Source organism: Cyprinus carpio, chromosome B3 (genome assembly GCF_018340385.1).
Source record: "Cyprinus carpio isolate SPL01 chromosome B3, ASM1834038v1, whole genome shotgun sequence".
In the NCBI taxonomy this organism is placed as follows: domain Eukaryota; kingdom Metazoa; phylum Chordata; class Actinopteri; order Cypriniformes; family Cyprinidae; genus Cyprinus; species Cyprinus carpio.
In genome coordinates, this window is record NC_056599.1 from 8524047 (window position 1) to 8668225 (window position 144179).

The following is a 144179-nucleotide window of genomic DNA, read 5'->3' on the forward strand; positions in this document are numbered from 1 at the left end:
TATGACACTTGACACTGCCCAGGCGCCCACTAAGGGGGAGGAGACCGCCATAAGATTTTAAAGTATTATTTCCATGGTAACACAATGTCCGATTTCAAAATGGTTTTCACAGGATGAATTTGGGGCTTCTAAGCTTTTAAATGATATATAATTTATGATGATTACTAAAAGATTTTATAGAGAAAAAGGACAACAGTGAGCACCAGCTGTCTCACAGGTGGGACGGTGACAGTTAGGGAGTTAAATTCTAATTCAAAAGAGCATGAACATCAAGTTTTCCTTCATAAGACTTTTCATAAAGACAAAATAAATTAATATGGAAGACAACAGGTTTTTTTGTTTCTTTGTTTTTTGCAAATACTGGAAAATGTTTTATAAAAGAAGTAACATTTTTATCCAAGTTTCTGAATTATGTACAGGACACAAAGAGTGAAAAACAGCCGTAAGTAATTGATTGGATGCTCCGATGTATTTATGTTTCTATTGTTCCTTCTTTCACGATGGCCATGGCGAGGTTACGGGCCAGAGCGAGTCGCAGGAGCTCCGTCTTCGTGGACTCGATATCTTCATCCTGAAACACAGAAGAAAAACAACTTAACCTAATTCACAACTAAACATTATAATATCCTTCTCTTGGATGTTCTAGATGATTTGTACCTGGTCTGTCTGGTTTGAGTCTTTGGTCCCTAAATTCAGCTCCTCCAGACAGGACATGAGCTCATACGTCTGATCCACTGAGAAGATCACCTTTACACGCAAACAAACAGAGCCATTTAAACAAAACACCACTAATGGTCAAGTTTTATGGATTAAGCTGCTACAGTACAAACTAGCCAATGTTATTTTATAATGGTAATGATCTTAAAAGCCTTCAGATCTAAATCAGTCGGCTTAAAATGTTGAAGTTTGGTAGATAAATATTTCTTGATGGTATGAATTTCTTCGCTGAGGTAGAAGATGAATGTAAAGCACGAGTTGGCTGTCTTGACCTCTTTCTGCTCCAGCAGAGGCAGCGCGTCGGTCAGCAGCGTCATCCACAGACTGCGCGGAGCGATCTTTGCCGTCATAAGGGACAGCAGGAGTCTGGCCGCCTCTGAGAAACGCTTCTCACCGTAAAGCCTGTGAAACTCACGGTACTTTCCTGTAAACCCACGGAGTCATGCATCTCATGGTTAAAAGGGATGGTTGAAATTGCATTAGAAGTCATTTTTACACATGCAACATGACATCTTTTAAAATGAAACAGTATATTAGAAAAGACAACCAGTTTTTATCATTTGGGAATTGACTGGAATGATTAAAGTTGACACTGCAACAACAAAAAAAGGTGTGCATTAATATTTTTGTCTTGTTTCTAGTCAAAATATCAAAAATGTTTTAAATCAAGATGCATTTTCTAGATAAGCAAAAAGACACAAGATACTTGGTCTTGTATCCTGGAAGAACTTTCAGATATTTTCACTAGAAACAAGACAAAAATACTAAGATGAGCATTTTTTTTTGGCAGTGAAGTCAAAACTGAATGTGCATTTACCAAAAACAATGACTGGCTTGCTTTAGTTATTTAATTTTAATATTTGATGCACAAGTTATTACATGAAAGACAAACTTTTTTTTTTTTTTTTTTTATGAATGTGGATGAGGAATCGATCACAGTTGTGCAGGAAAGCTGAACGAAAGCAGTGTTCAACGGATCTGAGAATGAACGGCAGACTGCAATATGACACACACTGAATTATAGAGGATCTAAATCTCATAAATGGCATCGGCTTCTCATATTGTACCTAAAAACGTCAGTCTGTCACTGAGCAGCATGGCGGGACCCAAATTATCCAACAAATCCAGATCTGTGAAAAAGCCTTTGTTACTGTAATCCTGAAGAAACCTGTGGGGGGAAACAAAAGCATGGGCTAGGAAAAAGGCCAATATAATAACTTCTAGATATTGGCATAGACAGCCAGATTAGATAGTGTGTGACCTCTCAGAGATGAGTGTAGCGAACGCAGCGTCTTTGGCTCTGATGCTCCAGGACAGAGCAGACCCCAGTCTGTTGTTCCTCAGAGCTCTTTTAGCCATGATCTTACAGATACTGCGCACTGAAACACACACAGATCCACTCTTATTTCATCTGTCATGATGGCCTTGTCTCATAGTCTTTGATTATCAGCACTCAATCAAAACGAGCTGCTCATTTTGTAAGCAAACGATCAGAGTTTACTGTTTTAATGTTAAAGTCACTCACCCTGTTCACTCATCTGTCTGTCCTCACAGATCCGCAGGACTTTAATGGCCTTGCGTTCGGTGTCGAGCGGGACTCTCTCGATCTGCAGCTCCAGATACACACGACCGAACTCAGGACAGTGATCGAAATAATCCACCGCCAGCTGCCACAGACTAACACACACATGCATGTATGATAAATACTTTATTCTGAGCAGTTCATTATTGGGCCAGATTATCAGGTAAATCAAGAACTGAACACTTTAGTCCTCAGTCTGCAGAGATAAATAATGGTTTTCAATCACCTGTGATGTGTGAAGAGACCTGAGGCATACTCCAAAACCAGAAACTCACGCAGATTAGACCCAAAACTACAAAAACACAAAACTTAAGAAAGTTATGACCATCACATCAACCAAAACCTTCTCAAAGAACCACATGAATCTTTAGGTTTAGCTCATTTACATATATGAATAGAAAATGTTCCTAAAAACATTAAAATGTGACTTTTGTATGAGCAAGAAATCTTGCCGGACATTATAAGTGTCTGTCAGATCTGAACGCTTGATCTGATGTGAGATACGCACTGGAGGTTGTGCGACTGCAGGAGTTTGCAGTGATCCAGCAGGTCCGTCAGATGAGCCACGAACCACCAGTTATTGAGCGCAATGCTGCAGAAACATCAAACGTCTGTGTTAGTCTGGAGGATTCACAGACTCTTCTTCTGAATGTGCGTCTGCACTGAGAGAGTGTTAACACACCTGCAGTCTTTGATCACCTGATGCAGGTCAAACTCAAAGGCTGACAGCAGGATGATGTCCAGAGGCTCCGGAGATGCCCGCGGACCCAGAAACATGTTCATGCTCGACTGCAACACAAACACAAGGTCAGCTGGAGCAGCTGAAGTTTATAGCTTTATTCACAGTGGAATCTATCAAATCAAGTTCAGATGTCATGACTAATTGTCAGCTGTTTGTATGATATCAGGCAGCTTTACTTGTAATGCATGCTGGGTTATTATAGTTAGCTAAAACTAACCATTAAAAAAAAAAAAAAAATTAAAATCATAATAAATACACAATTTTATTCAGCTAGTTGTCAAAGCAACATTTCTAAGTTTTATTTAACTTGATTATATATAAAAACAAAATAATTCAAAGTATGAAAAACTTTTACTTTAACTTAATATACTAAAACAACTATAATAAACCAAAATAAAAATAAATAATAATAAAAAGCGATAAAAAACTAAAGACAAATAGAAGAAAACTATAGACAAATCAACTATAGACAAATTAAAAAAATCATAAAAAAAAAAAAAAACACAAACATGCATCAAAACTACTAAAACTTGAAAACATTAAAATAAATTAATATTTAAATAAAATAAAAAGTATAATATATATATATATATATATATATATATATTTCTAAAGACGAAAAAGTAAATATTAAAAAAAATATTAAAAATAATTTTTTAAAATATGAAAAAGAAAAAAGAAACTAATTAAAAACATTAAAATAAAATTTATCTAAAATAAAATCCATTAATAATAATAATAATAAAATACTTATTATTATTTAACATAATTTAGTTTAACTGGACGTTCTAAAATTACAAAAAAACAACAACAACAACAAAAAAAAAACAACTCTAGATGGACATTTAAAAAAATAAATAAAAAGAAAACAAAATCTCAAAAAATAAAAACTTATAAATAAAAAAAAATAAAAATTTAAAATAGTAATAAAAACTAGACTAGTATCTCAGTGACTGATATATATCTGGTTGTATGTACTTGTGCGTAGTAGTGCAGGTCGGGCGGTTTGATGGTAGGGTGAGTGAAGAGCAGCCGTGTGACCAGGAAGTGATACCAGGTGCTCAGCAGCTCTCTCTGCTCCAGTAACGTGTCCTCATCACCAACCAGGATCTGACAGAGACAGACAGAGTCAGGACCAGGCGCTCTCAGCAGACTCAACCCCAGCTCATCAGAGGTCAGCACTCTTCACCTTGCAGATGGTCTCCAGGTGACGGTTGCTAGCGAAGGTGTTGTCTTGGAGACAGCGGTCACACTCCTCGTGCCAGTGTCTCCATTTGACATCAAACTCAGTCAGCGTTTGAGTTCCTGCGGGCTGCACCAACAAACACACATGCAGGATTCAAATATTTTAGCAACATGTATAGTGACAATGTTTTATAAAAGTTTTAAAAAAGTTTGAACGGTAGTGTAATTTTTTTTTAATGCATTTTTTTTGGCATTGCAGTAATCAAGAATTTAGAGTTTAAATATGCTTAATTATAAATATACAATGAAATCTTACAATATGCTTCGTTTTCTTGAATAGCATGCAATTTCTTCTGATTCTGGGGTGAAATACAACACGTTCTTAACAAGTTTAGGAGAAGCATGAGATGCACGCTATGTCCCTGATGCACGTACGTTAAATATGGGCATGTTCTGTAACAGGACGTCCATGCGTTTGAACACAGAGCTGCTCTCGGCCCGCAGAGACGCCTGTTTTGACAGCACCTGACGGGCTTCATCCGTGCGGCCCTGCAGGACTAAACTGATCACCTGCACACACACACACACACACACACACACACACACGTAAGGACACAGATGATGCTGTTCAGATGTTCTGGAGGTCAGAGGTCACACGTTTCGTACCACGTCCCAGTAGGACTGATGCTGGGCGGGGCTGTCGCTCTGTAACACCTCTCGCGCTCTGGTGTCCACGTCCGACTTGTGCAGACGCACCCAATCCAGCAGGTGGAGCAGCAGGGACCCGGCTGCAACATAACAACAAAATCAAGTCAGAAAAACTGGGATAAAACGGCCTGCTCGAATCTAGGTGTCTTAGATGTCTCTACCTGGCGCTGCGTCGATGAACAGAACCTCACACAAGTTCCATATGAGCTCTATGGCCAAGAGAATAGAGACCTAGAGAGATCAGAAGAGCATTCTGCTCCGGTCATACAAACAGATCACTCGATTTAGATTTCATGTGGCTCTTAGCCTGTGTAATTATTAACAGTACCTGATCTCCATACTGTGACGCTAAAGAACCCTCCTGTGTTGAAACTGAAAAGAGAACGGAAATGTGATCAGCAGATCAAAAGCATCATCTTCCTCGTGCGTGATGCGTGTCAGGTGAGCGTTTACCTGCATTCTGCTGCAGCTCCTCCATACAAGCTCGGATCACAGACCTGTAGTTCTTACTGATGCTCACAAACCTGCGGGAGACGACAACAGATCAGATCACTTCAGCAGAAGCATGTCTGCTTTCATGTACTTCCACATTATCAGGACTCACTGCGACTTCTTGTTCTTGCTGGGCACGTCCTCTTTGATCTTCTGCAGCCCCACGAAGATGAGATGGGACTCGTTGAAGAGTTTGCGCAGGATGGGAGAGCAGATGTCTTCGTCTTTCCTCACGATGTGCACGGACGGGGAGCTCGCAGACCTCGGACCTGAGCAGGAATACAAACACTGATGAGGATTCTGACAGCTTTCATTTCCTCATCCCAGAGTCTTCCCGGTGTGGATACGGATACCTTGTAGTTTGTAGTTTGTCTCATACACTAACAGATCTCCAGGACCCCATTCAAAACCCAAGTGCTTCTGATGAAATCCAGCGCCGGGAATGAGCTGCAACAAACTCATCATTAATTCACTAAATACATACATATACATACATATATATATATATATATATATATATATATATATATATATATATATATATATATATATATATATATATATATATATATATATGTATGTATGTATGTATCATGATATTGTCTTCAGATACGATGGTAACACCTCAGAACTACTTTATAAATGTCCCACATTCGTATCCTTCACATATAAATACTTGTGCCGTACATTAATGTTCTTCATATGCACAGCTGAGAGAGTACAAATCAACAGTTACCGTGGTACTGGGCTCTACATCCACCTCCTCCATAACACCGAGATATTAAATCCTGCCGAATAATAGCGAAAGTATAATGTTATACCGCTGTGTGATCTAAACGATATTCAATCGAGCGCCATGAGTCTGAAGGACCCCTGATGCCTGCGCGGTTAGTAGTACGACTCAATGAACGCCTGAGCAAAATACGAACGGACACTTAATTAAGCAGCGTATAAATAATACGCTTTTTATTGGTTTACACTTAAATTATTATTATTATTACGAAGTGCCATTTTTTTTGACAAACAAATGACAAACGTGGCATTCACAAAGTGTTCATGTTTCAATAAAAAGAGTAAAAATTAAGACTATTTTCTTTTTGTTTGTTTGTTTGTTTTTTGCCCGTAAAAATTCCGTGTGGCGTTGTCCTATGGACCCCTGCTGGTCAGTAAATTGCAATTCTGGCTATGAACATCAAGTTATATTTAATTATAAGATGCAAAAACGTTTTAATTAAAGTCAATACAATCTGTTCTAGCTTATAATTAGGATCAGTGTTTGTTAAAGCAAAAAACTCTGTTCAAGTATGTCATTAACAACATAAATAACACTGTTTCCTTACTTTTAAAAGGACATTTTTAATATAAATAAAATAAAGCCTGAGCTGATTTTGATACAGATGTCAGTGTTTCTTTAAAATACTAAGCTGTTTTATGTACTGTCTGATATATATATATATATATATATATATATATATATATATATATATATATATATATATATATATATATATATATTCATTCATATAGCCTAGCTACTGTCATTAAAATGTTCCTCATAAGAGGCTCAGTGTGATCTTGGTGTAAATGATATCTCTTGTTGGTTGTAGTTTCCTCTCACTCGTTGTGAATCATTAATAGATGATGTCTGAGGTATGTTCAGCTTGATCTGTGAAACACATCAAGAACAAAATGGCTTTCTTCTCCTTCAGTGCGGTGAGAGCAGAACCGGATCATTAGTTTCTCAGAATCAAGACAATCATCACTCAGTCCACACGCTTCTCTTGGATCCACACGACATATGTCTGCTCATATTTGACGTTTACTATCACAATAATCCGCATTTTGTGTTATTTCTGTTCATATTTGGTCCAATACTTTTTTTTTTTCAGGAAAAGGCGTGCACGTATGCGCGTGCATGTTTCCCTCGGCTCCCTGGTCCCGCGCATAGCGTCACGTGACCCGCTCTGGCCTATCGCGACGGAGCGCGGTCAACGGACGCGCCTCTCGGGACCGCGCACGCCGCGGCTGTATTTAATCGGGGGCGCGGACGTGCGCGTCCCCGCGGAGTCTTTGTGAGGCGGCGTAGAGAAGCGCAAATACAGTAACCATGGCCGACGAGAAACCCAAGGTGAGTGGCGTTTTAAAAACAAGGGCTTATTTATTTTTAGTTAGAGTTCGAGGGGTCGCGAGAACACGCAAGTGCGCAGATGGTTTGATTTTTAATGAGAAATATCGCGCGCAGTGGATAAATACTGTAACTGCCGCCTCAGAAACAACACCGGAAGAAGACGTGTGAACGCGCGCGAAGTGCTCACACCGCGCGCGCGCACACACACGCGGTCAAATTAAAATACGAAGAAAATGCGGTCAAACGCGAATTTTTTTTTCGGGTATAACGCTATTGCTGGTTGTAAGAGAGAGAGCTCTGAGTATTTGTTTACTAAGTCCTGATGGAAACTGGCTCTCTGTTGGTTTGAGTTGATGATGTGAGTTTGATGCGCATCCATTCATCACGTGAAACACAGCAGCTCGTGCACAATGATGCTAATACAACTCAAAGCCACAAATAACCACCACAAAGATGAACATGCACGTGCCTCCGGCTTGCCCTGTCCATGTTATTATCATGTGTTTATAACATGAATTCACTTTCTGTTTTAATCATCAAGCTACAAACAGCACTCCTGCTGATAAATTATAGATGACTGAGCCATTATTAAGAATATTACAGTGTTTTCTGTGGATGTTGTGTAGTGGTTGATGTATGTCCATCAATAATTCAGTTTAATGGTTGCAAGTGAGACGTGTAGGCTACATGAAAGATGCAAGGACGAATGATGTAATATCTCATAAACTTTTATGTTTGTACATTTTGTCTTTGTTTTCTCAGGAGGGGGTGAAGACAGAGAACAACGACCACATCAATCTCAAGGTGGCGGGACAGGACGGGTCAGTGGTCCAGTTTAAAATCAAGAGACACACACCCCTCAGCAAGCTCATGAAGGCCTACTGTGAGAGACAGGTGAGGTCACGGCCGGCCACACACTCACACTCACTCACACTCACACACACTCGCACACACACACATACACACACACACTCACTCGCACACACACACACACACACACACACACACACACACTCACACGCACACTCACACACACTTGCACACACTCGCACACACACACACTCTCTCTCTCTCACTCACACACACTCCACACACTCACACACACACTCACACACACTCGCACGCACACACACGCACACACTCGCACACTCACACACACACACACACACACACACTCGCACACACTCACACACACACACACACTCGCACACACACTCGCACACTCGCACTCACACACACTCGCACACACACACGCACCACTCACACTCGCACACACTCACTCAACCCGCACACACACACACACACTCACACACACACACTCGCACACTCGCACACACTCACACACACTCGCACTCACACACACACACTCACGCACACACTCGCACACACACTCTCACACACACACACTCGCGCACACACACACACTCGCACACCCACACACACTCGCACGCACACACACACACACACACTCGCACACACTCACACACACACTCACACACACTCGCACACACACTCGCACACTCGCACTCACACACTCGCACTCACACACTCGCACACTCTCGCACACACACACACTCACACACACACACACACACACACACACACACACACACTCACACACACACACACACACACATATTAGAGTTTCTGCCCAAAATACAGAGGCCTGTCGTTATTTCTTCATTGTCATATTGAAGAACCACAATTAGAATAGAATAGAATAGAATAGAATAGAATAGAATAGAATAGAATAAAAAAGACCAATAATAATACAGTGGAACAACGTCAAATGTAATGAACAGGGATTAGAAATGACATTTTCTAAGCAGAAACAGCACTTTTTAAATAATTAATTTGCAATTATTATTATTATATAAAAAAGACTTTTATGTTAAAAAATGTACAACGCAACATAACCAACTCATGCATACAAAAACAACACAAAAAAGAGAAAAGAAATAAGCAAATCCCAGAACAATCTTATAAAAAAAAAGAAAAAAAAAGCGGTACATACATTAAAAATCAGTTTATATATTACTAAAAGACAAAATAAATCCAAATTTATTAATTTAGCGAAATGTGTCCACATTTCATAAAAAAAAATTGGCATTGCACCTCAAATCTGCATTTGCCAAGATTGTATTATGATTTGTATGTAATTTTCCTTTATATTTCCAATTTTGAAGAATATTTCATTTCGTGTCACAAAACAATTCAACACTGGCACAGCATGTGTTGAAGATATGCTCAATAATGAAATAACACATTTTTATGCACACTCTTAGTATCTTAAGCATGAACATGTAGCATTTTATTTTACATTCAGATGTTCCTTGGCCTCCTTTCCGGGCTTTTTGCAGGTCTTAGAAAGTTTCAATTGACAATTTCACAAAAGAAGACCTTAAAAATGTATTAAATCAGAGCAGAAATTGATGCATTGAATTTTTTTATTTATTAAATTTTTTTTTAACCATAAGCTCACTTCATTTCGATCAATTTCACAGAAATCAAGGCTTCGGTTAATAACGTTCAGTGAAAGACCCCTTTGCTTTGAAATTAAATCGTTTATTCAAAAATGGATGCATTTGTAACCTAAACATTTGTTTGTGTGTTTTTGCAAGAATGACTAATATTTGATAGATAATGACAATCAGCACAGAGCATGTCATGAAGAAACATACTGGCTCATCCTCACCTCGCTGTCAGTGTAACATAAATCAGAGTCATTGAGAAAGGACTGAAGCGTGCTGTATTAATCTGAGTGTGAATGTGTCCGAGGGTTGCAGTAGTGCTCAGTCCGCAAGACGGTTACAGCCATCTGCACAAAAGCTCTTCAGTCTGATCAATAAACACTCGCGCATCCCTGTATTTCCTCAACAGTCCTACCGTCTGCTGGCTTTATCACTCCCTCATGTCCACTTAATGGTCCTGCGCGTCCGGCCCAAGCTTCTCCCATCTCAGAGAGGGTTCGAAAGAGAACAATGACTCTAATGTTCACGTATGACAGAGAAAGAGATGCTTGAACACTCTTTCTGCTCAGTTTGACTCTGTTCAGCTCATCAGAAGTCCATACAGTCTTGGTGTCCATGTGCACAAGCAGGTTTATTAACAGCTCCCTCAGCGCTGTGAACACACGAGGTTAAGATGCTCCGCGAGGAGACGCCTGATCTTGAGGTCACTAACATGTTTTCCTGGCAGAGGCGGAGGGTTTAATCTCATTGTGGGGCTGTGAGTTTCGCCGGCAGAAGTAGGACAGCGTTTACTGGTGCGCGGGGAAGGAAGCGTCCCTGCCCTGAGGTTCATGTTCATTCAGACGTCAGGAAATCCTTCTCAACGGCGGAAAATAAATATGAAGTCCTGAGGTTTCAGCTGATCAGCCGCCTTTATCTCAGACTTTGAATTCCCTTTTAGGGTTGGGACGTCCGCTAAGATGTCGGATGCTGTGGATGAACCTTCAGATTAGCATTTTAATGTTGCTTTTGAGTGTTTTAACGTCTTTTGAGTTGCCAGTCGATTCTTTAAAAAGAACCAGTCTAATGGATTAATTCATTCAGGATTCAGGATTTATTCGGTTTATTCAGAAGAGTTTCTTAACTAAAACTTCAAGTAAAGCTAAAATAAAATAGAAGTGTTAGTTGAAACAGTTAGTTTCTGTTAGTTGCTGAGGCAACATTTATAATTTTGATTTAAAGTCAAAGCGCTAAAATGACTAACTGTAAATAAAAGAAAACTGAAATAATTTTATTACCTGTATAGTAAGAATAAAAAAAAAATTAAAAGACATAACAAAATATAACAAATTTACTAAAACTGAATTAAAATTCAAATCAAAATGCAAGTATGGAAATAAAAGTTAGTCCAAAATATTAATAAAAACTAGCAGCATATAAATAATAGTACAATTTTGAGCAAAATAACATCTTTTGAGATTTTAAGATGTTGTCAATTGATTCATCAAAAAGAACCGGTCTAATTAATTTGTAATTCAATGTTTATTCAGTTTTCAGCAGGGTTCATTAAGTAAAACTAATAAAACATTTTTGTAAATTCAAATAAAGCTAAAATAAAATTTCAATATTAGATGAAACACTTAAATTCAGTTAATAGTCAAGGCAACATTTCATATTTTCTGTAAGTTCAACTGTAAATAAAATATAAAACTAAAAATGACAATAAATTAAGCCTAAATAATAATAGTTATATAAAAAAATTAATAATAATGTCAAAAGCACATAAAATTACTAAAGGTTTTTTTTATGAAAATGAAAATGAAAACTGAATGTATGAAAATGAAATCACTGGTTGTCAGTAGAGGAGCATGAATTGAGAATCAGTGGACTGATGTACGCTTGTGTTTTCAGGGATTGACGATGAGGCAGATTCGATTCCGGTTTGACGGACAGCCGATTAACGAGACAGACACGCCCGCACAGGTATGACATCACGGACTCTCATCCCGTGTCCACTTCTGCTTCTAATAGTGACATCACTACAGGTGTTTTTAGACACACGGAATCCAAATTAAACCTATTTATTGTAAAGAAAAAGGCAAAGCTCATAAAACCTGTTTTTGGATACTGAGGTCATTAAAAAAAGCCTAATGGCATTGTTAAAAACATTAAGAAAATGATGCCTAATTGCATTGTTTTCACGATAATTATATAGGTTCCTTCCCAACTGTCAATTACTGCAATGAAAAAAACATTTCTATTTTGTCATTTGTAATTAAAATATATTATTGCTTCAAAGCAGTTTCATGGGAAAAAAGTGTGTTTATATATATAGATATATATATATATATTATATATATATATCGATATATATGTATGTGTATGTGTATATATATATTTATATATGTATGTTTTTATATTACTTATATTTTATTTTTATATATACATACACATTATAAATATAAATGGTTATAAAATTATATATATGAATTTGTAGAATGTTAGAATTGTTTTTTTTTTTTTTTTTTTTTTTACGGCTTAATTTACGATCATTTAAATTTTTCTTTATGGCTGTTTAAAAAATAAGTTAATTATTAGAGCTAATTTGAACTTTTAATGTTTATTACAGTATGAAATTAGAATAATATAATAATCAGAATCCAGTTCGTATTATCATAGAAAAATGAGAAAAATCATCCAATCATATCATAGGCCATGTTTATTATCCAGTCAAGTGCTGGTGGATAAAGTCCTGCTCTTATTTTCTCAGATTGGAAGTTAAAAGCATTTCATGTTGACTTTAGAGCGCTTGCTGTTTCGTTTAGAAAGCGCAGGCGTCGTGTGTGCTCTCAGATGAACATTTAGGCGAGAAAACAAGTTTTTTTTTCAAACATAATAGACTGCATCTCACCCACTGAATAAATCTGGCCTGACAGCATCATTGTGCAGCTGCATCATGGGATAGGAGTGAGCTGTAATTACAGCAGATAGGTGTCAATTTCACAGTCAACAGGAAGTCTTGGGAATTCTGAAAGAGGTGTCCTCATGTGACTCTCTACTGACCTCACGTGACTTGTGTTTATTAACAATAGTGAATAATAAATGACCTCATGTCGTTCTTCCGCAGTTGGAAATGGAGGATGAAGACACAATTGACGTTTTCCAGCAACAGACAGGAGGACACGTCTGAATCGGACGACTCCAGCGACACAGACCCATCTCTCTCCACCTCTCTCTCTCTCTCTCTCTCTCTCTCTCACTGGTTCTCACAGACCTCTCTCCTCATGGTTATCTGTAACTGCTGTTGTATAGTGTTTTCAGTTCATCATGTTTTACTCTCGTTTTGTACATAAAGGGTTTCTGCTACAGTAATTATTGCATTGGGATTGTTAATTGCCGTAAAATCTGACATGTTATGTTCGTGATGTTTTAGTTTGGTTTTCATGGATACATTAATGTTTTTTGATATAGTCTAATACATGTTTCCCCTCAAGAATCATTGAGGAAAAGAGCCGTGTGTTTGAGTTCAGGTGTGGTTCTGGCTCGAATATGAGCGCACAGGCTTTTTAGAAATTGTGTTTCAAGAAATAATAAAGAAATGTTCTGCTCTACTATACTTTAAGCAGACAAACCTGCAGTTCAGAATGATTTTCTGTTTTCCATTCAGACCAATTGGTTTCACTACTTTTTTATTTTTTATTTTAGTGGTCATGTATAGAGCGTAACTTGTGTTAAACATGTTTTGACTCGAGTACGAACGAGGGAATTCATGTTTCAGACAAGTCAAGCATCTGTCTGTATTGTCTAATCTCTTGTTAAAATAAAATATTCTCTTTTTATCAAACTCTCAGTGTGTTTAAGCCAGTCTTGAAATGTGACCCTGGAGCACAAAACCAGTCTTGAGTAGCACGGGTTTATTTGTAGAAATAGCCAAAAATACAATGTGTTGGTCAAAATTATTGATTTTTCTTTTATGCCAAAAACTATTAGGATATTAAGTAAAGATCATGTTCCATGAGGATATTTGGCATATTTCCTACAGTAAATATATCAAAACTTAATTTATGATTAGTAATTAGCATTGCTAAGAACTTCATTTGGACAACTTTAAAGGTGATTTTCTCAGTATTTCTCAATACACCCTCAGATTCCAGATTTTCAAATAGTTGTATCTCGGCCAAATATTGTCCTATCTTAACAAACCACACATCAATGGAAAGCTTATTTATTGAGACTCTTATGACTCTTATTTTTTGGTCCTGCGTCACATATTGTTTTGGCATTCTAAACATTTGCATATTTATAGCAATTATTCTTAAATTAAGTGAATTATTATCGTTAGATATAATTTTACATAATTAGAATCCATTGTACTTTGACTAATTAAAAATATGATTCAAATTATTTCTAAGTAGAATGACTATAATATTAATATAGGTGTTTTGGTTTATTAACTCTAAGGAACTTTAGGGTTTTTTAAGATGCTGGAATGAAAAAACAAGTACTATATTCGCATAAACACGTTTTAGTCAATATATCCTATATGGATGATTTTGCAGTAAACCAAATCGTGTAAACCGATGAAGTCTATTGTCTGAATGACGGCCAATCCTCCAATCAAACGCCAGGGTCCGCTGTCTTCCGTCCAATCAGGTGGCGCGTCGCTCAGGTGGGCGGGGCTTCGTGGGCTGGTCTAAAGGGCCGCTCCGCCGCGCTCGGATTTCAGCTGGTCCGGGCGGAGTCCATGCGGGATAAAGGACTTTAGGCGAATTCAGTCTAGCTGAAGCCTTTCTAACGCGGTTTAGCGAGCACGTTACCCGCTCAACATGACTACGACGACCAACTACCAAGGCATGGAGCCTGGTGCCAAAAACAGCTCCAGGTAAATGCATTTAAAGGGTTTTGTTGCGATCAGAAGCGAGACAAAAGAAGAGCTGGAGGTGATGATGATGATGATGATGATGGTGGTGGTGGTGGTGGTGTTGGCCTGATGGATGGATTCCTCATCCAATGCATGAATGAAAATGAAGCTTATCAGCCTGAATGTGAGGATTTAATGGATTTGGATTGGTTTCAGATTTTCATTTGGTCTGAATTAACCCAGACTGTCTGCCACCACCATCATCATCATCATCCTCTTTCTCTTGGCCATGAAGACACATCCACCCTTATTCTGATCCGAGATTCACTCCAGGCTCATTGTATGCGTGTAGTTTGATGTGATGTCTGGTGTTTTGATGTGGATGGTGCCCAAACTTCACCCAGCATAAAGCAATGGGGCTGGCAGGCGGCCACTGGCATCTCAAACTGGGTGATTTGCTTTAAAGTTGATTTGCATTGTGCATTGCGTTGGTTTCATGAATAGATGCTTTTAATCTACTTGTATTTTCATCAGTTTAATCCCAGTCATCTGACTGTTCAGTGTAACCTCCAGCTCTGGCCCAAAAATACATGCTCCATTGTCCTTAAAAGGTTTCTGATACTAGGGTTGGAACAGATGCATTGAATCTCGTCCAGCCAGCCAGTGGAAGGTTTGCACGTCTGGCCAAAGGACTTTGTGATCCAAACTAGCTGATTTTTTTTTTTTTTTTTTTTTTTTTTTGGTGCGTTTTGTGCTTCCAGAAGTGATATCATCTGCAACTTTCAAGGGAGGGATGGAGGTGCATTCAGGCATTTGCATGTCAAAAATGTTGCAGTGGCTTTGTTTCCGCCTGATGCACAGAAACAAGGTTTGGTCTTCCTGCTTTTAAATGAGGATCATGGCATTGTCTAGTATGTTAATCCTAATACAAGGCATCCTGGTTTTTGGGTCTTGCGGCAACATGTTACCACCCTCCCCACCTTTGAAGCTCTCTTCCCTGCCATTTTCCCCAGTTTTAGTCTTTAAATCCTGCATGTCTGGGGTTTCCCTCAGTGGAACGGCCAGAAATGTAGGTCAAGCTGAAAGCAGGCGTGTTTATTGGTCACTGGGTCTGATTTAGTGATGTTTTCGGCATGCATCTTGTGCTTGAGGAGGGATTTTTTTTTTTTTTTTTTTTTTTTTTTTTTATGCCATGTGTCTCCCGTGTCGGTTGGGTGGGGTCTCTAGCGAACGGCCTTCTTCTCTAATGAAGTCCCCTGATCTGATCCCAAGCTTTAGTCTGGTTAAGGCATTAGCTCTTTAACCAGTCCATCCAGACGGCACTGGTTGGTTTTATAATCGCCACACCGTCGATTCCTGTGACAAAAGGAGCAGAAAGTTGCGTTGGGATGGAGGCGACCCTGACAGCTGCCGGCGGGTGTCAGCTGGTCTCTTTCTGCGCTGGAGGGAGGGAGGGAGGGGTGTTGAGATCAGCCCTGCTCTTTTCAAAAGCATTGATTAGGGCTTCCTTCGACCGCATCAATCACAGGTCTGCGGCTTTTCATCCGGGGTTTGTCCACACCCGCCCTCGTGTCTTTTTAATGAATCAACATATGTGCTGAATGCAAACCATCCGACACTGGAATCTGCACTTGGTGTGAGCAGATGAGCTCTGGTCTGGTCAGCTGTGTGTGTGTGTGTGTGTGTGTGTGTGTGTGTGTGTTTCAGTTTAGGGGTGGGCAATATGACCCAAGTCATTCGTTGTATGAGTCACTTAATATCACCATAACAAATTGACATCACAGCATAGATATTCTTGCTCTCAGTATTGTGCATATTTTATTAAAGACCTGGTAATGCATATTTCTGTAGCTCAAACTGTTGAGCAATGCAAAGGTCATGGGTTTGATTTCCAGTGCATGCATGAATTGACGAAGTCACTTTGGATAAAAGTATCTGCCAAATGCATAAATGTATGTATTTTGCATATTCAATGTTTTTTCATTAATCGTGCAAAATGCTTTGTTTATTAAAAGGTTGTTTTAAACTAATAATGACTTTTGTAAGACTCCATTGACTAAAAACCAAAGGAAACACTATCAGAAGAAAAAAATGTTAAACTAGGCTACATTCTATATGAGTGCACCAACAGCAGGATTGTTTGTCAATCATAAATGACTAAAGTCATGACTTATGACGTGTGCTGCTGTGAATTTTTTTTTTTTTCATGCTGCTTCCTTGTTTTCACATGTAAACAATGGAAACGGTCATTTCTGCTGTTGTTATGGACTTACATCTCTACTGTTGACATATCTCTACCGTTGCATGGTACATGCATCATAAAGCCCTACTATGTTTTCTTCATGCAGTATGTGCTGTTAATTTTTGTAATGTGTGTAATTGATTTGTTGGGCCTCATTCTTCTGACCCATGTCTCGTAGGGTGTTGCGTCCCCCTGGCGGAGCCTCTAATATTTCCTTCGGCACAGATGATGAGAAGCCTGTGCGCAAAAACAAGATGGCCTCCAGTATCTTTGCTGAACCTGACGACCCTCATGCCCATCGGAGGAACAACCCACCAGGTACAACACACACACACACCTGGTTTAAATTCTGCTTCTGGTTAGGTCTGGATTTGGCTTGATTTTAATACTTGCATTATTTAAATCCAACATGGCCTTGATCTCATCCTTATGTTTAACAACAAAGATGAAACATAAATGTTTACTATTACTTATTATTAATACTTTTTATATATTTTTAAGTCTCTTCTTCTCACCAAGGCTGCATTTATTTGATCAAAAACACAGAAAAAAACAGTAAAATTGTGAAATATTATTGCAATTAAGAATGTCAGTTTTCTGTTTGACTATATTGTAAAATGTAATTTATTTTCTTCATCATTACTCCAGTCTTCAGTGTCACATGATTCTTCAGAAATCAGTCTAATATGCTGATTTGCTGCTCAAGAAACATTTCTGATTATTATCAATGTTATTTGAAATAAATATTTTGTGACTTAAATTTCTCTGTCACTTTAGAACATTTAAAAAATAAAAATGTGGTTTTGAAAAAGGTGACAAAATACACTTTTTAGTTATAGTGCATTATAGTAAAAAAAAAAAAAAAAAAATCTGAATAGCATCTTGTTCACGAAAGTAGTATCAGTTTTTTGAGACACCATTGTCTTTTTGTATCAGTAGGAGCATTTTTAAAACCTGATCTTCACGTAAGGTTTTTTTTAAACCGGTCCAGTATATTTCTCTTCTATCAGCACATAGAGACTATAAGTGACATTTTGTTTTAACATTAGTTTGGTCAGATACACAACATTGCAAACAGAAGTAGCATACAGTGATTTAAGCTAGTGTTTAGAAACTTACTTTGTAAGATTTTCCAGGGATAACATACAGTTATCTGTCCTCACTAACAACTGCCCGACCACAAGTGTGTCAGCATACCTTTGACATGATGTCATTTCCTGGGCAGATATCCTGACAGTCCAGTGATTCAGGAAGTGGCTCATTCTGTAGGGAATGATAGGCAGTGACATCATGAGGAAGCCTCCAGTACAGGAGAGTCTGTTTTACACAGTGAACAGAAATGTCAACTTATAAATACACCTGAATTTTATTTAATAATTTAATGCTGTTTCCCCAAAGCCAGTGCTGTTCGTTTAGTTTGTTTGTTAGTTTATCAACACGTCAAACTCTACTGAAATCACGTCTCCCATGTGCTTCACATGCTGCTCCAAATCCGTCACTTATGTAGGACGTTGCCTCAGAAGGGAGCTGCCTATGTAGACAGCGAGGCACCTCTGTGTTTAGATGTTCAGAGTTTGACAGCATCTTCGTTTTCTGGAAAAGGAACAGATATTGTTCTGAATGCAGCCAGTAGTAGTGCGCTTAGCCCTGCGCAAGCTCATATACGGATAAACTCTGGTATGAGGATAATCTGAGCTTTGATTCAGCGCTAATGCTTCACTCGGGCAGGTGTCCTTCGTAGATCTGGTTATTCTCTCTCTAAAGGCATCTGCCTGGCTCTCGTCTGAAATGTTGAATCCCGCTGCAGCGTTTGGGGCGTCTGGTTATTATACAGCCGTAACTAAGAAAACAAAGCTTAAATTCAGTAGCAAGCAAACTAGATATGCCTTAGAAGATCTTAGTGTCCCAAAAAACTTAATGTCCTTTAAAGATTTGATGCCATGAACTTCACGCCTTCAGGTCTTGGAGCCTTGGAGACCGATATTAATTTTGCCTTCCGACTTTAGGGACAACTCTTGGATTTTCATGTATGTGTAGTATTCATGAGAGTAGGATCTGTTGATTTATAGTGTCGGTCTGATTGAATGCGCTGCTGTCGTGTCTGACAGGAAGTTCAGCGTGTCGCCAGAGGTGCCTGACAGGATGTCGTTGTGATTGTCTATTGTGTTTTGTAAGGGTTTTTTTGTTTTGTGTTTGTGTCCGCTAATGGAGCATAACAGTCGGTTGAGAAAGTTAAGATCCCATTATTTTTTCTCCATTAAGAAGAGAAATCAAGGGTGAAAAGTATACAAATTTAACAAATGGATACCATCACACTTCCCCCGGTTGATTAATCACGGTACATTTGAGAGAATTGTTTTGTATTACCGAAATGTTATGTTTAAATAAGCAAATGAGGCATTTTCTAATTAAATATGCACTAATTTGCAAACATTTCCAGAAAAATTCCTAGTTTGCTGACGTATTAGAGGTGAAGGTTTTTACTGGAGGGATTTTTGATCTCTTTATTACTGCATAAATCAGAAAATACTGTCAGCAGTCTGAAAGCAGTTTGCAATATTTATCAGTGTGAATGATATATGAACAAACCCCTCAGTAAAAATCTTCAGAATATAGATTGGAATAAAGCTGTAAAATTTGGTGTTTGTGAGTGCTGCTGAAGTGGATAAACAAACACATTTTGAGAAAACTGCCTTTAAAATATGCACTTAAAATCTACAGAAGGAAATAAATAAAGTGTGGAGTGTGGTATGAACATTCTATGAACAAACCTCTCTATAAAAACCTTCAGTATATAAACAGTAATAAAACTCTCAAATTTGGTGCATGTAAGTGCTGCTGAAGTGGAGAAACCAACTCATTTTAAGAAAACCTTGAGGCCTTTAAAATATGTAATAATAAATCCAGGTGAATGATAAATGAACAAATCCCCCAGTAATAACATTCAGAATATAGACTGGAATAAATCTGCAAAATTTGGAGCAAGAAGTGGATAAATAAACTTAAGGCCTTGTTATTTAAGTCTACAGGTGAAAAGTGTAAAGATACATAAGCTGTCTTTTTTGATGCTTCATCACTTATCTAAGACACACACACACACACACACACACACACACACACACACACACACACACAATTTCTTTAAAAAATAAAGTAAAATACATAAATGGCCATAACTTATGAGAAGATGAAATGAGAACTACTTGGTGTAAAGTTGTCCATGACGTCTCTTATAAAACAGCTGTTATTCCCAGTGTAAGCTAAAACTAGATCAATCCACAACAACATTATTGGCAAGCATGTTGAAGATTAGTCGATAGGCTGTCGATTCATTAAATAAGCTTTTATCCACAAAAGCAGTTTGTTCAGGGCATCAAATCTTATTCTTCACTGACCTTCATTTAAAGAAACGGCCTCTTGTCTCCTTGCCAGTCTGTTGCAGCATTATGCTTTTTTTGATGACCTTGAAGGCTTGCCTTAAAGCGGCTTTGTTAATATTATTCCTGTCAAAAACTCCGCTTCCCATAATCCCTGAGAATCACTGTTACCATGGCAACAGGAGACACTGCAAAATGGCTCAGCAGTGACCAGACGCTCCCATGAAACACTGAGTGATGTCATTGAGTCCGTCTCCCTACATTGGCTAATTACGTACACATTGGGCATTTCTAAAAATTTAGCAAAAATTAAATGTCTTTCTTTCCTTTACTTTATCCAAATTTAAGGGTGACGTTCTTTTATTTCATATCTGGTTCGTTTCGTGACTCAGAAACTCCATAGAGAGAATCACTTCCAGAGTAGTGTTGTTTTTGGCGGCCTGTTTTAATTTTAGTCTTAGTCTAGTCTTTGTGCAAAGCTGTCATTTTAGTTTTTATTGTATTTTTATGGTATTTTAGTCTCTTTTAGTAATGCAATTCTATTTAACCCAGTCAATATAGTACAAGTACCTAGAAGTATAGACGAAACCAAAATTTTCTTTTAGCCAAACCCATTTCAAACAAGGTTATCTTATTATATTATTGTTACCTTATAGACTCAAGAATACATCCATTCCAGACACCGAAGACTCTCTGATTTGAATTTACAACATTTATTTTACCAACCAAACATGTTAGAAGCAAACACGCATACATTTAAATAAAATAAATAAAAACAATAAATAATGATAATCTGCTAATTTTTCTCCCAAAGACGAACCCCGGCTAGCCAGCCATCAGTCCCTTTCTCTGTGTCAAGGCTGATTTATACTTGACGTGTCCACTATTTCGCTTGGTTGAGCGCAGAAAATATGACGTCATCACGGTGTTGCTGGAAGTTCGCTTTGAGTGCATGCGAACTATTCGCGTGGCGGAGTGCACGGCATTTTTTTTTTTTAACTTTCCACATAGCTCCGCATCCGAACATGCACAAGTTCAGGGCGATTCTAGCCAAACATGCAAACACGTCTGTGCCGGCATTTCTGTGAAACAGAAGCAGTTTAATGTGAAGTTCAAACTACATCACGTGCTTTTTGACGGAAAATGCTTTTTTGAAAAAAAAAAAAAAAAAAAAAAAGTTTGCATAGTTTGTCCAAGGCTTCTTATTTGAAGTATGTTATTTTTATTGTATAAAATAGAATTAGAATTCCTTTTAGGTATTAATTATACACTATTTGCTTAAAGTTGTCTTGTGTTTGATGCGTAATACAGCCAATAGTTTAAGATTGTTTTAAGTTTGTACATAAAGAAATTATTAATTCATCAATTCATCACAAGACTTGTACTGGCAAATGACTTCTTCTCATCGGTGATTCTCAATGGTTTAAGAGGACAATTACTCCTCGTCGCTCCCCTGTCATTTCAAAGAATAGTACAATGGCGAACGTAACAAGTATAAAAGCCTCGTCCGTTTGGGAAGGAGTGCTCACAGTCAGCGGAACCAGGCGAAAGTATAAATCCCGCTTAACTTTGTTTGTTGTCGTCTTCTAAATAATGCCGCGAGTGGGGCTTGAGGAAGTGACGTCGGTCGCGTCTGCGCAGTGAGACACAGGAAACAGAAATGCTGCAAAATAATAATAATGACTAAACGAGACGAAATAACGTTAAAACATTTTGTTTCGTCTCGTTTTGGTCAACGAAAATGGAGACATTTTAGCATAGTTTTTTTCTTTTTTGTTAACCACATTTAGTCTAGTTTTTATTCGTCAACAATATTGCATTATACGTTTAATTATAGTCATCGTCACATGACCAGCATTTACGTTGCGTCTCGTTTTCGTCACATGATAAAGGTTCGTTGACGACGATATTTGACGAAAGCAACACTATTCCAGAGCAAAGACTGCTGAAGAAGTCTGTGTGTGTGTGTCACTATTGAACTCATTTGATGTTCATAATCACTCCATTGACTCACAAAAGGATGCTGGGGTTTTTTTTAATCAATCAAAAAGATATTTGTTTGTTTCTTTGTTGTTGTGATGGTGGTTGCTGTTGTTGTTCTTGTAGTGTTGTTGAGTATTATGTCATGGTGGTGTCGTTAATAAACTCCTCAAACCCTCTCGGTGTGTGTGTGTCGTCTATGGTAATAAATGCTGTCTGTGGTAACAGCAGCTCATTCAGGTCACCGGCGGCTTCTTTCCTCCCACATCAAACAAATGTGTCTTTTGCTTATTTCAGCGTCTAATTCCAGAAAACACGGTATCATGTCAAGGTGATGTTATTTCAAACATCAAGCAGTGATCCAACACTGAACCAGAATTGTTTATTCTACAAAGTGACCTTAAAATCAAAGTCATGAACATTTACATGGAATAGCAATATGGAAAATATTCATGACATGATGATTGAATTGTAAATACAAACAGAGGAAGTGATTTACCAGCCATACACACCGAACAAATGCTGACAAAGACACAGTCTTTGTTTTTTTACTTGTTTAATACGTTTCTGTTGTATTTATTGATACGGTGATATGTACCGGTGGTCTGATGTGAGTGTTGTGTTGTGGTCTCAGGTGGAGAAGCGTCTGGCATCCTGTGCGGTGAACCCTCGGCTCCTCTGAGACGATGCCAGCCCGTCATCGTCTATGATAACGGCACTCCTCGAACGGCCCGCCAACAACACGGTGAGTTCACAAACACGAGGCTAAGGAGTGTGAGGTGAATGTAGGTCATTCAGTGTAGCTCACTGACACACCCATTCATGAATGTAATGCTCTTAGTCAACATGAGCCTTATTTACTTAATGCACGTTCTTGGTGTTACTGTTAACAAGTCATCTGTACAGTTTATTCTGAAGGAAAGATAAGCAGTGCAAAAAATGCAAAGTAAAAAAACATTTACAATATATTTTCAAAGTTGGTGTGCAATGATTAATCGTAAACCGTAATATCAGACAAATCAAGACTGACTGGAAATGCATACAATAAATTAACACAGAAATATTTGTTATAAATAAATTTGAAATATTGTTTTCTGCAACCTTCCATCAAAATAAATAAAATGTAAAAAATGTGCAATGGGAATCAAGTACTATGAAGCCAGAGAGATTCTAGATGGACGGAAAATAAATAAAAAAAAATCTTAAATAAAAAGTCAATACTTATTTATAGTGTGAACATTATTTATTTAAAATATATATTTTTTAAGTTTGCAGTGATTAATCATGAACAATAAAGGCCAGACACATTCAAGACATGGGAGAATATACATAAAAATAAATCTGAACTGAATAAATCTGAATAAAAATTGAAGTATTATATTCTATTATATTATTCTGTAAAAAAAAAAGTCTTATCAGATTGGCCTATTAATGGCTATTTCTATTTCTCTACAATATACTGTGACTAAAGTTCAGAGTGGTTTAATTATTGTAACTGTTTTTGGCTCACAGTAATGCTGTTAACTGACTGGATGTGTGTCTAAAATAACACTGTTAGCTGGGTGGGGTACAAACGAACAGCCGCAGGGTCTGTGGAAACACACACACACACACACACAGCTGTTCTCTGGGACAGTAAAACCACAGAGCTTTTTATGTGGACAGAGTAATTCATTTGTCCTTCACAGGAGGAATTTCTTACTGAATTCTGAATATCTGGTTGTCTTTGAAATGTTGTTCTTTTACAGGCTTTTGTTTCTATTGTGTCTGTATTGAATGCCTCTGCTCTTATGGAACACTTTTATTAACATGATCTTGAATCAAAACTAGTAACTTGATCTCACTCTGAAATTGGTTTACTTTTCTGTTGATGCTGTGTGTGCAGAGAGAAATAATACTATAACATAGTACTTCCTGAACAATAAAATACTTAATTTTCTCACTGGATATTCAGTGTTCCTCAGAAATGAATCGCATTAATGAGGTTAAAAACTGAGTTTCATGTTGTCCTCTGAACTGAAGCAAATACTGGCCATGTTTGATTTATAAATGCATCTGATCACGAATCTGCTCTTGTTTTGCAGGATCAAAATGAATATGAGCAAGAGAACAACGGTGAGAATCATTTTCAGTGTTTGGTGGTCTTTTTGGTTCGGTCTGTGCTCTGTTTGGGTGACATGTGACTCTCATTCGTTGAGGAATGCTGTTAATAAACGCTTGCTGAAGGTCTGCATTAGTTCTGGAATGTTCCTCTCTCCGTTAACATTTCTTCCATGATTCCACGTCTGCCGTTTCAGTCTGCTCTTGTCATTAAGACGGCTGCAGTAATACTGATTCTGTAGTTCAGATGACGGTTGGTCTCGCGGGACGGAGTGAGGGAATTCCATTAGAAATCCAACACGTCTGGGGAAACTCTGACTCTGGTTTCATCCAGCCAGACAAACGTCACACGCTGTGATTTGCATTTGTGTTGATTTGATGTGCATTCTGTTGTGTGTTGACAAGACTCGTCATTTTCATGGGATTTTATTATTATTATTATTATTATTATTATTATTATTATTATTTTTTTTTTTTTTTTTTTTTTAGAAATGGTAAGTGAAAGAAGTTCTTAACCTTCAAAAAATGTAAATTAACAAACTGGGCAGTTCAAACTAAATGTGAACTTTTTTGCATTCATTTAGAAGCCATGACTGATGTCTAAATATTGCTTAAAACACTTATTCATGGGTATGGGTATTTTTCTCCCTCTTTGAAATGATCTATCAGTAGTCTTAAGATAATAATTTACATTAAATGTTTAGTAGTTGTAGTAGTAATATCAAATAAAATAAATAATATACAATTATAGTATAATTATATATAAATGTATAAAATAAAATTAAATAACTTTTACATTAATTTAGAGATCATGATTTATTATTATTATTTATGCAATGGGTCTCCACAGATTTAAATGGTCTGAGTCGTTTTTACATAATAAAATGTAAGTAGTTGTAGTAACAATTTAATAATAATAATAAACTATATAGAGTATTTTAAAAATAATAATAATAATAATAATAATAATAATAATAATAAACTTACTACTACTACTATTTACATCTTAATTATTTAATTTTATTTTATGTAAAATTGCATTTACTTATTTTATATGCTTAAAACTAGCTGCTACTTATGTTGTTAATTTTGTTAATTATGAACACACTGTAACTCTTAAACACAGAAGTGTTTGTTATTCGTGGGATGTTTAGTGGTTGATCTGAGTTCACATAACGAGTCTGTGTGTTTATCAGTCCTGCTCGAGTGTTCATGTTCTTCCTTTATTTAATGCAAATAGTGTAAATATTATCCGCTCCTGGGGTCTCCATGTCTGCTGGCTGTGGCTTTTTACCAGTAAACAGTTTGCAGGTTTGCATAATATCTGGCCTCGGCTCATCTGAGCAAATGTCTGTACTCAGAATTCAAACACTGAGTTACAGCTGTTTTTAGTAGATAATGCTGTATAAAGAACTGAACTTTAACTAACCTGCTTAGCAAGATTCTCTTCAGTTTTATTCTACAGTCAGTTTATGAATGTCCATTATATCACCTCTTATGGCAAGAATTATAAAGCAGTTTGTACTTGTTGCATTATTGGGGTTGGCCCAATATGTCAAATTAAAGCATCTGCATTCATATAGTTATGCAGAATATATTTCAGGCTGTACCGATGTACATTACTATGTGTTCATGGGTCGAATGCTTCTCCTGTGAGCATATGACGAGTCACACTTTACCAAACACACTTACATCCAACACTTCCAGGAAGACTGATGGTCCTGTCACCATAAAATGCAAATATACTGACCTTAAAATCCATAAGAGACTTAGTCCTGATGTGCTGAGAGAGTTTGTGATTGTAATTCTGAAGCACCGCTGCTTTCACATGCATACAGTACCACGTCAATACAAAAAAAAAAAAAAAAAAAAAAAAAAAAGGTATTGTGGAGCAATAGTTCTTGCCTTGTTTTGCTTAGTAAAGGGATAGTTCACCAAAAAATGAGAAGCGTCATTTGTTCCAAACGTGTAGAAGTTTTTCTTCTGTTGAACAGAAAAGAAGATATTTAGAAGAATGTTGGTAATAAAACAGTTGCTGGTAGCGATTTAATTTCATAGTTCTGTTTTATTACCAACATTCTTCTAAAAAACATCTTTTCTGTTCAACAGAAGAAAAACTCCTACAGGTTTGGATTATCTTGAGGGTTAGTGAATGATGACAGAATTTTCATTTTTGGGTGAACTGTCTCTTTAAGATAAACTATCTTATTACTGAAATGTCAAAAGTTTAAACAATGAAATGTTAAAATTACCATGAACTGCCAAATAATATACAAAATGATAAACAAACTGAATAGGAAATTGGTTTCAGTGTCTCTTTAGACCTCCTTTAAATGGTTTCATGCAGCAAATAATTTATAAACCATGTTCACTCACTTCAACTTAATCAGTGGTCACTGTCATGTGGATGATATTGTTATTTTGAATAGTTTTAATAATCAACCCATCAATGTTGCATCTGTTTGACATGATTTTTTTTTTAGCAAAATACTAAAGTTAGTTTAAAAGCATGCATATGGTTCGTTGTATGTTTTAACCAGAGATGCCCAAACCAGGGGCCTTTGATTTAGCCCACCATGTAATATAACAAGAATAGACATGCCATCAGAGCATATCTTCATTTTTATTTTAGTGTAAAAAAAAAATAATAAAAAGTGAATTTATAAAATATAAATTGTTTTTTAAATGTAACATATATTATAATGCATTTACTTTTGTCCCACAGCCTTCAATCAGTTTGATTTTTGGCCCTTTCTATTAAGAGTTTGGGCAGCTCTGTTTCAAACAATGTTAAAGCAAACACACTTGTCAGCAGTGCTCTTGGCGTCAGAATCACCGTGTCAGATGGAGTAGGTCGTTAGTATCCTAACGGTTGTCGCTCTGTGTTTGTGTTTTCCAGAGGAGGCTGTGGAGCAGAAAGAGGAAGCTGCACAGTCTTCCGCCCCGTCTGCTGCCAACAACCCCTCCGGCCGGAGGAACCCACCTGGTGGCAAATCCAGTCTGATCCTGGGCTGAAACGGCCTCCACTGAACTTTCTTTGCTCTTTCTGTCTTTTTTCTTTTTTTAAAGGAATTCCCCTTCCTTCACTTTTCTTGTGAGCCATGGAAATTTTTTGTCCTACACCGTCTTTTCATTTTTTCTATTGCAAAAAAGAGAAGCGCTCGTTGACAGAAGCACTTTATGTAAGAGGTCCGTTTCAGCCGCTCCTGCAGGAATAATGGCATGAGAGATTCAGATCGACTTTAATCTGCGTTTGTGGACCTTTCACCTAAATACTGGGACAACAAAAAAAAAAAAAAAAGATTTGTTGCACAAATTTTTTAGTTAAAATATAGATTTTTATGTGTTTTTCTGTGTGTGTTTTTTTTTGGGGGTTTTCTAATAAAATTTTAGTCCATAACCATTCATTTATGCAACACATTTTGTACTTTTTCATCAGTTGTTACTTGGAAAAGAAAGTACAGAAAGTGTTGGCATGCTTTTAAACAAACCTAAGATTGAGGGCTGTTTCCACATTAAACAATGCTGAACAACTAAAATTCACACTAGCTCTCAAAGGCTACTGACATTTCCACAATTTGTCACAATGCATGCAGGAACATATTTCAATTTACGCACATTTTCTCAATGTACCATGCCATAGTGGGAGAGGAAGTGATGGTGAACCATTAACAGACACATCATGTGACAAAAACCCTCCATTATTCTTAGTTTACCTGCTGTATGGCTGTTAGGGATGTGTATCTCCATACGATACGCATCTCGATGCATAGCTAACGATACGATACATTTAAAGATACATATGAAGCAGCTACAGATGTGATATGATTCACCCCTGTTTCAATGCAGTGCGGTCCGATTTCGATTCAACACAATGTGATTTTTTGATTTTAAAAATATTATTGATTCTATTGAATTAAAGAGTATTGTTTCTTATTGATCTATGTTTTGAGTCTGACCTCATTGGGGTCAAATGATTTGGTTCCATAAAGCAAATTTAACATAGGCCTAGATCAAGCTAGTCACTTTGGCAACTTGTGCTGAGAAGCTAACCTGGTCTAAAGCAGGTTAACTAACACTGACCAATAGGAATGTAATGATATTACCACAAACTCTGTCACATACTATTATTTGAATTTTAATTTTTTTTTTTTTTTCTAGCCATTAGGAATGTAATGATATGGTTTTGATGACATTTTTTTCTAGCCATGCAGCCTTTGTCGCTGGTTTTATGACATTTACCATTAAAATAACTAAATTAAAAGTTAAAATCACTGAATTAAAAATGAAAATAAAGAAATGACTATATTTTAACTGGTATAAGAAACACACATTCACTCATTTGCTTAGTAGCCTAATTAGTACTGTACTAGCTTAGACATCCACATTACAGTTGTCCCTTTACAGTTACTGCTATCATAAAAATGCAAATATATATAGGTTTAAGATTATACAAAAGCCATATTTTATTATTATGTTGCATATCTATATTTGTTATCATAAAAATGCAAATATATATAGGTTTAAGATTATACTATACTGCGCCGATACAGGATGCTGTCCCCCTCCGTGACACGTGCCTCTTGTGCAGTTGTTTTTTTGTGTGTTTTTGTTAGCTTGTCCCTGGTCTTTAGTTATATTCCTGCAAATGGCAGTTTCACCAGGGACGAATTTCTGGACATTCGGCACCACACATCTCCCCGATATAGTTACCGGTTTTCGACATATTCGTGATGTTTGCTGGGACATTTTTTTTGTCGGTGGAGCAGCTGCGCTGATCACACCTTCAAGAGGACGCGCAGACGGGAAAAGATGCTGGCGCGCTCGTGAGACTAGCAGAAAACGCGGATTTCGAACGCCGTTGCCTAGCATCCATCTGGCAAATCTCCGCTCTCCTACCCAACAAAACGGGGGACGAACTCCTCTCTGCTCTCTTCGAACAAATAGAATTTTCTCACACTCTGCTGCTCTGTGTTTCACGGAAACTTCGGCTGCATGACGCTATTTCGGGACAGCGCGCTCCATCTGCCGGCTTTCAGCTGTTCAAGAGCGGACCCGCGATACAGAAGCAACGGGGAAAATCGCTCGCGCGGCGGCGGAACGTGCTTTTTACATCAAATGAACGGTGGTGTACAGATGTAAACTGTGTTAAAAAGATGTGCTTTGCTCACGATCTAGGAAACACTCCCTTCATTAACTGCAAGCCGTCTAATTCGCCGCGGGGATTTTAGCACGCGTTCATTATCTGGTGAGCGTTTACATCCCCTCCGCAAGCGCACGTAAAGTCTGGCTTTACCAAAACTCGCTGATCTAGATCACGAGACAGAACAACAAACACCGGACTCCATTTTAATCATTCTTGGGGACTTTTTAATAAAGCCAACGCTTCTCCCGTGGACTGCCAAAATCGCAGACAGCATGTTACATGTCCCCACAAGAGACAGTAAATATATTGGATTCACTGTTACACCACAATAAAGATGCATTACACTCTGTTACCAGACAGCTTTGGGACGCTTTATGATCACTGTCTGATTCCTGTCTGAGCCTCTTATAAACCGACCTACAGGCAGAAACTAAAAATCAGCTAAAACTGTAGTAAGGACTGTAAAAAAGATGGACTAATGATAGCCAGAAGCAGGATTTTACAATCTTTTTTGACCTCACTGATTGGAGTGTTTTTGAAGCTGCTGCCAGCTGAACTATCTGGACGAACTCACCAGAGACTGTAACATCTTAATCAGTTCTGTTAGGATTATGATATGTATCCTACCAGGAAAACTCAACTAATTACAACAATGACAAACCGTGGTTTCACACCAAAACTCAGTCAGCTCCGTCATGGGTAGGCCAAGAAGATGACTTTACAGTGAAGGGGGACAATTGCTATATAACAGGCTAAATACACACTGGAAAGGAGATCAAAGTGGCAAAGAGGGGACTTATTCTGATGAAAATAGGACTCAGTTCACTTCCAACGACTCCGCATCAGTGTGGAAACAGTCTGAAAGAGATCACCAATTAACAGACACCATCCCCCAGCACTGTGGGGGAGAATCACCAACTGGCCAGACGATTCTGAACGATTTTTTTACTGCAGGTTTGAAGAACACCCTCACCTGCACACCCGAACATCTCTCCACACAACCGGTCACCACCATTTAACACCTCTTGCAAACCCGCCCTGAACATAAGAACCCTCTCCACACAACCGTTCTCACCATTCACACACTTTGCAACCCGTCCTGAACACCTCTCCAAACAACCGCCCTCACCATTCACACCTCCTGCATCCCCCCCTCGCCCCCACACCTGCAATACAGATAGCGGGGATGCGGTGCGCCAGGGTCTTCCGGAAGCAGACAAGGAAAAAAAGCACCAGGCCAGACTGTTGTTACACCAGCTTGTCTGAAATCCTGTGCTTGACCACAGCTAGCCCCCCTCTTCACAAAGATCTTCAACAGATCACTGGAGCTGTGTGAAGTCCCTTCATGCTTCAACACGCTCCACCCACGTCCCCCAAAAATCCCAAAGAATCCACAAGAATCAAACAGCGACTAAATGACTACAGGCTGTGGCTTTAACGTCTGTGGTCATGAAGTCATTTTGAAAAACTGGTGCTGGCCCACCTGAATGACCATTACTGAGACCCTTAAACTGGGATCCCTCTTAAGTTACTCTTGTATCCCTCCATAAGTCCAGTTTGCAGAGCAAACAGGTCCTGTGGACGATGCAGTAAACCTGGACTTGCATTTATGGTTCTGCCAACACCTAGACAGACAGACCATGGGATTTATGTGAGAATCCTGTTGTGGACCTTCAGCTCGGCCTTCAACCACGATCATCCCAACCTCCTCCTCCCCCAACTAACCCAGCTCTCTGTGCCCACCTCCGTCTGTCAGTGGATCAACAGCTGCCTGACAGACCGGGCAGGCAGCTAGTGGGGCTGGGAAAATACACATCCAGCAACCCGTACATCAACACTGGAGCCTCCCGAGGGCTGTGTTCTCTCCCCACTGGGGGAAAAAAGGCTCTTTCCCTGTACCTAATGATTGCACATCGTAAGGACCCCTCTGTCAAGCTCCTGAAGTTGCAGATGACACCACACTCATCGAGCCCTCATTCAGGGATGGTGACGAAGTCGTGCTTACATGACAGAGGTTTAAAGAGCTGGCTGTCTGGTGTACTCGGGGTGCAACAACCGTGTAGGAGCTTAACACGCTCAAAACAGTGGAGTGATCGTGGACTTCAGGAGAAACCCCACTGCTCTCCACCCACCACTAACCACTCATGAACAAGCACTTGTGACTGCAGTGAGAAGTCCATTTCAGTTTCCTGGGCACCACCATCTCTCAGGACCTGAAGTGGGACATTCACATTGACTCCATTGGAAAAGGCCCAGCAGAGGTTGTACTTTCCTTCGCCAGCTGAGGAAGTTTAACCTGCCCCCAGGAGCTGCTGAAAACAGTTCTACTCCCGCCATCATTGAATCCGTCCCTCTGCAACTTCAGTAACTGGTTCTGGTTCAGCTCAGCTTCTAAAAATCTTGACCTCAGAAGACTTACAGAGGGTATTCCGGACGGCAGAGGAGAATCATCGGTACAACCCTTCCGACTAGGGTCTATTCAAGAACTGTACGTCATCCAGAGTGAGCAAAAAGGGCTGGCAAAATCACTCTGTGAACCCCTCACATCCGCACACTCCCTGTTTGACTGTTGCCATCTTGTCGGTCGACGCTACAGAGCTCGAGCACCAGAACGGCCAGACCACAGGAACGTTTCTCCCCCAGGAAATTCTAAGGAACATTGAACACTGTGATTATGATTCAAATCCGGAGTTTTAAGACACACTATATTAGCTAACTTCGAGTGTTACCGGAAGAAATTATTTATTGCATCTAATAACTGTACCTATTACAGTGTACACTGGTACATCACTTTATTAATCATAACACACATTAATCAAACAGTACAGATATAATTGCTGTTTGTTCCCTGTAATCCACGGTTGATCCTTCTACTGATTTGTTATGTTTGAAAAAAATTGTAATTTAATTTATTCTTTTTATATGGTGGTTTTTTTTGCTTCTGTCATTCTGTTTGCACTGGCGGAGAGCTGCTTTCTGTCAACGAAAACAAATTGTCCTCGATGTAAGTGTAAACATACCTGGCAAGAACGCTCATTCTGATTGATTCGATTCTTATCCGCTTTTGCCGCTCCGGATTTTAGGGTGCGTTATAAAGCGCAGGTCAGGTTTTGTCACTTTAATAAGCCCTCGCCTTTTCCCAGGTCTCATGGATACGTTTTGCGGATACTGTCATTAGATCAAGAATAGCAGCAGCAGCGGTGATGAGGACCAACATATGCGCTACAGAATACCGTTGTCATGGAGAACTCAAATCTCTAAAGCTGCTTAAAAATAAAACGGTCACACAGAGTGAGATTGCTCAAACGTAATTTGTAAACAATAAAAAGTTTAGAGCCCATATGATGGTTAGGTTATTCCACTAAGTTTTATATATAAATAATCGGTTTTTACCGATGCAAATAGTTAGAAACGATGCATCATCCGTGATACGTTTCTATAAGAAGAGAAGCGCGTGCATGATCAGAGGCGCGCAGTTCCTCATTATCAAAATGAAGATTAAACAAACATGTAAAATCAATTTTAAAATACAGATTTTATCACTTTTCAACATTTATACTCCTGTCCACTAATATATCTATAATTTAAATCGCGTTTTGCGATCTATTTGTTATTTTACCAATGCTGCGATACAAATGCCGAATTTACGATGCTCATAGCTCATTACACATTAACATCTGCGGCGTTTTCATATCTTTTTATAGGTTATAAAAATAACCTAAAAATAACCATAAGGGAACGTTCTCTATGAGTTATTTTTTGAGTATTTTAAAATAACCACCCTGCAACGTTTTTGAACGTTATTTTTTATGGTTGCAAAAAGATAACAGAAAATCACCATTAGCGGAATGTTCTCTAAAAAAGAATTGCGATTCCATTTAAATTTTAACCACCATGCATGTGTTCTAGGAAAGTTATGTAAATGGTTACAAAAATGGTAGGCCCTAAAAGAACGTTTCCCTTATAATAAGACATTTGGTTCCCCAAAAAATAAACAAATAAGAACCCAAATCTACCTTATGAACGTTCTGTGTTTTCAAATAAAGTTGCCAAACTGTATACGATGCTCACTTTTTAAATTGCGAAACCGAAATGCATGCATCACAAGGTTAACTTATATGCCAATGCACCGAGCAGCTTTCCTGCGAGTGGGTGTTGGCTTCAGCGAGTAGCAGCCAGACCCCGCCAGCAAAAAAAAAAAAAATTTTTTTTCCTTACGTTGCAGGTTTTTTTTAATTTGATTTTTATTTTTTACTGCTTTAAACCCCAATCAATCTACACTCCATACACCATAATGACAAAGCACAAACCAGGTTTGTAACAACATTGCAAATTCATTGGAAATAGAAAACTGAAATGATTCCAATGCATAAGTATTCATACCCTTTTCTGGGACACTTGAAATTTAGCTCAGGAGCATTCATATCACTTGTAGATGTTACACTTCGAGTGGAGTTAAACTGTGGCAAATTCAGTTGAATGAGTAGGATTTGGAAAGGCACACACCTCTCAATAAAAGGTCTAACAGCTGAAATTGTATATCAGAGCAAAAACTATGCCCTGAGGTTAAAAGAACTGCCTGTTGATGAGACTGGATTGTGTCAAGGCACAGATCTGAGGAAGAGTTAAGAAAAAGAATTCTGCTGCACTGAAGGTTCACAGAAGCATGTAGCCTCCATTATCCATAACTGAAGACGCTTGGAACAACTAGGACACTTCCTAGAGCTGGCCTCCTGGACAAACTGAGCAACTGATGGAGAAGTTCCTTGTTAGTCTGGTGACCAAGAAGCTGATAGGTAGTTGAGCCCCATGATAAAATATGCAGATGGAAGAAGCTTACTGTAACGGTAAAGAACTGTGTGCTTCCCTACTTCCAATACACACCTGTTGTCTCATTAACCAATTGCCCCAATATACTATTTCCAGTGTGCCACCCAATGGACAAACACATAATTGCATAAAAATAGCTTCTACTCATCGGAGAACTGTGTGCTTGCAAGAAGACATAATTCAAAAAAAAAAAAAATAATAATAATAATAATAATAAAATAAACCCTACATCAAGGAGCAGTAACAAATAAAGCAACATGTACAAACATTGATCTTAAATTCATGATATTGTTCTTGTAATAACAAATCAAACCACATGTGTATGAATCATTTACGTCTTAAACACAAAAACGTACAGGTCGTTCCAGAACACCACTTTTGATTTTAATCTTTACTTTATTTTAAACTCTATATCATCAGGAAAAATTTCAGTACCTAATCAAACAACCGTTTCAGCTTCAAAGTGATGATTCAGTAACAAACGGTTTACTCTAAATTACTGTAAACATCTTCATTTGTGTCTGTGGTGGATGTAATAGCATTGTAATTCTTTTTGCTAGAAATTTCTTCTCTTTGAGAGGTAGCTTGTGCAGCAGATTCTGTGACTTATACATCCAAACAAATGCCACTTCCAGTATTTTTCACTTTGTGAAATAAGCCATAAAGTAATTGGTAAGATTTGATACCTTGAAAGACAACAGCAGTTGCTTTAATATCTCCTTTGATCTCTAGATTGTCATTATTGTTCCTCCGTATGGTAGGGCTTCACATTCATGGTGAATAGAGCAATTAAGTTCTGAATCTTTTGTTTCTTTATCTGAACTTTGATTCATTCTTTTATTTAACACCACATCTGACTTTAGAATATCTTCATCTTCAGGCAGCTGTACAACATTTACAAGCTAATTTTGGATTGATCTTTGTTTTTTAAAGAGCAGGTCAAATGGTATTTTAAGGTGTCCTAATATTGTGTTGGAGTCCCCTACAACAGGCTTAAATGCAACAAAGGTCAGAAAACAATTTGTTCCAAGGCAAGCAAGTTCGGAGCAAACCCCTCCCTTCCTCAAGCCTACTCTGCTCTGTTCGTTCATTTGACCCAAAGCTTGACCAGTGACTGGCCACACAAGGTCTCAAGCACAGAATCATTTTTTTTATTAACAATCAATAATAAAACAAAACACTACCTGAAGGGAAGACCCAGCTAACAATTTTTGGTTCCCAGAACATTATGGGAATGTTAGTTTTTGGTTCCCAGAACATTCCCTATTGGTTAGCCAGGAAAGTTTTCTTAAAGTAAATAGAACATTCCCTTTAGGTTAGGGGAACGTTCTGGGAACCAGAAATTGTTAGCTGGGATTGAAGGGATTTTTTATTATTCAGTTCAGGGTTTTTTTCCCCATATTAATTATCTGTTTCAATTAAATTTCAGTGATTTTAGCCTCTTGACTTATTTTAAATGTCATTGTGGTTTAATACGAGTTGCAGAAACCAGTGCACTACTAAGGCGGTTGTTGATACTGTAAGGCTTTGCCATATTCAGTTCTGGGGTGCGTTTCCCAAAACCATAGTTGCTAACTTAGTTAGCAGCTATGGTTTTGGGAAACCCACCCCTGAGTGTAAAACAAAACTTATAAAGAATGGTAGAAGGCCTTCTTTCTTTCTTTTTTGAGATGTATATTGATTTTTCATTTAATTATTGATGGCTGCTTTGCAGCTTTCAACTTTGAATAAGATTTTTTTTTTTTAATAATATTACAGTTGTATGTTTTGTGGCATAAATTTGATTTATTTTATTTTATTTATTAAATTGAAATGGATATACACGTACCAGCTTTGTATTTATTACTAGTAAAATTATAATTTTTGATATCACTGATTACATAGTGAAAATGCAAATTCCAAATTCAAGAATTCAACTGTCACTAGTTGAAATGTTAATTTTTGATATCTGTAATTATATTTCAACGTTGCATTTGTGATTTCTGATATCTGAATTTGTATTTCTGATATTAACAATTAGGAGAGTAATTTCTGATATCTAAAATGACTTTTGTTACTAACCATCACATTCATGATTTCAGAAATTAACATTGTTGTCACTAGTGACAATTTAATTATTGATATAAAAAATTAACAGTTTTTACTAATAGCAATTCACTTGTTGATATCAAGAATAGACATTTGCACTGGTAACCATTACTGATATCAAATGTCTGATTGTTTAGTAATGATGTGTTATTGGCGTTGCCTTGGTAATGTTGTTGGGGTGGTGATTATTTAATAATGCTGGGTGGTGAGAAGATAATATTGTTGGTATTGTGGTGGTGGAGTTGTTTGAAATTAGAGATGGGCTGAGAAATATGTAATCTATCCTAGGGAAAGTCTTGTGTCTATTAGAAAAAAAGTCCTAGATGTAGTATTTTGGATTCTCCAAAGATCGATTACATTAAGTTCTGCGATAAATTTATTTAATAACTTAGAGGATGGGTTAGCTGTAGTATAAGGATGAGGTTTATCTAATGCAGGATTTAAGACAGCATTAAAATCACCACTCATCACTAAAGGACAATCATTCTACTCAAGTAATATAATGGAAATATTTGTGAGAGATGCACTGCAATGATCTACCCCATTTTCTTGCTCTGAGGAAGCCTGCTGCATCTGAGCCCTCTGCCCCATCCCACATTATTTCTCCTGCTCCTATCTTCAATGTCCGTAATTTTTTTGGTGAGTTGTTCCAGCTGATTTCTTAAGTTTGTGACTATCCTTCTATCCTCACACGCGGCTGCTTGAATGGAATCGACCCGGTCCCGTGTCTGTTTTGCTGCGTTGGCTAGCTTTTCAACTTCTTCTTTCAGCTCTTTTACAGAATCGTTGGTCATTTGTATATCCAAATGTAGATCAGGGAGTGCTGGGGTCAGTACAGAGTCTATTGCTTTTCTTACAGTCGAAGCCACAACCGAATCGAGTGTACTTTGTTGCTCTTTGTCCGCTAGCTTGATACGGTTAACTATAACAGCGTCCAGATCCTCTCTGGAAATGGCGGAATCTTTGAATTTTTCCTTTATCGGCGATTGTTCAATCTCTCTTTTCCGAAAGAGAGTGGTTCAAAATTTACTGACAGGATATATATAATTTCTGGCAGATTGAGCAGAGTGAAGGACTATGCGTGCATTGCTCCCGAAGGGTCACGTGATCCCTCTTTTTACTAGTTTTATTAGTTTTATAAGAATTAGCATTTTAACTAGTGACAATTTAATTGTTGATATCACGAATTCATATCCTGTGAAGGAATAAAAGTCAAAAAGGCTTGCCATATATAACCCCAACCCGCTACACACCCACCCACTCGGGAATTCTCACTCCAAGTTGAACTCAAAAGTTGGCAGACCTGCTTTGCCAGATGGATCAAAATCACGCAAATTTACGTCTGAGATCACACCACAGGGACGTGGCTGTTTCTGCAGTTGGTTTAAAGGGTAAATTGGACTACTATTTTTCCTCTCTGTAGTTCATTCTGGACTGGTCATTAACTGGTCAATGGTGGAGCTTTTACTGCGCACAAACTTTTTCGTTTCATTATTCTTTATTCGGCCAGGATGGAGCTCAGTCAACTTCCTCTTGTGCTCTGTGAGTATTTTCTCTACGTATTATTTTATAGAAGGTGAATTCATATAAATTAGTCTTTTTTAGTTAATGCCTATATGAATGAAAAGTGTTCTTGCGAGAGTAAGCAAAAACGTGACTCCAAATATGCAGGCAACAAGGCACCATCGCAAATGTATAAAACATTCTAAAAGCGAAAACTGCGAAGTGAACTGATTTCACTGTCAGAACATCAGGATTTGTGTGCTCAATCCCATTGTTTTGGAGTGACTGCAGGACTGACTGTCACATTTTTGATCATTGTTTTCTTGGCCCTGCTGTGGCGCGACAGAAACAAGAGAGGTTCATCATCTGCCATATTAAAATTCAGAGACACATTTGCAGACACTAACTCTGAGTAAGATGGTTACCTGGTTTTAACTGGTCTACCAACACTAGTTTTAAAGGCTTTCGGGCACTTTTCAGATGTTCAGGCTTAGACAATCCCAGGCGAGTGGTGAGGCTTACAAGGTTTGCAAACAGACTTAATGTGTGGTGAAGATTTAGATATTATGATTAATAACACAATGCCACTTTCAAACTTCTATGCATAAAGGATATTAAAAGTGTTTTTTTTTTTTTTTGCCTCAATTTTCCTGATAACATTTGCATAAAAATTTTATGTTTGATTAGGTGGATGGTCTCCCTCTAATGTCAGTCAACAGAAGAACAGCAGTCAGACATCAGACCAGAACCAGAGTGAAGAGACATACAAGACACTGCAGTCCGGTCAGTCTAATCATTACCCATGAGGCTTTACAATCTCAGATGAAAGACTTAGAGTTAACTTTTAATAAACTCTCACAGCTAACTAAATATTATTTCACTCTTCTAAAGTTTAACATCTCTCTCTGTGCACACAATATAAAGACTTTGGTAGATGTTAACATGTTACAGTCAGTAGCGGCTCCTGATCGTAAATTTAGGTGGGGCAGATTCTGGGTCATAGAGCTAGTTTATAATAAACTTAAGAAAGTATCTATATTTTTATAGTCTAATCGCTGAACACATGCACACACACTTCTGGCAGAGATCTAATGTCCTTGCGTTATTCAGCCTGTGGGCGAAACGCTAATGTTGATTGACAGGCTCGAAGCATACACACATAGAATGCTATAGAATTATTGCCTTAATAAATTTCTCAGAGAGTTGATTAAGAATATTACAGATTGTAGAGGAATTTAAGTGAGGAAAACGACTACCATGTCTCATCTCAAAACAACTATAAAACAAATAAACAAAAACAAAACAATAACTAGGCTTTTCACATGACATGAGTACAATTAAACTAAAGGATTAACACTTTCATTCACTTAAAACACTACACCACATAGGAAAAACAGACATGCTAGTTACTGACCTGATGCAGACATATAGCTGAATCTGACTGAAAACGGATGCAGACATATAGCTGAATCTTTCTGGAGCGAGATAAAGTTAACGTGAAAATAATTCACATTCATAAAATCGGGGCAAAACGTCCTGTTCTGGAGCGAGATAAAGTAACGTGAAAATAAGCGGGTAGTCTCAAAACGGCCCAAATGGCTCTCAATTAGAGTGTGCTGGGGTTTGTTTTTTTAACTTATCGTTTTACGTGCCTGGAGAAGCTTGCGATGAATTTTAATATATCCCTTGCATTTTATGATTTAAAGTTACCAAGAAAACTCGAACACATCTACAGTTTCTTATTTATTCAGTTTATATAGAGGTCTATGTTTTGGGTGAATATTTTGGTGGGGCTCGCCTCACCTGCCCTTACAGACGAGCACCTGTGTTACAGTGTTAACCATTATAAACAGACAATGTTGTCACAATTATGAAATGGGACTGCTGATATAAACTTCTTGTATTTTATATGTAGAATAAGCAGAATAATTACACATATGGTTAGAAAGCATGAAGCTCGTGCTGTCAGAATGCCAGTCAATCAATCAAATCCAAATCAAGACGCAACGTCAACGACGTCTCAGATCATCTGATGGCAGATAAAAGTAAATGATAAATGGATTAAAGGTCGTTACAAAAGCGTGCATCAAATACACTGAACACAGAAGCTCAAACGTGTGTGATGCTAAAACACCTCACTGTAAATCTTCTTATTGGTTAAATATGCATTTTGAGAGACTTCTTTTACTTTTAATGGCGGTTGGCAAACCCACTTAAAGGCGCATACCGTCACCTACTGGATCGGGCTGAGAAGATGCTTGAGATTGGCTCGGGATTGTGGAGATGGTTGAGAAGATTTTTGGGGTTCGCTCCTATTATTTTTAATATTTTTTTTATAATTTTTTTAATAATATCTGTTTTCTTTGTGGACTTATTCTACTGTTATTAACAATGGGACTGCTTCATTTCTACTGTTACACTAACAATGAAATTCTCATTGAGATTTGAGGCAATTGTCGTATCCTAGAGCTTGAGATATAAATGTCCTCAATGGTCTGTTTTCTTTAACCCATTATACCCATTAAGACTGCTATCATTTCTCCTGTGTACACTGTAGGGTGGGGGGCGTGAATGACCAGCGCTCTCTTCCATCTTCAATGTCACGACTGAGGTGAGAACCTAAAGCAAGGCACTGAACCCCAACTGCTCCCCAGGTGCTGCAGCAAAATGAAAATAAATAAAGTATTGCCCACTGCTCAGGGTGTGTGTTCACTACTCACTGCTGTGTGTGTGAACTTGAATGGGTTAAATGCAGAGCACAAAATCACTTCATTTCATTAAAATCTCAGTTTTTTGTTTTCTGTATTTTTTGATGCACCACAATATTTATTGGTATAACCTTATAATTATCATGCATATATTTATGAGTTATTTTTAGCATTGCGTTTTGCTCCCTGGTCCTTTCTTGTCCAATAATGTCATGACTACTGTGTGTTGTGCTAATAATCACCAGGAAATGTTTGACCGTGGTACTGTTGTGCTTACTGAAGTTTCATTTATTTCCATTTCTTTTGACACTTTTTGTATTTGCCATCTAAACCTTCTGCCTAATTTTATCTGGAATAGATCATAAATCATAGATTTAGAACTCAAAATCATGCAGTTAGTTAATGATTTATATTCAAACAGAAACAATGAACACGATGAACAGCAATTATTAAATGTTGTGATCAAACTTATAGTTATGTATTTTGATTCATATGTAAAGAGCATGTTCAAAACCCAATGCCAGGACTAAGCCAGGTTAACCAGGTTTGGACCAAACTTTGTTGCTATATCTGGGAGGGTAAATTAGTTAACTGGTGTTTATAATCAAAAGCTACATACATGTGATATTTAATAGTAATAATTATTTGTAAATTATAGTCTATTACAGATTCACAAAACATTTTCAACTGGTTTGTATAATATGTCATCAGTCTCTACTACATGTTTGGGCTGTGTTATCATTGCATAACAACATTGTGACCAGCAGGTGTCGCCAACATGTTGGTGTTGCTACTCATTTTGCAACGCAAACAACTGGTTCAATTGATTTGCAGTTTTAAAAAAGCTCAGTATCCACCATCGCACATATCATATTCAGCTGATGTTTTATTACTGAAGTCCTTACAAGAGATACTTCAACACAAAGAAAACATTAAAGGAGAGTTTGAGAAAACAGTTTAACACATAAAGGTGAGGACACAAGAATCAAGAGTCAAATACTAAACATTAGTACCTATTAGTAAAAGTTTGAATACATCTAATCTTTCCCTGCAGTCTGTGTGGGTCCTAATTCATGGGAAAATACTGGCAGTTGTGGTTCTAAGAACTTTACCATAAAAAAATGTGGTAGCAACATTTTAAGTTTTACAGACTTTTCCTAATAATCCATCCACTGGCTGTGTCACTCTGTCTGGTCTCCATCTATAGCAGGTGTGTAGTGAGCACACTGTGGATGCTGCACACTGGTGGTGGATTAGGAGAGATATGATTGTAAAGGGCTTTGGGATAAAAGCACTATATAAATGCTAGGTTCTTTCTATAATCCACATTCTAGAACAACAGTAAAGTCATCAAACAATGGAATGATAAATTCGGTGTGTCCAACATTTTACTGGTACTATAGAGGTGATGTGTAAGTGAATGTGGTCTGATTTCAGGCTCAAGCAGAGCACACAGAGCGTCAGATTAAGAAGGAGTTTGAAGAAACTCAGAGATGAAGAAGAAGCTATAATCACTGCACTGAGGGAGGAAGAGGAGCAGAAGAAGCAGATGATGAAGGAGAAGCTGGAGGAGATCAACAGACACATCTCAGCTCTTTCACAGACAATCAAAGACACGGAGGAGATGATGAAAGACAATGACGTCTTATTTCTAGAGGTAACGGCCAATTAATAAAATATGTAATATCAAATTTCTTTAATGAAATCAGTCTGCTGTGCAATGAAAGCTTATTATAATGTTTAACTTTTCTTTTAGTCTGTAAATGTTCTTTGTATTTTAAATCTTCTTGCACATGATGTATAACAACTACACACTTTGACTCATAGCTGTCATTTTGCACAGTCTTTGGAGGACACCATTATCAAAAGCGATTATCAAAAGGATCATTAGTTGCAGCCCTAATTTTGTTGATTTCTCATTTCAGATGATTGATTGATTGATTGATTGATTGATTGATGATTGAGTTGTTGATGATAAATTGTGTGTTTGTTCTGCAGGAGTTTCCAGTCTCAGTGGAAAGGTGAGTGATCTGCTGCTGTCTCTGGTCTCTCTGCTTCTGAAGTTCTGCTCTCTCTCTGCTTCCGATTGTTCTTCCAGAGTCCAGATCTCATCACATCCGGATCCACAGACGCCTTCTGGAGCTCTGATTCATGTGCCACGTTACTTGGGCAACCTTCCCTTCAGAGTCTGGAAGAAGATGCAGGACATTGTACAAAACAGTGAGTCTGGAGAAGATCTGTGCTCTTGCATATAGTTACAAACACTTCTCTGAGACTTGTCTGAAGATCCAGTTGCAGTCTTTATTAATCCAAACAGTAGTCAAAAGCAGGCAAAGGACAGCAATACAGGAGATCAGATATGCAGCAGTAACATAATAGCAAGACTACATAAAGAATGCATGGGAAGACACCACTGAAATAAGCTAGAACAAACAAAGTAACCTCCAGCTGGTGATGTGAATGACACATGGAGGAATATTTACAGATTTAAAGATGGCTGATGTGTTTTATCAGTAGGTCCAGTTTTATAATTCATAAAAAACTGTGTTTGGAACATAAGAATAATAGCATTTGTTGACTGTGTCTCATCAGCTCCTGTGATTCTGGATCCAAACACGGCTCATCAATGTCTTGTTCTGTCTGATGATCTGACCAATGTGAGATGGAGTAACATCAGGCAAGTGCTTCCTGATAATCCAGAGAGATTTGACATCTATCCCTGTGTTCTGGGTTCAGAGGGTTTTAACTCAGGAACACACAGCTGGGATGTGGAGCTTAAGGGAGTTCATTCTGGAGTGTTGGAGTAACTAGAGCATCAAAACAAAGAAAGGGAGGAGAGTTCTTTAACACTGATGTCAGGAGTGTGCGTTACAAAATGTTTAAAGACTTTGAATTTCATGTTAAACCGAAGCTTGAGCATGTGAGAGTGTATCTGGACTATGACAGAGGAACAGTGTCATTCTCTGATCCTGTAACTAACACACATCTACACACATTCACAACCACCTTCACTGACACTGTCTTTTCTTTCTTTCATAGCATTTATGCACTGCAAATCTTACACTCTAGGTCTAATGCAATATCCAACTAAAGTAAATTATAAAATGAACAGTCGTCAGCAATTAGGCAATCCACAACCAAAATTTTCATGATTCAAATTAAGAACAAACCTCCTTATGGAGAATAATGCAGGTTATTTTTAATTTGTTGAACTAAACATTTAATTTATAAATGGAAAGACATTATGTAAATTTAATAAGATCACAACAACAATTTAGTCATTTATCTCTCACTCGCCAAGGTAATGTCGTCTCTGCAGTCGCTGATTAACCGACTTATTTTCTGAGACAGTTAAATATTTACATGTACAGAACCCCTAAAGGGACATGGTGGTGAAAAAAAAATATGGGATGGGAGTAAAAAAATATAAAATTCTAATCTTTTGCGTTCCCCTGAGAAAGTTCTCTCTCAAACTTTTTGCATTCTCTCGCAAAGATATTTTCATTTGCTCACAGAACTTTTAAATCTCCTTGCAAAACCTGCTGAGTTCAGACAAAGACTTCCTGCTTACTTTACAGCTTGCAGGGGCCCAAACAGCTCTGTACATTCACAATGGATTGGTTCATAGAGTTTTATTTTAAGCTTGCACTCGAATATAAATAAATACAGTAGCTCAGCTTAACATGGCTTAATGTACTAAACTAGGAGGGACCAAATTCAGTACACACCTCAATAATGAAGCATATACTATTTACAGACAAGCAAACACAACACTAATTTGCACATTAAGCCTTTTCTCCCCTGTAGAAACCTGTTTAAAAAAAAAACACTTAAAGCGGCTTTATGGATAGCTGTCTATCTTTTTTATCATTTTCTAAATATTGGCTTTCTATGGGGGATACCAAAAAGCTGAGCAAGAGTCAGACAGCTGATCGGTTTGAAACAACAGAAAACCACTGTTGGTTTCATGACACTTTTGTTAAAGACTCTTTGATTTTTTTATTCTCAGTTTAACTCATGTAATTTCTCAGAATTGAGTCATTATTTATTTTACTTCCATTAATTTTTTTTTTTTTTTTTCCTGTAAGTTGTTGCATTAGGTTTGGTTTTAACTAAACACGTTTATGCCACCATTATTGTTTGGTTTGGACTAAACACACTTGTGTGACTGATAGTCTACTCTTACATGAATAGGAATCTTCACAGTATAACAAGATAATGGTCCTTGGCTTCTCTGATCAGTAATCAATGTCAGACTGGAAGTCCACCATCCTTCTTCCAGGCAAGAAACTCATGGTGAAAAAAATGTTTCTTTACGTCCATTTATGGTTTACATGGAATATGGGTGAAACATGGGTGTAAACAAATAAAGTAAGTCCTATGTGCAATGTGATATTAATTTTTTTTTTATCGGCACAAGGACACGGGGGGCAGATGGATGCCTCTGCACAACTCATACTGTGTCCACACCGGACGCAAGCAGTCCTATGTGCAAACTATAGAAACTCATTCTTCACGATGCTGTTACACTGGATTGCGGTGAAATATGGGACACGACAAATCCCTGACAGTAAACAAATAAAGTATAGTCCTGATGTATGTGACAAAAATTTCAAATGATTTTCCATTTTTATCGCATTCAGTGTAGACCACGGGAAGCCAGATTTGTGGCTTTAAGTGTGGAGAGAGTTTAAGCCTGGTTTATACTTTCGCCTGGCTCTGCAAGCTTTGGTGCGGCCTCTGAAATTTGGAATCATACTATACAAAATTGGAATCATATTTCACCAAACAATTCTGGGTACAATGCACAGCTTTTCCTGTAAACTATAGTTGCAAAATTCAAATCTGTGTTCCTTGGCTGGTCGTTTCTAAAGCACTCGATTGTATTGAGCTTATGAATGCAATGACCAATCAGAGGCGTTCAGATGAGTCATCGCTGAAATGCTGCTGTCTTGTTCACTGTGTGCAATCGCTGACTGAATTCTCTGGTGAATTCTCACATTAGAAACAAACAACAGAGTGCAGATGTGCAAACGAATGTAAGTAAGAAATTCATTTCACAATGTAAACAGCTTCAGTGCTTTTAATGGGAGTTTATATTTGTGCTTGAACTCTCAAAGAACAAAGAAGAGTGTCCTTTGATAATGTAAATGTTCTTTGCTCGCTTTCTGTAAAATGGAAGTGTTATAATTAATAACTTACAATGTTTTTATTAAATTCACATTAAATAACAAAGTCAGTCGTATAAAAAAATAATTTATGGCATGACACCCAAATCTGGTACTTAAGTAAAAAGACAGATAGATTAGCTACACTACTTTGCCCATTTACTTAAACATGTTTGAGAATCAAGATATTTCATGATATAGTTAACACATTTGGAAATATATCGGATCAAAAGGAAAAACTGAATAAAATATAACCCTATATCAGTGTTACAATGCTATTGTGGCTGGTGTGTGTCACATGACAAACATGATGAGGCTTCCCCCTTAACTCGTGCCCCCTCAAAAATAATGAGTGCATGATGCCCCTGACACCACAATACAAAATTATTTGTCAAATAAATTAAACATGATGAAACATTTGAGTTGAAATTGTTAGCCTAACTTCTAGAGATGCAGTGATACATGACATAGTGAAAAATGACAGAATGAATAATACGGAAGGTAGGTTAAAATGAATTTTAAAAGTGTGCCCCCTAAAAGCACAAGTGGCCCCTGCCTGCAAACCCCCCCTCGCCCTCACCCTCCCCAGTTACTGTGGTCAGCAGTCAGCAATTCTTTTTGATTCTTGTGGTTACTAAATTTTGCAACATCATTCAGAAAGTGAAAGTAAAATTCTGGATTGCTGGAGCTCAAACAGTGAAAATGGATTCGATTTCTGTAGCTCATTTGTCTTGTCCTGAGTGTAAGGAAATCTTCAAGGATCCTGATGTTTTATCATGTGGACACAGTTTCTGTAAAGACTGTCTTCAACAGTTCTGGAGAATCAAGGAAACTCAGGAGTGTCCTCTCTGCAGAAAACTGGCAAGTCATGATCCTGTACGTAATCTTGTGTTAAAAGGCTTGTGTGATCTGCTCCTGAAGGAGAGAAATGAGAGGCATTCATCAGGATCTGAGGAGATCTGCAGTTTACACGGAGAGAAACTCAAACTCTTCTGTCTGGAGGACAAACATCCTGTGTGTTTAGTGTGCAGAGATTCACCGACACACAACAATCACACATTTAGACCCATCCCTGAAATTGTTTCATCATACAAGGTAAGACAGATTTAAATATGAAGATAAAAACTTATAAAAATTGTATATCATAAATATATACAAATTTCTCTGCATCATTTTGCTGATATGCATTCAATCATTTTAATTCCAGGAGAAGCTCTATACAGCACTGAAGTTCTTTCGAGAGAAACCTAAACACAGTGCAAAAATTAAAGGAGAGTTTGAGAAAACAATTCAATACATAAAGGTGAGAATCAATTCTTTTGACATTTTTGCAAATTTGATTAGAACTGCTGAACAAGGTTTTATGACGCAGTTGCATGTTCCCCTATTGACAACACACGCATGCACACTCAGAGACCAAGCAGAAGCCTCTGTTAGCAAGCTGTTTCATCAGTGGATGGAACTTTTGCCAAAATCATTCTCTGAAAATCTTAGAATATGTAATAATATATAATATATTATATAATATATAAATAATGCTTACTTGCTCATGCTCACCCTTGGACATTGCTGTTACACAGTCACATGACCAAAATGAATAGAAGAAACATTCTAGGGTGCAGAACAGAAAAAGGGAAAATGAAATATTTAATTTAATTTTTATTTTTTTGTTGTAAGTCATTATAAGTCAACATTTTAAATGATTAATGTTAATATCAGTTCATTTCGGAGTATCTCTGTTGCTCAAAAAAATAAATAGTTCCATTTTGAGAGAAACTGAGGAGATTGTTAACAGGGATACAAACTAGGGTACCCCTTTAGCATAAATAAATAGTTCCATTTTGAGAGATTTTGCAGGGTACTAGTTTGCTTTAGCTGTGATTTAGGGTTGTTTACCTCAAAATAAATTATCATTAATTACCTTGAGTTTCCAAATCCGTAAAACTCTTTCTTCATCTTCGGAAATACAAATTATTTTTGATGAAAACAGTGTTCTGACCCTGTAGACACAAAGCAAGTGATGTTTCCAGGTCCAGAATCGGTAAAACAGTCATCATTGTGTCTAATTTAGTTTTTTTGATGTTGTAGGTGGTTGATTTTTTTTGGCTATTATGCCACAGGTTGTTGGGAAAAACAACCCAAATGAAGCACACAAATACATTCCACATAGAAAGGCAAGAGGCATGGGCTTCCGTACAAAAGTATTTCCTTTTTATTATGGCTGTCATTATTTAAAATCAACAATTAACAAGTGATGGTCGTATTGAACAAACAAGAAAAAAAAAAATAAACAACCAAATTCACAATTTCACAGGAGCTGAGGCCTCCAGGCTAGTGTAACAGCAGCAGGTCGACAATATGGAACACGCCAATCCAAATCACACCCACCAAGATTCACTGCAAATGACAAAAGTAGTGACACTGCAATAATGACACTGCAATAAAGACACCCTCGGTGAAACAAAGCCTGTAATGGGACAGACAACTAGCCTGCTTCAGGAAGTCCTCAACTCCTAAAGAAAAAAAAAAAAGAAAAAAGAAAAGGATCAAATTAATAAACTAAACAATTTTTAAATAAAAAAAGAAAATAAAGCACTGATTTATTGAAGACGGTCCAATAGACCATTTACAATGTAAAAATAAATAAGAATGAATACTGTAAACATTTCACATTAAAGGGAAAAAAAGAACAATGCCTGCAACTCACACCGTTCCAAAACTGCAAACACCTGGAAGTTATTTCAGGCACTCAGACAATCAGAATCAAATAAATAACTAAAAATAGTCTACAAAAACAAAAATAAAGATTATTAAATCAAAAGTGTAAAATAAAGAATTATTAACCGCAAAACTAAATAAACCTTCAAGCCCACATAAGCATGTTTCACTCAGACATAACTGGGTGCCAAAAGCAGCAGTGTGGTTTAATACAACTGCTATTACTTAGCCCGCCTTAGTGTCCAAAAAGACCCGAGGATGCAGTAAAGTAACACTTTGAAGACATATACCAAAGAAAATCATTCAACAGCCTTGTTGACTGCAACAGCTGATGTTCCGACCATTTAAACTGTGATGCCACACTGATGGAATTGTTGGCGACTGGGAGTAAGCAGCACCCCACACGCCAGCTCTCAGTAACCCGACGGCACACCCAGTCCGTTACAATGAAAAAAAGGTGGGCAACCCACCAGATGATGCACTCCAAGAGCACACAAGTTTATACACTCCAATCGCGATAGCTCAAAGGCAAGAGTGATAGTGGCGTTCCGTCACAAACTTCACTACATTTACCCCCTTACATTTTTTTTTGCCCCAACGTGATTACTAACAAGTTGGCCGTTGGGCCTAAACAATAGATTACTAATGTTAGTTACTGAACATAAGTCAGATAGGACTAAACAGGCCTGAACTAATGTTAGATAGTGATAATGTTACAGTTATGACGTTGCAACAGAACCTAACTGGTCTGAGAAGGAGAGAAAACCAGTAGGACCCAAATCAACATCATGCACCAAGTTGTCCACAGAAGGTAAGGACACCACAAAGGGCCCTGCCACTTCCACAGAGGGTGGCACTGATGCTTCTGGGAGTCCTGCTGTATCCGAGTCTTCATCAGGGAACGATGCTAGTGTGTGCAACTGTATACACAGCAATCTTTTGGTGCCCGCACAATATGGACTCCACAGGCCTGGATTTTATGACGATCAACACTATAATCCCGGAGATACAGTGTACCCTCCCCCATCCGAACACATGCCGTTTCTTACGGTGCTCAGCAGCCGCCTTTAAGCATTCCCTAGCACCCTCAAATGCCACATGCATCCTTGCTCGATGCTCTACAATCCACTCATGGACCCCACCCTCACCAGTTTCCTGGACCCTACCCAAAAGGCAATCAACAGGAAGTCTGGGTTCCTGGCCAAACATCAGGAAGTATGGAGACTCACCTGTGGACTGGTGAGGAGTGGTGTTATAACAGAACAAGATCTGTGGGAGGCAAGATGCCCAATCCCTTTTCCTAGAAACCGGCAGTGTGCGCAAGAGGTTATGAAGGGTTTGATTAAACCATTCACACTGGCCGTTGCCAGCCGGGTGATAGGGTGTGGTACAAGATTTTTCAATCCCATAAAACCCACAGAGTTGTTTCATAAGGGTCGATTCAAAATTCCGGCCCTGGTCGGAATGAATACGACCTGGGCCCCCGAATCTGAAAAACCACTCTGTAACCAAAGCTTGTACTACCGTCTCAGCCCGCTGGTCTCTAATCGGGGCAGCCAGTGTATATTTACTGAACACATCTGTTAACACTAAAACATTCTCATGTCCAGAACAGGAAGGCTCAAGCATTGTAAATTCAACAGCCAAGATTTAATTTGGCTTAGAAGCCAGGACATGGCCCATAAAACCCCGGGCAAGTGGTTGGGTGTCTTTAGCCAGCTGACATCGCTTGCATTCCCGACACCACTGCGCCACTTCTGCCGACATCCCTGGCCAATAACACCGCTGACGTATTAGTTTCATAGTGCATTCAACACCTTGGTGTCCATGGTGTTGATGCAACTGAGTCAGTACGGCACGTTTTAAAGCCACAGGTAAAATCAACTGCTGTAACCATTGCCTGATTAACCTGTACTACCGGTTCTACCTCTGCTGCCTGCCTTACCACTGCTGGAATAATGGTCCCTGGCAAGAAACTCTCACGTGTCTCCTGACAAAACTGGTGCTGTCTAGAGAGAGCATCCGCATTCCGGTTGCCTCGTCCGGAGCGATACCAGACCTCAAAGTCGAAGGAGGCCAACTGGGCAGCCCAGCGTTGTTCGGTAGCTCCCAGTTTAGCAGATGTCAGGTGGCTAAGGGGGTTATTATCTGTATAGACAATGCACTTCTGTCCCAGCAGGTACTCTCTAAATTTCTCTGTCATGGCCCACTTGAGCGCCACAATCTCCAATTTCACGGAACTATAGTTGGTCATGTTGCGCTCAGTGGGCCTAAGACTGCGGCTGGCATACGCAATAGGGCGCACCTTGACTCCTTGCTCCTGTTAGAGGACCGCACCAAGCCCAGTATGGCCAGCATCCACCTCGAGAACAAATGGGCGGGAGAAGTCTGCATAAGCTAACACTGGGGTGGTAGTGAGCCTGTTCTTCAATCCCTCAAAGCTCACCTGACACTGCTCTGTCCAATCCCCCATAAACCCCTGAGAAACCCGCTTTCTAGGTCCTGAACTAGAACACGCCACCACCAGCTTATGCAGGGGGCCAGCCAATTTGGCAAACCCCTCCACAAAGTGGCGATAGTAGCTGGCGAAACCAAGAAACGAACGCAATTCCCCCACATTAGATGGACGTCGCCAGTCAGCAACAACCTCAGTCTTTTCAGGATCAGTTGAAATCCCTTCAGCCGATATGACGTGACCCAAATACTTCACTTCTCTTTGGAAAAAACGCACACATGCTCATCTTAACCTTAAGTCCTTCACGTTCTAACCGACTCAGGACTACCTCTAGGCACTCCAGATGTTTAGCTACCAAGGTAGAAAAGACCACCACGTCCTCCAAATATAAAAGCAAAGATTGACACTGTTGGTCCCCGAATAGCCGCTCCATTAACCTCTGAAAGGTGCCTGGGGCATTGCACAGGCCAAAGGGCATACGGTTCCATTCAAAGAGTCCGAAAGGTGTACAAAAACCGATCTTAAACCGATCTTTCTCTGTGACTGGAACCTGATTATACTCACTGGCCAAATCAAGGGTCGAAAACCAACAAGCACCACTCAGGGAATCCAGAGACTCATCAATTCCGGGCAGAGGGAATGTGTCTTTCCTGGTTCTGGCATTCAGTTGACGGTAGTCAATGCACATGCGTAGACTATCGTCTTTCTTCTTAACCAGCACGATCGGTGAAGCATATGGACTACAGCTCTCTCGAATGATCTCAGCCTCGAGTAACTGGTTTATATGGGCCTTAACTACCTCATACTCTGATGGAGGTATCCAACGGAAACGCTGCCGAATGGGAGTCTCATCTATTAAGGGGATATCATGGGAAATTAAGTTGATACAACCCAAGTCTCCGTCCCGGGTGGAGAACACCGACTGAAACTTATAGAGCAAAGCCCTTACCTGACACTGCTCCACCTCTGATAAACTTGACAGGTCCAATGTCTCAACCTGTTCCAGCACGGTAGGTCCCACTTCTGCATTCTGAGTGCCCACAACAGCCACAACTGGCTGAACTTCAGTAACACCTGTGGGCAAACTCACCACGTAAACACTACTCAACGTGCCAATCATGGAACGAGGATAAAGCATAACATCAGTCACGCCAACATTTACCACAGGTATATAGGTGGTCCCTTGGCTTACCTGAACTACTGCCGGGGTGGCCAGCAACCCAGCAGGCAAACCAGACCCGGGGGGTTCAAAAAGGACAGCTCCATTAGAGTATTCCTCGGAACAAGTTGCCGGAACAAACTTAACCATGCCTCCTGGAATACGACAAGGCCTACGGCCTCGAACCCGAACCATACCAATGTGATTTACACTAGTTACGGTGTTAACATCACAACAATGTTGTAGTGCTTGAGATATGAAAGGCAGAGCTTTTGACACGTCTGGCAAATCGAAAAGAGCAGGGCCATGCTGTCCAAAAAACCCCTGGTAACATCGTTCACATTAACAAGTGACATGGTCATATTAAACAAAACAAGAAAAAAAAATAAACAACCAAATTCACAATAAACCTTCACAGGAGCTGAGGCCTCCTATAGGGAGCAGGCTAGTGTGACAGTAGCAGGTCGACAATAGGGAACACGCCAATCCAAATCACACCCACCAAGATTCACTGCAAATGACATGGCAATAATGACACTGCAATAAAGACACCCTCGGTGAAACAAAGCCTGTAATGCGACAGACAACTAGCCTGCTCCAGGAAGTCCTCAACTCCTAAAGAAAAAAAAAGAAAAGAATCAAATTAATAAACTAAACAATTTTTAAATAAAAAAAGAAAATAAAGAAACACAAAGTCAATTTATTGACTTAGACGTGTCCAATACGCAAAGAAAATTTAAAATTTACACAAAATAAATAAGATATGAATACTGTAAACAATTCACATTAAAGGGAAAAAAAGAACAATAAACAAATGCAAAAGACCATTTATAATGTACCCAAAATAAATAAGATATGAATACTGTAAACAATTCACCACTTAAACTGTGATGCCACACTGATGGAAGCCCTGAAGGCACACCGTACTGGGAGTAAGCAGCACCCCACACGCACAAGCTCTCAGTAACCCGACGGCACACTCCGTAGTCCGTAGTAACAATGAAAAAGAGGGTGGGCTTTCGACCATGATGCACTCCAAGAGGCATGAACAACAAGTTTATATACTCCAATCGCGATAGCTCATTGGCCACCTACCAAGTGATAGTGACGTAATGAAAAAAAAACGTCACACGACTTCACTACACGAAGTTATGAGAATACTTTTTGTGTGCAAAGAAAACAAACATAATGACTTTATTCAACAATTCTTCTTCCCCGAGTTAGCATCTTTTGCCATTTTAGAGAGTATCACAATGCATACACACACTTCCCCTAAGCATAAACAATGCTGATTAGGCCGATTACATTCATGCGTACTCTTTCCTCCCAAAAGTAAACAACACTGATTACGTTGATTACGTACTTTCCAAAATGGTGGTAGATGTTCTGTGCACAGAAAAAGTATTCTCATAGCTTCGCAAAATTTAATTATTCACCACTGATGTCACATGGACTGTTTTACCAATGTCCTTACTACATTTCTGGACCTGGGAACATTAAAGTTGTGTTGCTGCCTATCGAGGGTCAGAGAGCTCTCCAATTTCATCAAAAAATATCTTAATTTGTGTTACGAAGATGAACGAAGGTCTTACAGGTTTGGAACGACATGAGGGTGAGTACTTAATGACAGAAGTTTCACATTCAAAAAGATACTCCAAACATTAGCATGATGCAGTCGGTCAAGAGAAACACAAGAGCCAATGGCATTTCACAACCAAAGCTGATGTAACATTTCTTCTGGTGGCAATTTTTGAATTTGCGCACAGACTGCACAGTGCACACAGGGTCTGAGCATTACCACGGATGAAGATGGTGATCCTCTCACAAATCAGTATTTTTTAAAATAAATTATGACTGTAGCTGTATCTGCATGTTGTGTTTTATTTACAAACAGTAGGTTTAAGGGCAGGGTTGGGTTACGTGCTCATAAATGTGTAAATAGTGTAATGTAAATATAATGGTTGTGACTGTTTACATTGAAAAATCACACCCCAACATATATGCAATAATGCAAAATATCATGATGATAAAATTCTCAATGCCTTTCACATCTGCATATTGACGCCAAAGGTTTCTTATTTAAAACAATTGAGGACCCTGCATGTTGAAAAATTCTGCTAAAGTGTACCCTGTGCATTAAAGACTAATGCCAAAGGGTCCTGAACAAGCGTCAATATGTGATGAGTTGGGAGTAAAAATGTGTTGCTGCAATCAACTGGTTATACTGGTAATATCATCTAATTTTCCTTTAAGTGTTTCTTTAGTAATCTTCCATTTAAAGGGATAGGTCACCCAAAAATTTACATTTGCTGTTAATTTACTCACCCTCAGGCCATCCAAGATGATGGTTTTGGATCACAGGTAGTAATAATGGTAAGAAAAATTACTGGTTATAATATTGTAAATAATATTCAGTTTCTTGCACAGACCAGTCGTTTCACTTCATAAGATATATTGTCAGGAGTCACTGGTATTTAATTTGTGGTCCTTGATTTGCTTTTATTAATTCTCAAAAATGGGCAGCCACTGACTTGAATTTTATGACTCACCAAGAACAACAGTTTAAGATAAAACCCTCTTTACTGTTCTACTGAAGAAGAAAAAAAGTCACCTATATCTTGGACAGGCCTAGGGTGAGTAAATGCAAATTTTCATTTTGGGGTATCTGTTGTTATAACTATAGGATTTGGTCCATGGGCTGCCAATTGAATAGGACAGTTCTAGAATATGCTGTGACTTTGAGATGACTGAAGTGAATATGATTGATTTCAGTCTCAAGCTGAGCACACAGAGTGTCAGATAAAACAGCAGTTTGAGAAGCTCCATCAGTTTCTCAGAGATGAAGAAGAAGCTACAATCACTGCACTGAGGGAGGAAGAGGAGCAGAAGAAGCAGATGATGGTGGAGAAGCTGGAGGAGATCAACAGACACATCTCAGCTCTTTCACAGACAGTCAAAGAGACAGAGGAGATGATGGAAGCCAATGAAGTCTGCTTTCTAAAGGTCTTATTTCAGATCATGGATTGATTGATGATTGATTGATTGATTGATTGATTGAGTTGTTGTTGATAAATTGTGTGTTTTTTCTGCAGGAGTTTCCAGTCTCAATGGAAAGGTGAGTGATCTTCTGGTGTCTCTGGTCTCTCTGCTTCTGATCCAAAGCCACTGCAGTTCTGATCCTGAATGTTCTTCCAGAGTCCAGATCTCATCACAGCCGGATCCACAGACACCTTCTGGAGCTTTGATTCATGTGCCACGTTACTTGGGCAACCTGCCCTTCAGAGTCTGGAAGAAGATGCAGGACATCATCCAAAACAGTGAGTCTGGAGAATCTGTGTTCTTACACATACACACTAGAAATGACACATGAATATTTCCAGATTTTAGCTTTATGTGTGAATAACCAGATGAGCTATGGCACCAAAATGAGCTGTAAACAAGAGAAGAACATGATATTTACAGCAGATTTATACACTTCAGTTTGATTTTGTCAGTCTCACTTTCTGTTGACGTGAATGCAAATCTAAAATTTCTTCATCACATACTTACTGTAACATTGACAGTGATCAGAGGAAAATGTCTGATGTGTTTGATCAATAGGACGAGTGTTCATAATTCATAATAATCTTGGCTTTACTCTTGATATTTATATGAACATCAGAATAAAAGCAGCTGTTGATTATGTTTCATCAGCTCCTGTGATTCTAGATCCAAACACTGCAAATCAGTGGCTCGTCCTGTCTGATGATCTGACCAGTGTGAGAAACTGCAAGAACAAACAATTGCTTCCTGATAATCCAGAGAGATTTGACCATTATCCATGTGTTCTGGGCTCAGAGGGTTTTAATTCAGGAACACACCGCTGGGATGTGGAGGTTAAAGCAAGTTTCAAGTGGAGTCTTGGTGTAACTACAGCATCAAACCAAAGGAAGGGATGTGATTTCTATACCAGCGAAGTCTGGGGTGTGCAGTACGGACTGACTACACTGTTTGGTTTTCCTGTTGAACAGGATCTTGAGCGTGTGAGAGTGGATCTGGACTATGACAGAGGAACAGTGTCATTCTCTGATCCTGTAACTAACACAGATCTACACACATTCACAACCACCTTCACTGACACTGTCTTGCCATTCTTCTGGATTTCTGCATTTTCCTCTCTGCGAATCTTACAGTCCAATTAGTAAACATTACACCTGTAGGTCTGGATCGACCTGCCTTCACTGGTGGTGAGGATCCAGAATCTTTGACAGCTGAAAAAAAAATGCCAAACTCTTAACGGCTTACCCGTGCCGATAATCTGATCACCTGACACACTCTAGTCTTATAGAAGAAAATTTTATTAGGATCTTTCACACATTGCTTATTTTACAAAAAACTGTGACAAATATAAATAAAAAGTAATCCAACTAAAGCAAACACTGATCGCTATAATGGTGACTTCCAAAGAAAGGGTGTATTCACACCTGAATTGTTTGGTTCGATTTAATCAAACTCAAGTTTGCTTCCCACTTTGGTGCGGATCTTTTACTCATTCCTGGGTGCAGGTCCACCATCTGGTCTGGATACCCACTGGATCAGCTAATTGCGATAACCTAGGGATAAGGGTGAGACAATATATAAGTGACTAATATAAGCATTGATGTCATTCTTCTTACAAAGTAAGAAGTAATAACATCAAGTACATTAAATATTATGGAAAGTGTTGCTGCTTACCCTAATTGGTGTAGAATACAAATCCTTTAAAGGATTTGAATTATAAAAATGTGATAGTGTGTCATGTGAATGCAAGGCTAAAGAGATGGGACTTTTAAACTCACAGAGTGTGTCTGCCTCCCGAAGTCCGCCTTTTGATCTGCCAGCTGGAGCCACCTCTTCATAGTCCCCTTGATCTCCATTTTAGCAGCACTAGTTTAACCCTTTTGCACGTGAGTTAAATATTCTAGCTGAGCCCCGAGCGTGAGTTTCTTTAGGCGACCGTTATTTTAGAATGTACCACCTTATTGTTTCCATGGCAACGCGTCATGCTTGTCATGTGACACAACACAGCCACAATAGATCTGTATGACACATGGATCGCTTTTATTTCGTTTTTCCTGTTTTATTCAAAATATTCACAAACATGCTCACTATATTATGAAATATCTGATATTCAGATTCTGAAATATGTGCAAGTAAATATATTTGGTAGTTTAAACACTTTTATATCAACCGTGTTATTTGATCTATACCGGGTGATGGGCGCTGCCATGTTAGTTCGCGCTGAATCCGAGATGTGGAATTTACAACAAGCAAATTCATCCTCTCCTCCCGAAACAGGTTAAAGTAGGTCTCTGGTAAACTGGGAGAAGAGCAGAGTAAACTTTATAATTACCTACACAATCTGTATTTGATATCAATAAAAACATGTGTTACGGGGTGGAAGGAACACACAGGGGCAAAACTCAAGTGAAAGCCCTGGAGGGTGGATTTTATTAATAAGTGCAGTGATACGTGGGTGATGGCGGTGGTTTGGCATGCGGGGGTGCTCTCAATCGAGTCCAGGTGTGGGTGAATCCGTGGGGTGCTCGTGGCAGTGCTAAACGGTCACTTGCTGCTGTCTGGGGAAGAGAAGAGAGCGCAGAGTCAGGTCGTGAGCTCATGGAGAGGTTTCTCACCCTTCGTCTGTGTGGTTGTCGTGGCGGTGATGAAGGGTTTTAAATTCAGCAGTTGATGACGTGACGCACTGAAAGTTCTAATCACACCGGTGTGATCGTATGGTTCAGGGACCAGCCAAGACTGATCACACCGGTGTGATCGTACGCGTTAAACGGTTAAAGGTTTTCCAAATTGCAGCCTTGAAATACATGTATAAATATACTGTTAGGTAATTATTGAATCTTAAGCGTTACAGTTTTTTTTACAATCATTAGGACCAGACCCAGAATTTACACCTTATATGTTTGATGAATGTTCATGCATAAATTCACGCAGCAGTTCAGAATTCAGTTCAGAGTTCAGTTCAGAAAAAAAATATATTAGATTACATATAAAAAGTGTGTTCAGATTAAACTCACAATAATCCCCACCTCAGTAAAATCTTTTAAGTATGATTTTAATCACATCATACAGCATATATATGCTTCAAAAGTTTTCATTCACTGTAAAAAGTGCACCTGCTTAAAGCTCTAGGCGGAGTCAATTACTCTTTTGACACTGATAAAAATTATTTTGTGGTGAAGTAAATACTACATAAAAACAAATTTAATTTCTACATTAAATAATTAAGTTCAGACAAGAATAATAAAAAAAAGTAAATTCTATATTACTAATCAATTTAAGCTTGTAGAAATCAAAGTTTGAAATTATAAGCAGATTTTACTTGGAATGTTTTATATTTACAAGGATTCCTTAAGTAAATATCAAAGTTATAATCCCGTTTTTCCCATCATGCACTGGGGCATTAATAATTTAAAAGGTTAAAATTTTCATTGTTTTCGAGTTGTATTAACACTGTTTTATGGTTGATTTTGTCGTTAGGTTTAGTAACTTACTGTTTTGTGATATCTGGAGTTAATTTTCTACTCAAAATGACCCATTTATATGTAGCATCTGCTTAGGATCATGTATGATTGTTTGGGCTATATGCTGTAGGGATTCCTTTAGCCTTTTGGCATTTGCATATAAATGACAGAATCTGGGCCCATGGTATACATTTATATGAGTGCTTAATGGCAATGTTTACCCCCATTATCTGGAAGATACTGAACAGACCAACTCTTGGGTCTCCCCATAGATAACTAGATAGCCCTTGATGCCAGAAACCAAATGGGCCTGGCTGACCAGCACAACTCACATTCTCACTTACACACACACGCACACACACACTCACTCATGCACTCACACACACACACACACACACACACACACACACACACACACACACACACACCTAGAACACACACATACAGCCCTGAAAGACAGCGGAGAGACCAGGACAACTTTGAGCCCCATAGACAGATCCCCTGTAAAGACCTTTCTCAGACGACCACCGGACAAGACCATAGGAAACAGATGATTAGGTTGAACTGTGGCTTGCTTAGTTGGGGACACTTCATTTACAGCGATATCGTTGACTTGATTGCAAATTATTGCACAGATACTATTTAAACTGAACTAAGCTGCATGATGACATCACTATATTCAATGATGAACTGCCTTTAACTGTCATTTTGCATTATTGACACACTGTTTCCTAATTAATGTTGTTCAGTTGCTTTGACGCAATCTTTTTTGTTTAAAGCACTATATAAATAAAGATGACTTGACTTTACTTGACACACACACACACACTCACACACACTCACTCACACATGTTGGTATATGTGGTTTACGGGACTCTCCATAGGTGTAATGGTTTTTATTCTGTACAAACTGTATTTTCTATTGCCCTACCCCAACCCCTACACCTAACCCTAACCCTCACAGGAAACTTTGTGCATTTTTGGCTTTTCAAAAAAACTCATTCTGAATGATTTATAAGCGTTTTGAATTACGGGGACACTGAAAATGTCCTCATAAATCACCTCCTCATTGTAATACCTATGTCATAACCATGTCATTATACAAATTTGTGTCCTAATAAACCACATCAAAACACACACACACACACACACACACTTTTATTCATTTAGACTATAATTAATCAGTTACAAATGTATCTGTTTATATGCATGTATTGTTTGTATGTTTCACTATTGTAGTAGCCTAGTTACAATTGTTTATTTGTATTAGTTAGACTCTCAATGCTTATATTCAGGTATATGAGTGTATCTTTGCTTTGTACCCTATTTGTACCATAGTTTGGGTTACCAGTTAATCATGCCAGTCATAAAACATGCAAATGAGGTGTCACTGGGACAAAGAAACACACTCCTGCTGAAACTATATGCCTTGTTACTGGTCAACCCAACCTAAATGGGTGTTACCAGGAAACCAGATAAAACCTCTCCCACACCCAAAAAGGAGTTTGTCTTAACTTGCGGTTCCCTGGAGACACCCATTACCTTGGAAACCTTGCGACTTCCCTTCCGGGGGGAGTCCGATCTTCTGGCAGTTTTCAGCAACTTTGTTGATTCACTTCGGAGCAGTCAACCCATAGATGAAATGACGAAGGTTTCACTCCTAACAGGATTCAACAGGAATCTACACATTATACATGCACCTGGACACTTTACTCAGCAACTACAGAACCAATGCAAGTAACCGCTTGTTAACTATTTAGATGTGCTTCTAGGCTTTGACCCCTTTTAATTAAGGTGATGCGATTCTTTGATGGTTCTTAACAGGTTGTGATTTAGTCCATGAGTAAATACTACTATTACTCTCCACTCTCTTGCGTGCGAGCGCTCTCTCTCTCTCTATCCATGCCTTCCTTGCGTTGGCATCTATGTTTAATGTGTGTATGTTTGTGTCTAGTCAGATGTTGCATGTTCCCCTGTAGCATAGTTTAATAAACGTCCATATGTATTCACACTTGGTTGCCTGTGTTTGCTGCTCACGGGATAAGGAACGGGTCACTTTAACGTTCCGGTTTTGTTACATGCTCTGGGAGCAATGTATTAGTAGTAAAATAATTTTTCGTGGCCAGAGAAATAATTTTACTTAGAGTCAATAAACGATTAACACTGTCTGCCCTGCGGATGAACAAATCATTTTATTGATGATTTGTACTATTAATGCTATAACGCTACAAGTAATTCCTGAAGATGAATGTAATTAATAACCCGTTATGATTAATTATGTTCATCTCACTTTGAGCTAATTTGTTACATATACTCAAACACTATCCATTGATTGTTACGTCATTGTGTATGGGTGTACCAAGTATGGAGGTCTGTGTTCATTTTATGAATTTGTCTGAGCTATGAATAAAAATATAAAACTTAAAGAATTCACATTTTCTCAGTTTATTTGTATTGGTCTAATTATTTTAGAGGTTAGAATAAATACGCTTTGTGCTAAATTAATTATTTAAGCCCCATATCCTCGCAAGTCGTGAATGATTCTCATGGGTAAGGGACTACATATGGAAAAAGGACATGTGACCTGCAGAAGGATAAATACTTGTGTGTGTATTATTGTTTTCCTTTATCACAGATGCTAAAGTTAGATGCTCATCTGATGTTGTTGTGCTGCTGGTAAGTTATGTGTTAATGTCTGTCTTTTAGAGATTTTTCCACATTTTTACATGCATTAGGTGTGTTATATATATTTAATCTTATAATAGTCTCAAAGATAACATACTCTGTTCGTGTTTTCTGAATATCATATAGTTGCAAATGTCGGTACAGTTTAAATGAATTAAGATTGTTTAAAGCAGTGGTTCTCAAAGTGTGGTATGAGTAGCACTAGGAATCACTAAACTAAATATAAATGAATGTTAATACATTTTAATGTAATCTTTAAATGAGTATTTTTTTTTTTTATTTTTTTTTTTTAATTTTAATTTATTCATTATTTAAGCTTTTCATTTACCCGAAAGCACAGTCTAAGCAAGTGTTAATTTTCAAACTGTGTATTTACAATGTGGCTGACAACAATAAATACTCTTATTAGGAATAAAACTGCGTCATTTTTGAACTGCAGAGCTGTAGCTGAATAGCTAGGCCTACTACGGTGCTGTAATTTAATGCTGATCATTGTGGTGGTACTTAGAGAGCCAACTATTTTCTGAAGTGTTACTTGGTATAAAAAAATTTGAGAACCAATGGTTTAAAGAAATGGTATAAAATTAAATCCTGCTTTTTAAGAACTTTTCAGTAAACCATTTCTTCTTTTGACTGCGTGAAAGGAGGACTTTGCAGGATAAAATCTGACATGGGAAATTTCAGTGAAACTTACGGTGTACGACCCATGTAAGAAAATTTCCCAGGCAAGTGTGCTGAGTCCCGTACACTACCATACACTTGAGATGCACAGAGATTTCTGGATACAGGATATTTCTGACTGCACACACTAGACGTGTTCAGAGATTTCCAGTACACCAGCCCTCATGAAATCAGCATATTAGAATGATTTCTGAAGGATCATATGACACTGAAGGCTGGAGTAATGATGCTGAAAATTCAGCTTTGCTCCACGGGAATAAATTATATTTTAAAGTATATTAAAACAGGAAACCAGTATTGGAAATTGCAATAATGTTTCACAATATTACTGTTTTGTTTTTTTCTTCTTCTGTATTTTCGATAAAATAAACACATCCTTGATGAGCAGAGACTCCATTAAAAAACAAGGTCAATTATTTATTAGGTTTGTAATATAAGCCTAAGATAATATAATATCAAAACAAACTGAAGCATTTAAAACTGATAGAATAGAATAGAATAGAAACTGAAGCATTTAAACTGAGATTTGTAAGTTAAATATAAAAAAAAAAAAAAAAAACGTGAACGTCAATTCTTCTATAGCTATGTAAACTACACCTGTGTGTGACTAAATGTCTCAAATGATAAACTCTGTAGACTGTAAATGATATCAACTCTGTAGCGGTTTACCCGAGCATTGCAATTCATTCGCCAAATGGCTTTCCCAACTCATTTATGCATGTGAGCGGCACATTATTTTCTTCTGCACGGCCGCGCAAAGAAAATTTTGCGAAAGCGAATGAATTGCAATTCAGCTTAGAGGGAACATTGCTCCAGAGGTACCTGATCGAATTTTGAAGGCAGCATAGGTGTATCCTTCGCTGCCTTTGATATCCCACAATCCTGTGCGTTCCATTCTGTGAAAAATGGCATCTGAAAATTGCGTTTGGTGGTCAGTTTGTGTGTAAATGTATATTTCTGACTAACTTTTTGCACATTTGATGTTAGTTCTAGCGAGAAATCAGTATTATAGTAATTAAATATTCGTTTAGTTATCACAAAAACTTGTTCTATTTTGTTGTAGATTACAGACCGTTACGCTGCCTCAGTCTGTCCGAAATCAGTTTCATGAGGTGCCTTCGTGCAAAAACGCTGCCTGTTAAAGTCATTGCCTCATACGGCAGTGAGGTAAGTGAGGTGCCTAAGTTTTCGGATGCAACCCTTATTTGAATTTAGGCGCGCGCTGACAGGAGATCTTGTTCTGCAGTGAGGGGCTATTGGCTGACAGCGTCCGGTAATTTCTGAGAGATTTACCTCAGACGAAGGTGTGAATACATAAATCCATTTTGAAAAACATGTTTACAAGAACATAACATTTAATGTTGTTTGATGTTATAATATTTTTTCATCTGTATTTCTAGCATGCAGTTGCTTCGAGCCATTTATAAACTGCTAACTGGTAACCTATTTAGCAACTGCTACGTACATTTTAAAAAGTTAGCTTTTAGTACAATATACATGTTTATTAATTAATGTTAGTTTATCTAGTGTGCTTTATTTGTTAACATATTCCCCATTGACAAATCTGCAGACACATTCTGCTCATGATTTCAGAGACTCCAAACACTGCAGCTGACTTCTGATTCAATCGGAGACAGCCTTGTAGGAGAAATGGTGTGTGTCTTCATTTGTTAATATATCATCATTTTCAAAGTGCAGCGTAAATTTCACTCCTTTTGTTTGTGTCAGTGTTCTAGTTGTAAGGTTGAAATCGACAATGTATTTGTGTTATTATGATGTGATTAATAAACCGGTTTAATATATATCTATATCTTATAATATAGATATATATATAATGTGTGTGTGTGGGTGTGTGTGTGTGTGTGTTGTGTGGTGGGTGTGTGTGTGGTGGGTTGAGGTCGATAGGCAATGTTGCCATTCTTCTGGACAACGCTGGCTATGAAACAAAGCATCATGCAGCTACTGAACATAGTTTGGGAATACCATTCAATTAGGAAGGTATCTTTAGATTTATTCAGTTACAAATCACTTTTGACTAGTTGATTTTTCCAATTTTAATAAATTTATTTTTAAAGTTAGGATAAACACTTTTCAGATAACCCAACCAATCAGAGGATGTCTATTTATCACCCCTTTCTACCTCCAGTCCCAGAGACAGCAGGTCAATATGGTTATTTATGTCTAGTATATATACATGTGACCTCATGACTTTGCTGTATAGTTTCAAGCTAAACACACTAGCCGCCCTTTTTTCATTACATTTGTATTATCATGTTTATGTTTCAATCATTCTAACTGTTTCCCTGAGTCCTTGTTCCTGATCCTCCAAGATCCTTCACTTTCGCCAGGTTTTCCAGATCTTTTGCAGATGTGATCCCTTTCCAGGAAGGGAATGTATGATTTCAGATCCATTTTTTTGTTTACACTGAGGACCATTGCGGGACCTTATAACACACTTATTCCAAAGGTTAAATGCATTTATTGTATTTTTCAAGAAAGCAAGGCAATTTATTCAGAGACGCAGGCTGTGAACTACTTGAATTGGATTGGATCATGGAAAAACTATTTTCTGAACATACGCTATTTTATGTCGCTTCTGCAGAGGTCAGTACTACACCGCACCGATCAATCTTTAAAACAAAACAAGAACACTTTTGCCTCATCATCCTGTTCAAAATGTACCCCCCCAACTCGTACTGCCTGGTGTTTACTTCTAGAGCATCAGTGAACAATGTTTTTCACCTTTTATAATAGTTGTTGTATGAGTCTTAATTTTTTCTTGAGAGAGAACGAGATGGACGCCCCTCAAATTATGTAATATTAATTATTATATTAATTAATTATTAAATATTTAATTATGTAGTCATTGTCGGACAGGGGCCGAATATGCAGAAGATCCTGAAAACACCAAAGAATCTGCGGGACTTGGAGGATTTTTTCTGAAGAACAGCAGGCAGTTGACTGCTCTGGACTCATGAAAACTAGTCCCAAAAACAAAAAGCAATGCTGGGTCATTCCAGTGTATCGTAAACTTTTGACAACATTTTTATAAATTATACATTTTCGTTTTAATAAAATCACGTAAATGGAAACGATCTCTTATGTAAAATTGCCTTATTCATTGGACAGTTTCTAATAAAACTAGCATAGCATTTTGTTTATAGTGATTGCCTATTCTGCTAGGGCAGAGATTGGCACACTCATGGGTCCTGGCAGGGCTTACTGTCCTGCGGAGATTTCAGCTCCAAGCCTAATTAAACAGACCTGAAGCTAATCAAGGAGCTAATCAAGGTATTCAGGGATTACTAGAATGAGAGGGCTGGAGCAAAAAATTCTGAAGGACAGTGGCCTTCCATGACTGAGTTTGCTCATCTCTGATTCTGAAGGACAGTGGCCTTCCATGACTGAGTTTGCTCATCTCTGGAACTAGATGAAAGGCAGAATTAAATGAAAAAACATTGCATGATCCTGATGGTGGCCATTCGATTTGTAAGAGAGTGTGTTGTGTGTCCTGTCTGACTGAGAGAGGCAGTAATCACATGTCCCTGGTTCGAGTGTCCATTGCAGCTGTATTCATTAATGTGTTTGTCTTTTGTTGTTTTAGTATACATTTTAGATTGTTTCTTTCAAAATTTATTGTTAATGATTTACTGTTAGTGTCCATTGTTTAGCAAAATATTAAAATATTTTTTCTCAATCTCAATGATGTTGCAGTCCTGCTGACCGGTTTGTTTAATAATATTTGCAGTCCTGTTAAATGTGTTGCAGTCTAGCTTTTTTGTCAAACGTGACTGACTTCGAAAGCGAAGTAAAAGGATAAAACCAAAAAGTAATTATGCATGCTTTTTGTCAGTGTCAGCAACTGTAGCGGCGACTGCAGATTTGCACGGCTTCCCACCATGAACCAACTTGCCCCGCCCCCAAAGTGACTTCTTTCACAGATGCTGACCTTAGAAATATTACCCACCCCCACCCTCCACACTTAAAATAAAGTGGTTGCACTTATATTTTAACACAAATGTATTTATTAAAAAATGGGGACCGTTTAAAAAATATATATAAATAAAACAATCGTATGTTCATGTTCACGTTATACTCCCCCACCCACAATAATTTTAACACCGTAAAATCTGTTGTAATTCTGATGGGTGTCCTTGAAAAATCTTCTGCTGCAAGGGGACCCTGGCACCAAAATGTTGTAAATTTCCCTGTGGCTAGTAGACATATAACCATATACAGCAGATATTCTGTTTTTTATTTCTGGTATATAAAATATAGCAGATATATAAATATAGCTTCACAACGTTTCACACCTCGATTTTGACTCTCGTGTGGTGAACATATGATCAGAAAATACTGCCAGGACTGATTTTAGTCTTTAGAAGTAAATCATGGTTCAAAGCGTGATTTAAAAAATTATTTTAAAGTTTAGAGTGCTCCGCTAATTTCACAGGCTCGCGGAGCATGCCATGATACATGACAAAGGCTTTAATACACGGAAAGAATCACTTCACACAAGATAAAGTTTTGAAAATCTTGCACTTATTGTTAATGTAGTGACAGAATGTACTGTATTTGTATTTGGCTAGTACTAAAACTAACCACTAGTGTGTCCAGTAGTGTTACACTTACCAGTAGAGTGTGTAGCTTATACGAATCAGAAGGGTTTTTTTTTTTTTTTTTTTTTTTTTTTTTTTTATTGAAATAACATTAATGTACAAACAACTTGGCCATATCAAAAAAATCTTTACGTTCCAATTTACAGCAATAGGTGCATAAATACCACAACAAGAGAGAGAACAGAGAGAGGGGGAAAAAAAAACCTTGAAGCGGGGCTAGGGTTTTTTTCTTGTAGATTATAATCCATACATATAGAAAACAAAAATATTGCATTTTACTTTTTCATAATTTTAAGGGCTCTTGAATACAAAAACAAAACTCATTATGAAATGCCATAAAAGGCTGGTTTAACTTTCAGATTTGTGAATATAAAATTTTCCCAGCATAAGGATGCTATTGACCAGAAAATCATCTTTGTTATTGTTCAATACAAGTGCATAGATAATGTCTTTAAGGATGAAGCTGTCAAGGTAACGTACCTTTGGGTAAAGCCAGTCATATATATCAGACCATAGAGCATCCACATAGTTGCAATGAAAAAAATAGATGATCCGTAGTTTCAATGTCGTCACAAAATATACATTGGTTAGCAATCCAAATCCAAAATCTAAGTCTTAAGTACTCACTGGATGATATATCCCATTTAAAATTTTAAAATGAATTCTTTCTTTAATTTTGGGAGGTAAAGGAAATTTTATGTACAGTTCTTAGAATATGAATGGTATCTTTTTGAAAGTTATAAGAAACTTGAATTTCTGTACACTACGACAGGATAAGAAATGTTGTTAAACATATTTCTAATAATTTTGTTTGAAAGTTGACCTTCTTTAAATTCACAGCCTTCAATTAACAGTGGAGGTAAACACAAAATGATGGGGTTGGGTTCGAATAAATAAGAGTTTCTTTTGATCAAACAAAATAAGAGAGTTAGGGATAGCTTTTTATAACGATTCAAAAGCTTTAGCCCAACTGCAACTTAAATATTTAAACACAGAAATTCTCATATGATATAACCATACCACTATTCTCCATTAAATGGGACACTGACCAAATACTTTTTTTCCATCCAATTCCTTGTCATACAATGATTTGTTTCTAACTGTAGATGTATCTATTATTCCACAATGGTGTATTGTGTGTGGTGTGAATTATGGTTATATAAAAATCTTCCAGTTTATTAACAAGACCTGTTGGTGAAACTGGGATAATTTAACTGGGAGACGTTTAACAAGACCTGTTGGTGAAACTGGGATAATTTAAATAATAACTCTCTGGGAATATGAAACCCAAAATTGTTATTGTTTAAAAGGATTTTTCAGTTTTTCAGCCAATTAATTTTAAGGGTCCCATTTATAGAATCAAAATCAATAACTTGTAAACCTCCCTCTTTATATTGTTTTATCATCTCTACTTTTTTAATATAATGGGTTTTCTTTTTCCAGATGTAACCAAAGTTAATTTGATTGATTTTTTTAATAGCTCTATTTAAAAATAGCAATTGTTTATGCTAGTTAGATTAATCTTGAAATGCTTTCCATTCTTCTTAGTCTAAAACTTATACTACTAATATGCGTTTATATCTCGCGCAAATAACCAAGAGTTGAGTTTAATTTGACATTATCTATTGTATCCCACACATTCATTAGTTTGTTTCAGTGGACGAATCTTTTGAGATAGAAACATAGCTAAATAATTTTAACTTGAGACTATTGTATGTTTATAGGGATGTGTTGTAAGCCTCAGTTAATTGACATGATGGATTGGATTTGGCAGCTTTGTTAAATAATTTTTAAACCAGAGGCCTTTGGCAAAAAATGTGAATCGATTGTAGTATATTTGGGGACTTCTGATAATTGCTTCATAAAAAAAGGCAGTATCATCTGCAAATTGGACTGATGATTAGTGTCTGGCCAAGTACCTCTAGTGGGTGGCTATTGTTAAACTTTTTTTGATAAGGATGGAAAGCAGTTCGCGTAGTTTATAATAAAAAGAAATGGGGAAATAGGACAACCCCTGCTTTATACCTTACTGATGGAAAAATCTGGGTGATGTACCCTAACTGAGCACGGGAGGCAACAGAACTATTAGTAGATTTTATTAAAGAGATTTTATAATGTTTTCAAAATGTATCCCAAAAAACCCAAACAATCTTAAACAATCAATAAAATAAAGGGATGTTCAGTGAATCAAAAGTCTGCATAACAAGTCAATGAGGAGAATAAAATGCCCATTCATCTTCTAATTAGATGTCCCTGTAATCTAAAAGATCAAAAATAACCAAAAATTAAATCTGTATACTATCTTCCCTTCATAAAGCCAGATGAGATTCACTTATAGTTTTGTGTATAAAACATTTTTAATATATTAGCATATATAAGGTTTCAATTTTATAATCTGTGTTTATAAGTATATTGGTCTAAAGTTCTCTAAAGGTTTTTCAAGTCTTTATCAGGTTTAGGGATTAAAGTTATTATACATTGTTTTATAGTCTCGGTGGATGGAAATGTCTATTTCTGTGTTCTTTTACATGAGCATAAAAGGTTCTTTTAGTATGCTCCAAAAGTGTTTATAAAAGTAACAACCCTGGAGATTTGTCTAAAGATAAGCTACCTACTGCTTTATCCAATTCATCAGATGTAATATCTGCATCACACCAGTGCTACAAAATCATCATCTATATGGGGAATAAAGTCTTTAATAAGGTCAAAAAAGGATGTTGTATCATCCAGAGAAAAGGTTGAGGAATATAGGTTACTGTAAAAAGAGACAACTTCCTCAGTGATTGAGGCTTGATCAGTAATTACTTGGCCCTGGATCAATAAAGCTTTAACTGAAAGTCTCTCTTGCCTTCTTTTTTCTAACCGACAGAAATATGAGGTACTCCCTTTCCCCCCTCCTCAATCCATTTAGCCGTAGACCTGATAAAAGCCCCTTCTGCTTTACGAAGATAGATTTCATTGAGTTTGTTTTGAAGGGACTTTGTAGTTTATGTTTTCAATTATCAGTAGGTGATGTTTATTATAAAAAAAAAAAAAAATTTATTTCTTTGTTGATATTCAATCAGATAGTCTGTTACTTCTATTTAGTGTTTTTACCAAAATGAATCGAATATTCCCTATTTTAAATTTAAGAAATTTCCCATTTGGAGATTATAGGACACTACTAGATTCATCAGACATCACATTAGAGACTATGGCATTAATACCCTCATTAAATGCCTGGCATTTTAATAAATTAGAATTTAATTTCCAATATCCTTTATTTTGTCGGCTAACACCAGAAGTTTAAAAATCAAAAGAGGAGCTGCTGACATACAACAATCACTAAGAAAATTAATAATTGAAACTGAAATTAACCAAAAATCTATTCTTGACTTTACTACATTATTTGGCTTAAACCAAGAATACTGTTTCATGTTAGGATATTTAAAGCGCCAAGGATCTAATAAATTTGTGAGTGCGTAAAAATTCATGACCATGATCAAAAAGGATTTTGCTCCCCATTGATTTACCCAAAATCTTTCATCTGTCTGTGTTGGAGTGTGTTTCCTGGAACGAAATAAAGTGTGCTTTTTGCAAAATAGAAATAATGACTTTCTCTTAGTGTTCTATCTTAAGCCCCTAACATTAAGAGAAATACAAGAAAAAGCAAAATTATTCATAACAAAATTGGCAACTGCCAAAAATATTAACAAGTAACATTAAGTGAAACAAATTATTCTTTGGAAAAAATTGAAAAAGAAAGCCCAAACAGGCACTGTCCCTTTAAACTGCATTCAATGCAAAAAGACCGTCCAAACAAATTCTATAAATCAAAAGGCCATTCAAGCTTTAAATGCTAAGGCCTTTGTTTATATATGTTTCCTGTGTTCCTGTAGCTCAAGTGGTAGAGCATTTCGTTAACAAGCGCAAGGTTGGGGGTTTGATTCCCCGGGAAAATATAATAGGTAAAAATTGATAGCCTGAATGCACTGTAAGTCGCTTTGGATAAGAGTGTCTGCTAAATGCATACATGTAAATTTAATTTTTAATTTTTTTTTATTTGTTTTTTTCTTGTGTGTTATTATTTGTTTGTTTGTATGTTTATATATTCATCTAATGTTCTAACGCTTTCCCCGCATCTCTAGCTTCGTTTTATCTTTTGCCACAGTGCAGCTCGGGTCTCCCTGTCGCTTTTGCAGAGGTCTTCGATGAAGCTGATACAAAGCTCTTTGCAGATCACGTGGTCCTTTGTCATTCTCCACAGTGCATCTCGGTGTATTCTCTGAGTAAACTGAATGATGACATGCCTTGTTTTATTTTCTTCACGTCTGCCTATTTGATGAACCGAATCCACGATGTGGTTGATATTCGAGGACCATGATGGGGAGATTTTCACCAGTAACTGAGCAACCGCCTCACATATGTCTTCACCTTCCTTTTCCTTTAGGCCACGAATCCTCAGATTCCATCGGCGTTTGTATCTCTCCAATTCCAAGACACGCTCCATCAACTCCTCGTTATCTTTCTTTAAAGCCGATATGTCGCGGACCGAAGACTGTAACTGAGTTTTGCAGCCCTTGATTTCAGCTGCACTGAACTCAACTGCCTTGGCTAGTTGCCGGTTAACATGTATGGAATTCTGTTGTAGCTGAGTACCTAGTGTGTAAACCTTATCTGTTAGCTCTGCTTTATAGCTTCTAAGCCTGCATTCATTCCTTCTTTCCCTTCTGTCCCCATAATCCTTCCTATTTTAACTGTTTTTGCGTTCGTTAACTGCGAGAAAGGATCTTTTCTTTAGTATTCTCGGTGGAAAACTTCCTCCTTGTAGCATTCTCATGGCCTCAACTGCCTCGTTACTGCAGCATGAGCGCGATTCTTTTTTTCGTAGTCATGGTGCACCTTTATTTTCTTTAAGTGTTTACAGTTTCTTGATATATGTGTTACTTCAAAAGGAGCACATTATAGCGATTGGATAGTGTTACATGTAAAAAATCTGGGACAGTCCTCGAGAGCTTACAACATATGATGCACCTGATCCGCCATCTTCCTGTGCTCTTCACGAAGCAGAAGTTAAACTTTTGTTGCTGTTTCCCGTCCTGAAAGGTTAAAAAATAATGAATAATTCAGCATCGAGTTAGTTCAGTTCTTCAGGCCACGTTAGTCACCATGCTCCATCAAAGCCGACAGTCAACTGTTCCTGACGTGTACCAATCCAGATCTTGACAACTATCACATGCGGGCTATATTTAAATTCCCATTCTTCAGCGTGTCTTCCATCGCATCGCTGCTTGCAATTTAACCTCCCTCCTCCAACCCCAACCAACTCCCACCACGTCTGAACCTGTAATCGCATCTAACTTTGTTCTTTCTTTACAGTCTCTTCATTGGAAGTCAGTCCTCTTCACCATTTCGTTTACCAACTCATGTAGTTGTGAATTGTAATTATTTTATGCATATAATGGGTTCTGTTCTGTACCCCCGGGGGTTTGTCTTGCTGATCTCCCCGCTCTGGTCCAACCATGGCTGCATGGACAGGCGTGTGGAGTCTGTTGCCCCGAACATAACCTACGCCAACAACTAACTGTATGCAATATAATTGTCATAAATATACTTGACGGAAGTGGTCCTGATTGAAATAATAAAAAAAAAAAATTCCTACCCGTTTCTTTATTGGCTCAGGAAAAATTACAGTTACGTTAGCCTACCTGTTTTTGTGACCAATTTTAACAACTAAGTTAAAAGGGATCAACATAATTTTACCTGTGACTGTAACTTGGACCACCTCAAATTAACCAACAGGGATATGTACAATTACAAAAAGAGGAATTTGAAAATATATAATCTCTCTAATCCAAATAAATAATTTGAAATATAAATCTGAAGTGAAATTTAACATTAGATTGATAAAATGACGAATAAAAGCACATTTGTGCTTACCTTTGGCTTAGCACCAGTTGTCAGATGACTGTTACTGTTTGAATTTCCAAGTAATGTTAAAGCCAGTAACAGAAAAATAATATAAAATAAACAGTACTGAAATTAGTGTATGGGAGAAAGAGAAATAAGCTAATATGAAAGTAAATAAGAAATTGCTGTTTACATTGATAACTTGCCATCCACTTTATTTTTCAATGCGGAAGTAAGCCTATGGGTGAGACTTCCGGTTTCGTTAGCTGGCTAAAGGAAATACGAGAATAAATAATAACTTGCAGTAAATGGTAACTGTTTGGCACTACAAACAGTTGTGTTCATTATTAAGATAATACATTAAAATAATATGGTAAGACACACCAAATTTGCAAAATCAAGCAGCAAAAAGAGCGGTTTTTGTACAGCTAAAAATAGCTGGACGCAGGATGAGACCAGGGTGTATTCCAAAAAAGCAGGTTATGTGACATACCCAGGTATGTTTGAGATAAGCGACGCGAGCGGGATAACCTCAGCTTTCCGGTTCCAAAAATTTGAGGTAACTTTCAGGGTATGTAAGAAACCATAGATAACGGTGCTCGCTGAGATAAAAACCTGGCTTCCAGAGCAGTTCTGTTCCAGGGTTAGTCATTTGTTAAACCATTGTTAACAAAAAAAAAAATAATCTTTAATTCTAAGAACAAAATATTAGTTGAAAACAACAAAATGACTTATTGTTGTAATAACTTAAATTCTTTAGTTTCAATTAACTCAAATTTTTTTAAGGCAACTAGGTTACTTCATTTTAAAAAACGTAACCAACACCACACACACACACACACCAACACACACACACCCCACACACACAACACACACACACACACACACACACACACACACACACACACACACACACACATATATATATATATATTACAGTGCATTGACATTTAAAAACAAATTGTTATGCATGTATATTTTATTTTTTTTTATTAATATTAATATTAAATTATAAATAATATAAGAGTTTAGTATTTATTAAATGATGTTCTTTAACAATATTATGATTTCAGGTCACACAAGCTTATTTTTACACACTGTATATTATCTGTTATTGTTGCGTATATATATTACTTTCATTTATCATTTTACTCAAATTTTGCTTGGTCATTAAATCTACCAAGGGTAATTTGCACCAAGCAAATGCTGTTTTATATGTATTGTCTTGACTTTCTTCACTTTTCATCAGGGGCAGAAGCTGAAATCAAGAAAAAAAAAATCATTTTGTTTCATTTCTAGAAAGTTTCTTGAATTAAAATGTGGATCTGTATAAAATGTAAAAGTGAAATAAATCTAATCTAAAATCTAAATGTTGCTAAATACATATTTCTTTTAAATATTTAATTGTTAATACATCATAAAAAGGTGTACTCACATGAAGTAAGTGAATAATCACTCTGTGATGTCTCAGATCCTCGTCCGAATAAGAATTACATAGTTAATGATAAGAGTAACACTACAGAAATATCAGACACTTTTAGATTACAACCAGCGTAACTTTTTTGTAATTATAGTGTTACCAGTTCGGGAACTGTCAGGGTTTAACTTATTGTTATATATATATATATATATATATATATATATATATATATATATAGATTATATATACAGTACAGGTCAAAAGTTTGGAAACATTACTATTTTTAATGTGTTTTTGAAAGAAGTCTCTTCTGCTCACCAAGCCTGCATTATTTGATCAAAAATACAGAAAAAAAATGTAATATTGTGGTATAATATTACCAATTTAAAAATAATTGTTTTTAAATTTATTATACTTTAAATTATCATTTATTTCTGTGATGCAAAGCTGAATCTTTTAGGAATATATGTGTGTGTGGTGTGTGTGTGTGTGTGGTGTGCACAGATAGCAATAAAATTATATATTTTTTTTTTTATTTATATATATGTATATTTATATATAGATATATGTATATATATATGAGTTTATTTCAGCTATTCATAATTTGACAAGCATCATCTAAATAAAATTTAATTAAATTTCTCTGACAAAAAAACAAAACAAATACAAAACAAAAACAACCTCTCCCAAATCTGCCTATTCAGTGAATGGGCTAATGAACACTGCCATTTTCTCCATACTGTACAGTATATGAATGTTTCCGCCTAGTGTTTGCAGCTCAGTGATTGGTGGTCTAGCTATGAGGGCCAAGCAATAGTAAATCAATGGGAGAGTAATTTCGAATGACAGAAAAATTGACCAATCATATCTTTTCTCTAAATAGGCGGGCCTTGTTATCACTATCTTTAAGACAAGTTCCACCCACTGTGGGATCTCTATTGGAAAAAAAGATATACGCTGATAAACTAACTAGCTGTTATGGGGCAGCTGTGGCCTAATGGTTAGAGAGTTGGACTTGTAACCCGAAGGTGCTGGCAGGAGTTGTAGGTGGGAGGGAGTGAATGAACAGTGTTCTCTTCCACCCTCAATTCCCATGGGTGAAGTGCCCTTGAGCAAGGCACTGAACCCCCAGTTGCTCCCCGGGCACTGGATATAGCTGCCCACTGCTCTGTGTGTGTTCATGATGTGTTTGACTTCTCACTGCTGTGTACTTGGATGGGTTAAATGCAGAGCACCAATCCAAGTATGGGTTAGCATACTTAGCAAATGTCACGACTTTCAATTATTCATGTCATGGATGGAACCACAAATAACGTAAGTGAGGACATTTTACTAGGCCGCTGTGCCAGTTATATTTATTATAAGCATGCTTGTCTGTCTTGAACAGTGTCCGGTCGCTAATTTGCTGTGGCGCTGTCATGTACACATTACATTTGCTGGTTTTTGTGTGGTAGGTGGGTTTGACATGGTCGGTATATTTTGTGTGATGATGCATTTGTAATGAGGAATTTGCATTTGACTTAAATTTGGTTTTATTTTGGTAATATCAGGTCACTCTCGCTGTACGGTATGAGAAGCACATTGCCCCAGTGCAACGCGTATCACACACCATCAGTTTCAGAACAGCAGTCCAAAACATTTCAAGCTAATCATTTTAAACAGTTCAAAACTTAACTTCAAGAATGAAGCAAGTGGTGTCAATGAGTTTAAAAGTTCGGGGGATAGAAAAAAACAGCAAACGGGATGGAAATTGCAATCTAACATTATAGCTCACTAAATGAATCACTTAAATTTATTAGAGCCACAGAAAGACAAACTTTTGCTGTAAAAAACCTAGAATGAAGTTTTTTATATACATTAACAATAATTTGGGACAAATATAATGTATTTGAATGGAAAAAAATGATGTGAGTGGGGGGCATTTTTTTAATTGAGGCACGGCAGGATTATGAACAGCGCCTGGAATCACAGCTGTGATTCGCGGACAGTTACCGGAGGCACCACCGGTGTGTGTGCACATCATAGAAGTAATATGTGTGCAAATATTAAATGGGTCATATGATGCTTTTTTTAAAGATCATTATTTTGTGTATTTGGTGTCACAGACTATTTTGACATGCTTTAATGTTCAAAAAAACACATTATTTTTCAAATACTGTACATTAGTGTAAGTCCGTCTATAGACACGCCTCTCTCAAACATGTTGTTTTCTACATGACATAGACATAAGTCCCTCCTTCCGGACAAGCGCAGTCTGCCTGATTTGGTACACTGACCCAGTCCATTGTGATTGCTGAACACCACAAGCGCTAGTCGGAAATGTAATGCCCCTTTCCATAATCGCAAGCTTCAACTTTCAAAATAAATGTAAAGACAGTTCAATAATGTCCTTAGATTTACCATCACTTCAAGCCCGAAATGGGGAACAGAGTCGCGTGAAAGACACACGGGTGATGATGGCTTCTATGTGTTTTGCAAGTACACAGGGCCACTGACGGTTAAGACAGCTGACTCCATTGTTATGTGACCCTGTCTCTCTCTCACACACCGGTCTTTTAGACATCACGGACCGACGCACCACACATCACACTTTACACAGTACGATGCGCAACGTAAACTCCAAATTTGAACAGGTCTCAAGAGTCAAATACAACAACCAACACACAACAACAACCACACAACCTATTATTTATAAAGCACATTTAACACAATAAAAATTTATCCAAAGTGCGGTACATAGGGTGCATATACAGTAAAAAGAAAAAAACGAACAACAAATTATAAATTTCCAAAATAAAAGCTAAAGAAATAATCACAACATGTGTTTTTCAGAAGTAGATTTTAAAAATATCCAATGAAGGAGCAGACCCTCACATGATATAAGGGAGAGCATTCCCAAAGCTTGGGCCCAGCCACAGAAAGGCCCGATCACCTTTTATTTGTGGCGACTTCGTGACACATTTAAGTGCCCTAGCAGAGGACAATATGGCACAATAAGATCACAAATATACTTTGGTGCACAGCCAGACAACACCTTATAAACAAACATAAGGATCTTAAAATCAACTCGAAACTTAATGGGAAACCAGTGAAGGGATGCCAAAACAGGAGAAATATGGTCCTCTTTCTAGACCCAGTCAAAAGTCTTGCAGCAGCATTTTGAACAATTTGTAATTGAGATAGTGAAGATTGGGGAAGGACTACATAGAGAGAGAGTTGCAATGTCCAATCGTGATGTTACAAATGCATGAATTGCAATTTCTAAATCTTTTGAAATAGATTGAAAGAAGATTCTTCAACTTTGCAATAGATCTTAAATGGAAAAAGCTTTCTCTCTAATAACCACACTAATTTTGTTTATCAAAAAATAGTGAAGAGTCCTGTCACAAGATGGCGCCGCCGAGTTCGGTCGCCGTCCAGGTCGCTCCGCTTAGATTGTGTTTTTATTTACTTTTTTACCTCTCTTTTGTCCTTCTGCCCTCGGCTCTTTTTGCACACATAACCTCTGCACTGATCACTTATGACAAAGGAACACTTTCAGGACACTTTATCCTCCAACCCATCGTGGCCATCTGAGATTCTCCAGAACACCGAGATGAACAATGGCACCTGAATAACCACCCGAGGCGACGGATCAAGAAAACACCGCGGGAAACGTGCTGGGTTCCGCAACAGACTGAGAAAAAGAGCTCACAGTCCTCCTCTGCCGAGCATTCTGCTCGCCAATGTCCAGTCTCTGGAGAAATAAGATGGACGATCTTAGAGCCAGGATAAGTTTCCAACGGACATTAGGGACTGTAACATCCTTTGTTTGTCTGTAAACATGGCTCACGCCCTCGGTCCCGGACGCTGCTGTAACGCCGTCTGAAAACTTCTCTGTTTTACGGATGGACAGGACAGCCGAGGCCGGTAAATCCAAAGGTGGAGGAGTGTGTTTCATGATTAACAAGAAATGGTGTGACCCCAGGAATATCTCCACTCCTGTCGCGCTCCTGCTCGCCTCATCTGGAACATTTATCTATTCGATTTGAACACCCATTCTATCTTTCCCGGGAGAGTTTTCATCGATCATCGTTACTGCTGTCCTACATCCCACCACAAGCCTTGTGGACACCGGTTTGGCTTTGTCCGAGCATTCACGATGCGCTCAGCTCCGGCAACATCAACAAACAATCCTGAGCCCTCTGCTGTTATCCATCGCTGGCGGGAACTTTAACAAAGCCAACCTCAGGCAGGTTATGCCTAATTTTTATAAACATGTATCCTGTCCAACCAGAGGACCGAATACACTGGATCATTGCTACACTCAGTTTAACCCTCTGGAGTCTAAGGGTATTTTTGGGGCCTGGAGAAGTTTTGTCATGCCCTGACATTTGTGCTTTTTTCAGTTTCTTATAAATATCTAAATGGCTAAAGTCTAATCTCACTGTAATCAGCACAAACTAGGCTATAATATATGTGAGAGCAGCATGTATGTACATGATTGTGTTTTTGAGAAAAAAAAAATGTTATGCGTGGTTAGTGAAAAACTAAAAATGTTAAATCACTTGAATAAGGCAATAAAACACATACAGAAAATTGGTTCCCAGATATTTTGAGAAGCTGGAGCTTGTAGCCTAGGGAATTTTTTTTTTCTGAATGGATGTGAAAATCATCTTGTTTACTCACTTACAGAAAACAATATATTGATTTAAATTTTCTAAGACACTTTTTGTTGGTAAAAGTCATATGCGAGTAGGCGTCAACTATCATGAATTCACACCTGAGAAGACAAAGGCCTGCATAATGAGCTGCATAATGAGCCATTCAGTCAGCTGTGTCACTGAGAGGGAAGAGTTTACAAGAAAGAATGTGAGGACAAAATAAATCTATATAATTTTATGTTTGTAGTTTATTTAGAATATATTTAATTATCCCACAACATAATTTAATATTCACTTGTGAGTGCATTTAAACAGTTTATTTAGGAAAAATCAAAGCTGACTTTCAAACTGAATTTTTTGCATCATTACTCCAGTGACACAATCCTTCAGAAATCCTTTTAACAATCTTATTTTTCTACAAAAAAACATTTATTGTTATATATTATCTCATCATCATTATTATTATTATTATTATTATTATTATTATTATTATTAATGTTGAAAAGAGCTGAGAATTTTTTTTTTTAGGTTTTTTAGGGGGGATAAATTGAAAGAACAGCAATGATTGTTACATTTGTTACAGTTACATTTATTGGTACATTTATATTATTTACATCAAGCTTTTGAATGGTATAGTAGTGTATATTGTTATTGAAACTTCATAATATTTCACTTGATTATACATTTAGTCAGGAATTATAGTTTGGAAAAAGTCTTTGGAAAAAAGTCTAACTAGTAAAATGTTTACACGTTATGTGAAAACTAGTACAAGTATATAAATCAATAAAATAGAGACTTACTCATGTTTATGATCTCTGCTGAATAAAGTGCTTCATTCTTTTTTCTGAGGAAATCCAAATCTCAAATCCTCAACCACATCACATCTTTTTGGGGTGAATTATGTCTTATTCCTCTCATCGCGAAGCAAACAGTAAAATAATAAAAACTTGAAGAACAGTCTCGCTGCGTTGTCTTCTGTTGTGTGGGCGTATTCAAAAGCCGCGCGCTTCAGTGAAACATTTGAATCTCAAAAGCGCGCTCGGCGCGGGGGCGTGGTCGCATTACAAGATAATGAAGGGAGACGTGAAATAACGGACATCGCGTTGTTTTCATATGGTACTTACTTTATCACAGAATATTTGTTTTTCAGCAGCACTTGTTTAGTTTAAAAGTAGACATGTCAGGCTTTCTATAGATATCTCTCTCTCATGTCTCTTCGTTGAGTATTCACTGAGTTACAGTTTTTTAATGACGCATTTGTATCTGAAGATCAGCGCAGACAAAGGCTGCAGACAGCACTCCTTGTTTGTTATCTTTATTTTATAAGTGCACAAAGTTTTGTTGTTATTATGTCCTGTATACAAAAAAAAGTAGACCCTTTACAGATTCGATTGATGTATTGCACTTATCTGTACGATCAAAACTGAAAGTGTAATTTAAGTTCTTTTCGGGGTTATCAGGAGAAAATACCCCAAAACGCGTATACGCGTTAATCGACTCCAGAGGGTTAAGCATGCCTACAAAGCTCACTCACTACCGGCTTTCGGCAAATCGGAAACATGAGTGAGTACAAAGCATCGTGCTATGCTCTCCGACGCGCAGTAAGAGCCGCCAAACTCCGATACAGGGAACGAATAGAGTCACATTTCCAGCTCAATGACTCCCGACGCATGTGGCAAGGACTAAGAACCATCTGTGCCTTTGGAAATAAATCCTCTGCAGAGGTGAGAGCAGATCCGTCGCTGGCTGACGAGCTAAACACTTTCTACGGCCGCTTTGAAAGCAATCTGAGCAGCACGAGTCTGCCAATCAGCGCGTCAGGAACGTAGGAGCTCCACAGGGCTGTGTCCTGAGTCCCCTGCTCTACTCTCTCTACACACATGACTGCGTGTCTTCCCACAGCTCCACATCTATTATTAAATTTGCTGATGATACTGTGGTTCTGGGCCTCATTTCCAACAATAATGAGACCGCATACTTGGATGAGGTAGAGAAATTAACATCATGGTGCCAGGAAAAATTGTCTCTCTCTGAATGTGAGCAAAACTAAAGAGCTGATTGTTGACTTCAGGAAGAGACAGCAGCAGCCCTATACTCCTCTTATGATCAGCGGGACCCTGTGGAGAGGGTGAGCAGCTTCAAGTACCTCTGTGTAAACATCTCCGAGGACCTGACTTGGACTACACACATTCATAACTCAGGTTAATAAAGCCAGGCTAAGACTGTACCATCTGAGACAGCTGAGAAAATTCAGGGTTTCACCTGCAATCCTGAAAACTTTCTATTCAGGGGCCATAGAAAGCGTATTGACTCAGTGTATATCAGTGTGGTATGGGAACAGCTCTAGTCATGACTGCAAAGCCCTGCAGAGAGTTGTGCGCTTAGCTGAGCGCATCTCAGGGTCTGCTCTCCCCTCTCTGCAGGACATCTACCTCAAACGCTGCTAAAGCAGAGCTATTAAAATAATCAAGGACTCCATTCACCCCAGTAACCATCTTTTCACTTTGCTGCCATCTGGTAAGCGTTTCCGTAGCCTGATGTCGAAAACTGAGAGACTTAGGAGGAGTTTCTTCCCCCAGGCCATCAGGCTCCTAAATTCAAAACCAGCCTCCTAACATCTTCATGTCTCCACTTAATATTCACTTTATCAGTAAGATATTCATCATTCACTACCTCACATTGACATACTGAAAGTGTCAACCTGTTTGCACATTTGCCTCTTGTACATTCCTGTGTATCTTAATATTAAGACTACAGTTTACTTTCATGCACTTATTTTTCCACTATATATTTTAATTTCTACAGTATACATCTCTTTATATATTTTATATTTTATTCTTATATTTTTATTGTTTACTTTTATTTCATTCTTTCATAGCTATATTTATGTATATTTTCATCTGTGTTGTATTCTTTAATAACTGCACTGTCCATGGAGCGGACCTGACTCACATTTCACTGCTGGTTATATATGCTCTTTATAATTGTGTATGTGACAAATAAAAAAATCTTGAATCTTGAATCTTGAATCTCCTTGAGTCAAAGATCACTCCAAGGTTTTTTATTTGTTTGCATACATTTGTTGAGAGAGGACCTAACTGGGCTTTCAGAGCAGGAGAGGAATCTGCCGGACAACCGAGGCTTAAAACCTCTGTTTTATCCTCATTTAGCTGCAGAAAATTATTTGTCATCCACCTCTTGATATCTTCTACACATTCCAATAACACATCAAATGAAGCAGTGGTGTCAAGCCTTACTGGAAGGTAAAGCTGAGAATCATCTGCATAATAGTGATATGAAATGTTGTACTTCTGAAAAATGAGGGCCAAGGGCAGCATATAAAGGGAAAACAATAACAGGTCCCAAAATAGATCCCTGGGGCACACCAAACAAAACAGGCACAGTTGACGAGGAACAATTTCCTAAAGTTACAGAAAAAGTCCTTCTTTTCGAGGTAGGAAGCAAACCACTTTAGTGCAGTGCCCTTGACACCTACCATATATTCTAGCCATTCAAGAAGATGTTGTGGTCAATGGTATCAAATGCAACGCTCAGGTCTAGCAAAACCAGCACAACACAAGAGCCTGAATCTAGAGCAAGTAAGATATCATTTGTAACCCTCTACAGAGCTGACTCAGTGCTATGTAATGATCTAAAGCCAGGTTGGAACATGTCCATAATATTAAAAGAATTTAAATAAAACTGGAACTGTGAGAAAACTACTTTCTCTAAAAGCTTGGAGATAAAGGGCAGTTTAGAGTTCGGTTGATAGTTACTGCACATTTCTGGATCGAGTTGAGATTTTTTCAACATAGGTTGCACAATTGCATGTTTAAAACTAGCTGGAACTTGTTAAATCATCTAAACCAACAACATGTATGTTAGACCCTATTCCATCTAAGCTCCTAAAAGAGGTGCGTCCAGAAGTCATAGATCCTCTTCTGACTATTATTAATTCTTCATTGTTATTAGGATATGTCCTGAAAACCTTCAAACTGGCTATTATTAAGCCTCTCATCAAAAAAACACAACTTGTCCCCAAAGAACTAGTTAATTATAGACCGATCTCGAATCTCCCTTTTCTGTCCAAGATACTAGAAAAGGTAGTATCCTCACAATTATATTCCTTCTTAGAGAAAAATGGCATCTGTGAGGTTTTCCAGTCAGGATTCAGACCGTATCATAGTACTGAGACTGCTCTCTGTAGAGTTACAAATGACCTGCTCTTATCATCTGATCGTGGTTGTATCTCTCTATTAGTGCTATTGGATCGTAGTGCTGCATTCGACACCTATTGACCACACTATTCTTTTGCATAGACTAGAACACTTTGTTGGCATTAATGGAAGTGCATTAGCATGGTTTAGATCGTACTTATATGACTGCCATCAATTTGTAGCAGTGAATGAAGAGGTATCATATCGTTCACAAGTGCAGTATGGAGTACCTCAAGGCTCAGTACTAGGGCCGTTACTCTTCACGCTTTACATGTTACCCTTGGGAAATATCGTCAGGAAACATGGTCTTAGCTTTCACTGTTATGCTGATGATACTCAGCTCTATATTTCTTCGTGGCCCGGCGAAACATACCAATTTGAAAAACCTAACGGAATGGATAGTCGATATAAAAAACTGGATGACGAGTAATTTCTTACTGTGAAATTCTGAAAAAACAGAGGTGTTAATAATAGGACCTAAAAGCTCTGCATGAAATGACCTAGAACGCTGTCTAAGATTTGATGGCTGCTCTGTCACTTCTTCGTCATCAGTTAGGAACCTAGGTGTGCTATTTGATAGCAACCTTTCCTTAGAAAGCCACGTTTCTAGCATTTGTAAAACTGCATTTTCCATCTCAAAAATATATCTAAATTATGGCCTATGCTCTCAATGTCAAATGCAGAAATGTTAATCTATGCGTTTATGACCTCAAGGTTAGACTATTGTAATGCTCTATTGGGTGGTTGTTCTGCACGCTTAGTTAACAAACTCCAGTTAGTCCAAAATGCAGCAGCTAGAGTTCTTACAATAACCAGGAAGTATGATCATATTAGCCTGGTTCTGTCAACACTGCACTGGCTCCCTATCAAACATCGTATAGATTTTAAAATCTTGCTTATTACTTATAAAGCCCTGAATGGTTTAGCACCTCAGTATTTGAATGAGCTCTTGTTACATTATAGTCCTCCATGTCTGCTGCGTTCTCAAAACTCTGGCAATTTGATAATACCTAGAATATCAAAGTCAACTGTGGGCGGCAGATCCTTCTCCTATTTAGCGCCCAAACTCTGGAATAACCTACCTAACATTGTTCGGGAGGCAGACACACTCTTGCAGTTTAAATCTAGATTAATGACCCATCTCTTTAACCTGGTTTACACATAACATACTAATACACTTCTAATATACAAATCCGTTAAAGGATTTTTGGCTGCATTAATTAGGTAAACCGGAACCGGTAACACTTCCCATAACACCCGATGTACTTGCTACATCGTTAGAAGAATGGCATCTATGCTCATATTAGTCTGTTTCTCTCTTATTCCGAGGTCACCGTAGCCACCAGATCCAGTCTGTTTCCAAGTCAGAGGGTCACTGCAGTCACCCAGATCCAGTATGTATCCAGCCAGCACCTTTCTCCATTCTGTCACCGATGGAGTTTTGGTTCCTTGCCGCTGTCGCCTCTGGCTTGCTTAGTTGGGGACACTTCATTTAGAGCGATATCGACTTGATTGCAAATTATTGCACAGATACTATTTTACACTGAACTGAGCTGCATGATGACATCCACTGAATTCAATGATGAACTGCCTTTAACTGTCATTTTGCATTATTGACACACTGTTTTCCTAATTAATGTTGTTCAGTTGCTTTGAGGCAATCTTTTTTGTTTAAAGCGCTATATAAATAAAGGTGACTTGACTTGACTTGACTTGGAATGACACCTTTGGCTAAAGAGCTGTTTATGATAGCGGTAACCATATGACTAATGGTAGAAAAAACATCCTTAAAAAGACGAGCCGGGATAATACCTAACTTAGAACCAGAACACTTCATAGTAGAGATTATATCAGCTAAAATTAGACAAACAACTCATGGGACAGGGCAGTTGCAAGTGACATGGTTCCGATGGAACAATGGAGCTTCTAATATCATACAGTTTTTTTGAGTGAAATGTTTTAAAAAATCTTCACAAAGCTCAATAGATAAAATATTCATGGTCAGGTTTAAAATAGAGTCAATCGTATCAAACAGGACTTTTGGTCGCTTAGCGTTATCAGAAATTAATTGAGAAAAGAGGTTTGATTTTGCCTTTTTTACTGCCGTTTGATAATCGAAAAGACGTGATTTTAAAATGTCAAATGAAACCTGTAGCCTATCTGTAGCAACAGACTGGATCTGGTGGCTACGGTGACCTCGGCGACGACTTCTCCCCCTCCGGTCTTCGAGATCTCCACACGGAACCGCTTCTCTCCCCTCCGCGAGACGGAACGCAACGCTGTGATCGTCAGAGACTCCATCGTCCGACATGTCCGTGCTATGTTAGCTGAAGGTAAAGTGCACACTCACTGTTTCCCTGGTGCTCGTGTTCTCGATGTTTCTGCGCAGATACGCGTGATCCTGAAGGCCGTATCTTCAGGAGCCTGATCGAGACGGTTCGCAGCACAACGCCCGCGGTGACGATCATCGTGGCAGGACCACTGCCCACATATCGACGAGGACACGAAAAGTTCAGTAGACTTTTTGCTCTAAATGAATGGTTATTGTCATGGTGTAAAGAACAGAAACTGCTCCTTGTTAATAATTGGAATCTTTTTTCTGGGAGCGTCCTAGGCTTTTTCGCGCTGATGGCCTGCACCCCAGCAGAGTCGGAGCGGATCTCCTCTCAGACAACATCTCCAGGACGCTTCACCCCATTTCACTAGTAAGCCAATTCTCAAATAACTGCTATGATGGCTTTTGTTCTACCTGCTTAAATGTTAGAAGTACTTGCGCTGTCCTATCTATTAAGACTGTGTCTGTTCCCCGAATAATGAGGTCAAAATATAAATTTAATGTAGGATCTAGAAAAAATCTTATCGTGATTAAACCAGAAAAACGTAAAATAAATGAACAAAAACAATTTTTAAAGTTTGGGCTCATAAACATTAGATCACTCACAACCCAAGGCAGTTATTGTAAATGAAATGATCACAGATAATAGTTTTGATGTACTCTGCTTGACTGAAACCTGGCCTAAAACCAAATGATTATATTGGTCTAAATGAGTCTACTCCACCAAACTACTGTTATAAGCATGAGCCCCGTCAGATTGGTCGTGGGGGAGGTGTTGCAACAATATATAGTGATATTCTCAATGTTACCCAGAAAACAGGATACAAGTTTAAATCATTTGAAATACTTATGCTTAATGTTACACTGTCAGATATGCAAAAGAAATCTATTGTATCTTTTCTCTGGCTACTGTGTATAGACCACCAGGGCCATATACAGAATTCCTAAAAGAATTTGGAGATTTCCTCTCAGACCTGTTGGTTACCGCTGATAAAGCACTAATTTTCGGAGATTTAAACATTCATGTTGATAATACAAATGATGCATTAGGACTTGCGTTTACTGATTTATTAAACTGTTTTGGAGAAAAGCAAAATGTCACCGGGCCCACTCATCATTTTAATCATACGCTAGATTTAATTATATCGCATGGAATCGATCTTACTGACATAGATATCGTACCTCAAGTGATGATGTTACTGACCATTTCCTTGTATCATGCATTCTGCGTCTTGATGATAATAACTATGGCTTCGTGTTATCGTCCGGGCAGAACAATATTGTTCCAGCCCACCAGAGACAGAATCGCAAATAACCTGCCTAATTTATCTCAACTGCTCTGTGTACCCATAAATACACATGAACTAGACAAAATGACTGGCAACATGGGCACTATCTTCTCTAATACATTAGAAGCTGTTGCCCCCATCAAATTGAAAAAGGTTAGAGAAAAACGTACTGTGCCATGGTACAACAGTAATACCCACTCTCTCAAGAAAGAAACTCGTAGTCTTGAGCGTAAATGGGAGAAAAACTAACTTGGAAGTTTTTAGAATTGCGTGGAAAAACAGTATGTCCAGCTATAGACAGGCTCTAAAAACTGCCAGGGCCGAGCATATCCACAAACTTATAGAAAACAACCAAAACAATCCAAGGTTTTTATTTAGCACAGTGGCTAGATTAACAAATAACATGACACCACCCGATCTAAATATTCCCTCACAGTTAAATAGTAATGACCTTATGAATTTCTTCACTGATAAAATAGATAACATCAGAAATACAATAAATGTAGATTCTACAGCGTATAATACTTTAGTTTTTATCCATCGCACCCAAAGATAAACTGCAGTGCTTTACAACTAAAGGACAGGAAGAGCTAAATAAAACTTATCACTGCATCTAAACCAACAAACATGTTTATTAGATCCTGTAACCCACTAAATACTGAAAGAGTTGTTACCTGTAGCAGAAAAATTGCTTCTCAACGCTTCTCGTCGTTATCTTTAGGTCACGTCCCAAAAACCATTCAAGCTGGCGGTTATTAAGCCTCTTATTAAGAAACCACAACTAGATCCTAGTGAACTGGCAAATTACAGACCCATTTCAAATCTTCCATTTATGTCTAAAATTTTAAAAAAGTTGTGTGTCTGCTCAATTGTGCTCCTACCTGCAAAAAAATGATCTCTATGAAGAATTTCAGTCGGGTTTCAGGCCCCATCATAGCACAGAAACTGCACTTGTTAAAATTACAAATGACTTGCTTCTTGCATCAGACCAAGGCTGCATCTCATTGCTAGTTTTACTTGATCTTAGTGCTGCGTTCGACACCATATCACGACATACTCATTGCATCAGACCAAGGCTGCATCTCATTGCTAGTTTTACCTGATCTTGGTGGTTTGTTTGATACCTGACCGATCGCAACCACTTTGTTTATTTAAATGGGGAGTCATCTCATTTATCACCAGTAAAATATGGAGTGCCACAAGGATCTGTCCTAGGTCCTCTGCTATTTTCAATATACATGTTGCCCCTTGGTAATATCATTAGAAAATACGGGATTAGTTTCCACTATTATGCTGATGATACTCAACTATATATCTCAACAAGACCAGGTGAAACTTCAAAATTGATCTAAGCTAACGGAGTGTGTTGAAAATGTAAAAGATTGAATGACCAATAATTTTCTCCTATTAAATTTAGATAAGACAGAGATATTACTTATTGGACCAAAAAACATTACACAGAATCTCATAGATTACAATTTGCAATTATACGGATGTACTGTTACTTCCTCTACTGTCAAAAATCTGGGTGTTATGTTAGATAGTAACTTGTCTTTTGAAAATCATATTTCTCATGTTACAAAACAGCATTCTTCCATCTTAGAAACATTGCCAAGCTACGAATTTCCCATTGCCAACCAACTACAGAAAAGCTAGTTCATGCATTCATGACCTCTAGATTGGACTATTGTAATGCACTGCTAGGTGGTTGTCCTGCATCCTCAATAAACAAGCTACAGGTAGTCCAAAATGCAGCGGCTAGAGTCCTTACCAGGTCAAGAAAAATATGATCATATTACCCCAATTTTAAAGTCTCTGCACTGGCTACCTATTAAGTTCTGTATCAGTTACAAAATATTATTACTTTACTTATAAGGCCCTTAATGGCTTAGCTCCTGTGTACCTAACTAGTCTTCTACCACGCTACAACCCATCACGCTCCCTAAGGTCACAAAACGCTGGACTTTTGATAGTACCTAGGATAGCAAAGAGGGCCTAGGTTCAAGAGTCACGGTTTGCTACTGTAGTGTACATATTCAGTACCTCCGTGTGGTTATAAGGGAATAATATGCTTAATTTGCGGAATAAAGGGGTAATAATCTATAAAATTACAAATAATTTCTGCTGTAAGTATTTGAAACTAAGGAGTACCTATTCTAATATTACGTGATATGTATGACCTAAACAACAATCTAAAACCACTTTTCCACTATTGGCTTCCCCAAACGGTTCTAAGAACTGTCAGGTATGGTTCCAGTTGTATTTCCATGTGAGCCTGGTACGGCGTGGCACGATTACAAAACCGTTCTCGGCCCGGAATTCTTGGCACGGTTAAGCTGCTTAACCTTTCCATTCCGTGCCGGATCCGAGCCAGTCAGCACGGATACGATTTCATTTTCCACTGTGGTGCTGATAACAGAGCTCTTTGGAATGCAATAGAAATGCATCTGATGTTGCCTTGATTACACAAGTGCAATATAAACAGCAATATGGACAATGATCAGATATTTCTGTTTTTGGGACTCCTTTTTTATCTGATATGTACTTCGTTCAATAACAGAAAAAAGGAAAACCCTTGACGTGAAAAATTAAACAGAAGGCGATGACGGGTATAATTTAGCTCATATTCTCCAAAATGGCACTACAGTGATGTGGACAGACATAGAGGAGATGAATTGTAGAATAAATAGTCATTGTTTTTGTTTTCTTCACATACAAAAAATATTTTTGTCGCTTCATAACATTACAGTTGAACCACTGATGGCAGATTGACTATTCTGATGATGTCTTTCATACTTTTCTGGACCTTGACTGTGTAACTTACTTGGCAGTCTATGGGACAGTCAAGCCTCCTGGTTTTCATCCAAAATATCTTAAATTGTGTTCCAACGATGAACAAAGCTTTTACGGGTTTGGAACGACATGGGGGTAAGTGATTAATGACAAAATTTTCATTTTGGTGCAGATTATCCCTTTAAGATAGGAACATGTGCGGAAAATAGGAAAAAAAATTTATTGAAGGGACAACTTTGAAACTGTCTGGAGTGTGTTAAAACTGGACGATTTAATGGACTGAACTGGAAACAGAATGGTGCTTTAGACAGTCAAGTCTGAAAGTTTGTGGTGCTCATGACAGGAATATGTGTTGAAAATACAAGAAAACTAATCGAAGCGAACAGGAGAGAGATTTTTGAAACTGTGCTCTTTTAAAACTGTCCGAGTATAATTCTCACAACATTGAGCGGTGATTTATGAGCGGTAAAGCCAGGAACTGAACTAGTCAAAATGGTGTTTGAGGAAGTGGATCAAAAGGGTAGGCTCAAATACGGTATAATCCTGTCAATTCACTATAATACACAGTTTAATTTTGACTTTTAGTGTTTATTACTGTGTGCTTATTGGCGTAATGGTTTGGCCATAATAGTTTAACTTCATCAGAGGGTGAACAACATGAACAAATCAAACTAAATCTTGAATTTGTTCTTAAATACGCTTTTCAAAAGAATTTGGGTTAACTGTGAAATCTGTGTAAGTATGGAGTTCCTTTGTTTTTTTCTGAACTGGTGTAATACATTTTTATCTTTTATTATCTGTTGCCTGTGTTGTGTTGTCATATTGTGTGTGATTTTTTTTTATTTAAAAGCCCATTTTGGGTTAATTTAACCTAGCAGTAGGCCTATAGTAAATTTCAAACAATATTGTAATTAAATAAAATAGTCAGCATCTTTACTGATATATTACCTGATATATAATGTATGTATGACAAATTGTGTAAACAATTATTTCAGAGCAATTTGTTGTAGCCAATTACCCTGTAACTACGTGGAACAAGGAGGTAACAACAAGCACCGCTTTAATTTACAGCCCACAACTGTTGTAACTACATGGAATAAAGGGGGAACAAATTTACCCTTTAACTACATGGAATAAAGGGGAACAAATCATGTATTTACCCTGTAACTACATGGAATAAAGGGGAAACAAATTTGGACTTAAACACAGAACAAGTGTATATTTGCACAGTAATTACAGAGAAAACTATTGCACTAGTTTTAATTTAATCGTTTGATCGCCGAATTAAACCCTCTACTTTTTTACTTTTTTTGCGCTATAAAAACATCACAGTATACATCCACTGAAATACAGCTGTTTGCAGAAAAAAAATACATGATACAATATTATTGTATCATATTAATTTTTTTCTGCAAACAGCTGAGAAGTAGTAAGCTTATTATAAACTAGACTGAACCTTGATGGTATATCATGCAAAGTTATTTGGTGATATTGGTGTTTGGAAGTTGCTGGTGTGACTCAGCTGAGATCAACGAATATGCTTTCATAAGGTAAGTAGACTTATAAATCATAGCAGAAACTCATTAACTCATTTCACTAGATGTCCAGTTTTGTTATTCAGTAATGAGAAACAGAATGGTTAAAAAATACCTAGACCTATAATAAAATAGCCATATAAAATTATAAAAAGTATATTGTCTTTCTGAATCACTCCCAAACATAATATTTTTTAGGCCATACATACCACGTAATATTAGAAAAGGTACTTAGTATAATGATTTGTAATTTTACAGGTTGTTACCCCTTTATTCCCCAAACATTGCATATTATTCCCCGACTCCGAGGTACTGAATAGGTACAAGTTACACTGTAACTTCAGTTTACTTGCACAGTTATTTGCAGGGTGCATATCTGGTTGTTACCTCATTATTACCCAAATTTAACATTGTTCCCCTATACCTAAACGTACGTTCTTTATAGATACACTATAATTACAGAAATGTACACCGTAAATTCAGTATACTTTACGTAGCTCTTTGCGGGCTGTAATCTAAAGCATTACTGAAATATCAAACTACATAAGGTGAACTTGCATACGGTGAAGATTGTTTCCAAATGAACAGATGTTTGGTTTCTTTTCTTCCTTGAAAACTAGATGCAAAAAAAAAAAAAAAAATAACCTTTACCAGCAGCTTGTCTCTTCTTCCATATGATGAGTGCAGTTATGATGAGAACAGCCCCACACATGAACACCAGCACACCGATCACTACAGACAGACTGAAGAATCGTGGGTCAGATTCATCCACATCTGAAAAGTTTTGAGATGAGTGATATTTGAGAATAAACTATTGAAACAAACAGGTAAATCTGTTTTCATGTTATTTATTTTTTACTAAATTTAACAATTGTTGTCCCTGTACTCAAAATATTTGTACCAAATGTAATGTCCAGTTTGTTGTCCAGATTGAGGTGCTTCATTGTGCAGTTGTATATATGTTCTTCACGTAGCTTTTCTTCACTGATCACCAAACTCTTCCTCATCTGGTAAGTTCCATCTCCATTAGGCAGAATCTCTCCTCCTGTGATCTGATCATCATCCACAGGCTGACCATCTCTGAACAGGGTCAGGTTAATGTGACGGGGGTAAAAACCAGTGGCCAGACAGCTGATCTGAAGCCCTTGAGAGTCTGGGAGCATCTTCCTCATAAGTCTGACTCTGGGTTTCACTACAAAGAAGATTGAAAAGTGTTACTGTTTGTTAACCCTTGTGTTAATTGCATCAGTCATCTCAGTTATGATAATCATGATTAATAAGCATTCAAAAGCATTTAATCTGGTCCATATTTTGTTGATAATGTTCTTTTTGTAGTTGAATTATACTGAGGTTAATCAGGTTGACTCACTCACCTTTTCTCATCACATTGTTCTTTTCCATGTTCAGGTACCTCCGCAAGGTTTTAATGCAAATAGGATGAAAAAACATTTTCAGAAATTAACTTTGCATAAAGCTGTTCTACTTGGTCAAATGTTACCCATAGCAGTTTATTCTGTATTTCCCTTTTTTCCATGTCAAAGGTGAACTCCCCAAACGTTTTGTCCATCGAACGCATCCCGTAAATGAAGTGGACTGGTTTATCATTGTTCAACAATTCACATCCAGCAAGTCTCTGAGTAACATGTACACCTGTAGATGAATGGAACATGTAGTTTTTACCACTTCTATGTCAAAAGGTTTATATGCTGTGTGCATAAACAAGTAAGAGTTACATTTGTTTTGTAATGTATTGTGTGGCATTATCAGTTTGTTGCTTCGACTAACCTGTGTGATTTAAGTGATCATAATAATGGAATACCAAATATTTCAGGTTGTTATATTGAAAACGAAATACAGTTTCAGCATCGCTTTGCTCTTCATCATAGTATTTTGAGTCACTGTGAGAGCGATAGATGGGTTTCCATGTGTTTGAGTCATAATATCCTATTTGCACATCATCCAACATCAGCACAACACTGAACTCAGGAAATGGTGTTTGTCCAGCTATATATGTTGCCAAAATCACTAGTGAGTGAGAATCTGTGGACACACAAGTACAAACATATAATATTAGTGTAGCCTGAATTTATACCACTACATATACAACTATACATTCCTGATCACACCAAAAGAAACAGAGTTGTCCAATAGAAATACAATAAATTAACTATTTTTTGTTGTTGTTGCTTTTCATTTTGCTTTATCAGACGTTTAAATCACTGACATTTGATTTACTGATTAATTTCCTCTTATCACACTGCTGTCATGTTGATGGACTTTTGGTTGCATTTCTGTCAGTTTCTGTTCTCTTGTGGTCTGTTGCTTGAAGTTATCTGAACCAAACCAAACCGATTTAATTCATATCATAGTTTCCATAGTTCCATAGTTTCCCTTTGATTTACAGCTGTCTCTCATTCATTAGCCTCATACTTCCACCCTGCTGGTGATAAAGGCATGAACAAGTTTCTCCAAGTCTTGGCTGGAAACAAAACATCTTATTCTTGCAATGTTTTTTAAATGATAGTATGCTGATTTAGTTACTGCTTTGACATGACTACTGAAAGTAAGGTCTATCTCCAGAATCACACCAAGATTCCTGACTTGATTTTTAGTTGTTTGACCCCTAGAGTCAAGGTATGCATTCACCTTGAAAACTTCATCTTTGTTTCCAAATGCAATGACTTCAGTTTTTTCCTTGTTTAACTGAAGAAAGTTCTGGCACATCCAACTATTAATTTCATCAATGCATTGGCAGAGGGAGTCAATGGTGCTGTAGTCATTTGGAGATAAGGCTAGGTAAATCTGAGTATCATCAGCATAGCTGTGATATGCCATTTGGTTCTTTCTCATTATTTGACTTGTGGAAGCATATACAGGCCTGAACAAGAGTGGTGCAAGAATTAAGCCTTGTGGGACTACACATGTCATGGACATCCACTTAGAATTATGCTCTCCTAGACTCACATAATAACCTCTCCCTTCTAAGTATGACCTGAACCATTTGAGTACCATCCCAGAAAGCCCGACCCAGTTTTCCAGTCTCTCTAGTAGTATGTTATGGATCGACACAAGCATATACAGCTGAACAAGAGTGGTGCAAGAATTGAGCCTTGTGGGACTCCACATGTCATGGACGTCCACAAAGACTTATTCTCTCCTAGACTCACATAATAACCTCTCCCTTCAAGTATGACCTGAACCATTTGAGTACCATCCCAGAAAGCCCGACCCAGTTTTCCCAGTCTCTCTAGTAGTATGGTTATGATCGGACACTGTCAAATGCAGCACTGAGATCTAGCAATACCAGCGCCGATATTTTGCCAGAGTCACAATTTTAGGCGAAAATCATTTATTATCTTAATGAATGCTGTCTCTGTGCTGTGAAGCAGTCGGAAACCAGATTGAAAATTGTCCAGGTATCCATTTGAGTTTAAGTATTTGGTTCAGCTGAATAAAACTACTTTTTCTATAATTTTGCCTATAAAAGGAAGATTAGATATTGGTCTAAAATTGCTCAAAATGGTGTTATCAAGATTGCTCTTTTTCAGGAGGGGCTTAACAACTGCTGTTTTCAGGGAGTTTGGAAATGTCCCAGAAAGAAGTGAGGCATTCACCACTTCTAAGAGATCTGCTTCTAAACAGTTAAGCACACTTTTGAAAAAAAAGATGTGGGAAATGTGTCAGGATAGCAGGTTGACGATTTTAGGTGCTGCACTGTGTCTTCCAAAATTTTGCTATCAATTGCTTCAAAAATAGACATAGGGACCCTATCTTGCACCCAGCGCAATTGAACTTTGTACACCGACGCATGTGTCATTCCTATTTTACCACCCGCGCAAAGCGCGCTTTTTTTCCCTCCACAGAAGCACGTCGCTAAAACTAGTGAATGAACTTGCGCTCCCTGGGCGGTTCAACACAAAAAAGGAGGCGTGTTCTTGGCGCAAACAATCCCTGGTGCTATTTTGCTGTTCCATTAAACAATTGCGCCACTGACCAGAAAAAACCTAGTCTAAAGTCAGTGGCGCGTTGCGCGTTGTTCATTATGCTATTTTAAGGGCGCATGCTTGACCCATAATGTATAGCGTGCACAACGCGCATACACTTTGCTCATGTAATCTACACAGATGCAACAGTTATTTTTGCAAATCATAAATTGTTGCACTAAAAAAATATTAACACATGAGATGAACGGAAATCATTGTGTGTGTGCCACGAAGATGTGAAAAAATAGGCATAAATCTAGCTTACAAATTATTCACGGCTAATTGTAGTAATTAAGGATCAGACCTGTTTGCCCAATAGTGGCAAAGACATATATGTACATCATCAGTCTCCTCAGCTGTGAACCGCTCCTGGTGTTGCGCCTGGTAAATACGCCATAATAATAGCAATCCATAATGGAACTTGCGCACCTGCTTTTAAAGGGAATATTGGATGATGCTCTGATTGGTTTATTTCAAGTTTACGCCCAAACCACACCTATGAATAATGAAGCTACTTCAGACCAACCCATTTTAGATTTGCGCCGGGGCGCAAGAGCCATTTATCTCGCCGGGAAAATAGCAACAGCGCCGAGACCCCGCCCACAGAAAGTTACTTGCCCCTTCGCACTGTGTCTTCCAAAATTTTGCTATCAAATGCTTCAAAAATAGACATTCTTTTGTAGTTTTTGTTTTCTGCATTGGTCTATGTGAATATTTAAAATCCCCCTGCAATAACAAAATAGTCAAAACTCTGAGGAAATCATTGCAGCAGATTGAGGGTTTGGGCCCTGGCGTTGTGGCAGTGGTCGGAGAGCTCTCACAGGAGCAGGGCTCACAGGCTTTGGTGGTTGGGTGGCCCGCCATTTTTTTTTTCTGTTGATATCTGAGGGCTTGCAGTGAATGAGTGAGAGAGTTTTAGTCCCAGCATACACAATTCCTCCATTTTCTGTGAGAAGCACAGAAGTGGAGATGCTGGAGAGAGGGATAATGTGTCCCGGTGAGAGGGGCTGTGTCTCTGGTGGCTGTAATATGTTGTTCTGGCTTCCCTGGCTGTTTTCCAGAAAGTCGTCCTTGGGGTGCTGAGTCTTGTAGCTGTTTTGGTACATCACAGTCTGTCTGTGAGGAGCTCTGTGGGCAGGGCTCAGCCGGGATAGTGTCCGTCCGCAGTGCTTGTTTTGGCTGCATGGTGTTATCAGTGTCCTTGTGGGATAATATGTCAACCACATGATGACTCGGACCCGGGTGTGTGTGTGCTGAATGGATTGACACACTCTGCTGAAGGATGACGGAGGGAGAAGTAGATACGTCCTTAAGAACTCTAGCACCAAGTTTGTTTGGGTGGAGGCCATCCGGTTTAAACAGTTGTCTATGGCCCCAGAAAAGATTGAAGTTGTCGATGAAATTCACACCTTTTATACTGCAAGATCTTTGTAACCATGTGTTCAGCCCAAGCATCCTGAAAACATATTTGTTCCCCTTGCTGGGAGTGGTCCACTGATGAACGACTGAACTTTGAGTCTTTGAAGTGTTTCAAAGAGTTCACTGAAGTCCATCTTAAGGAATTCTGACTGCTCTTTCCGAATATCATTCTTCCCCACATGTATGATGATTCGATTTGCAGTCTTGTGCTTCATTAGAATGTTCCGAAGTTCCTTGTTCACATCAGAGATGGTTTGCTTGAGGAAGGCAGCATGTTGTTGTAGTCCTGCTACTGATGTTTCTGATAATAGAGTCAACCACTATCAGAGTCCTGGACTCGGCTGCACTCTGAGCTGAATGCCGCTGTCTGCTCGACCTTGAGCGCCCATTAGTAGCGGTGTTAGCTGCTGGCTGATCCAATCCATGTTTAATCACATTTGGGGATTCCTCACCCGCATTCATTAATGCTTCAAATCTGTTCTCAAGATGTATATGGGGAGGTAGAATACCAGTATTTACAAGCCTTGTCATAGTCGAATCTGGGGTAGAGGAAGCTTCGGCAGCAATACGAGAAACCCGTGACAATCTGATGTCTTGTGTTCCTTTGGGTCTCGCTCCCTGTTTGTGCCATTGATTAGTGTGGCGATCAGTTTCGGCTTGTTCCTCTACACTTGGTATAAACTGTTGAGATTCAGAAGATTCATGGGACTCACTGGCTGTATGCTGAGGGGGTCTATATCGACGGTCTGCTGTGTGTTCCGCCCGTTTTGGAAGTCCAGCAAGTAACTTTGTTTCAGGAATCACAATCCTTTGTAGAAATTTGCAGCAGTTCATGCAGCAAGTAGATCCAACAGGAGGCCTTTTTTCTCTCTTCTGTTTGAATGTAGGCAGTTGTTATCCCGTCTCCGGAATGTAAGCTGCTGGCAGTGGGAGGCAAAGTCTTCTTTTTGTAGTATTATTCCCAGTCCCAAAGAGTTTTTAGTTTAAGTGTTTGTGCCATGTGTTGATCTGCTGAAGTAAAAAATCTTAGAAAAATCTGAGAAAAGTACAGAAATAAGAAGCAAAGTGCAGAGCAGTAAGCTAGAACGTCCGAACGGTAGCAAATCCGGAAGTCAAACTGACCACGCCACATCAATTTGGTAACAGGGCCACCTATTGGTCAAGAGTAATAAACCATTCATTAATCTTTAATCATGAAATTTCCAAAAATGCTAATAACTTTTGCTTGAATTAGCCTATTGTGATGAAAACTTCTTTCAAAATACTCATTGGGTCATGCAAACAACATAGATAGCAATTATGCCACAGTAAGCCGGCCTTCCTGTCTGCCATTTTGATTTATGTTGAAAACCTACTTTTTCAAACTACTCCTCAAACGTTGGTCCAATTTTCATCTAGATCGAGTCAGATCATCTTCAGGCTGTGCTGGCAAAACTTTATGGATTTTGTATCGATAAACAAAACCGTTTTCGTACAGCACCACTACGGTGCCAAAATCACTCTGAGGCTGTATCTCTGCAAAGCTTTGACATAATGACAACAAACCTTGTATGTTCCATTGTAACCTCACACAAAACACACCAAAATGATTTGATTACAGCACCACCTGTTGGTCAAATGTGATAACCCATTTATTATTTATTTTAGGTTGTATTTATGATTTTTCAGCCATTTCAACTACAATCATTCAAAAACAGCCTTAATTACTCATTATTGCAGTTGGTCTGATGCTACATGCCATGCTTTGCTCCTCATTTTGCCTCTGCTGGGCTTGGCCCTGTACTATCAAAACACTTAGCCACCTTTTTGTTTTTCTTTTTTTTTTTTTTTTTGCAAAAGATGGATAAAAAGGAATACTGCAATGTTTTTTTTAATAAATAATTTATCATATTCATGCACTTCATTATTTTTTTTTAAATTCATGTGCCCTCGAAATCTTTATTCAAAAACATTATCCTCCCCTCCCCCTCAAAACAACTCATCTTCTCTTCTGGTCATGAGCTACGTCACAAGGGCTTGATGTGAGGGCTAAATGCTGGGGGAAAAGCTGAAGTTGATGCTTCACTTTATAGAAATCCAGTGCTGACACAAGCCAGGGGCAAGTATAATATCTGTAAATGTTGAAAGGACATTAGGATATTACCACAACATTACTCTTAGGACATTGCAAACTTTTTTTTTTTTTTTTTTTTATGAATATGACTTCACCTGATGGAGGACACACTCAGTCATTCAGGCAGTCTCTCTCTCTCTCTCGCGCGCGAGAAGGGCCTAACAAGGCATGTTTTGTGCAATTGATTGTCCTTGTCATCATCTTCCTCAATAAATAAAAAATTTCATCATGCTAGAGTGTCACCAGTGGAGAGAAAATCCCCTCACAACTAACTGCAAACTGGCATTCAGATCTGCCTCCCATTTTGTTAGCAAACGCCCCCCAACTTCCAATGATCAAATCAATTCCCGAAGGACGAATCCAAGTCCTGCCCTCTCATTTCAGATGCTGTTTCACTCGGATAGACGTCACCGTAGAGAAAAAAAAGACAATCGCTACTTCCGTTTCATGCCAACTTCAATGGTATGGTTCACAAAAAATGAAATTAGTCATAATGTACCCAGGTTGTTCTAAACCTGCATAAAGTTCTTTCTTCTTTTGATCAAAAATAAGATACTTTGAAGAATGTCTCTCAACTAAACAGCTGATGGTTTTAACTTCCATAGTAAGGTAAAAAAAATAATAATAATAATTCATTGGGCATCAGAAACTGTTTGGTTACCCACATTATTTAAAGTATCTTCTTTTATGTTCAACAGAAGAGAGAAATTATTACAGGTCTAGAACAACTTGTGGGTTTTTAAAAGATGACAACATTTTCATTTTTGGGTGAACTGTCACTTTAAGTCAGACAGTCCACCATGAAAAACTGAAATGCCTCTCAGCAAACTGCAGGTTTATCGTTAGTTAATGTACAGACATGTTGATAACTTTGCCATTCAGCGCTACTTTTGGAGAGTTTGTGGTCAAAGGGCAGATATGAGCTTGTAGATGTTTAAAACCGCACAGGTTTGTTTACCCACATGCTGCTCTTGTGTGAAAGGGCTTTAGCGGGGCATGTTCTGGAGAATCCGTCGCTATGGAAACAAAGACGCCAAAATCACATGCAAATGAGCTTCTCTAATAGCCTACTTATTATTAAATTAATTAATTTAGAATTGCTATTAGTATTATAAACAGTAAATACTTATTTGTTTATTCAAATATGTGTTGGCCTTTTGTAAAAATGTGGAAATATTATTTTATCTTAAAGGGATATTCCACCCCAAAATGAAAATTTTGTCACTAATCACTTACCCTCATGTCGTTCCAAACCTGTAAAAGCTCTGTTCATCTTCGGAACACAATTTATACTATTCTACACCATTACACTATTCTAACAATGCTTTTCATACTTTCCTGGACCTTGACAATGTTACTTACTTGGCAGTCTATGGGACAGTCACAAGCCTCCAGGTTTTCATCCAAAATATCTTAAATTGTGTTCCGAAGACAAACAACGCTTTTATGAGTTTGGAACAACTTGGGGGTAAGTGATTAATGACAAAATTTTCATTTTGCTGTGGAGTAACCCTTTAAATACAGGCAGGGCCGTAGCTGGGGTTTGAGGGTCCCTGGTGCAGGTTTTACCAGTGGGCCCTGTTTTAAATTCTTTAAATAGCACAAATAAACAAATGAAACAATGTCTTCACTGTATAAATTAAACATTATTTAAAATGAATACTAGGGCTGCACGATATTGGAAAAAATTACATTACGATATTCCCAGACCAAGGCTGCATCTCATTGCTAGTTTTTACTTGATCTTAGTGCTGCGTTCGACACCATAGATCACGACATACTCATAGATAGATTACACAAACTATACAGGTATCCAAGGGCAGGCTTTAAGATGGTTTAGATCCTACCTGTCTGATCGCTACCACTTTGTTTATCTAAATGGGGAGTCATCTCATTTATCACCACCAAAAAAATATGGGATCTGTAGGCCACAACATATAAAATATGGAGTGCCACAATATCATTAGAAAATACGGGATTAGTTTCCACTGTTATGCTGGATGATACTCAACTATATATCTCAACAAGACCAGATGAAACTTCAAAATTATCTAAGCCAACAGAGTGTGTTAAAAATGTAAAAGATTGGATGACCGATAATTTTCTCCTATTAAATTCAGATAAGACAGAGATATTACTTATTGGACCAGAAAACATTACACAGAATCTTGTAGATTACAATTTGCAATTAGACGGATGTACTGTTACTTCCTCTAACAGTCAAAAAATCTGGGTGTTATATTAGACAGTAACTTGTCTTTTGAAAATCATATTCCCATGTTACAAAAAACAGCATTCTTCCATCTTAGAAACATTGCCAAGCTCCGAAACATGTTACCTGTTTCTGATGCAGAAAAGCTAGTTCATGCATTCATGACCTCTAGACTGTATTGTGACTATTGCAATGCACTTCTAGGTGGTTGTCCTGCATCCTCAATAAACAAGCTACAGGTAATCCAAAATGCAGCGGCTAGAGTCCTTACCAGGTCAAGAAAATATGATCATATTACCCCAATTTTACAGTCTCTGCACTGGCTACCTATTAGGTTCTGTATCAGTTACAAAATATTATTACTTACTTATAAGGCCCATAATTGTTTAGCTCCTGCATACCTAACTAGACTTCTACCACGCTACAATCCATCACGCTCCCTAAGGTCACAAAACGCTGGACTTTTGATAGTACCTAGGATAGCAAAGTCCACTAAAGGAGGTAGAGCTTTTTCGCATTTGGCCCCAAACTGGAATAGCCTTCCTGATAATGTTCAGGGTTCAAACACACTTCCTTTGTTTAAATCTAGATTAAAAACTCACCTTTTTGGCCAAGCATTCAAATAATGCATTTCATAATTTTGGACTGCAGTGCATATCTGATCAAATGCGCATTATTATTCTTTAGCTTGGTTTTTAAACTAATTAATTTTACTTGGCTGGAACAGCAGCTAAGCTAATTATGTCTCTATTTGTTTCTCTGTTTTTGGTAACTAGGATTTACACAAGCTCCAGTCTGGATCCAGAACACCTGAGAAGAGATGATGCCAAGCCCTCAGAGGACCTCAGATGATGCTAACCCAGAGACAACATACAGAACTACCACATTTTGCTATAAGTTTGATTGCATATTTGCTTTTAATCGTCTGTTTGTTTACGGCTTTTTTTATTGATTTTTCTGAACATTTCTGACATATACACATAAACTGACAGTCACCACTGATAAGCTACTACTAAATATTGTAGAAACTTAATTTTCTGTAAAGTTGCTTTGCAATGATTTGTATCGTAAAAAGCGCTATACAAATAAACTTGAATTGAACACAAGTCTATCAAACTTTGCAGGCTTGAGCCAGGTTCGTTGGCAAGTGACGATGTTGCCACTAGTACTGAAAAGTCTCTCTGATGGCGAGCTTGTCACAGGAATACACAGGTATTTGCGGGCAAGTCTGGCGAGACGAGGAAAAATTAGTTTGTGTACTTTCCACCATGCAAGTGGATCCCCCTCTTTGTCTATTGGAGGTGTTAGCAGGTAGGTGTTTAACTCTGCTTCCAAAGCATCCTTTAGGGTCAGAGAGGAATCACCCTTTGCTGCAGTTTCACTCTGTTTAAAGAAGCTTCCCAATGACTTCTTTGCTTTCTTTGCCTGGGGTGCACTGGTAACGTTGGGCTCCACGTCAGTGCTGCAGCTTGATTTCTCCTGGCATTCCATCATCTGTGATGCCACTCTGGCCTTAACTTGGGTCTTCTTGTCTGCACTGATGAAGTCCATCTTGAACTGGGGGTCCAAAAAGGATGAAATATCTAGCAGCTTCTGAGTATCATCATCTTCATATTTCTCGTTGAGGTAGTCCTGCATCTTCTTCTTTATGTTCTTGGTCAGGTCTGTGTCTTCCTCTCGCATTTCCAGTAGTGAAGTGTTGAATAGCTGAAGAACTGGCTTTACAAAGATGACATTGACGTATTCATCCCCTGAAAGTGCATCAGTGAAATCCAGCATTGGGCCCAGTGACTTGCTTACAGATTCCAGGACATCTATATCTTGCCAGGTTGGAATTAGATGCCGCAGCTTCTTGTCTGCAGACAGGACCTGAGTTAAAGCCTGCTGCTGTTCTAATATCCTGCTGATCATCATCTGTCTGGAACCCCATCTTGTTTGGCATTCTGAGATGAGATGGTAGATTGAGTTCCTTCTGGACTTTTGTCAGGGCATCGCTGGCCTTCCAGCTGTGAGAGAAGTGGCTCACCAGCTTCTTGCAGACTCCTACAGCACGATCAATGCGGCCATCCTTTTTCACTGCATTTTCTAAGCGGAGAAAACAAACAAAACATTGCGAACTTTAATTATTGAAGCACACTGTTTTATTTTAAACAATAAATGAAGAGCTCTTTTCCAAAACGTGATAAACGCCAATAATAATTTCCTTGTTTAAAATGTACTGCAAGATGCAGTTTCTTTCCAAACCCCAATAAGCGCCGAACTTATTTTTAGCCTAAACACGAATTCAGTGAACATTCTATGCAATCCAATATCTTGAGGCCACGAGTTAGTATCTTGAGGCCACGAGTTAGTATCTTGAGGCCACGAGTTACTATCTTGAGGCCACGAGTTAGTATCTTGAGGCCACGAGTTAGTTTCTTGAGGCCACGAGTTACTACCTTTTTTTTTTTTTGACTAAGTGGGACCAGAGGGGCTCCGTAGAAAAGAGATCCTCAAATGTGCTCATAAAACTATTTTTTGCCACTGATTCAATAATAAGTTAAATGTTAAATTAAATGTTTAGTGTCTGTATTTTTTGATACGTTTTAAAGCTCTATGTACACACATGCACCAAATTCATTTTACAAGTTTTGTCAGGTTCAGGACAGGTTATTAAGTAAAACGGCTGAGTAAAAATGTATATTTATTTAGGATAAAGATCATGGTCATTACTCACCAACTGCAAGATGCAGTCTGTGGCCGAAGCACTGTAGCCTGGTCCACTTGTTCAGATCGGCAGCTTTCACCATGTTCGCTGCATTATCTGTTGTTATACAGACTTGACGTGTCTCATCTAAGCCCCAAGCGGACACCGCTTCTCTCAGGGTTTTTGAGATTTTATGTGTTTTATGTATTTCCCGGGAGGAATGCGGTTTTCTAAGGAGCGACTTTTTAGCTCGAAGTCCTCTGTGATGAAATGGACCTTCAGACTCATGTAAGGCAAGGCAAGGCAAGTTTATTTATATAGCACATTTCGTACACAATGGTAATTCAAAGTGCTTTACATAAAAGAAGGTAAAATAATCATGAAGAAAAATAATAACAAAAATAAAACAAGCAATTTAAAAAAAAAACATAAAACAAGCAATTTTAAAACATTGGAAATTATTTAAAAATTGACTTATTTAAAATGAATTTAAAACATTTAAAAATAGAAAATGATTTTACATAGAATACAGTGAATATGTAAAATACAGTGCAATCAATTCGGACATCGCACAGTGCTCATTCAACAAATGCACAGCTAAACAGATGAGTTTTGAGTCTAGATTTAAATGTGACTAATGTTTTAGCACATCTGATCTCTTCTGGAAGCTGATTCCAACTGTGGGCGGCATAGTAACTAAAGGCGTACTCCCCTTGTTTTGTGTGAACCCTTGGTATTTCTAACTGAATCGATCCTAATGATCTGAGTGGTCTGTTAGGTTTATATTCAGTGAGCATATCTGCAATGTATTTAGGTCCTAGATCATTGAGTGATTTATAAATGAGTAAAAGTACTTTAAAATCAATCCTAAATGTAACTGGAAGCCAGTGTAAGGACCTGAGGACTGGTGTGATATGCTCAGATTTTCTGGTTCTAGTCAGAATCCTGGCAGCAGAGTTCTGGATGAGCTGTAGCTGTCTAATGGTCGTCTTGGGAAGGCCGGTGAGGAGACCATTACAGTAGTCCACCCTGCTGGTGATAAAGGCATGAACAAGTTTCTCTAAGTCTTGACTGGAAACAAAACATCTAATTCTTGCAATGTTTTTTAGATGATAGTATGCTGATTTAGTTACTGCTTTGACATGACTACTGAAACTTAGGTCTGTCTCCAGAATCACACCAAGATTCCTGACTTGATTTTTAGTTGTTTGTCCCCTAGAGTCAAAGTATGCATTCACCTTGAAAACTTCATCTTTGTTTCCAAATGCAATAACTTCAGTTTTTTTCCTTTTTTAACTGAAGAAAGTTCTGGCACATCCAACTATTAATTTCATCAATACATTGGCAGAGGGAGTCAATGGGGCTGTAGTCATTTGGCGATAAGGCTAGGTAAATCTGTGTATCATCAGCATAGCTGTGATAGGCAATTTGGTTCTTTCTCATTATCTGACTTAGTGGGAGCATATACAGGCTAAACAAGAGTGCCAGAATTGAAGCTTGTGGGACTCCACATGTCATGGACGTCCACTTAGACTTATGCTCTCTCCTAGACTCACATAATAACCTCTCCCTTCTAAGTATGACCTGAACCATTTGAGTACCATCCCAGAAAGCCCGACCCAGTTTTCCAGTCTTTGTAGTAGTATGTTATGATCGACAGTGTCAAACGCAGCACTGAGATCTAGCAATACCAGCACTGATATTTTGCCAGAATCAGAATTTAAGCGAATATCATTTATTATCTTAATGAGCGCTGTCTCTGTGCTGTGATGCGGTCGGAAACCAGATTGAAAAATTGTCCAGGTATCCATTTGAGTTTAAGTATTTGTTCAGGCTGATTAAAAACTACCTTTTCTATAATTTTGCCTATAAAAGGAAGATTAGATATTGGTCTATAATTGCTCAAAATGGTGTTATCAAGATTGCTCTTTTTCAGGAGGGGCTTAACAACTGCAGTTTTTCAGGGAGTTTGGAAATGTCCCAGAAAGAAGTGAGGCGTTCACCACTTCTAAGAGGTCTGCTTCTAAACAGTTAAGCACACTTTTTGAAAAAAGATGTGGGAAGTGTGTCAAGATAGCAGGTTGACGATTTTAAGTGCTGCACTATTTCTTCCAAAATTTTGCTATCAATTGCTTCAAAAATAGACATAGTATCTTTTTGATATTGTGTCCAGATCTGTCTGACCTCTGCATTACTTGAGGATGTGCTAATCGCCTTCCTGATATTGATGATCTTCTCAGAAAAGAAGGAAGCAAACTCATTGCATTTGCTGTCTGAGAGCATTTCACTGGGAATCTGACTTGGGGGGTTTGTCAGTCTCTCAACAGTGGCAAAAAGATTATGAGTGTTGTTTAAGTTACTGTTTTATAAGGTTTTGAGAAGAACTTTTGTCTAGCTGTGGCTAGTTTTTACATTAAAAGCATGAAGGCTGTCTTTATAGATGCTATAGTGAATTTCAAGTTTCGTCTTTCCGCCACATCCGCTCGGCTTTTCTGCATTGTCTTTTCATAGTCTGAACTGCTGTTGATCTTCTCCAAACTGATTTCTGTCTGTTTGTTTTCTTACTTACTATTATTGGAGCAATGTAGGAATGCACCAGGCACGAATGAGTGCAATGTAGGGCTCCGTTGTCCTGCTGGACCACAAGTCTGTTGTATTTGCATAGTATTCCACGTGCGTCAGTTCTGCTTCAATCTTAGATTTGCATTTTTCATACAGCTCTTTTATCGCAACTTGGGAAAAATATGTGCGGGATGGTATAACATACCGCCTGTCAAGCGTTCGGATCATTTTCTTAAATCCCTCTTTGGCGACGGTATTTATTGGCAACATATCTTTAGCGATATGAAACGTTATTGCGTCTGTTATTTCTTTCTGTCGTTGAGAGCCTTTCTGGTAAGGTGTCACACTGGCAAAGGCATCACAAATATTTGTTTGTTTTGGTTGACATCCAGATTTGACTTTATTCATCGTAAAGAGCTTTGTGGTTGCACTGGCAAAGGCATCACAAATATTTGTTTGTTTTGGTTGACATCCAGATTTGACTTTATACACAGGCCAGATGTGGGCCGGATCTGGGCCAACACTTTTTTGCTGTCTAGGGACGTTTTAAGTGATCAGACAAATTGGTGGTGTTTCCTTGTTTTGTGGCCACAACTTTATGACACTCCATACAAAGTACCTCTTTTTGGTCAACATCCTCCTTTTTGGAGAAGTATGGAAAGCCAAATGGGTTAGAATTTGCGTGCTTTTCACTGCCGTATCAATATTAAAATGCCATTTTCATAACGCCAATAGGCGTTAAATAAGCGGCGTTAGGCGATAAGTTAATGCCAGACGCTACCACGCGTTAAAATAATGCCACGCGCCGACCCGACGTTAAGTTAATGTCACATGCCACTTAAGTTGCAGATTTATTTGCTCATCTACATGGACACACCTCTCATGGATACGAGGACTCTACGGCAAGTCAGAGCATCCAGTTTGCAAGAGCGTGGAGATGTTAAGGACAGCCCTTACAATTATAGATATGGGGAAAAATGCCCCTGAATGAGCTTTTGTCTCATAAAGTTATCACACCAGGCACGAATGAGTGCAAATTTAGAAATGATTTTATACAACAGTTAAATTAATAAGAAAGTAATATTATTATTTTAATATTATTTTATATTTTGAGTAGGCTATCATTTCAGTTTAAAAAATAGTTATGGATAGTTTCACAAAAATTGAAATTCTGTTTATTTACATTTACATTTACTCACCCCAATGTTGTTTGAAGGCAATAAATGCTTACTGGTGCACCTCAGATCGTGAAAGTAGACTGCGGTATTGTCATTCATCATAACAAACAGTGTAGAGACAATGTAATAATAGATTCAGTGTGCAGTGTAGGGAGCCTCATTAATTAAAATGGAAGTTTGTGAGATTGCGATGAATTAAGAGGAGTGACAGGTTTTTAAAGGGAGTTTGCACATGTCAAATTTAATTTACCTACAACAGTTTTATACATTTTGGATTTTATACAACAGTTAACATAAGCAGTGGCGCCTGCAGGTGTATGGCTCTACACACTGTGCGTACCAAGAGTGCTCAGACTGACCTGAGATTTGCCCCGCAAACATTTCAGCATTTATCATAGGCCTATGTGTCCCGTATTTTCTGTCTACTAAACCAGCTATTAATTATGCCAAAGTAAATTTTTGCATATAGTCTAAATATTACGCCAAATAGAAAGAGAAAATAGTGCTATAAAGGGGTCATTAATGATGCTTAAATTATAGCATGTGCAAATTCACAAACAAACTATGTATAATTTGGCCAAAATTGCAGGTGCCCGTCTTAATATTCAAGAATGTCATAGAGAAAATATGAAATAAAGTTAATGTTATATTATTTTTACAAAGATATTTATAATTAAATATATCCAAAAGGTCAAGACTTGCCATGAAATTTCTTATTTATTTAACCATTGTAATAATTTCCAAATTTGCGCTCATTCATGTCATTCGATAACTATATTCCCTATATCTATATTTGTAAGTGCTTTATTGTAAAAAAATAAAAATGAAAAAAATCAGGTATCTACTTTTGAGTATGATTTCAGTTTATCATACGTTATTATTTTTTTAAAAAGGAAGAAAAAGTACCCTCAAAAGATATATTAGAGTCATATAGCCTAACTGTGTTAAATGTGAAAAAGCAAACAAAATGTAGCTTTAAAAATTAATATTTAATTTAGAATTACACATGCTACAAACAGTTTGGTTATCAGCATTCTTCAAAATATCTTCCTATGTTCCTCAAAAGCAATAAAGATATAAGGTTTGAAAAAACATCGGGGTGAGTAAATGTAAATGTAAATAAACAGAATTTCAATTTTTATGAAACTATCCCCAACTATTTTTTTAAACTGAAATGATAGCCTACTCAAAATATAATATAATAATAAAATAATAATTTTACTTTCTTATTGATTTAACTGTTGTATAAAATCATTTCCAAATTTGCACTCATTCGTGCCTGGTGTGATAACTTTATGACACAAAAGCTCATTCAGGGGCATTTTCCCCCTATATCTGGAATTGTAAGGGCTGTCCTTGCCATCTTCACGCTCTTGCAAACTGGATGCTCTGTTTTGCCGTAGTGTCCTCATAGCCATGAGAGGTGTGTCCATGTAGATGAGCAAATAAATATGCATTTTCATTTTATTTTTTTTTAACTTTATGAACGATTGTTTTACCGGAGGTTCGAGTGGTGTACATGTGTGAGGAATTGGAAGCAAGCAGGGTACGGGTGTTTCTAAAGCAAACTCAGTGTCATCGCGCATCTGCTTAAAAACTAACCTCAGAATCGATTCTGAAATTCTTAGAATCGATCCACAATTGTTGGAGAGAGAATAGCGATATATTGATTCATCAATTATTTTTTTCCCCCACCCCTATAAGATGACACATTGTCTTTCTTAGATTGATAGTTGATTTGATTTCTGTAAAGGGAGATGACAAAAATCTATATGAACCTTTCTGTCTTGAGGAAATTATTGATTCCGTTAATCATCTTAAAATGAACAAATCTCCAGGGAATGATGGTATTAACAGATTTTTATAAGACATTCTCTGAACCCTTAGCTCCATTCCTTGCAGAAGTCTATACAGAGAGTATTCTGAAATTATCTCTTCCTCCTAACTTGACACAAGGTGGGATCGCTTTGATCCCAAAAGCTAAAAAGGATCCACTACTTTGAAAAATGGTGTCCAATCTGTTTACTTAACACTGATTACAAAATTCTTGCTCATTTTCTTGCCCAGATTACAGAAAATTATGAGCTATTTAATTGATGAATCACAATCTGGCTTTATTAAAAATAGGCATATTTTTGATAATATAAGATTAATCTGAGATGTTCTTAACTATTCTGATTTGATTTCAGAAGACAGTTTCATCTTTTTTTTTTAAGACTTCTACAAGCCTTTTATTTTTTGTTGCCTTTGAAAATTTGGTTTTGGTGAATTTTTTTATTTTTATTTTTTATAATGCCATCATCAGTAACTGCTCACTAAAATTTAGTTTTGGTTTGTCAGCCAGATTCAACCTTCAGAGGGGTATCAGGCAAGGATGCCCTATCTCTTCCTTCTTATTGCACAGATTTTCTCACATTTTATTAATAAAAGTGTTTTGAAAGGCATTCTCATTGCGGAAAGGCTAATAAAGATCAGTCAATTAGCAGATGATACTGCTCTTAAAGAGATGCCTCTTGGATCCCTGTCGCAATCACCACTGTTGACCAATTTTATAAAGCTTCTGGTCTTTTTTTAATTTGTCCAAATGTGAGTTACTTTCAATTAAAGAATGCAACCTATCCACAATTAATAATATTCCAATTAAAGAGATCTTATTTAGGAATCTCTTTATGCAAAAATGTATTTAATTTCTCCCCTATAATTGAGAAAATGGAGAAAATTTTATTTATGGCTGCAAAGAGACTTATCTCTGAGGGGAAGAATATTACTTGCAAAAGGGAAGGGTATTTCCAGACTATCATACGCTGCTCAGCCTATCCATGTTGATGAGAACACTCTCAAGAATATTAACAAAATGATATTTAATTTCATATGGAAAAAATGGCATACAATCTGTGATTTTAAATGCCTTTGAAAATGGTGGTCTAAATATGTTAGATTTTTGTACATTTAATAATATTCTTTAAAAAAATTGGGCCAAACATTTTATTAAAAATCAGGTTGTCTGGACAAACATTTTCTCAGTTAATTAAGCTTATCGAATGGTTAAAAAAAAAATCTAGCTGATAGTAAACGAACTTACCTGCACTGATGAGTTTTAAGCATGGCAACAGGAACACCACAAACACAAACATTTTCTCAGTTTATTGAACTCGTGTCCGTCCCTTCACCCTTCTAATTCTTTTTTACTTTTACTTCTGTTTTTTGCTGCATTGCATCCTGTGTGCATTGTTATGCAGCCATGGTTTAAGACCGATTTCGTATTTTCTCTATTCCTACTCTTTCCTTGCAAAATACACACGCACACACAGACACACAGACACACACACACACACACACACACACACACACACACACACACACACGTGTTTCTATATTTAATAGGGACTTTCCATAGACCAATTTATTTTTATACAGTAGGCCAACAAATTTTATATTATATCCCATAACCCGACCCCTAAACACAGCTATCACAGAAAAGTTTCTAAATCCTTACATTACAATAATAATAATAATAATAATAATAATAATAATAATAATAATAATATTAATAATAATAAATAAAAAAGCTGGGTATGATTTATGTTTTCCACTCAATGCGTCACATGAAAATGCTGGCCTCAGCTGTCAACAGGATTTAATATGGCATTGAAAACCATTATTTGGTGAACTTACCTGCACTGATGACTTTTAAGCATGGCAACAAGAACACAACAAGCATGAACATTTTCTCGGTTAATTTAACTCGTGTCCGTCCTTAGACTGTGTCCGTCCTTTTCACCCTTCTAATTATCTTTTACTTTTTTTTTTTTTTTGCTGCATTGCATCCTGTGTGCATTGTTATGCAGCCATGGTTTAAGAACCATTTCGTATTTTCTCTATTCCTACTCTTTTCTTGAAAAATACACACACACACACACACACACACAAACAAGCATTCATACACACACGTGTTTTCATATTTTATGGGGACTTTCCATAGACCGACTGATTTTATACAGTACAAATTTTATATTATATCCCATAACCCGACCCCTAAACACAGCTATCATAGAAAAGTTTCTAAATTTTTTATATTACAATAATAATAAATAATAAATAAATACATAAATAAATAAAAAAGCTGGGTATGATTTATGTTTTTCACTCAATGCGTCACATGAAAGTGCTGGTCTCAGCTGTCAACAGGATTTAATATGGCATTGAAAACCATTTGTTGGTCAACTTACCTGCGCTGACGACTTTTAAGCATGGCAACAAGAACAAAACAAGCATGAACATTTTCTTAGTTTATTGAACTCGTGTCCGTCCTTAGACTGTGTCCGTTCCTTTCACCCTTATAATTATCTTTTACTTTTACTTTTGTTCTTCGTGTGTTTTTTGCTGTGTTGCATCCTGTGTGCATATTGCCACCTACCGTGATGTTATGCAGTAATGGTTTAAGATCGAGTTTGTATTTTCTCTATTCTTTCCTTGCAAAATATATTTAAACACACACACATGCTCACCACACACACACAACCCATTTTTATTTTTAATTGGACGAATGAAACATTTTTTTCAGTGTAATATCCTAGTTAAATCTATATCAGTTATTTTATTTTTCCAATTTGTTAAACTAGAAAATTACGAAAAAAGCAAACAAAGGAACATTCATGAATTTTTTTTCTTTTTTATTTTTTTTAAATTCCAAATGTTAATTTAAAAACACAACAAAACACACACACACACGCACACGCGCACACGCACATGCACACACACACACACACACACACACACACACACACACACACACACACACACACACACACACACACACACACACACACACACACACACACACACACATTTCCATGTTTTATGGGGACTTTCCATAGACAAAATGATTTTTATACAGTAAAAACGTTATATTCCATCACATAAACCTACCCCTAAACACAGCCCTCACATGAAAAAAAGACTATAGTAATTTATAGTAAATACTATAGTGTTTTTGAACCATACTATAGTAAAGTGCTTGAATTAATTTGTTGTGGTAATTCTATAGTTGCTGTGGTAATATAACAAGCTATAGTAATATAAACAAATGACTTTGCCCAATACTGTACTAAGTTTATATTTTATATTATAGTACAATACACTACAGTTTACTGTAGTAAAAACTAAAGTATACTACAGTATATATTACAGTTTATCAGTTCACTATAGTTATATTACAGTATGCTGTAGCATTCATTAAAAAGTGTTGTAAATACTAATATATATACAGTATAATACACTATGGTTCAAAAACACTACAGTATTTACCATAAAAACTACAGTATTTTGATTTAAAGTTAGAAACAAATGCTAATGGATGTAAAGGATGAGAGCTTCCTCTCGGGTAAATTATTCTTTATTATTATTATTATTATTATTATTATTATTAAACACTAATTATCGGTTTATAGTATTAATTCATGTTTAATTTAAGTTGATTATCTGCCTATTCATTCATAACATAAGTCATTTTTTTCCACCATTCCCAAAGAGTGGGGGACCTCACTTTCCTTTCTCTTTGGAATGTTACAAGCTCTTGATGCATTTAGGAATCTAAGATTATTTACAACAGGACAGCAACTCATTTTATGGACAACCATTTTGTGAACCTAGGAGAGGAGGTAATTCTGACTTTGCTATGACAATCTGGCACTTCGGAATTATCTACTGTAAGTATGTTTTGTTATTAGTTTAAGTATTTGCTAATAACTGTTGAAATGCGGAGTTTTGCCCATTGTGTGTGTGTGTGTGAGAGAGAGAGAGAGAGACAGGGAGAGAGAGACAGGGTCACACAGTGGAGTCAGCTGTCTTAACTGTCTGTGGCTTGTGTACTGCAAACACATACGAGCTTCATCACTGTGTCTGTCACGCGACTCTGTTCCCCTTTCGGGCTTGGACTGATGGTAAAACTAAGGACATTATTAACTCTCTTTACATCTTTTAAAAGATGAAGCTTGCTATTATGGAAAGGGGCGTTACATTTCTGACTAGTGCTTGCGGTGTTCGGCCAATCACAATGCACTGGGTCAGTTAGCCAATCAGAGCAGACTGCGCTTGTCAGAAGGAGGGACTTTGTAGAAAACTACACATTTGAGAGAGGCGGGGCATAAAGGACCTACAATAATGTACAGTATTTGAAAAATAATGTGTTTTTTGAACATTAAAGCATGTCAACATACTCTGTTACACCAAATACACAAGATTATGGTCTTTAAAAAGCATAATTTGACCCCTTTAAATTTTGTATTTTAGTCTGGGACTAGGCTTAAGCCTTGTCTGTGAAACCAGGAAACAGCTTAAAATACAACATAGGCATATAAAATGATAAAATGGATGACAAAGTGACTTAATTACATAGAATACTTAATTCTAAATTTAAGCAAAGGCCAGAAGAAGACCTGGTAAAATTGACGACATATATCAAACACAAACTGCATCTGTAAACTGGAAGTAAATGCAAATGGAAGCTCACCAACAAAGGCAGAAACACCAAAGTACAACAGACGGACACATGCTGTTCAGAGCTTCTTTTCTGTTTAAAAAAGGATGTCCTTAAGGCTGATTTATACTTCTGCGTCAGACCTACGCGGTAGCCTTTATGCCATAGGCTATGCATCTGTTTTCATTTATACTTCTTGCATTGTTGTCCGTGTTGACATGCAGTACAAATGCAGACCGCTAGAATGCAGTGTCCACGGGTATGTTGCTGGTGTAACCTGCAGTACCACGACAAAAGCCGAAGAAGAAGCGGCTCGTTGGAGAAGCATTATATCAGTGACGGCAGCAAATAAATATCAAATCATTAAATCATTATTAAAACTACAAAAGGAGACAACAATGGAACAGGAGAAGATGGCATTCTTTCCATCTCCACAAGGACTTGTACCACGGCAGATCAACATGGTTTGTCATGGACAACTAGTGATGTACAGTGGGTACGGAAAGTATTCAGACCCCCTTAAATTTTCCACTCTTTGTTATATTGTAGCCATTTGCTAAAATCATTTAAGTTCTTTTTTTTTCCTCATTAATGTACACACAGCACCCCATATTGACAGATAAACACAGAATTGTTGACATTTTTGCAGATTTATTCAAAAAGAAAAACTTAAATATCACATGGTCCTAAGTATTCAGACCCTTTGCTGTGACACTCATATATTTAACTCAGCTGCTGTCCATTTCTTCTGATCATCCTTGAGATGGTTCTACACCTTCATTTGAGTCCAGCTGTGTTTGATTATACTGATTGGACTTGATTAGGAAAGCCACACACCTGTCTATATAAGACCTTACAGCTCACAGTGCATGTCAGAGCAAATGAGAATCATGAGGTCAAAGGAGCTCAGAGACAGAATTGTGGCAAGGCACAGATCTGGCCAATGTTACAAAAAAAATTCTGCTGCACTTTAGGTTCCTAAGAGCACAGTGGCCTCTATAATCCTTAAATGGAAGATGTTTGGGACGACCAGAACCCTTCCTAGAGCTGGCCATCCGGCCAAACTGAGCTATCAGGGGAGAAGAGGCTTGGTGAGAGATGTAAAGAAGAACCCAAAGATCACTGTGGCTGAGCTCCAGAGATGCAGTCGGGAGATGGGAGAAAGTTGTATAAAGTCAACCATCACTGCAGCCCTCCACCAGTCTGGGCTTTATGGCAGAGTGGCCCGACGGAAGCCTCTCCTCAGTGCAAGACACATGAAAAAACACCTGAAGGACTCCAAAATGGTGAGAAATAAGATTCTCTGGTCTGATGAGACCAAGATAGAACTTTTTGGCCTTAATTCTAAGCGGTATGTGTAGAGAAAAACCAGGCACTGCTCATCACCTGTCCAATAGAGTCCCAACAGTGAAGCATGGTGGTGGCAGCATCATGCTGTGGGGGTGGTTTTCAGCAGCAGGGATAGGACGACTGGTTGCAATCGAGGGAAAGATGAATGCGGCCCAAGTACAGGGATATCCTGGATGAAAACCTTCTCCAGAGTGCTCAGGACCTCAGACTGGGCCGAAGGTTCAACTTCCAACAAGACAATGACCCTAAGCACACATCTAAAATACCGAAGGAGTGGCTTCACAATAACTCCGTGACTGCTCTTGAATGGCCCAGCCAGAGCCCTGACTTAAACCCAATTGAGCATCTCTGGAGAGACCTGAAAATGGCTGTCCACCCACCACCTTACCATCCAACCTGACAGAACTGGAGAAAATCTGCAAGGAGGAATGGCAGAGGATCCCCAAATCCAGGTGTGAAAAACTTGTTGCATCTTTCCCAAAAAGACTCATGGCTGCATTAGATCAAAAGGGTGCTTCTACTAAATACTGAGCAAAGGGTCTGAATACTTAGGACCATGAGATATTTCAGTTTTTCTTTTTTAATAAATGTGCAAAAATGTCAACAATTCTGTGTTTTTCTGTCAATATGGGGTGCTGTGTGTACAGCAAATGGCTGCAATATAACAAAGAGTGAAAAATTTAAGGGGGTCTGAATACTTTCCGTACCCACTGTATAATGCTGTGTAGTATAATAAATGATAAGACACTTGTTCTTTGCTTTGTTTTATTTTATATAAGAAGGTGTAACATTAAAATATATTGAAGTGCACAAAAACACACACAAAACTCAAGTACATGTGGAGGGAGGGATTCTAGCAGACCAATCACAGCGCTTGCGGTCCGCGTAGAATTGACGCCTGTTAGATTTTTGGAGAGGTGCACATCAGGCTACGGTTGAGGATGTGCATCTATGCATAGGCTACGGCATAGTCGATGCAGAAGTATAAATCAGCCTTTACTTCTGTGGTGTCGTCTGCCTCAGCTCTGAAGAATCACACTCAGTCTGGGGTTTTGCTTTCAGAAGAAAATACTTTATTTCAAGGAGAATAAACCCGAGAGTTTCTTGCAAGGAGATCCCTCGAATGTTATGTGGTATCTCCTTATATACAGTATACAGGGCGTTCCAAATATTCCATAACCTTATGCTTACAATTCGATTCCTCCCTAGAGAGAAGGGGCCCCCTATTTGTTATGGTAAGGAGAAAGACCCTTTTTCCAGATGTTTTCTCATCTGGGTCTGGACATCCTGGCCACGTAGGCATCTTTCTTCCTATACTAAAACCATAGGATTATAATTGAATAATAACTATAGACATATATGACTAAATTCACCTTGATTATACTTGATTAATAAAAAATCTTATTAATAAAAATCTTCCACATTTTCCCCCCTTTGAGACTTAGTAAGTCTCATATTTGATTATTTTTATTCAGAGTGCTACTCCATAATCCAGTCTTATTAGTTAACACTACCTAGTGACTAAATAAGTCACACTGTATTATCACCAATGACTAGATTATGTAATTTCACTCTGGGGAGGAACAGGACCGAACATCTCCCTCCACACTTGACTAGGAGGGAGTAAAAGATCCAGCCTCCCTAAACCCTTTCTTTAATAGAAAACAATGTAATAAGCATGAGCGTGTAATTGGTTCAGCACTTGCCTGTGGTTTGTCACAGTTGTGTATTAAAAGAACATAAAAATACATACAAAACATAACCCATTGAATATCACAAGATTATAATAATTGATCTTCAGCCCAGATACCCTATGCATCGTAGAGGGCCACCCTGGGCAGAAGTTAGGCTAGCACTTACACCCAGGGTATGGTTCATCTTTAGACCTCTTCATTGTCCTCGTTAGAGTCACTTGAACTATCATCAAAAGTTTGTTCATTTAAGTTTAGTTTGTTTAGCCATCCATAATATTCCTTCAGGCTCCTTTCTGTGACCATTGGGACTTTTATCACTTCCATTTGCTTAGCCGTAGCGTTGACGATTAATGTTCTTAATATAGGTAATACACAACAAAATAATAATCCTCCTACTAGTATGGCAACTCCCAAAAACTTTCCCATGCTCCAAATTTCAAATCAATCCAATCCCAAATTAGTTTGTCTTTTCCGGCATTTGCTGTAACTTCTGCTCTTAATTTTTTTATTTTAATCATAACTTCACTAAAAGCTCCTCCAGGCGCAGTATTATTTGGTATATAAGTACAACACTGGTCTCCGAACATAGCACAAACTCCTCCCTTGTCCGCCAAAAGCCAGTTAAGAGCCTGTCTGTTTTGCCATGTTATTCTACTTTTTGCTTGTACTTGGTCTCCTAACAAGGTTAGCGCATCATCAGTATAATTAATGAATCTTTGTTGATGATAATAAATGTGATTAATCCACTCTGCATTTTTGTTTGGTGTGATCCAAACAAATATTGACTCAAAACCTGTTTTTATTTCATCTCTTGCCTTGAATTCATTAGGAATTCCTCTCGGTTGTCCAATTGAGTCTAAATTTACATTGGGGTCTGGCTCGTAACCTCTTTTAATTCTGTTGTCTTCCTTACTTGTGCTTGGTTCTGATTTCCCCATTGTGCCATGTTAACCTTCTTGAAGTAATCGTACTCTTACACATATACCTTTCCATCCTACTGGTAAAGAAGGCAGTAATATCTCACCCCACAGATCCAAAAGAAATCTGCTATTATTAATGATTGGTCTTCATAAATTTCTATTGAAGGTAATGCAATAGTTTGATTTTCACATTCTTCAGCGTTTATTTTACTTCCGTTAGTTGTTCAGAGTGCTAATAGTTCTGGAGCTCTAGAAGGAATTCCTGATTTCCAAAAATTGTTCTTATCTATGTTTCCAAATAATAGCACATTTTCCTTTAAATTTGCCCACATCTTGTGTTCCTTTTGGTTTATGGGACACACTCATATTCCTGTTTATAATCTATGCTATACCATTTTGGAATCTCTACTTTCCGTTTTTCAATTTTTATATTTTGGCTGACATCTGAGTACTGACACCAAGATCCCCAGAGTGGTCTAAAAAAATAATCTGTTAATTTAGGATTTCCCAAAAATCCTAGACATTCAGCAAAACAATATGGTCTGGTAAAATCTGTTAAATGACAAAAGTTTCTTCCAAATTTGGCAGATTTTCGGTAGTCATATGGATTTGGTATGGCTATTACTTTGTTTAACGGAGAATTTCGAGCACAGCAAGCAATTTTCTTTTCCTGTTTCTCTAGCAGTAAAGGCTGCCCATTTATACCATTCATTATTTTGAGCTGTATCCCATAATGCATCAGTATGACTAATGTCTTCATCACCTTGAACATCATAATCAGTGTTTCTACGATTTTTGATTATCATTGGTTCTGTTGGGCTGATATCATTATCACTTTTGTTCAAAGGTTGAAAAGTCAATTGAAGGGAAGTCAGGTTGTTTTCCATTGGTTGAGTTTGGGTTTGCATTACTAGATGCATTAGGCATAGGATGGTCTTCTGATATGTTGTCAGACTCATTCTCTGTCCTCTCCAGTTCGTCTGACAGGATGAAAGGTGCTCCTTGTGGATATTTCTTTGTGCTCTCGTCAGTTTGCACTTCATCATGTGTCTCTGGTCTTTCCTAGTTACTTTCTCCTGCATCGTCTGGTTGTCTGTTTTCTTTTCTTTCTGGCTTTCCCGTGGGAACTCTAGTACAGTGCTTTAGATGATACCAGGTCGTACTTCCCTCCACTTGGACTGCTGTTGGAGTAGCTCTCACCACTTTGTAGGGTCCTTCTCTCCTGGGCTCATTCCACTTTCTCCGGAATACCCTCGGATATACTTGGTCACCTTGAACAACTGGACAGGCAGTCTCTTATTCCTCTCTGGGCCCTTTTCTTTTTTCCTGTAAATAGATAGCTTTATGTATGGCAGTTAATTTCTTCATATAAGAGCGAAGTTCCATTTGTAATTGCTCTAGAGGATGGTCCTTTATAGGGACCTCTACAATATGGCACAGGCATGGGTCGACCCGTAAACATTTCATGTGGTGTTTTAAGTGCGTGTTTCCTGTTAGTTTGCATGCGATAGCTCATTAGTGCAAGAGGTAATGCATCAATCCAATTAAGTTTAGTACTCTCACATATTTTGTTTATTTTGGCCTTGATAACTCCATTAATTCTTTCAACACACCCTTGTGATTGAGGTCTGTAAATGCAACCTAGTCTCTGTTTTATTCTTGCTGGCAATACTGCAATTTGTTTTTGGACACCTTGTGTCCTCCTTGCGCTAATTTTGTCAATACCTTAATTGAATCTTTGTGACATTGTTCTAATGAAGTAGAACAGATAATTAAATCATCCATATATTGTAACAGTGTACCATCTATTATGAGATCTTCTAAATCAGCCTTAAGAATTTCTCTTCTGCAAGCGGTACACTGAAATAGGCAGAGCAAAGATCAATTACAGTAAAGTATTTGGCATCAGGAGGGACATTTGTCAGTAACGTGTGCAGGTTTGGTACCTCAGCTGGCATATCTTCTGTTATTTCATTTATTGTTCGTAAATCATGAACAAGTCGCCATCTGTTTTTGTCTGATTTAATTACAGGCATAATTGGAGTGTACAGTAACTAGTAGTTTCTATTAATACTCCTGCCTTCACTAAACCTTCAATAGTGTTCTTTTATTCCGCTGCTTCAGCATCTGAACGTAATGGATATTGTGCTTTTCTAGGCGACGTGCATCTGGCTTAAGTTGAACTCTTACTGGATTTGCTAATTTTATTAATCCGATATCTGTGTCATGTTCGAGACCATTGTTCAGTGGTACCCTGACTCTCCATTTCCTTAAATATTTAATTCTCAGTTGTGTTTATTACTTCAGATGTTGTAGTCATCTGTGTCACTTTCTTTTGACTGATAACTACTTCCTGAGGAATTCCCAGCAAACTGGTTGCACACAAAATTTTGATGTAATTTTTGTCAGCTGAATGAAAAATTAATGGGTGCTCTGTTGGTTCCCATTTGCTATGTTCTGCCATTTTCATAATTGGTCCTAAGTCTTTTGCTTCCAATTTTTTACATATACTGCAATATGCGGGACAGAATTATTTACATTGAACCATTTTTTAACAAATTCATCATCTGGTATAATTAAAGCTGCTCCCTGTTTACTTATTACGATGTAATGGAGACTTAATCTCAATATCTGCTGTCCTTTTGTTTCTTTCTGCCATTTTTGTTCTATTTTTTCATCCCTGTCCTGATCATATATCATTGTGCAATGAAATTCAGATTTGGATAGCTTCAGGAATCTGTGCTTCAATAAACTTTCCCCATTTATTGACTGTCTGTCTCACATCTTGTTTCTTTGTCCTATCCAATAGACATTTGCTTTTGGCTCTCCAACTACCATTTGTGTTTCTGTTCCTATTGCATCAATTTATATTATTTCTGGAGAACACCAAATTTGTAGCCCTAATTTACACAATGCATCTCTTCCTAACAAATTGATAGGAGTCTGATTTGATACCAGAATGGGCATTGTTATGCTTTGATCTTTGGTTTGTAGACACAATGGAGCTGTTATTGGAATTAATTGCATTTTTTCCCCTGAGAATCCTATTGTCTTTGCAAATTTTCCAGACAAGGGGAGATGTGAGGCATATCTCAAATTTAAACAAGTATAGACCGCATCCGTGTCCAGGAGCATGGGTGTGGTTTTTCCTTCTATTTTAATCTGCATAATAGGCTCTTGATCAGCTTTACTTGTTAAAATTGGAAGCTGACTCTCCCTTTTAGGATTCTCTGGGCACCCCTAATAGCCTGGATTTGGACCTCCCCAAGGGTTTACTGGGCCCTGTACTGGACCACGGTTAGGCTGTTGCCAGCTCACCTCCATTCCACCCTGAGGGTGCTGTTGCCATGGATAAATTGGAGACAGTTACTTTTTATTATGGTCCGGGCTGTCCGCAGCCCCATCACATGCCTGGAGGACCAGTATAAGGCTTGCCTCTTGCTCTCTGGCCTCGCTGTATGGGTTTTTTTCTCCATCCCATGGGTCCTGGCTGTTGAGGATAAACATTAATTATGGGCACAGGGCTTGGGTGTGCGTTTGGAGGGACTGCTGTAAGTGGGCTGGACTGAAGAGTTGGTTGCGGAACAATTACTGGAGACATCATTGTCATTTGTTCTGCTTCTGCAGTCGTTACTGGAGCTTGAATCTTTTTCTTATTTTTTCTTTGTCAGTTCTTCAATCTGTAATTGATTTAGTAGTTTACATTGTAACTCTTTCTCTTGACTTTTGAGCTTTTGTTCATTTTTTCTGTATTTCTCCACTGCATGTAGACACATGGTCACAAAACTCTTTGTGTGTTTTAGAATTTAATCCGACCACATCCCTCCAGCCTGCTCTTTAACAGCTGGCGGCATAGCATCAATCACACAGCTTGTCTAAACAGCGTTGCCATTAATGGGTTTCTTTCCTGGATCCCCCTCAGTTTCTTGCTTCCACTTTTTAGGCTGTTTTCTGAACATATGTGGTTGGATTTTCTATGTCTCCCACCTCTTCTCCCTTTAATGATTTAGGATTCAGTCTGATCGGATACCCCGCACGCAATGCCTGCCACACTGCTGGTCGGAATGCATCAAAAACAATCCCATCCATATTGTGAGAGTTCAATGCTCTGTTTAGAGTAGTTGTTTGAAGTATTTCATCCATCTTTGTCCTTCCTACAATTTTAGCCAGCAAAGCTTTAATTTCTCCCACAGCCAAAAGCCTGCCCATAGTTTTCTTCTTCCTCAAACACCCTGATCCACTTTCCAGCCCCCTCATGAATATCTGGAAGGCGAGTGACCAGCCCCTCAAGGTCCTGCAAGGCCAGGGGACATATTGTCCCTGCTCACCCTTGATTAAAATTGGGAGTTGTGCAGCAGTGGTCTTAGGTGTCCCCCTTTTCTATGCCCTGTTCCCGTTTTCCGTTATCAAATAACTCATCTGCTTGATTCTCATCCTCACTACTATAGAACAACGTACTTATTCCTCTCTCTGACCTATTTACCTCCTGTATCTTTTTTTCCTGATTCTTTAATTTTCTCTTCCATTTCTTCTTCCATAGCTTGTACTTGTGCTTCATTTCTCTCTATCTTTTCTCATCATTTTTTCTAATCCTTCCTCAAACCAGGTCTTACCTTCCTGGTTTGTTTTCATTTTTCTCTAACGCTGTACTCACCTGGCTGTAACAACCCATATGTAAAATAATCTTCACTTTTCTTTCTGTGTTGCCTCTGTGTTTTCACAGCTGGTTCCTCTCTACTATCCATCTCTATCTGCCCTTCCATCTCCAGTTCTCCTGTTTACTTCCACTGTTCCCTTGAGGTATTTGGGAACTCTCCCTCTAATTGTAAATATGGGGGAGGCTCAGAAAATAATTTTCTTTCTTCTTGTTGTCTTTTTCTGCCCCCTTCAGAATTTTCCTAGCCTGTTTTAGACTTTTCAACATATCCTCACCCTCTTTTTTAAACATGGCTATTATTTCCTTTTCTCTCTTTTCCCTCTTTGCTTCTCTTTTTTCTCTTTCTCTTACTGATGCTTTTAGTTTTATAGTTTTTTTATCATAGGTTTCCATTTCCTCACACAATGCTACATCAAATGTCCCTTCCTTTGGCCATTTTGTCATCATGTTTTTTGTTCTCTTCTGCCATTTGTATGAGATCTTATTTATTTGCTCTTTTACACAGTGGATATTTTAATCCTATTATTTCCTGCCATCTTTTTACCTATAATATTACCATTAACAATCAACTGTGTATATCTATATTTATATAGTAAATTAGTTACTATTTTTTTTCTTTTCCTTCTATTTTAACCAATTTCTTTTGTATGATTTGACAGTCTCAACTCTATTTTACTATCACCCTTTATATAACAATTTCTAATAATATTTCTTTATTTACCTATTATTTACTCTTTTTTATTTTTTTTGTCTACACATGTAATTATTTTTGATATACAAACTTAATGCCTTGCTCCCACTCCCACTCCCACTGCACTGGTCTCAGAGAATTTTCTCCTTCTCTTACACACAGACATCCAACATGCAAAAACCTATTAAAGATCTTGATTCAATCTTTATTGATACTGTTTTCCTAAACTCATTCACACTTTCTAAGCTCTTTATTCAGCCAGAGTGTTGGTAATTCTTGCATTCTGTTTCCCTTTATCTAAGGGATAATCATTCATTAATTGTCCTTTTATTTTTCAAGGCTCATCATACATTCATTCCTCTCAAATGTGGTACCAGCTGTGTCCAACTCTGCAAAGCCACACCTAAGTGATGGTCCAGGAACGATGCACAGTTTTTACCCACCTGATACAGAATTTATTTATTCAAAAATTCATCATCACTCACACAGACATTCATCCTGACACAATTTCAGACACAACACAACACCATAACTTGAGTGACCTGCAGTGCCCACCCGTTCTGACCTTTGAGATAGTGACCTTTCACCTTGTTCTCTCTTAAAAGCGGTAGCCGTGGGACTTTTCCTCGCGATTCCTTAACTAAATCTGTTTCACGATTATTGCTGTCCTTCCTAGGCACCGTCTTCAATAAACACAGACCACTGCATGCAGTGTATTTCTGCCTACACCATCCAGTTTCAATTTAGGTAACCTATCAAGGCCTTCCTATTTATAAACCAAATATGTGCATGCAGTTATTTCTTCTGTAATAAAGACCCCTTTTTTATTTATATATCTCATTATTATTTTTTGGCCATTTGGAAGAGCAGATTTTAAGTGACGTTACCACTCAGAACTGAGCCTTAACCAACACAATTAAATTTTATAAGCAAAAATGCTTACCTTATTTTATGGTGGCCACCCGGTTGTGTTGATCATCGGTCATCTCAAAAGTGGTCGTCCCTCTCTGCTGCTCTTTTCCAGCCCCACGTTGGGTGCCAAATCTGTAGTGTCGCCTGCCTCAGCTCTGAAGAATCACACTCAGTCTGGGGTTTTGCTTTCAGAAGAAAAGACTTTATTTCAAGGAGAATAAAGCCGAGAGTTCCTTGCAAAGAGATCCCTCGAATGTTATGTGGTATCTCCTTATATACAGTATACAGGGCGTTCCAAATATTCCATAATTCTCCTTATGCTTACAATTCGATTCCTTCCTAGAGGACGTTGGCGTTGCGTGAATTGCCGGTACAAAACCTAGGATTTGTAAATAAAAATGTCGGAGGATTTCAATATAAACCAAGAGGAGACTGGTTTTTCCTTGCTAAAGTAATGAAACTTTGGTTCCTTTTGCACCTATAAACAAACTTGCGAGACTAGCATATTTCAGAGGCGCGCGCTGCTCAATATGTGCTGTGTGCATATCCGCTGTAAACGGAATAAAATAACGGGGAAGTGAGAGAAAAGTGTTTATTTACGTTTGAAAAAATTTATATTTTTCTTACAAAAACAGGAGGCCTTTATTCACCACCCGGAGCCTTTAAGGCATGTTTTATTATGAATGCACATGCTTTATTTGATGACTTGTGGACTGATCAACTGTAACGCCTGCTGACTGCAATGATAGAGCTTGGAATGGCAAGGACAATTTTTAATATAAACCTCTGACCTGGATTCGTTCTGCAAAGAAGAAAGTCATATACATCTAGGATGCCTTGAGAGTGAGTAAAAAACACAGTCTAATTTTTCATTTTTGGGTGAACTAACCCTGTCAAACCCTTTCAGTTTATCTTTCTCAGTATGTCACAATGTTTCAGATTTGACAGGGAACAGCCAAAAGTGTTACTTTACTTACTACTACTCTTTGTGGCCCCTTTGTCAGAAAGTTATCAAGGTCCTGACTTTGTGGCCATTTTGTATAAAATAAAAAACTTTCAAAACAAAGTCTCACCCCCCAAGAGCTGGGGAGAGGGGGGGGGGCCCCCCCCCCCAAAACTGATTAAAATTAAGTACACTAGTGTGATATTTTTAAAATTAATTAATAAATAATGCTTTTTTCACTCAAAAATTAGGTGCCTACTCTTATGATAAACAAAGCTTAAACGATTAATCAGAATGCACATATAATTACAAAACAAGATCCTAAATGGAAAAGAAAAGAAGTTGACAAAAAGAATTGAATCCATATTTTGTGATAATAAGCATAATAGTGATTTATATACACAAAATTTTTTATTGACTATTGTGGCCATTTTGTAGCAAAAATAAAGCCTTTCAAAAAACAACCTCCCTGTTAAACATTAAAGTAGCACTAGTGTGATAAAACCGTGCAAATTTTTCAAATCAGTTTTTTAAATTAGTGCTGAAGCAACAATTACTCATTTTTTGTTAATTAAAAATTAAAAAAAAAAAAAGTATAAACAATTAAATCGCAATGATTGTCTGCGATTAATCACAATTGTTTATAACACAAAATTAGTAACTGCATTCAAGAAGTAGTGTATTGTGCGATTTTTTTTTTTCATTTAGAGATACTGCTATCTATGGCAAGACGAGAGTGCAATAAACATTTGGTCTGCTAACACTTTAAAAAAAAACATAAGGTGCTTTTTTTACACAGCAGTATTTCCTTTTACACAGTAGCATTAGTTAACATTTATTGTTAAAATCTTTAACTTAATAAAACATTAATGTAATTAAAATAAATATAAAACAAGCTATGTGGTTTGTTTATAGAAGAAACAGTTTATGCTCAGGATATGTCCCAGAAGCCTCGTCGTTCATAACATTATAAACAGGCTCTTCCTATTATATACGTTGCTCTGCAAACAGAATCGCAGGAATCCACACACAGCACGAGTGCAGCACCAGCAAAGACAAAATCACGGGATGACACTGTTGGTATAGACAGTGGCGAAGCTAAGTTTTTTATAATATACAGGGGGTTGGCCAAGGCTAATTCATTGGGGGGTCCCCATAGACCATGACAGCAATCAGTCATAAACCAGTGGTTGGCAGCAAAATCTATAATTAATTGTAGACTACAGTGTATTATAAATGTTTTTCAGAAGGCTGAAACTTTAATTACTATGTCAAACAGGGTCTGCCACTTTTGAGTTCAAGTGATAATTAATTCATGGAATATTAACAAGCCTGCAATTAAGCACACTATCAGTAAAGTTTTGAACATTAATTTTAATGTTTTTTTAAAGAATACCTTCTGCTTCAACCAAGCCTGCAATTTATTTTGACCAAGAAGCAGTATATTGTGAATTTGGCCTATGTAATTGTGCCCTATTTACTATTTAAAATAACTACGTTTTAATGAGAATCACCACGCCTTGCAGTTTATTTATTCCAAAAAAAAAACAAAAAAACAACAGGATGTGATAAATTATATTGGGTCGAAACGGTTAGGCCTATTTAATGGCCAATTTACTATTTTATACCTATTAATCTATATATCTTTCATCTATTGAATAATATGTTTAGTTAAAATGCTAATTTATCGCATGTTATTTAAAAGCTGACTGATAGTTTTGCCTCACATGTTCATTACTCCCCCAGTTCAAAGGATCCCAAGAAGAAGAAGAGAACAGTTTAATTAATATTCTTATTTTAGTTTAGATTATTATTTGATACTATCAGGAGTGTTTATTTTTTTTAGGAATTTTTGGGGGGTTTTATTTAAACAAGGATGTAAATTTAAATATGGGGTCACAAATGATGTGATACTAAGCACATTTATAATGTTAACAAAAAAAGATTTCTAATTTATTAGCTGTATTAATTGAATGACTTTTTTTTTTTTTTTTTTTTTTTGCAAATTTTGCCCAAAAAAGTTCTACTTAATTTATGGACACTGAGTGGACAGGGCGATTAATTTTTTGCTGTGATTGTACTTTTTTTAGGCTGCTGCTTTTCCCGGTTATAAACCCACCTCATTGAGTGGAGGTGATTACATAGATATATTCAGGAAGTGGTATTGTATCTTTTTCAAACATGGATATGATGGTTGGAGTCAATCTTTATTTCATTGCTAATAAGATTTGCAACTCCTGACTTTTTCGAGCAGTAGAACTTAACGAGAAAACAAAGCTTAAGCAACGCGCATGAATCAGTCAACTCTACTGAAAACGCTCCAAAACTGTATTTTTTTCCCCCTTCATTTGAAACTTCTTAATATAATTTGGAATGTGATGAGACTTTGTTTGCCGAGACTTTGTTCTCCAGGGTGAAGTTCAGCTGTTACCTTGTGATCCTCTCATGCTCTGCGAGTTTTCTTTCCACTCCACAGAAAATTTACATGTTGTCACGAGTGCGCATCAACATGTAAGGCTGGATAAAGATGTGATGAAAGCGCGATGTGGGAACATCAGTGCCACCGGACAACCCCTCTCTGGTCCTCACCACTGTTTGCACTGGAAATGGGGTAAGGTAAAGTACAGGTCCTCTCTCAAGAAATTAGCAAATATTGTGATAAAGTTCATTATTTTCCATAATGGTATGATAAAAATTAACTCTATAGATTATTGATTCATTGCACACAACTGAAATATTTCAGGTCTTTTATTGTTTTAATACTGATGATTTTGATCTAAAAAAATTTAGCATATTATCATCCGACCAATAACCAATAAAAGAAAAGTGTTTTTAAATACAAAAAAAAGTCAACCCTCAAATAATATATGTTCAGTTATGCAATCAATACTTGGTCGGAATCCTTTTGCAGAAATGGACTGCTTCAATGCGGCAGTGGCATGGAGGCAAATCAGCCTCTGTGGCACTGCTGAGGTGTTATGGGGGCCAGAGTGCTTCGATAGCGGCCTTAAGCTCATCCAGAGTGTTGGGTCTTGCGTCTCTCAACTTTCTCTTCACAATATCCCACAGATTCTCTATGGGGTTCAGGTCAGGAGAGTTGGCAGGCCAATTGAGCACAGTAATACCATGGTCAGTAAACCATTTACCAGTGGTTTTTGGCACTGTGAGCAGGTGCCAGGTCGTTGCTGAAAAAAACGAAATCTTCATCTCCATAAAGCTTTTCAGCAGATGGAAAGCCATGAAGTGCTCCAAAATATCCTGATAGCTAGCTGCATTGACCCTGCCCCCTTGATAAAAACACAGTGGACCAACACCAGAGGCTGACATGGCACCCCAGACCATAACTGACTGTGGGTACTTGACACTGGACTTCAGGCATTTTGGCATTTCCTTCTCCCCAGTCATTCCTCCAGACTCTGGCACCTTGATTTTCCGAACGACATGCAAAATTTGCTTTCATTCCGAAAAAAGTACTTTGGACCACTGAGCACAGTCCAGTGCTGCTTCTCTATTAGCCCAGATCAGGCGCTTCTGCCGCTGTTTCTGGTTCAAAAGCACACGCCTGTGCACGGTGGCTCTGGATGTTTCTAACTCAGACTCAGTCCACTGCTTCCGCATGTCCCCCAAGGTCTGGGAATCGGTCCTTCCTCCACAATCTTCCTCATGTGGTCGGTCAACTCGTCTCGTTGTGCAGCTTTTTTTGGCCGACACTTTTTCCTTCCCACAGACTTCCCACTGAGGTGCCTTTGATACAGCACTCTGGGAAACATCCCCATTCGTTCAGAAATTTCTTTCTGTGTCTTACCCTCTCGCTTGAGGGTGCGCTTGTCAATGATGGCCTTCTGGACAGCAGTCAGGGCTGGCAGTCTTACCCATGATTGCGGTTTTGAGTAATGAACCAGGCTGGGAGTTTTTAAAAGCCTCAGGAATCTTTTTGCAGGTGTTTGAGTTAATTAGTTGATTCAGATGATTAGGTTAATAGCTTGTTTAGAGAACATTTTCATGATATGCTACCTCCTTTTTTTTTGATAGGAATTTTTGGGATTTGGGTATTTTTCATGCGCGGTATGCACAAAACTCCTCAGTATTAAAACAATATAAAAGACCTGAAATATTTCAGTTAATAATATTTCCGTTGTTGTGCAATGAATCTAAAATATATGACAGTTTAATTTTTATCATTAAATTACGGACAATCATGAACTTTTAATACAATATGCAAATTTTTTTGAGAAGGACCTGTATATATGTTGCCAAAATCATTAGTGAGTGAGAGCTCGTGGATACACAAGGACAACCCATATCAGAGTAGTGTGGCCTGGAATTATACCACGTTTACATATACAACATATACATCCTGATCAACATCTAAGGAAAACAGGAGCGTTCCACTAGAAATACAATAAATTAACTGTGATTTTGTCTGTTGTTCTTGTTACTACTTTTCATTTGCTTTATCCGAGAACGTTTTGAAACAATGAACATTTGATTCACTGAATAATTTCCTCTTATCACACTGCTTCAGGCTGTCATGTTGACTGGACTTTGGTTGCATTTCTTTCAGTTTCTGTTCTCTTGTGGTCTGTTGCTTGAAGTTATCTGAACCAAACAAACGCAAACAAACCGAGTCCAACGATTCATATCATGAGGGTGAGCCTTCCATAGTTCCATAGTCTGTTTCTCTTTGAGATTACAGCTGTCTCCCATGGCAGTTAGACTCATTATATATCGTGACTCCCGTTCTCCCACCTCCTTCTGTGGATGCTATTACCAGTCCACTCCTGATCCGAGCACAGACAGCCATCACGCCTGGCCGTGTTGCACGGAGGCGAACGCAGGAGCCCACTGCAGATGGGGAGCCTAAGCCGCTGCTGGTGAACGCCACACAAGGCAGTTGCTAAAAAGAAACAAACTGTGACTCCAGGATCACCCCAGGGCCAGAGCACAGACAACATTTTCGATGTCTGACCAGGTGTGTGAGCCAGCAAAGATGAGTGGAGATCAGGGAAATGGATTGAAACCCCGTCCACATGTCCCACCACTGAGGCTGCGGCCGGCCTGTCTGCACTATTTAATCAACTTCAGAAGAGGATTTTCCCTTGTTTCTTCTATCCAATCCCCACTGGTTCACACCAAGTCCTGTAATCTCTTGAGTCGAGTTCCCTCCCAGCCTCCTTCTCCTACATGCTCTTCCAGTCTCTGGCTATTCATCAGCCTTGCCTCGGCTGGCTCTTGTTGGTCACTCAGCTCATCCTCAGCATGCTACCATCATGTGGCTCCGCCTCGGGCCTTCCAGTCCCCAGCTCCCTCTTGGTATAAGGATCCCCGTCTCCACCTGCAGACTCCGAGGACTGGGCTCCTCCTTCCCTCTGGCTCCACCATTGTCCTCGTTAGCTCCAGGTCCACCACGGTCTTCTTGGTCCAGTCTCAGTGTCTCTTCAGCTCTTAATCTTCACCATGGACTCCACCTCCATTGGCTCCGTCTCTGTGAATCGTCCCCCCTACATCGGTATAGCACTGTACATGACAACTGCGTTACCAATGCACATTTATCCATATGTGTACAACATCCTGACACAACCTGAGTTGCCGAGACATTCTGCTCTTGCTTCCACAAGATAACTTCCCTGCTCAATATGTCTGCTTTTCTGTTGAATGTCACCCTGTTTTCACTGAAATGTGCTTATTTAAAAATATGCAATTAAACCATCTGTAGTCAAAAAATTGCAAGCAGCAATCATCAGGGGTCAAGCAGTTTGGAATAGGAGGAAGAAACAACAAAACGAGCAAATTCGTGAAACCAGATCAGTTGGGACAAAGAAGCTTTAATATTACTATGTACTCTACTTCAGAGTTGTTAAAAATTTTATGTTAAAAGCATCATCAAAAAAAGCTTAATTGCCCTTGATGATGCAAAGATGTATGCATGTATCAGAACACATGTGAAAAAATTTTTCAAAAGAACTTCAGTTCGTCTAGAAGATACAGCCAAGACTGTTTTGGGCCATGGCCACCAAACAGGAAAGAGTGAGAATGGGTCCAAGCCAAGACGTGAAAATCATGTCCATCAAGTGCTTCTATACAAATGGACTGTACTTGCCCACAAGGCATGACTAACGTTAAGCCAGCGTCTTTATTACCTAAATCGTAATCCATATGTTAATGTTAGGTGCACATCTCTGTTTTTGGTGTTCAGGTCTTGAGCGCAGTTTGAGTTTTCTGAAAAACATATTTGTATAAATCTCCTTGTACACTGTACAATTTTACACAACATTTTGCCTGTATCATCAGAGGGAGCACACTATAAAAAAAAAAAAAAAAAAAAAAAAAAAATTAAAATCATTTAAACCAATGGTAATAATCCCACATATATAATCTTCTATTCTTCTCATAACTTTTTTGTCTGGAGATGCTCAAATGTTGGGTGAATTATGCTTTTACTGTAAAACGTCACGTTCATGAATGCCACTGTTTCCTGCTCGTCTCATGTTACGTCATGTGGATGTTTCCATGTGGGGCAGCTGCGCGCTCATTACCAACAGCCTAACTTAATGCCCTGTCCTTTCATCTCTTGTTTGATTAGTATCGTTGTTGTTTGAGGTCCTCAGTGCTTCATGTCTGTGTCTCATCCGCGATCAAGAGGTCCCTACCTTGTGTCTTCGTTCCTGTTCGGAGGATTCTGTGGATTACAACCCTCGTACTCGGATCCCTCAGTTAAAAACCCACCATTTTTTTTTTTTTTTTTTACCAACGCACTCAACCTCACCTTCTCACTCGGGTCTGTGCTGTCATCGCAATGGTCCCTGCGCCACACACCACCAACCAGCCTGACGTTACGTTTGAATCCACCCAACCCAGCCTGACGTTACGTTCTGAAAAATTTTAAAAAAAAATCTATTACCTGTGCAACTAGTCGCTGGCCTGTCCATTTGAATCCTGAATCAGAATGATCTGAACTCTCCACATGGAGAGCACGCGAGGTATCCCCATCCTCGGTGTTAGAAGAGTTCCTCAAGCGCCAATGGCTCATAAGGATGGACTCCCAGGGAATGGGATCTCAACGAGGACTGGTCGACGCTGTTTTTGTCCAGGCATAGGTGGTTTGGCAGGTGTCACTAGCTCAACCCGCAATTACAACTCCTGCGAGCTCCCACTGCGCCCCGCTCACCGGCCGCCCGTCTCCCCCCACACCACCACCAGAAACCACCTCCCGCCGTAACCCAGGCCCTTCCGTTTCCGGAAACCTGCTCTGGTGAAGCAAATTTCTGTGAGCTTTCCTACCCGATGCCCAATGCACTTCTCGCCTTACCCAGGGGACCGTCTCCACGAACAGCCAAGGTGCGTTTGTCTGACGCTGCTCCTGGGAGTGCGCATTATGGGGACGCGGTGTGTGAGAGTCAAGATCCATGCTACGAGCCCTCGTCCAATACTCACTCGCCGCGAAGACTGAGGCGGTGTTCGATCGAGCCTTTGACCTGGAGAGAGTCGTCTAGGAATCTAGCTGAACTACGGCAAGGAGAGGGATCAGTGTCTATTTCCTCGATCGATTCCAACCTTTTAAAGTGTCTGTCATGGAACGAGGAAGCACAGTGGGACATGTTCCTGCATGGGCTGGCCTGACCGCGTCCAGAAGGAGATCTATGCCCTGGACCCTTGCGACCCCTCACTCAGCGGACTCATAGAGTTGGCACTAAGGGTAGATGCATGACTAGCACGAGTAGAACAATGTAAACTACCCAATCTTACACCAAGTGCTCCTACTGGTACCCGGGTCAGCGGCAGGGGACGCGGCCAGCCCCCTCTACGATCCACTAAGCCCATGCAGGTAGGGGAGGAGCTCGGCTTCCCGGAGGAGGAGAAGGGCGGCGGAGAATCCCTGGGCCTTTTGCCTCTACTGTGGTGGAACCGGTCATCATGCCTACATCTGTCCCGGTAAAAGCCCAGCCGATTGCAAGTAAGTATGAGGCTACTATCGGGTGGGATCTCCTCCAAGAAGACCTCATCATCTACTCTCCCTCCGGTCAGACTGAGATGGTCAGCACAATCTCACGACTGTCAAGGATTGCTGACTATGCAGGGCTGAGGGGTAATTTCATGGACTATGCACCATCGCGACACAGCTTCACATCCCATCAACCCCTCACAATCACAGATTGCGGTTCATAGCCCTCAATGACCAGACCTTGCCTGTCATCTCACTCAACCACTGGAGACATTCCCTCCATCACATCAGGCAAACCACTTGAGATCACCCTCCTTCTATACTACTTGACTCTCCCCTTCACCCATAGTTCTCGTCACACACCCTGGCCCGTTCCGTCACAACCCGAAGTGGACTGGCACTCTCGGTCAATCTTGGCCCTGAATAATTAAATGTCTGAGTCTTGTCTATGTGCTTGTCCACATAGGTTTTCTATGTCTGTGTTTCAGGCGGAAGCAGTGGATTTGTCAAACATGCCCGCGGAGTACCTCACCATGAAGAAAGTGTTCAGGTAAGTCTCGTGCTGCTTCTCTCCCTCCGCATCGTCCTAGGACTGTGCCATAGATTTACTGTCCAGGTAGTACTCCGCCTAAAGGCAAATTATATTCACTTTCTGTTCCAAAACGGGAGGGCTATGGAGAAAATATATTTGTGATTCTCTAGCTTCGGGGTTCATACCGCCCTTCCTCTTCTCCAGCGGGGGGCGGGGTTTCTTTTTTGTGGGGAAGAAAGAAAGACGGGTCTCTGCGACCTTGTATTGATTACCGAGGGACTGAACAGCATCACGATAAAGAATACTTATCCTTTGGCCGTTGATGTCTTCAGCCTTCGAGAGGTTGCAGGAAGCGTCGATCTTCACGAAATTGGAACTTACGTAATACTATCATTTGGTACCGTATTAGGGAGGGGAATGAATGGAAGACCACTTTTAAACACCCCAGGAGGCACTTTGAATACTTGGTCATGCCCTTGGGCTGTCCTAACTCCCCAGCGGTCTTCCAGGCATTCGTCAACGACGTGCTGCGAGATATGGTCGATCAATTCATATATGTCTGCCTGGATGACATATTGATGTTTCTCTCTTTCTCTCCAGGAAACACGTGCAGCACGTCGACGAGTGCTTCAGAGGTTGCTAGAGAATGGGCTTTTTGTCAAAGGTGGAGGAAAATCGTGCTTTTCATGCACAGTCTGTTTCCATTTATTGGATACATCGGTTCGAACTGGGGAATATGCGTATGGATCCCGGGAAGCGTTAAGGCTGTGGTAAGAGTGGCCAGTCCAGTATTCCCGTAAGATCCTACAGAGGTTTCTGGGGTTCGCCCAACTTCTACCGGCGTTTTTATTCGCAACTTGAGCCAACTAGCCGCACCTCAGAACTACGTTCAGGTGGGCCCGACACAGCCTAAGGCTGTGTTGCCAAACTGAAGGGGTGCTTCGTTTCAGCCCCCATCTTTAATTACCCCTTATCCTCACGTCAGTTTTGTGGTGGGAGGGCGACGCATCAGAGGTGGGGGGTAGGTGCGTGTGTTATCCCAACGTTCTCCCACCCCTTAGACGACAAAAAGCAGACATGCACTTGCATTTTCAGACTTGCCTCAGACACCTGCACTTCTGCAAGTGATGTCACTTGAAGCCTCATTTTTAAGGGCCAAACACTGAAAGATGGCACCTATTTCTCCTTTAGAAGTCTTCTTCTCTGCTCAGGAAGTCTATGGCAGCCCATAGAACCGCTGCCAGGAAAGTTATGAAATTGGCACCCAGATAGAGCACAGTATTCAACATTAACCACAGCAAATTGGAGTCTCAAACTCTCTAGCACCATCACTTGTCCAAATTTGCACTCTGTTTATGCTTATAACTTTTGAACCATTAAGGCACCAGAAGTAAAAATTAAAAAAAAAAAAAACAAAAAAAAAAAAAAAAAAAATTCCTATGTAAAAAAAAAACAAAAAAAAAGGCTCATGCCGAAATCCAAAAAATCCAAAATTTAAAAATCGTTAAAAGGGTTTAGTTTTTTCGTCATTTTCAAAATTCAAAAAAATCTAACTTTTTCGAACTCGTCCTATATGGTTTGTCTGATTTTCCCCCCCACCAAATTGGCTCAGATCATCTTTAGGACCCACGCTGGCAAAAAGTTCTGGATTTCAAGTTGATTCGGTCTAACCATTTCAAATAACATGCAAAAACAATTCTATGAAAAGCAACGCATAAATGGATGTGAGGCTATTATCTCCGCACACGGTTTGGCGTATTGAGACCAAACATGGGGTGTGTTATAACAAGCATGATCTGAGGCTACCTGCAGTGTTTCGGCACAGTGCCACCTAGTAAATCAGGAGACTACAAAAATTGCCTCCAATTTTGCTGATAACTTCTGATAGTTTTGACCAAAATATCACAAACACCGGTCTCTTTAGATTCGGTGGAGCATGATGAGTCGAATCCTAACCATACTCATTATTTTCAGATGTCAGCCATTTTGGGCATCAGCAATTTGGATTTTGTCAAAAAATTCAAGATTTTTACAAAGGCTTTGACGCATCATTACAAAACTCAGTATGGCAATCTTGTGGCATCCATGACCTGATGGTAATCTCAAAAAGTTATAATTTGAAATTTTGAAAATGCTAATAAACTTTTGTTTACATTAAGCCCCTATTCTATGAAACTCTTCTGTTGTTCGATTCCTTGGATATACCAAGAACAATCGATAATCCAAATATGCCCATAATTGGGCTGTAAATTGCTGTCCGCCATTTTGAATAATGTTGAAGAACCTTTATCAGTCAGTCAGATTTCCCCATAAATTTGACTCGGATCCTCATTCAACCATGCTGGCAAAAAGTTATGGATTTTGGGCAATATATGGAACGATTTTCGTTTGGAGAACGCATCCATGACTTTGCTGAAAGATAGGCAAACTCCATCCTGAATGCTGTATCTCTCCTCCAAAGCTGTTGACATATATGACACCCAAACTTGTCCTACTGTGCCATTCTCACCTCAAACTGACCACAAGCCATCAATTTGGTAACAGTGCCACCTATTGGTCAAGAGTAATAAACCATTCATTAATCTATTAATCATGAAAATTCTCCAAAAATGCTAATAACTTTTGCTTGCATTAGGCCCTCTTGTGAGTGAAACTTGGTCTACAAAATACTCCTTGGGTCATGCCGACAACATACCATCCCAATCATGCCAATAGTTAAGCCGAACTTCCTGTCCGCCATTTTCATTTATGTTGAAAACCCCTACTTTTCCAAACTCCTCCTTCAACCGTTGGTCCAATTTTCATCAAGACATCTTCCAGGCCTGTGCTGACAAAAAGTTATGGATTTCGTGTCGAATAGACAAAACCATTTGTCGTACAGCGACCGCTACTAATTTTAAGGCATGGTGCCAAAATGACCTCTGAAGGGCTATAATCTCTGCAACGACTTTGACATAATGTCCACACGTTGTCATTTGTATGTGCCATTGTCACTTCACCACAAACACCATGAAAATGATTTGATTAACAGCGCAGCAACTATTGGCTCAAATGTGATAAAGCCCTTTAATCATTATTATAGAGGTTGTATTTTATGATCTTTTCAGCCATTTCAACTACAATCAATTCTTTAACTTACTCATTATTGCCAATTGATCTGATGTCTACAATGCCATGCCTTTGCTCCTTCATTTTGCCTCTGCTGTGCTTGGACCCCCTGTAATTTGCAGCTATATTCATTCTTGTTTTTCGCCTCTTCTGATGGGTTTTCAGCTTTATTTTCATGAAAGTGCAAATTGTTTAGTGAGTAAGGTATACAGTGATACAACCCAGCCCTCAAATTACTATAAACACACTTTAGACACCTTCTTCTATTTTTTTGCAAAAGGTTTTTTTTTTGCAAAATATGGATAAAAAGGCGCTCAGTAAACAAAAACCTTGAAAAAAACAATATATGACACAGCAAAAAGCTGGCCAAATCACAGAGATGCCGATTCACATGGGACTAATATTATCACAGGGTCCTCTGCTGTTCATCCAAATATGGTGGTCATTTGCAGGGGGGTGGTTTGTTTCACTTTTCGGATTAATTACAGACAATGGGTGATTACCACGGGATTAAAGATTCTACAGGACAATCTCCACAATTAGATACAAATGACTAGAGGTCACCAGGTAATCTAATCCCGTACCAATAGGGCTTATTGTTTTCATTAAATATCAGGGGTAAATGCAACAATGTAAAAAAGGAAAGCTTTATTCTTATTTGCAAAACAGCGTAAGCCTGATTTTTGTTTTTTCCAAGAATCCGCATTCCTTATGTTAGTTATGTAAAATTCTGGAGGTCACAATGAAGGTAATGACCTTGGGTTTTCCATGGAACTGAAATGCTCTAAAGGAGTTACTTTAATTTCCGGAAGCATTTTAAAGGGAATATTTGACATTCTGACTGTGTTCATATGGACATTTCATTTGTGTAATAATATCACTGATGTGAAATGTCAACTTTTATTGTTTATGCCAATATTTTGATTTTACTCAGTTCTGAGATATATATATAATATATATATATATATTATTATATATATATATATGAATCATATCGATTATATATATATATATATACGTATATATATATTATATATATAATCTATATATATATTTCTTTATTATCTAGACTATCTACTAGCTGAATAAGTTCCCAATTCTCTATTTCTTATAGGTTGGGGGATTTAATATTGCTTTGACAGTGCTATTGAAAATGGCCACGCAGGCCGGCCTCAAAATCATTTCAAAGTTTAAACAATCAAGGAAGATATTGATGTGATCGATTGTCTGGGGACCAAATTCCTTATACTATAAAGCTTTTACCTGGAGCAATAAAGCTGCCTCTCGTTTCTCTCATATAGATTTTTGGCTGATCTCTCGATCTCTTGATATTCAAAACACTTCGGTTGATATTCTTCCAACACCCCTAACTGCCCATAACACTCTATCTAATCTATATGAAAAATTAAGCTCTCTGTATACACTTTAATTCATATTAAAATATCATACTGGAATTTAAATAGCTCTCTGTTATCTCATAATATTGTTAAGCTTAAAATTAATTATTTTATTAATCATTATTGGAAAAAAAAAGCTTTAAGGGAACATTCTTTTAGTTATAATTGGGAGATATTCAAATTTGATATTTGTAAATTTATGCGAAGAAGCTATGGGAGTGCACTTGCTAAACTTAGGAAAGCTAAGGAAGAGATTAGTGAAATTGCTGCTCTCACTCAAAGGCCCAGCTGAAAATCTTTCAAATGATGAAACTGTTTTGCAATTTACAAAACCAGCTTGATAATATATACAAATGTAAAGCTAAAGGTTCTTTTGTGTGATCTAGGAGGAGGTAGATGGAGCAAGGTGAACAAAATTCTGCATACTTCTTCAGGTTTAGCATGTCTAAACTCAGTGTTGATGGTATTATTAAAGATGACCCCAAAAACAATCTAAAATTATTGCTATAATTTTTATTGTTGTTATATACCTCTAGGCTTGATGAGGATTAGTGGTGGGAATCTTTAGTCATTCTTTATCTTTATCTTTAGACCCATTTGAAATCCCAGTAGAAAAAACTACTTTTTGTCACATCCTTCATCACGTAACTATAAGATTAGATCGCTTTTTCAAAAAGAGCTTGTAACAACTCCATGTCTGGCATTCAGATTTGCCTCCATTTTGTTTGCAACGCCCCAACTTCCAACGATCCAATCATTTCCCGAAAGGACGAAATCAAGTCCTCTCATTTCACATGCCGTTTACTCGGATAGATGTCACAGTAGAGAAAAAAAGACAATCACTACTTCTGTTGCATGCTGACTTTAAAGATATGGTTCACACAAAAATGAAATTAGTCATAATTTACCCAGGTTGTTCTAAACCTGCATAAAGTTCTTTCTTCTGTTGTTCAAAAATAAGATACTTTGAAGAATGTCTCTCAACTAAACAGCTGATGGTTTTAACTTCCATAGAAAGGTTTATATATATAAAAAAATTCAAGAACGACCCATCACTATTTGTATTGCCTCCCTGTGCTCACATACTGCATTTTAATGAAGCCAAATTCTCAATAAAACTATTTTTTATTAATATATTTTAATGTTTCTGTTGTCAGACAAACGGAATGAATAATGACTGAAACGCGACCCATTAAAACTACATAACCAGCTCTCAAAGATACTAATCTGCATTAAAATCCTATTCACATTGTCTACATTGTCTAATGAAATCAAATACACATATAGATTAAGACAATGGCGGTGCTGTGATTTAAGCCTATACTTGCATGTAAAATAGTGTTGAGAAGCAACAGAATATCTTTTTTTTAACTGAAAAGTGCTGCGCCTCTCTGCGCTCGCATCAGATTAAACAAAGGAGAGCATTAATGCGTGGTTACGCACTTAGCTCAGAGCCAAGACTTCTCTAAGGTTTGTTAGAAAGTTGCAACTTTTCTGCTAGTCGCTTTTTTGGAGGAAAGTGGCTAGGGGTCTGAAAAGTCGTTATGTCTTTGAACTCATTCACCTAAGTTTGACAAACGTCGCGATTACACAAACATTACAGTGCAGTTTCAAAATCTACAAGTATAAAACGATCATGACATACTATTATGGTAGCAAAAGTAAACAAAGGAGAATTTGGTTCACGTATTATTTGAAACTTTCCATTTCTATTCAAGTTAAGTTGTTCTTAATGGTGTAGTTAGTCCAAAGACTATGTTTGGACTCATTCACCTAACTGAAAGTCATTTTTACCGTGCAGTGTAGCCTACGATCTAAACCAAATGTAGACTATTTGAATGCAAATAAATTTGGTTTAGATTTGTTAAATTTAGCTTACAATTAAAAATGTGTGTTTAGTGAACAACTTAATGAATTCATAAGTATTCTGTACCTGGATGTAAATTATGGTCCTATTACATACAAATACAGTACACTCATAAATTACACTGTATGTCAAATAGTGTGTAGAAAATTAAATTTATAGAATTCATAAGAGCATTTATTTTTTTATTAATTGCATTAATGCACAGTATATATTATAGACTAAATAGTAACTCATTTAAAATACATTAACAAATGTAATTTTGGAGAACACAGTTAAGTTGAAATAAAAATAAATTATTTTACATGTGCTTTAGTATATTGATAAATATCCAAAAATAAGTGTATTTAAAATACAATAAAATCATAATTATGTAAAATGTATAAGTAATACTTAATTAGAAATTATCATTAAGTACGTTTTTATAAAGTGCACTTAAGTATGTTAAAGGGTTAGTTCACCCAAATATTAAAATTATGTCATTAATAACTCACCCTCATGTCGTTCCAAACCCGTAAGACCTCCGTTCATCTTGAACACAGTTTAAGATATTTTAGATTTAGTCCGAGAGCTTTCTGTCCCTCCATTGAGAATGTTATGTACGGTATACTGTTCTTTCGAACTTCGATGATTGCCCTTGATTCAAGCCTTCGGTTTACCAGCTCATAACATTAGCACAGAATCAGTTCAGAATCAATCATCAAAAGAACCAGCTCGGTTTCAGACGCGCACTGTGTGTCAGTCTGCTTCACGCTGAATCACGCATGCGCAGTATCATCAGCTCCTTGGTTCTCGAATCGGACGCGTCCGACAGAAACGGTTCTTGACTTCGAGAAACGAGTCAATCTTTAAGATTCGTTATCTGGCTCGGCTCGGTGTTCATCTTCAGTTCTCTCTTCACTGCAGTTCAGTTAGATATTGGTTTATTTGAACTCAGAGAGAGTGTCAGATGTTTTTATTACCTTTCTGGATGTGGACAGTATACCGTACATACATTTTCAATGGAGGGACAGAAAGCTCTCGGACTAAATCTAAAATATCTTAAACTGTGTTCGAAGATGAACGGAGGTCTTACGGGTTTGGAACGACATGAGGGTGAGTTATTAATGACATAATTTTCATTTTTGGGTGAACTAACCCTTTAAGACCTATTGTCATTAAAGTGTAACTTCTTTAAGTACACTTAAGTGGCCTTTAATTTAAACTATATGATATTATCTGCAAATGCACTTTTATACTTTAAAAGTACACTTTTAAGATTTGAGAAACACAAAAAGTAAACTTTTAATACAATTAAGCACACTTATTTTTCACAAGGGTAGCTGTAATTAAAAGATGATTTATTTAATCACATATAACAGAAGTGCAAGGTTATGATATGTTTTCTGTGTGAATTCATGTTAAAATGTAATTGACCATTCACAGTGAGCTTGATTGGCAGGTGATCTGACCTATCCTAACGCCGAAACCGCCATCTTGCCCGACAAACAAATTAGACAGGATAGTAGATTAACTTCGGTGGACTTAAACTTGAAAAATGTTGTATAAAGACGTGTGACATCTTTTATTTAGTGCTTTAATTAAATATGAATCAACCGGTTCACGTGTGCTGCTTGAACTGAGGTGCTAAAGCGATCTGTCACAACACATAAAGAAAAAAAAAGGACAAAATTTGAAAGCTGAAACCTTGTTTCATACCATAAGTAACCTTCTCTGTCTTGTCTGTCTGTGTGTTATCAGTTTCAGAACAAGGTGCATACTGTGAGAGCAGCATGGCTTGTTGGACATAGCAACAGTATTTAAGGAGGGCGGGCGGGGCTCAGAGCAGAGCTCTCCTGATAAAATAGTGTGTATATATATATATATATATATATATATATATATATATATATATATATACACGATTTTTTCTATTAGTACACTTGACCCTCTAACACTTGCACTCTCTATTTGTTTTCTCACTGCTTTTTTTCTAAAAAAAACTAGCTTTCTCTATTCTTTTTCTGTTTATATATATATATATATATATATATATATATATATATATATATATATATATATATATATATATAAATGAATAAATATTAAACATTCGACAAAGCTCAAGTTAAAATGTTTTGTGTGTCATTGTTTTTAAAACGTTTATATTCTACTTCAGACTTTAAGTAACTTACCCTAATAATATTTAGTGACAGACGGACAACCCACTAGGCTATATAAAATAATGAATAAAAATACATTTAGTTACCCTTTTTCACTCCGTGAGAGTGCACGCGCAGATCTCCGATTCCTCTGATCAAGTATCAGACGTTATGATTTCGATCAGATGCGTCGGCTGTGTGTCGGTTGATGAGTCAACGTGATATAGATGTTCAGTCGATGTTTTATTTTCCACAAAATAACGTTCTGATGTTACGACCAAATATCGACGTTAAATCAACGTCTGCTTGCGATCTGGGCCATTACCAGGAGACTTAGTAAACCACTACTTTGAGTAGTTTTTGGACCCCTCCCCCCCCCCCCCCACTGCCTACTGCCCCTGCCTACTGCCTACTTCCTACTGCCATCAGCACTGTAACCTACCGATGCATTCTGATTGGCTAACACGCATTTTTGCGTAATATGAGTACAGTTATTTAAATTGCTGTACAGCGTGACAAAATAATAGCTATAGCAGAAGAATTCAAGAAAACAAGACATCTGTTTTACATCATCTAGCAGAAAAAAACTTCAGCTTGCTGTTTGGAATCAGATTCTCGCAGGTTTGACTTTTATTTATTATTTATTCATTTAGCAGAGGAAACATTTTGGGTTCCTGGGTATGTATGTATGTAGGCATATGTATGTGTTTATTTGTTTATTTATTTATTCAGAACAGAACTAAAAGATTATTTTTCATTAGTCGGAATATATGTTTTAGGTTGTGCATTATCCGCGCAGGTTACAGGCGATAATAAAGTTGATCAGTGGAGGACCAAATTCATGCGCTATATGCCTACACCTGATGCGCACTTTTTAGACTGGGTACAGTTGGTACACTTTTTGCTTTCCTTTACCAGACCAAAACCAGGGACAGAAAAGAAGTGATTTTTCATATGACAGTTCCTTCACTTGTCTACTAAAATATTAATAATTATCACCATCCACAAGTTAGTCATATTTGCCACAATTAGCTCATAAACACAAGAAGCTTTTTTTTTTGCTCATAAACACCCCAGATCTGGTACAGTTGGAACAGTAATCCTAGTACAGTTGAGACACCCATCCGTAATGCTGTAAAGCTGCCTAACCAAGTCATTGCAAATGTAAAATACCTTTTAAAAATATAATTCAACAGTTTTTATTTCCATTCAGTATTTTATTTGATTATTTGTTTAGTTAAAAGTAGTTCATTTGTAAAACATTGTACAGTAATGGCAAACAGCAATACAATATTTAATTTCAGTTCATCATTTTATAGTAACAGTTGAAAAGTTGAGTAGCAGTAAAAAAAATAAATAAATAAAAAACACTGAACAATTGCAAACAGCAATAGTAAAAAATGCAAACATAAACCTAATAAACATAATAACACAATAACGTCGTGGAACTAAACTGCATGTTCTGCAATAGGATTATAGTGCGGGTACATTTGATACATCGTATCTCAACTGTACCCCGCTAACCACCTCGAACATTTCTCTAGATTTTACGATGACCTTGCATGACACAAAGTCATGAAATATGTCAGTTTTTTTAACGATGACCAAGGTTTACGAACCTGTAAGTTGCCTTTCACAGTCATGTAAGGATTACAAGCTATTCAATGTGAAAGGGATGTGGTGAAGTGGTAAACTTACCTTGGAAAAAAAAAAACTTTCGCCGATATCTTCGGAATGGAGACGCGCGTGTACTTCAGATTTCCCACGATCGAAGAGGACGCTAATACACATGTGCTCTTTAGGGCTCAAGACCCTGCCCTTTTTGAAAATTATTCAGAAGTGACTCTCGCAGACAAATAGCAATGATATTGTGGTCAGTAAAACAAAATGCATTTGAATTATAATTAACATGGCAATGTGTTTAAAACAGTAATTAATCGAAATTTCATGTTTGTTTTTACATAGCCTATCTGTCCATCTGAGGCGTTGCTAAAGGGTTGCGTGTGTTTTGCTTGACAGACTGATTCGGAAACCTTTCAGTGAGTGCCTGTGGGTCGCCGAGAAGGGGGGAAATGATCAATAATCAAAGCAAGTGTGTCGATTTAATTATGTTTATCATCAATGCCCGTTTGTCATGCATAATACACCAACCAATCATGATCTGGCACAAGAAGTTCAATTTTCATTGGACAGTAATGTGATGTGGAGCTGTCATTTTCCTTTCTTGTTCATAAATCAGCTGAAAATTACATGGAGAGACGAGCTTACATTTGTGGAGCGATCTGGATCTGCTGTTTGTCTCATGTTATAAATCAAATTACATCGCTGAAAAAATGGATGCAAAATGACTACAAAAGCACTGCAAAAAAATAAATAAATAAATAAAACCTTAAAAAAACTGTATTTAAAAGAATAATTAAATTGTACTCAATTTTAAATATTTATGTATCTA

General features: G+C 38.0%; 5 protein-coding genes and 1 pseudogene across 5 annotated transcripts; 3 read left to right on the forward strand and 3 right to left on the reverse strand.

The window, feature by feature from the left end:
• Nucleotides 1–314: 314 nt before the first annotated feature.
• Nucleotides 315–6350, reverse strand: nup85 (nucleoporin 85). Its single transcript, XM_042719526.1, has 19 exons — nucleotides 6163–6350; nucleotides 5780–5873; nucleotides 5539–5695; nucleotides 5388–5458; nucleotides 5263–5306; nucleotides 5096–5165; nucleotides 4893–5014; nucleotides 4662–4796; nucleotides 4231–4353; nucleotides 4020–4151; nucleotides 2982–3088; nucleotides 2808–2891; nucleotides 2526–2591; nucleotides 2243–2394; nucleotides 1979–2096; nucleotides 1785–1885; nucleotides 990–1141; nucleotides 658–747; nucleotides 315–571 (listed from the first exon to the last, which is right to left on the reverse strand). The coding sequence occupies exons 1-19, from the start codon at nucleotides 6193–6195 to the stop codon at nucleotides 473–475; spliced, it is 1950 nt and encodes a 649-aa protein (XP_042575460.1). The 5' UTR covers nucleotides 6196–6350; the 3' UTR covers nucleotides 315–472.
• Nucleotides 6351–7398: 1048 nt separating this feature from the next.
• Nucleotides 7399–13424, forward strand: LOC122136455 (small ubiquitin-related modifier 2). The gene is made up of 4 exons (XM_042719542.1): nucleotides 7399–7554; nucleotides 8317–8448; nucleotides 11916–11987; nucleotides 13132–13424. The coding sequence occupies exons 1-4, from the start codon at nucleotides 7534–7536 to the stop codon at nucleotides 13192–13194; spliced, it is 288 nt and encodes a 95-aa protein (XP_042575476.1). The 5' UTR covers nucleotides 7399–7533; the 3' UTR covers nucleotides 13195–13424.
• A 1279-nt stretch (nucleotides 13425–14703) lies between these two features.
• Nucleotides 14704–27648, forward strand: LOC109080818 (jupiter microtubule associated homolog 1-like). Its single transcript, XM_042719543.1, has 5 exons — nucleotides 14704–14886; nucleotides 17286–17425; nucleotides 23099–23197; nucleotides 24520–24579; nucleotides 27464–27648. Exons 1-5 carry the CDS (start codon nucleotides 14831–14833, stop codon nucleotides 27577–27579), a joined length of 471 nt encoding a protein of 156 aa, XP_042575477.1. The 5' UTR covers nucleotides 14704–14830; the 3' UTR covers nucleotides 27580–27648.
• Nucleotides 27649–46408: 18760 nt separating this feature from the next.
• LOC109080816 (E3 ubiquitin-protein ligase TRIM35-like) lies at nucleotides 46409–57415 on the forward strand. The gene is made up of 6 exons (XM_042719538.1): nucleotides 46409–47102; nucleotides 47215–47310; nucleotides 55112–55342; nucleotides 55432–55454; nucleotides 55535–55656; nucleotides 56033–57415. The coding sequence occupies exons 1-6, from the start codon at nucleotides 46710–46712 to the stop codon at nucleotides 56518–56520; spliced, it is 1353 nt and encodes a 450-aa protein (XP_042575472.1). The 5' UTR covers nucleotides 46409–46709; the 3' UTR covers nucleotides 56521–57415.
• A 33473-nt stretch (nucleotides 57416–90888) lies between these two features.
• Nucleotides 90889–111481, reverse strand: LOC109112961 (annotated as a pseudogene).
• Nucleotides 101674–103527, reverse strand: LOC109047579 (E3 SUMO-protein ligase ZBED1-like). The gene is made up of 2 exons (XM_019065264.2): nucleotides 103389–103527; nucleotides 101674–102757 (listed from the first exon to the last, which is right to left on the reverse strand). The coding sequence occupies exon 2, from the start codon at nucleotides 102584–102586 to the stop codon at nucleotides 101750–101752; it is 837 nt and encodes a 278-aa protein (XP_018920809.2). The 5' UTR covers nucleotides 102587–102757; nucleotides 103389–103527; the 3' UTR covers nucleotides 101674–101749.
• Nucleotides 111482–144179: the final 32698 nt, after the last annotated feature.

What these genes read in the sequence shown, in the direction of transcription:
- nup85 (XM_042719526.1), bottom strand. Translation starts at nt 6,195, where the DNA reads ATGGAGGAGGTGGATGTAGAGCCCAGTACCACG. An exon ending in AGAACATGCCCATATTTAAC is followed by an intron (nt 4,354 to 4,661) that starts GTACGTGCATCA and finishes TTGTTGGTGCAG; the next exon opens with CCCGCAGGAACTCAAACGCT. An exon ending in CTGCAGTCGCACAACCTCCA is followed by an intron (nt 2,592 to 2,807) that starts GTGCGTATCTCA and finishes GTGTTTTTGTAG; the next exon opens with TTTTGGGTCTAATCTGCGTG.
- LOC122136455 (XM_042719542.1), top strand. Translation starts at nt 7,534, where the DNA reads ATGGCCGACGAGAAACCCAAG. An exon ending in TGGCCGACGAGAAACCCAAG is followed by an intron (nt 7,555 to 8,316) that starts GTGAGTGGCGTT and finishes TTGTTTTCTCAG; the next exon opens with GAGGGGGTGAAGACAGAGAA. An exon ending in AGGCCTACTGTGAGAGACAG is followed by an intron (nt 8,449 to 11,915) that starts GTGAGGTCACGG and finishes TTGTGTTTTCAG; the next exon opens with GGATTGACGATGAGGCAGAT.
- LOC109080818 (XM_042719543.1), top strand. Translation starts at nt 14,831, where the DNA reads ATGACTACGACGACCAACTACCAAGGCATGGAGCCTGGTGCCAAAAAC. An exon ending in TCGGAGGAACAACCCACCAG is followed by an intron (nt 17,426 to 23,098) that starts GTACAACACACA and finishes TTGTGGTCTCAG; the next exon opens with GTGGAGAAGCGTCTGGCATC. An exon ending in CGGCACTCCTCGAACGGCCC is followed by an intron (nt 23,198 to 24,519) that starts GCCAACAACACG and finishes TTATAAATGCAT; the next exon opens with CTGATCACGAATCTGCTCTT.
- LOC109080816 (XM_042719538.1), top strand. Translation starts at nt 46,710, where the DNA reads ATGGATTCGATTTCTGTAGCTCATTTGTCTTGTCCTGAGTGTAAGGAA. An exon ending in AAATTGTTTCATCATACAAG is followed by an intron (nt 47,103 to 47,214) that starts GTAAGACAGATT and finishes TTTTAATTCCAG; the next exon opens with GAGAAGCTCTATACAGCACT. An exon ending in ATGAAGTCTGCTTTCTAAAG is followed by an intron (nt 55,343 to 55,431) that starts GTCTTATTTCAG and finishes TTTTTTCTGCAG; the next exon opens with GAGTTTCCAGTCTCAATGGA.
- LOC109047579 (XM_019065264.2), bottom strand. Translation starts at nt 102,586, where the DNA reads ATGATGATCAGCAGGATATTAGAACAGCAGCAGGCTTTAACTCAGGTC.